Genomic DNA, 144,179 nt, shown 5'->3' on the forward strand with positions numbered 1-144,179 from the left:
CAGACTATGAAAAACTCTTATTACATGTTACTGCACATAACAGAGTGCGCATACTCACAAAGTCACTAGAGCATTTGTTTTTGTGTAGAGTGAAATATACCTGGTTAATCCTGCATTTAGCTGCCCTACCATCTTCTCTGTGTCCCCATTGCAAGCTGAGATTGAGTAGACCAGCTGAAGTCCTCTACTGAGTATGCTCATATCCTCTGCTTCTGCTTTACATATATATTGTACATTCACATCATTCCCTAACCCTCAAGGAGCGTACAATCCAAGGTCCCTAACTCACATTCATACATACACATACTAGGGCCATTTTAGACAGGAGCCAGTTAACCTACAAGCATGTCTTTGGAGGAAACCCATGCAGGCACAGGGAGAACATGCAAACGCCATGCAGGTAGTGCCATAGCTGGGATTTGAACCAACGACCCCAGTGCTGCCTGGCGGAAGTGCTAACCTCTTAGCCAATATGCTACCTTTGGACGTTGTACCTATTGTACCTCTCTCTAATAACAATAAAACAATTATTGGAAAATGAAAAAGGAGCCTTGGATGCAGATGCTGTCTGAACAAATGAAAGCTAGTGTCATCATGTTTGACTCTGCCAACACCATATTAATGCACAAAAAATACACATTTGATGTTCAATATCAATTTATAGGGAGCTATAAAACTGTTGTTTTCTTATATTTAGAACTTAATTAGAATCTTTCTTCTGAAACTTTTTTCAATCATATAACCACCACAGCACCAATTAGGACTGTGCAGACAGACTCATACTGAGTCCCCGCCCATGGATCTTTTCTTGCAGATGCCAAAGAATAGGGAGAGATTATGTGAACACACAACAGCACTATAGGAATAAGGTACAACGAGGATTCAAAAAACAAAAAAATGGCATGATATAGATATATATATGATTTATGTGAATGAATCATGGCAATTAACATTTCTCTGTTTAGTTTCACTTTAAGGTTTTTGTGTTCTGTATGCTACTTCATATGGGGATCAAAGATGGGAATCAAAGTAATTTTAATTTTTTTGCAACCAAAGCAGAATGCAATTATATAAATATAATTTCTAATAATCAGGCAGAATTAAGAATTGTGCAAATTCATCTGGAGTTTTAAACAATATTCTTTAAAAGTAAATCTGTTTTCACTAACCTGGTAAATACGAAGTCACCCCAGTTCACTCTAATGCAAGTTGTCATGCAACTTGCGACTTAAAAGGCCCATGAGAAGTAGCATCCCATGTTTTTCAACGGGTCCGTTCTAATCCAAAATAAGGTTCCTGCACTATTTTTGTGCAACTTCATTGTGACTTGCATTGACGTGCATTACTGAAGTCACACTGGGGGAGATTTACTAAAACTGGTGCACTCAGAATCTGGTGCAGCTGTGCAGGGTAGCTAATCAGCTTCTGACTTTAGCTTGTTCAATTCAGCTTTAACAAGAAAACCTGGAAGCCAACTGGTTTCTCTGCACCAGATTTTTCACCATGCAGTTTTAGTAAATAACCCCCACTGAGTGGCAGCAAGTCACAATGAAGTTGCACCGCATAGTCGGACCTCAAAGTCGCAAGTCTCTATGGTCGCTTTGGTGTGAACCGGGGGTTAGGTATATAGTGAAAAAAAAAACGCATCACCAAAAAGCCCAGCAAACCAACAAAGTTTGGCAGCATGTATAAAAAAAAAAGAATTCAATAAATGAAAAAGAATGCATTGTTTTCATAGAAGTAAACACAGAATGCATACATACTACTGCTTTGTTACAACTTGTAAGACAAATTTTAGAAAGAGAACAGTTAGAAAGTATGAATGCAAGAAAGTAATCCTCTTTGAGTAGGAAAAATTAGCATTTTATAGCACCTACCTGTGGATATTAAGAGTAACAATTATGCAGAGGATATTCTTCCATAGCAAAGAACAATGTGTAAAGTGCAGTAACGCCTACAATCAGCAATCTTTTCTCTGTTTTTGTTATAGATTGGCAGTCCTCTTTGCACTCAATCAATACCAATAAACTAGAGGAGAGCAGTGATCTGAAGGCACTACAGCTACTCTGTAACTTCTATAAAGATGAGTTCACACTTGGTCAGTCTCTGAAAAACAGTGCAGTATAGATTGTTTTTTGGGGGGGCGGCTAAGCAACCACTATCAGGCATTCAAGAGGCAGCATAGTACCATCTCCTGAGTGCCTTTTTTTCCTGCTGAAAGGTAATTTTGAATGGAACTAATGTGAGGCACCTTTGAGACAAGTGTTTAGTTTGCAGTTATGGCATGTATTGACTTGAATAGGTACTTTTCTACCGTGTGTAAGAGGCTTACTGGTTAACTCTTTAAACAAATCATTAAGTTGGACTGCCAACCCTGCATATGTGATACAACTGAACTGAAAGCTCTATAGAAGCCTGTGCTACATGCATAGGTAGTAAAAGCGGTCTATTAAAACTGCTATGCATGCACTGTCAAGCATGTGCACTTGTCTCAATGTAGCTGCACATACTCAGGATGCGTACAGAACTGAATGGGGAAAGAACAAAAAGAGGGCGCACAGGCCTAGTGCATTACCATAAAAAATGTTTAATAAAAAATAATAAAGTAGGTGTTGTACTCACAAACGACAATATAGTCAAGGCACATCATAAAAGAACAGCTGGATCAACACCGCGCTGAGTAACAGTCCGCAATAGGGAGTTTAGACATCCAAAAGGCTGACGCTTTTCGAGGACTTGCCTCTTCCTCAGAGGGCTCTGAGGAAGAGGCAAGTCCTCGAAACGCGTCACCCTGTTGGATGTCTAAACTCCCTATTGTGGACTGTTACTCAGCGCGGTGTTGATCCAGCTGTTCTTTTATGATGTGCCTTGACTATATTGTCGTTTGTGAGTACAACACCTACTTTATTATTTTTTATTAAACATTTTTTATGGTAATGCACTAGGCCTGTGCGCCCTCTTTTTGTTCTTTCCCCATTCAGTATATTTGGATTCCCCCGGTCCATTTGAGGGCAGCAAGGTGTGCATGTTCCAGGACATTCTTAATGTGGTTGTAGCATCGAGTCCATCCCCAAGCGCAGGAGCATTTGTGTTTGCTGGTTCTGCGTACAGAACTATAAGACCACCAGAAAAAAAAAAAGAAGATACTTATTTTGCCTAAGGTTCTAAATATGTAATTTATACAATACATTACATAAATCAAGGTTTACATAACCGAGAGACAATCTGAACTAACATAAAAACAAAGTAATGATATAAAGAGATAACAGGATTTACTAAATTCTTCTAAAATATTAGTATTGCTGTTTTTAGCTTCCAATAAGCTGAGATATTTTTAATTTCTTTTGGTTTGTTTTGGCCAGTGAATCTTCATGTATCTTTGATAATTCCAAGAAAAATACTGAAAAAACTTTGGTGCCTTGAATGTAATTAAATCTGAAAATAAATACATAAAACACAAATATTAAGTAACTTTTCAGAGAAAGAGTAAAGCCAGTCAGTGAACTATAAATTCAAGCTTGTACTGTAAATGATGCAATTATATAAACGCTGGGATGTCCAGAAAAATGACTTGGTCATTATGTTGATGCAATGGTTTGTGGAAATAGTTTTATGATGCATAAATTCACACATTGTAAAGCCTTTACATCTATTATAGACTATTCAAAACAAAAACTTTAAAAAGGAAGGTTTGAAAAAAACTTTTATTTGTATATTTGCATTATCTATGACATGGGTGCTCAACCTGTGGCCTGAGCAGGTGTTGAGCAACTACAAATCCTGTGAGGCATTGCAAGGCTGATAGTTACAAGCATGACCCCCAAAGGCAGAGGCATGATGGAACTTGTAGTCCTGCAACAGCTGGAGGGCTACAGGTTGAGCACCCATGATCTATGGAGTAGATAGAAACCCAAGGTAAATTCAACCTCTCTGTTAGTCCTAGTGACCATTTTTACCTGGAAAGAAAGGGATGGGATATTACAAATTTGACAGTTGGGCTGGAACAGAAGGCCTGGACAGTTTCCCAAAGCTTCCAATGGGACACCTGTTCTGGTGATATATATATATATATATATATATATATATATATTGATATATATTGATATATATTGATATATATATATATATATATATATATATATTATATATACACACACACACACATACACTGTATATACAGTGAATGAAATAAGTATTTGATCCCCTGCTGATTTTGAATGTTTGCCCTCTCACAAAGAAATGATCTGTCTGAAAATCGAATGGTAGGAGTATTGTAACACTGAGAGACAGAATAGCAACAAAAAATTCAAAAGACATGCATATCTAACAAATTATGCACTGACTTGCATGTTCATGAGGGAAATAAGTATTTGATCCCCTTCACAAAACATGACTTTGTGATTGCCAACAAGGGATTTGCCACCAAGTACTGAGGTCAGACTTTTCCTGTAGTTGGCCACCAGGTTTGCACACATCTCAGGAGGGATTTTGGCCCACTCCTCTCGGCAGATCCTCTCCAAGTCATTAAGGTTTGGTAGCTGATGTTTGGCAACTCGAACTTTCAGCTCCCTCCAGAGATTTTCAATCGGATTAAGGTCTGGAGACTGGCTAGGCTACTTCAGGACCTTAATGTGCTTCTTCTTGAGCCACATCTTTGTTGCCTTGGTGTGGGTCATTGTCATGCTGGAACATCCATCCACAATCCATTTTCAATGCCCTGGCTGGGGGAAGAAGGTTCTCACCCAAAATTTTGACGGCTCATTGCCCCATCAATTGTCCCTTTGATGCGGTGCAATTGTCCTGTCCCCTTAGCAGTAAAACACTCCCAAAGCAGAAAGTTTCCACCACCTTGTTTGACAGTTGGGATGGTGTTCTTGGGGTCATAGGCAGCATTCCTCCTCCTCCAAACATGGCGTGTTAAGTTGATGCCAAAGAGCTTGATTTTGGTCTCATCTGACCACAACACTTTCAACCAGTCCTCCTCTGCATCATTTAAATGTTCAGTGGCAAACTTCAGATGGGCCTGAACATGTGCTTTCTTGAGCAGAGGGACCTTGCGGGCACTGCAGGTTTTCTTGAGCTTGCTTGAGCAGAGGGACCTTGCTTATATATATATATATATCTATCGCACACACACACAAACATATATATATATATATATATATATATATATATATATATATAGTGAAGGCAATAAGTATTGGATCCCTTGCTGTTTTTTAATGTTTGCCCACTCACAAAGAAATGATCAGTCTAAACATTGAATGGTAGGTGTATTGTAACACTGAGAGACAGAGTAGCAACAACAAATTCAAAAGAAATGCATGTCTAACAAATTATGCACTGATTTGCATGTTCATGAGGGAAATAAGTATTTGATCCCCTATCATTCAGCAGGATTTCTGGCTACCAGGTGTCTTTCATACAGGTAACAAGCTGAGATTAGAAACAGTCTCTTAAAGAGTGCTGATAATCTCATTTTGTTACCTGTATAAAAGACACCTGTCCACAGGAGCAATCAAACAATCAGATTCCAAACTCTCCACCATGGCAAAGACCAAAGAGCTGTCCAAGGATTTCAGGGACAAGATTGTAGATCTACAGAAGGCTGGACTGGTCTACCAAACTATTGCCAAGCAGCTTGGTGAGAAGGTGACAACAGTTGGTGCAATCATTTGCAAATGGAAGAAATACAAAACAACTGTTAGTCTCCAAGGGCTGGTGCACCATGCAAAATCTCATCTCGTGGAGTGTCAATGATCATGAGAACAGTGAGGAATCATCCCAGAACTACACGTGAGGATCTTGTCAATGATCTCCAGGCAGCTGGGACCACAGTCACCAAGAAAACAATTGGTAACACACTACGCCGACAAGGATTGAAATCCTGCAGGGCCCACAAGGTCCCTCTGCTCAAGAATGTACATGTCCAGGCCCGTCTGAAGTTTGCCACTGAACATCTGAATTATGCAGAGGAGGACTGGTTGAAAGTGTTGTGGTCAGATGAGATGAAAATCGAGCTCTTTGGCATCAACTCAACTCGCTGTGTTTGGAGGAGGAGGAATGCTGCCTATGACTCCAAGAACACCATCCCAACTGTCAAACATGGTGGTGGATACATTCTGCTTTTGGGGTATTTTTCTGCTAAGGGGACAGGACAATTGCACCACATCAAAGGGACGATGGGCGGGACAATGTACCATCAAATCTTGAGTGAGAACCCTCTTCCCTCAGCCAGGGCATTGAAAATGGGTCGAGGATGGGTGTTCCAGCATGACAATGACCCAAAACACACAGCCAAGGCAACAAAGGAGTGGCTCAAGAAGAAGCACATTAAGGTCCTGGAGTGGCCTAGCCAGTCTCCAGACCTTAATCTGATTGAAAATCTGTGGAGGGAGCTGAAAGTTTGGAGTTGCCAAACGTCAGCCATCAAACCTTAATGACTTGGAGAGGATCTGCCAAGAGGAGTGGGCCAAAATCTCTCCTGAGATGTGTGCAAACCTGGTGGCCAACTACAGGAAACGTCTGACCTCTGTGATTGCCAACAAGGGATATGCCATCAAGTACCAAGTTATGTTTTGTGAAGGGGATCAAATACTTATTTCCCTCATGACCATGCAAATCAGTGCATCATTTGTTAGACGTGCATGTCTTTTGAATTTTTTGGTGCTATTCTGTCTCTCGGTGTTACAATACACCTACCATTTGATTCTTAGACTGAACATTTCTTTGTGAGTGGGCAAACATTCAAAATAAGCAGGGGATCAAATACTTATTTCCTTCACTATATATATGCTGTATATATATATCACACTTTATTGCCAAAAATATTGGGACATCCCTCCAAATAATTGAATTCAGGTGTTTCAATCACCTCCATGGCCACAAGTGTATATAAGCAAGCACCTAGGAATGCAGACTGCTTCTACAAACATTTGTGAAAGAATGTTGCTCTCAGGAGCTCAGTGAATTCAAGCGTGATAGGTTGCCACCTGTGCAAGAAGTCCATCCGTGAAATTTCCTTGCTACTAAATATTCCATGGCCAATTGTTAGTGTTATTATAGTGGAAGCAACTGGGAAAACAGCAACTCAGGCACGAAGTGGTTGGCCACGTAAAAGGGTCAGCACATGCTGAAGCGCACAGTGCGCAGAAGTCACCAAACTGTCTGCAGAGTCAATAGCTAAAGACCTCCAAACTTTGTGTGGCCTTCAGTTTAGCACAACAGTACATAGAGAGCTTCATGGAATCGGTTTCTATGGCTGAGAAAGTGCAATGCAAAGCACCGGATGCAGTGGTCTGAAGCATGCTGCCACTGGACTCTAGAGTAGTGGAGATGTGTTCTCTGGAGTGACGAATCCTGCTTCTCTGTTTGGCAATCCGATGGACGTGTCTGGGTTTGGCGGTTGCCAGGAGAACAGTACTTGCCTGACTGCATTGTGCCAAGTGTAAAGTTCGGTGGCGGGGGATTATGGTGTGGGGTTGTTTTTTTACAGGGGTTGGGCTTGGCCCCTTAGATCCAATGAAGGGAACTCTTAAGACATCAGCATACCAAGACATTTTGGACAATTTCATGCTCCCAACTTTGTGGGAACAATTTGGGGATGGTCCCTTCCTGTTCCAACATGACTGTGCACCAGTGCACAAAGCAAAGTCCATAAAGACATGGGTGAGCGAGTTTGGAGTGGAGGAACTTGACTGGCCTGCAGAGTCCTGATCTCACAAAAGAACACCTTTGGGATGAATAAGAGGTGAGACTTCAAGCCAGGCCTTCTCGTCAAACATCAGTGCCTGACCTCACAGATGTGCTTCTGGAAGAATGGTCAAACATTCCCATAGGCACACTCCTAAAACTTGTGGACAGCCTTCCAAGAAGAGTTGAAGCTCTTGTAGCTGCAAAGGGTGGACCAATTCAATATTGAACCCTACGGACTAAGACTGGGATGCAATTAAAGTTCATGTGTGTGTAATAGCAGGCATCCAAATACTTTTGGCATTATTAGTGTATATATATATATTATACACACACACACTATATAGATATACATACAGTATATACTTTAATACTTTAAATCCTTTGACAAAAGGGCTTTAAATGATCTTATGTATAGCCAACACAACTACATTTCTATACAAATTATGTCTCACCTGCTTAATTTCTCATTTTGTGAATGTTCCCCATCATCTGCTCCACCAATTGGAAGCATCATTACTTTCTTTTTGGTTAGATCTTGGAAAATTCTGGCTAGTGGTATAGTTGAACCATCCCTGATCATGTCTGGTGAAACACTGAACACTGCAAAAAGCAAGCAGAACAATACATATTATACTGTACTGTATATGTATTACATAATTTCCTCCATAATGCATACACCTGTGGTAAAATATTTGCACCTTAATATTTTGTTAATTATGTCTCACATTTATTTGAGATACCTTTTATACCTAATTCAATGATGATAATCAACTTTATGTTTATGTAAGGCAAGTAAGTTATGTTACGATTTCTAAACACAGTTTCAGTTTCCTTCCAAGGCACCGTTTACATCCAACTGCCCATAGAGGACAGCAGGCTGTGTCTGTGTCCGCTCTGCATAAGCCACACGGATACAGACCAGCCATCTGCTTGCTCAGCGGGGATCAACAAACAGATTCCCATTAAGCAAGCAGACTACTAGTGGAGTCCACCCATTGTGCAAGGGGCCTTAGTTGAGTTTCAGTCAGTTTTTACCAGATAAGAAACACCTGTTGTGTGTTTACATTAGAAGGCTGACAGACTGCCAACATTCTGCTTCCATAGAAAGTAACAGGAGTTGTGATCTCAGTTCTTCTGTTGTAAACTTTGAAGACAAATTTCTCCACAATGCTTAAAGCTACAGGGCTTATTTTAAAATGTCTTTTCTCCTTGCTCAGAACATGTTAATACTTTTGCACAATCTCTATCTTTGACATAGCCCTGTTATAAGGCATCTTACTTTTTTGGGTTTATTGTTATTTACCTAGATAAACCTCTTCAGCGTTATATAAAAAAGAAATTAAGTTAGAAATGCATAAACAGCCAAGTAACTGAAACTTGGCATAAATGCAAGCCAGAAATTAAATTCCTGTCCCTACTTATAATTAAAAATACTTGTGTTTAAGAAAGTCAAATTAGTTTGTATTGTATTGGAATGTGCACGGTTTAATAAAGTGGACCTATAATGAATTGTTAATACAAAGCCACATTAACACAAGTCCTGCTGGGATGTATAAAGAGTAAATGAAATATGTGTCTTAGGGAAAATGCTGCTGCAGCTTTCCTGTAGTGCTAGCCATATGTCTGAAGGACTATTTGAAGGAAAGGATCAAAGTTCAGACTGGTTGACCCTTTCTCCAGCAGAAATCATGTGATCAAGTGCCTGTATCTTCAGACATGTGATTAGCACTGGAGGGAGCCTGTAGCAGTATTTTCTCCAAGAAAAAAATGTAAACCCCCCTATCAAAGATTGCCTATTACAGCAAGACGTTTAATAAAAGCATTATTTTAACATTTGTTCATAAATAAAAGTTAACACACACATATGCAACAACTGTGGCTACTGTATTCGCAATTTGGTGCTTGGCCGGGCCAATTTATATAGAATCATATGTCAGGTTCACCCAGGAACATTTGCCCGATTTAAAAAAGCAGTTTTGTGTCATTATTCACGGACTCTTTTACTCCTTCAGAAAGTATTCAGCAGCATCTGAATTTACTGGTGTTTTTGTCCAAAGCTACTTTGTCACATTTGCTGTATTTAAAAATCTGTGAATGCTACATGTGACACACAAAATGTACGCTATTCCCCACTCTAAGCTGGCAAAGTTAGTAATAACTGTGGTCCTAGAAATATTCCTTATGTTAACTCATGTATAAGTAACACAAGTACATATTGAAAAATGTTTATTACTGCTTTTTATACAATCTGTGCTTCACAATTGACAAAGAAAGCCAGGGCATTCTCAATAGCATCATGAGCCCCTGGGCAAAGTAATGCACTGGGGCCCCTAACAGCCTGCCCCAATTTACACACCTACTCTCAATAATTAATGTGATTCTAAACGTTATTTATTTTTTTTAAATAACAAAAAATGTCTATACTTACCTGCGCTGTGTAGTGGTTTTGCACAGAGCAGCCTGGATCCTCCTCTTCTTGGGTCCCGCGCAGGCTCTCCTGGCTCCTCCTTTCTGTCGGGTGCCCCCACAGCAAGCAGCTTGCTATGAGGGCACCTGCTGCTCTGTGTGTCCATTCACACACAGAGCCGCAGCTTGACCCTGCCCCCTCTTTCTCCTCATTGGCTGACTGGCGACGATTGACAGAAGCGGGAGCCAACAGCTCCCGCTTGCCGTCTCAGCCAATGAAGAGGCAGAGACCTAGGACAGCCGAGGCTGTCATGCACATTGCTGGATCTTGATGGGGTTCAGGAAAGTATTGAGAGAGCCGGGGGCACTGCTGCACACAGAAGGTTTTTTACCTTCATGAATAGAATGCATGAAGGTAAAAAACCTTGAGCCTTTATAACCACTTTATTGTATAAATAGTTGATAGAATTAAACATATATTTATTAGTACTTTTAATAAAATCAAATTTAAAACAATAAGAAAACATGCCATAAATCAAAGACTAATCAACACAAAGGGCACAGTACGAGGGGCGGGGGGGATCAGGAAGGCACAATACTGGGATTAGGAGGGCACAATACTGGGATCAGGAGGGCACAGTATGGGGGGAATCAGAAATGAACAATACTGGGATCAGGAGGGCACAGTACGGGGGGGAGGGGATCAGGAGGGCACAGTACAGGTTCCAAGACAGTTGGCCAGTATGATGTAATGCAAAATTATCATGGGGCCCCCATGTACCTGGGGCCCCTGGGCAGTGCCCAGAGGTGTCCATGCATTAAGACAGCCCTGTAGAAAGCTATAAAGTACAGAACGTTCCATCTGACAGTACAGCATTGAATTAAAGAACAGCTGGGGTCCCAACCCTATACAGTATGTATGAATATATTATTTGGAAGAAGAGATTTCACTGTATATCACAGAGTGAAGGTGCACTAATGTACATGAAAACTGACCTTTTTGTATTGCAATTTTAGCCGCTTTATACTGAGGATCATCAATATCAGCTACCCAAGGCATTGCTTCAATTTCCAGTGAAACGGTCAGTTTATTTGGACTGTTTAATTTTGCAAATACTTCTTCAAGATACTGTTTAACCTAGAAAGGAATGAATATACATATCAACAACATGCCAATTTCCTCCAGCAGACCCCAGTCCCACTTACAGGGGCCTGACAGGGAGTCCCTGCACTGTAGTCATTGATCCAATACCTGCCAACGTTACTGACTCATCTATCTGCCATAATGTGATGATCCTGAATGTACTGATAAGATATATCCATTCTGAGTACTATGAGGTTTATTTGTGCCACTGTGATTCAGCTTTTCAGCTGCATATTGAAGGTACAAGGCTCAGCACAAGGGACGGGGAAGTTAGGTAAGTCTGTATTATGATTTGTTTGAATGATTTTTGTCTGAATGATTTTTGTCTGCCTGCACATTAAAAATTGCAGCTGGGAAGAAGAAAAAATATAAAAGTAACAGAACAACTGATTTTGCAGGCACATTGTATTTTTTTATTTTATTTTTTTGTTAAAGAAACACCCAGGGCAAATAACACTGCCAATTGGTAGCCCTCCTTGGCAAGGTATGCTCGCCCATTTATGCTCCCTTGCTGTTTCTTTCCTGCTGAGCCTCAATCATCCCCAGTGTCGGAAGGGGTCATTAACCCGGGTTAATTCTGATGCCATCTAAGTGACAGTTCAGAAGGTTGATATTGCAGCAAAAGCTGGTTTTGATATTGCAGCAAAAGCTGATTTTGATATGTTATATTTTATTGAGCTATTTTTTTTATTTTGTTATATTTGGATGGAGTTCTGTTTTGAGGTTAGATAGAAGGCCTTTAAAAATATTAGGGAGTTAGGGCCTACATTTATGTTCAAGGCTTCCTAGGTATTAGCAGTTGAGAAATACTATTAGTGCTATAAACTGAACCCTAGCAACGGAGGGAGCTTGAAGGAATTTAACAACCATTCGTAAAGTAGGTTTAGAGATTCTTTCCAGAAGGATTGTGAGATCCTGCTCTTTACGAGCGTTTTTTAAATTTCCCCTGTTCTATTGTGTTACTCGCTGATTTATTTGATGGAATGCTGCCCATAAATGTGTACAATCATGAGAATGATCTGCATGGTTTCCTCACTTGATGTTGCTGCAATGTAGTTTGGGCACCTGACTTGGTGAAAGTAACTTGTATATCCTTTTCATGTCAAAAATGGAATTATCAGCACAACGCTTTGGAGTCTATTTACAAATGTTTCTGCACAAGATTTCCACAACTTTCAACCAAGATTCCCACATTTTTAATTGGATTAAATTTTAAAAAAATGTGTGAATCGTGGGTGAAACTTGTGGGAAAAAAAATTGTAATAGACCTTACATTAGGGGAAAAGAATGCCTTTCATGTTTTTGTGATATCTTAGAGTCTAGGACGAGTTGATACTTGCACAAAACCTGAGGGCCCATTTACATGTGCTAACGTGTGTTATGAAGGATGTTAATGTGCACATCATTAAAACAGCCCATTAATATGAATGGGCTTTCTAAATGTACCAAAGGTGCATGCACTATTTTTAGCAATGCGGAGCATCAAAAAAAATGGAAATGTGTTACTTTACATTGGTAAACATGCATTAGGTTGCCATTAGGATGAATGCCACTGCAGTGGGCCATAACAAGCATTGCATTGCTATGCATTACCACTATGCAAGTGTTTAAATCCAGCCTTAAACAGCAATGTTAAAGAAGACATGACACCATGTAACCTTGGATTTCAAATCAGTACAAATCTAGATGAGACATTTTTCCTAATTGATATATTGTATAGACAGTGCAAGTTCCTTTAGGATAGTGATCTCCAAACTGTGGCTCGCAGACAGGATGTGGCCCTTTTATTGCCTTCATCTGGCATTTGGGGCACTATTCTTCCCACCAATACCAGGCAGTTTTTCTCCCACTGACACCAACAGTGGAGAACTATTCCTCCCACTGACAACAATGATAAGACATTATTCCTCCCACTGACACCAACAATCGGGTACTATTCTTCTCACTGATATAAACAATGGAACACTATTCCTCCCACTGGCAGCAATGATGGGAAACTATTCCTCCCACTGATACCAATGATGGGACACTATTCCTCCAACTGATACCAATGATGGGACACTATTCCTCCCACTGACACCAATGATGGGGCACTATTCCTCCCACTGATACCAATGATGGGACACTATTCCTCCCACTGTTACCAATGATGGAACACTATTCCTCCCACTGATACCAATGATGGGACACTATTCCTCCCACCAATACCAATGACATGGCACTATTCTTCCCACTGAAACCAATGATGGAACACTATTCCTCCTCCTACTGACCACAGGAATGCAATTTTTTCCACACTGACCACAATGCCTGAAGTGTTGTTAATGGCCAATGAAACTGGGAAAATTTCTACTCCCACTGGCCACAGCCCAGTCCAGCCCCCCTAAAGTCTGAAGTATACTAAACTGGTCCTTTGTTTAGAAATTTTGGGAAACCCCTGCATTAGAAGATTAGTTTATGCTATAAAAGGCTGCTGGTTTACCAGATTTCACCAAAATATGGAACTTTAAGTGTGTATCTGCAGCTGTCTGTCCTCAGACAACCTTGAATCTAAGGGCTTCCCCTTGGATTTCTGTAAAAAAGGGGTTATATACAGAAATCTCCTTTTAATTAATCTGCCTATAAAAAAAAAGTTGTTTTATTTGGCCAATGCAGCATGGCACAAAAACTCAGTTCTTACTATTGCCGCAAAAACATTATTAATGAACTGGTGGTTATTAGGCTCTGGTGGTTATTAGGCTGCATATCCAATTGAAGACATTTCCAATTTTGTACCCTATGTCAGTGTTCCTTAAAACTGTGGGTCAAGGACATTTTTCTGTTGGGTTACCACTTGACTGTGGATAGCCTTGTTTCCCCAAGTGAGAAATCAGTGGCAAGCACACTGACTTAAAGTAACAGCACAGACACATATGGAGGGACTAGAGAATGTGCTAAGATGGGAACATTAGCTCCCCTGCTGACATTGGCATCTTCTCCCCAGCTTTTTATTGCTGCAGGGTCTACAACCATCTTGATTGGCCATTGTGGGATGATAAAACTCTTATGAATGCACACAGGAGTTCGTCCATCTTGGAACCGTGGTTTGCTGAGAATATACACTGAGATTCGCATATGCAGCTCAGTGTACATGCTAAAGAAGACTGTGAACAGGAAGGTAAGCTCATTCTATCAAATTATCTATAATAATATCTATTGACGTTTTGCTTTTCTGCTTTACATATGAGAAAACATTGAGCACTATATTTGAATATTTTGAGTTTATATGCCTGTTTTTATAATATACAGCCATTGTTATTTGTCTTTTTAAAGGCTTTGATGACATTTTGGTAATCATTTTTTTTTCTTGGGTCCCAGTACAGTAATAGTTGTCTTGTTTGTGTTCTTGAATTTAAAAAGTTTACGAACCTCTTTTCTATGTGAAAGTTTTCAGCAGCCATTCTTACCTGTTTTTCCACTACAGGGATTTGCATATTTGGAGCTTGCCGAATTGAGAATTTTCCTATCACTTTTGAAGGAATGACAGTTTTGGTCCCCGTTCCAGCAAATGCTCCCTCTATGCCATGAATGGAAAGGCTGGGGTATCTCCACATGCGCTGAAGAATTTCTTCCTGCAAAAACAGTAACAATATGTAAAAAGAAATTTGTATATAAGACATATTAGGTTCAGTTCACTAAGATAGATAACTTATTTTAACTCTGTTATTTGCTTTTATGAGCAATCAGTATTTTTTCCCAAATTTTAGTACTTGAATAATTTATTTATTACATGAAGTGTTACTTTATCACCATCCGTCAAAAATTCCTTTTTCTTCCTCCCTCCATAGGCACCTCATTGAAACTCGTAATTTTCACCGTAAATCTAGGGGCATTTTATTGCGTGATAATCCATGAAATTATTTTGACTGTAAAACACAAAATAGTAAATATCTGGTATTTATAATTCATGAGAATGCTTTCAGTAAATTAATCTGATCTACTCTTGAAATGCATTCACTGGACAAAACAATCCATTTTTTACATAGGGCTTTTTTCAGTGGGAACGTGGAAGAACGCAGTTCCGGAACCTCCTGCACTGAATGTAATGGCATGGAGTGCTGGGGTTTGCTGGAGGGTCTATTGATGTGGGCTGCAGGGGGATCTGTTGTCAGTAGTGGAAATCTATTTTTGCATTGGGGTCTATTGTTGCTGGGAGGGTCTTATGTTGCTGGGGGGTCATCAAGAGGCATAAACTGAAGGTTTTGCCATGGCCTTCACAATCTCCTGACCTCAACATAATTGAAAATCTATGGATAGACCTTAAAAGAGCAGTGCGTGACAGACAGCCCAGAAATCTCAAAGAACTGGAAGACTTTTGTAAGGAAGAATGGGCAAAGATACCTCAGACAAGTATTGAAAGACTCTTGGCTGGCTACAAAAAGCGTTTACAAGCTGTGATACTTGCCAAAGGGGGCAGTACAAGATATTAACTCTGCAGGGTGCCCAAACTTTTGCAGATGCCATTTTTTTGTTTTCTTTTATTTTGAAAGTGTAAATGATGGAAATAAAATCTAACTTTTGTTGACATATTATAAGAATGTCTAATCTGTAATTTGATGCCTTTTGGAGATTTTTCCATCTTTCCTTGGCTTCTTTATGCACATTAATACAAATTTTTAGCTGGGGTGCCCAAACTTTCGATCCCCACTGTAAGTGAGAGCCTCTACTGGGTGATTCTGCTGATTGCCAAATGTGTGAGGTTAAATGGGTGATTTATAATCTCCAAGACCAATAAAATCTGGAAGTGCAAAAAAATCACCATTTAGTGCTGCTGCAGGAGATTGCTGAGTCAGTTAAAGTGGAACTTAAAAGTGATTGTAAAAGCTCAAGGTTTTTTACCTTCATGTATTCTATGCATGAAGGTAAAAACCTTCTGTGTGCAGTGCCCCCCCCCCCAAATTCTTACCTGAGCCCCCTCTAATCCAGCGATGTTCTCGACAGCCTCTGCTGTCTCGGGACTCTTCCTCTTCATTGGCTGAGACAACAGCAGGAGCCCATTGGATCCCGCTGCTGTCAAGCACAGCCAGTGAGCTGATGAGGAGAGAGCAGGAGGCTGGGCCAAGTCACGGCTCTATGTGTCTTATGGAAACATAGAGCAGTGGGTCAGGGATGAGCATGCAGCGGTGCCCCCAGGGTGAGCAACTTTCCTGGCACTGCTTTAGCGGAAGGAGCCAGGAGCGCAGGTGGGGACCGGAAAAGAAGATGATTGGGGCTGCTCTGTGCAAAATCACTGCACAGAGCAGGTAAGTATAGACATGTTTGTTATTTAAAAAAAATAAGCTTTAGTGTCACTAACTGTATCTGAGCTGTTAGAGATTCTGTATATAGCCCTACAGAACAGACAGTCCACTTCTGTTTATCTGTTGCTTCTCTGTAAACAGGAAACAGGAATTTTTTTATAGGGAAAAGACAGTGTTTAACCATCATGCAGCTACAAACTTATAAACACTGCCATCTACTGGTTGAAGAATATATCTCTACAGGACACTGACACTGATGTTATTATGCAAAAACAAATGAACGTTGTATTCCAAATTGAAAACCACAAACTGAAAATGCTATTGCAATCATATTTAATATTCAAAGCAAATTCCTCCATCCATCTTATGTCTCCCTGCTCTATGTTGTTGAGAAATCACTTAGCATTTCTAGCTCTGGCAATCTTGAGTAAGGGCAAATGATTCATGTAGCATTCACTTCCTTGAATCCATCTGCTCAGGCATGTAGACAGGAGAGTGTGCTTAGCTGAGAAAACCTGTCCTCCCCTCCTGATGACTCCTGGGATGTATGACATCATTTTGGCCTAGGCCAGAAACCAGGAAGCAATCAAAGTGATGTAAAAAGAAAGAAAACTGCTCTGTCTATGGTCAGCCTTATGTAACAGTTGCATTTAAAAACAATGCACATAGATCAATCTCATGATATTTCGGAGTCGTTAAAGATCACACAAAGCCCTGGCCTGGCAATCCATTCTCCCCAGTTACAGGTAGAATCATGTTAAAGCTAATCTCTGGGTTTAGTAATCCTCTTAATACCATAGAGCATGTTCCTTTCACACTGCAGAATTTAATGTCTGCTGGTCCTATGAGAATATGATAAAGTTTAGAAGAAATAATATGACATTACAATAATAAACGTATGAAGTAACAAAAGATTTTTACCTTACTGCTGTACAAAAATGTGTTCACCTCTGTGTTGTTTTTGTGTTCCTCTATATCAAAATCTATATTTTCATATAAATGTATTTCTTGTTCTGTTACTGGAGCAACATCATCATAAATTCCAGGGATAAGGATACGACCAGTAGAGTCCACAAGACTTGCTATGCATAAAAGGGATGCAAGTCATTACCAAACCTGAGACTTCTTTATGATATTAAAAAACAAAATAATGAAAATAATATTCAAGCTGTCATTGCTGCTGCCTTATGAAAAGCTAATTGTCTGGCTATTGTGCAGAACCTCTGGGTTCAATACTTTCAGAGTAATTTCATTTCCTTGGCTTTATACACTACGTTTTATGTCAACAATTCGGAAGTATTGAATCTAGAGGATCTGCATGACAGTCTAACAATTTTTAGGCCTCATGCACACTGGGCATTTTAAAAACACTAGTAGCGTTAGCTGTATAAAGTCCTAATAAAAACCCAAGTTTTTCTTCATTTTTACATTCGCGTTTAGCTGTGTTTTTCCACGTTAGCAATTTTTAGCATGCACAAAAAAAAAAGATTTGGGCTCAAAAAAGCCGGTTTGCCATGTTTTACTGTGTTTACCAGCATTAGAGCATTTTTACAGCTAAAAAACTCCTCTTGGGGGGTGGGTTTCCAGCCAGAAAACACCCCTGACAAAAGCAGCTGATTAAAGCCTATGTGTGCATGAACACAGGATATCATGCTGGGGAGTTTACTGGCTGTAGAAAAAAAATGCCAGATGCCAAAAACAGCAGCTGTAACAGCGCCCAGTGTGCATGAGGACTTATATTCAGACGGATATCAGCAATGGCAGCCTCTGTTTCTGTCATGAAACATTTCATTAAGTCTTCATACACACTGGGAATTTTAAAAAAAGTAGCGTTAGCTGTATAAGTTGCATTAAAAACACAAGTTATTTTGCATTTGCGTTTGCTGTGTTTTTCCATGTTAGTGCTTTTTAGCGTTTTTTTTTTTTTTTTAATTTTGGCTAAAAAAACCATTCAAAAATCCTGGTTTGTGGTGTTTCACTACATTTACCAAGGTTTGGATGTTTTTACAGCTAAAAAACTCCTCTACAAACCCACTAGTTCTGGGTTTTTTTCCAGCCAAAAAACGGCAAAAGCCAAAAACAGCAGCTGTAAAAATGTCCAGTGTGCATGAGGCCTAAGAAAGAAAACTAAATATAAGGAAGCCAACAAGTAAGTTTGAAGTTGGGACACTTTCAGTGGCCATAAAAAGCCCAATCCCACCTCTGATACAGAGATTTGGAGGTTGCTGAGGCTAAAAACAGGTAATTTAGAGCTACCCAAAAGAGGCAACAAAAAAGCACTTCTGATGGTTGCAAGCTCTCATTATCACATACAGAATTATTTTTGACTAAATGAATCCTTCCTTTTTTTTCATTAGGAAGAAGATAATTGACTAAAATAATTGACAATACTTTACATGTATCATTTCTGCCAGCCACCAAAAACACAATGCTCTGTGCATGATATTTTCTCCTCATCATTCTCAGGGAGTAAAGCTGTGGTCACCCTTATCTTTAACATCACAAACACATAAATACAACTATAGACCATTCACTTTTCAAAGTTAACCTTCATTTTGCAATGTGAACCATCTCTACCCCTTTAGTAAATCAACCCTGGTATGTTACTCTTCAGCATTTCAAACCCATTGCTGGGCATTTGGGACCAAAGATTGAATGTGAATCACTGTAACAACTCAAGTACCCCCAATTCTCATGTGTTTCTAAGACTTTTCCTTGCCTTTATACAAGAACTTATCTTTAAACTATATTGTGAGCATAGTCTCAAAAGAAGTCATAATCATCAAAATATCAGAGAGCTTATAAGAAACCTATAATACCAATGATTGGTCTCTCAGGGAGCCATATACTTCCATTGTAGTCTTCAGCATAGCCATAAACTCATATAGCCTTGTACAACTCAAAAGACCAGCCAAGGCTATGGTTTAGTTAGAAGTTGTCTGTGTTCTATCTACATGTGGCCTATTCACAACAACTGCACAAAATGGTATCTGTCAAATAAAAAAAGTAAATGTGATCAGCTGTGGTGATTAACACCCCAACGTTTTTTTTGTTAACACAGAACTAGTGATTTGGAGTACTTGATCTGGATACCGAACCGGAGCGATGTCACATTTCCTCTCAAGTCTAGAAAAACCATTTGGAAGGAATGATCTTTTACATTTCAAAAATACGTAGGAAAGGGAAATTAGCAGAATTGCATGGAGTAACAGATTTCTTTAAATAGTAAAATGCGTAAGATGTGTCACAAATATTCTGCACCCCATCATAAATATTAGTATGGCTAAATGTATAGTTTACAATGTGCTGTTTATATTACCTAAAAGATATACTAGGTCCCTCATTGATTCATGGATGATGCCTCCAAAAGTTCCTGAGTGCAAGTCCTTTTTACCACTCTTCACCTAATGAAGAATACCAGAGATAAGATGCATGATTCACACTGCAATCGCCATTCAGGGTTATATGTTTAGTAAATGTGCAATTTTAGTCCTTATTGTGTAAAGATTGTGTAAAGATTTTTCCAAGGATGGTATACCAACATTCTGCCCATCTGGGAAGAAGAGTGACAGATAAAAACTTAGTTTAATCTTACAGTGGTCACAGTAGTAATGTTGTGTTGACATGGAAGGGATCCTATATCATATGTAAAAGCAGCCTTGGCTATGTACAACCTGTATTATTGCCAGGGCTTTTTTTCAGCAGGAACTCAAGGAAACGCACCTCCAGCACTGAATGTATGTAATGACAAGTGGTGGTGGGGTGTACTGAGGGGGGGAGGTGTTATTAATGCTGGCTGCTGTATCTATTGTCACTGAGGGGGATGCATTGTTGTTCCTGGGGTCTATTGTTGCTGGTGAGGAATAACTGTTGAGATTGGTCTATTTTTGCTGGCTGCTTGGAGGTCTCTTGGTGCTGGGGGGATCTATTGTTGCTGAGTGGGTATTTTGTTCCGGAGAGCCTATTTTTGCTCACTGCAGGGGATCTATTCTACTATTTTTCTTGTGATCAATAAGATCCATACAAAATTACTAAGCACCACAAAATGATACTTGACTTTGTATTCTCTAAAGGGGGCAGTACTGGGAGGTGGGTAGGGGGTGGAACTAAGGGACAGTGCTCGAAGGTGGGTAGGGGATGGAGATAAGGGGTGTCTCAGAAGGAAGGGAGTACCCGCACCTATTCTCTCATTAAAAAAAGCTGTGATGATTGTACAAGGCAACATTCTGACTGTTAAAGCCATGCTTTATTTTAAATTTACTATAACTATTTATTACTTTTAATAAAATTGTTATTGCTCATAGTATGGTCATAGGTGATTTAACTAGAGACACTAGGCACTCTAGGGCCAAGAAGGTTCCTTACACAAACTCAATACATTTGTTCCTCTGGTGCTCCTCAGATGCTGTAAATTTGTTTTTCAGTACTACTTTACATTTTATAAAGAACCATTTTAAATAGGGAAACATTTAGCATAGACAGTAAAGCAGTGTGGTGTTCTTTTGGTATTGGAAAATCAAATAAAAGTAGTTTTTTAATTTAAAAAGACAGTAAAGCAGTGTAAAATCTAGTAATGATATGCAAAATGCAGTAATTCCTTACAGCCGATAAGGCCTCAGTTAACTGTCAGAACAGTGGTTGGTTGCTGTGATTATAATGTACTTTGCACATTGCCTCAGTGAAAAAAGTATAAACTGTACTGTAGTGGTAATGATGTCTTTAAAGATATTATTGTATATTACTGTAATTCTATGTATACCTGGAATACATATTTGAAGATCTCTGCTTTCTATTACTGTCCTCTCAGTGCTTTTGCTTAAATCACTTGAATAACTGGAAAAGTCATTTGAAATTTTGCAAACAGCTAAAGCCTCACCAGTCTAAAGTATAAAACAGATCCTTACCTCTACAAAGAAATAGGCATTGCCTCTTGTCCCATATGTCAAGGCAGGTTTTTTGCTGAGCCACACGTTATCAGAAATAACAACGTAATCCACATCAGAGAAGAAATCCATGTGTTCCTTAATTAATTCTTCTAAACCAGGGGAGCCCGTTTCCTCTACCCCTTCTATAATGAACTTTATGTTCACCGGAATGTCCTGAAATCACAAAAGAAAAACATACATTTGATATTACAAATTAAATACAGAAAGCATATACTATATGAATATTAACAACAAAAAAATTCTGATAATGCTGAACTGCCAACCAAAGGGCCAATGCCAGGAAAATGTCAGAACACAATTACAGATCTATATAAATGAAGTGAGATAGATAGAGATATTTACTATATAATATGTAGCACTGCCCCCTTAGGAGTGGAGTTATTTTTGGGCTCCCTGTCATTCTGGACCCCTTTCTGAAAGCCAAACCCCTACTGACAACACAGGATTCTTTTGACCAGAGTAAATTATCACCAGAAAGCAGACACACACATATTAGAGTAAACTGATACAAGGTTTATATTAAACTTCAATGTAAGCTTGGTTAAACAGTACAAAAGGGTATGGGTACATGGAAAGGCGATGATTACTCTTAGCAATGTGAAACAAAGAAATACCACATACAGCAGAATCTCAATCAGTGTTAGCTTTACAGAAGTTAACCCAATAGCTTCAACCTGAGGTGGTGTCAATGAAAACTAGCAACAGTAGAACTAGCTTACTTTGGGCCCTCAGCATATGATGGCAAGGCTTAAATCTGAGATAAAAGAGCTTTTTGACCAGGGTAGTCAATGTCCCTTTAAATGCAGTGAGGATTCTTCTGCGTGCTCGCTGGAGCCCAGATGGTGCACAAGTAGGAAGTGATGTAGGTGACAGTTCATTACAGGATTAACACAAGGGAAGGAAAAAGGACAACTACTTTCCCTTTAAGAGGCACTTAATGTGGGTGTTGTCCCCTTTAATGCACTGAGAAAAGGGCAGCTTTAGGCAAATAAAGTGTCAAATCAGCAATAGGGCTTGTTGGCAAAAGGGCAACTCCACTCTGGGCTGCAGTAGCCAATGGCAATGGTGGTAGAAGTTCCTTCCTCTTCACCAGGGCACCTGATAGTGATGAGGATAGACTTTCAAGAAGAGTTGAAGAGTAGGCGATAACCAGAGGTGAGCAGAGAAGCCAAACAACACAAACTGGGAGCCAGGCCAGGAAATGATGGAAGGGAAAGGAAATACAAACCCACAGAAGAGTACGCAGCGTCCATAGGTGAACAGAGAAGTCAAACAACACATGTGAAAGGAATCAGGTCTAGGAAAAGCAATGCAACAAGGAAATAAGAATTACACATGCAGAAAACTTCAGGCTAAAAAGTGCAATGGGAAATGAAGGGTACATCGCTACATATAGGGTTACAGCGGGCCCAAAATATTCCTGGGGCACCATTATTTATTGAATTTAGCAAACGTGTTGAGCCAAGCTGTCAAATATTCCATGCTGTAGATATTGTGAACACGTTTGTAAAGATATGCTGAAGAGGGTGATAGTGGTTGTTTCCATTTTAAAGCTATCAGGCATATAGCTGCAGTCAAAAACGTGGTTTATCAGCTTGGTAGCAAGTTTGACTGTATTTGGTATGGGCAACCCCAGGAGGTAATGTACTGAATCTAAAGGGATTGACTGGAGGGACAAATATTGATTCTAAGAGGGTTTTAGTGTGTTCCCAGAGAGAATGTCTTGGCGCAGTCCCAGTAGATGTGGTGTAGTGTCCCCACTGAGTCAATACATCTCCAAAAAGTAAGAGGAGATTGCATGGAGAGTTTTAGGTGTAAGGTACTAGTGAAATAAAATCTTGTATTGGTTTTCCTCATATACAGTACATGAGGAAGTCTTTATTAAAGCTATCTCTGATATCTTCCCACTCCTCTAAGTCCAGGGTGAGGCCAAGAGTGGTACTTATTTTAATGCACTGGAGCTGAATACAGTTGGGTTAACTAGGGTATATGGAAAACACTGTTCAGAGGCAGCTCTCCAATTAGGCAAATTAGGCGGTCGCCTAAGGCTTCATGCTCACAGGGGCCTCGCAGCTGACGGCTTAAAAGTGAAAGTGATTTTGGCAGCTCTATAGCTGCTGATCACTTTCACAGAGCCGGCAGCGCAGTGCTTCCCTCCCCTTCCGCCGGCGCCCCCCCTCCTCCCGTGGTTCCCAGGATCTCCCGCTATTACTGGAGCCCGTAAACACATTTTCCAGCTAGGGGAGGGAGAGTGCTGTGGGACTGTGGCAAATCCATGCCTCGATCTCACATGCAAACAGTGAAACTGGAAGTGATGTTACTTCTGGTTTCAGATCCACCCTTTCCTGGCCAGTACAGCCAGGGGACACATCTAACCAAGCAGATCTGTGCTTAGTTTGATGGTGTGAAGGGCAGGGAGACATGGAGGTCTATGTCTCCATAAAGAGTACCTGTTACCTGTCAAATGCTATCACATGGGGGTTTATTAACCCCTTGTGATAGTAATCAAGTAAAAATAAAATGTTAAAAAAAAAAAAATTGCTGTAACCCCCATTTCCCCACACACCTGCACAAATGAAAGCTCAGGGTGTGCATGTGTATGTAAACCGTGGTCACACCACATGTGACATATCGCTGTGAATGTCAGAGTGATAACAATAGATCCACCACAAGAGATCCTAGTTAACGAGCTGTAAAGGCTTTTAAAGTGTCACCTATGGTGATTTTTGGGCACTGTAGTTTTTGGCGATAATCGCTCGCCCACGCAAATCTAACACATAGAATGTCTGGTATCTTTTTACTCAATGCAGCCTCCTCTTTTATACTTTAACCAAAAATGGGTATTCTATTGTGTTTTTACACGAAAATTCATTTTAGTATATTTTTTCCTGAAAATTTGTTTGTAATAAACAGCTGTGCAAATGTCACGTGACATAAAAATGTGCAGATATCACATTTTTAGTCTACAGGTCCTCTTCTTTCAGAAAACATATGTTCTGGGGTTTAAGTAAGTTTAGTGCCACAAATTTAGATTTTTACATGAATGCAAAAAATAAATAAATTGCTCTGGAGCCAAACTGGTTAACACTGCTGTGCCCAGGCAATGTTAAGTGCCCTGTCACACTCGCCTCTCATGTGATCTAAGACTTCTAGAGCTCCGACCACCAGCCAATGAGGAGTGACGTTGCGTCCGTGCACGTCACCCCTTCCGTCCACTGTACGGGGATCTCAATCTGGGAGGGCCTGCTGCAAAGCATTTAGTCTGAGCATGCCCTAATAGCATGCTGGTCCAGAGATAGAATATTTAGACTCTAAAGAGTACTTTCAATAAAGCAGAGCAGGCTCCATTTTCAGAATATTGTCTCTTGCTATCACTGCTATGTAGGAAGTTATATAGGAATGTAAGGTGGTGAATTTTAAATGCCAAGGCTGTTAGCTTAGCTTTACATTTACAAATTCCAATAAATCCTCTATTTAGACAATGAAAGGTCTTTGTGTTTCTTGTAAATATATTTTTGCACTCTTTACAGCAACGACAGCTGAAAAAGGAAGTGAAATAGCTTAGATGGCAGCATATGTTGCTAGAGGACACATGGTCCATATAAACCATTTTGATGTGCCAAGCACAGTGACTCAGACAGTTAATTTAGTCAATCCAGCTGTGACCAAATACAATATATCGACAGGATAAAGGGTAAATGCTGCTGCAAGGAAATGCAATTGGTCAGGAGTCCAAGCATTGCATCTTTCCTTTAATAACCTAAATGGCCCAGATATTATAAATGTCACCAACAATCTGTCCTAAAATTTAAAAAACAAAATCTTTTTAAACATTTTCCAACTCTATCAAAATGTTAATATTGCTGAAAACAAGACATTTAGTGTATAAATATTAAAAATATGGGAGTAGATTAACAGAGTGGCTCAATCAGAAGAACACAAGCATTCTTTTTATCCTTTAATATTTTGCAACTCCTAATATTTTAGATTATTTTTTCAGTAACTGAAATCTGGAGGATGCCACTGCTAACCTTCTGAATATGCAGGTTTTTAGGGTGCCACACTAATTCAAGGGCCACGCTGTTTTCCGACTTGCTGTTCTAATGCTGAACAAGCATGCAGCAAACAAAATTGCAGTGAGGTGCGATCTGTCTGCTGAGTCAGAAGAAACAGATTTGATTGTGCATGCATATACTGTATATACAGTCATGGCCGAAATTGTTGGCACCCTTGATATTTCTCCAGGAAATCATGTATTTCTCACGAAACGTATTGCATTAACACATGTTTTGCTATACACATGTTTATTCCCTTTGTGTGTATTGGGACAAAACAAAAAAAGGGAGGAAAGAAAGCAAATTCGACATAATGTCACACAAACCTCCAAAAATGGGCTGGACAAAAGTATTGGCACCCTTTCACAACTGCGGATAAATAAGAATGTTACAAGCATGTGATGCTCCTGTAAACTCACCTGGGGCAAGTAACAGGTGTGGGCAATATAGAAATCACACCTGAAAGCAGATAAAAAGGAGAGACGTTCACTTAACCTTTGCATTGTGTGTCTGTCTGTGCCACACTAAGCATGGACAACAGAAAGAGGAGACGAGAACTGTCTGAGGACCTGAGAACCAAAATTGTGGCAAAATATCAACAATCTCAAGGTTACAAGTCCATCTCCAGAGAACTAGATTTGCCTTTGTCCACAGTGCGCAACATTATCAAGAAGTTTGCAACCCATGGCACTGTAGCTAATCTCCCTGGTCGTGGACGGATGAGGAAAATTGATGAAAGATTGCAACGCAGAATAGTCCGGATGGTGGATAAGCAGCCCCAAACATGTTCCAAAGACATTCAAGCTGTCCTGCAGGCTCAGGGAGCATCAGTGTCAGCGCGAACTATCCGTCGACATTTAAATGAAATGAAACGCTATGGCAGGAGACCCAGGAGGACCCCACTGCTGACACAGAGACATAAAAAAGCAAGACTACAGTTTGCCAAAATGTACTTGAGTAAGCCAAAAGCCTTCTGGGAAAACGTCTTGTGGACAGATGAGACCAAGATAGAGCTTTTCGGTAAAGCACATCATTCTACTGTTTACCGAAAACGGAATGAGGCCTACAAAGAACAAAACACAGTACCTACGGTAAAATATGGTGGAGGTTCAATGATGTTTTGGGGTTGTTTTGCTGCCTCTGGCACTGGGTGCCTTGACTGTGTGCAAGGCATCATGAAATCTGAGGATTACCAAAGGATTTTGGGTCGCACTGTAGGGCCCAGTGTCAGAAAGCTGGGTTTGCGTCCAAGATCCTGGGTCTTCCAGCAGGACAATGACCCCAAACATACGTCAAAAAGCACTCAGAAATGGATGGCAAAGAAGCGCTGGAGAGTTCTGAAGTGGCCAGCAATGAGCCCAGATCTAAATCCCATTGAACACCTGTGGAGAGATCTTAAAATTGCTGTTGGGAAAAGGTGTCCTTCCAATAAGAGAGACCTGGAGCTGTTTGCAAAGGAAGAGTGGTCCAAAATTCCGGGTGAGAGGTGTCAGAAGCTTATTGATGGTTATAGGAAGCGACTGATTTCAGTTATGTTTTCCAAAGGGTGTGCAACCAAATATTAAGTTAAGGGTGCCAATACTTTTGTCCAGCCCATTTTTGGGGTTTTGTGTGACATTATGTCATATTTGCTTTTCTGCCTCTGTTTTATATTTGTTCCAATACATACAAAGGGAATAAACATGTGTATAGCAAAACATGTGTTAATGCAATACCTTTTTTGTGTGAAATACTTGATTTTCAGGAAAAATATCAAGGGTGCCAACAATTTCGGCCATGACTGTATAAATAATGAAACAAAATGTAGTTATGCAGCAAGAATTATTGTTGGTGAAGGTAGCGGCAGCCAATGACATTGCCCTGCTTTAGAGGACTGTGAGAGTGGAACTTGGCTCAAAAAGTGAAGAATTGTGTTAAAGCCTAAGTTTAGGTAAAAATTTTTTTTTTTAATCAGCACAAGGGATAGTACTTGTGTGCTCAAATGTTTGCATACTCTGGAAAAAATCGTGACATTGAAAATATGACTGCTCACACCAAAAAGCTGTCTTTTATTTTATGGATAGTGATCATTTTTTATTTTATTTACTACAGGTACTTATATAGCGCTGTCAATGTACGTAGCACTTTACATATGTATTGTACATTTACATCAGTCCCTAACCCTCAAGGGGTGTACAATCTAAGGTCCCTAACTTACATTCATACATACACATACTAGGGCCAATTTAGACAGGATCCATTTAACCTACCAGCATGTCTTTGGAGTGTGGGAGGAAACCGGAGTACCCAGAGGCACAGGGAGAACATACAAAACTCCAGGCAGGTGGTTCCATGGTTGGGATTTGAACCAATGACCCTAGTAATGCCCAGCAGAAGTGCTAACCACTTAGCCATTATGCTTCCAATTTATATGATCATAGGAAGCCATTTATTATCACATAGTTGTTTGCCTCCTTTTTAAGTCATAATGATAACAGAAATCACCCAAACAGTCCTGATCAAAAGTTTTCATGCCCTGGAATGTTTGGCCTTGGTACAGACACACACACACACACACGTTACAATAGCAAATAAAGGTTACATTTCCCACATTTTTTAAATTGCAATTAGTGTGTGTGTATAAATAGTCAATGAGTTTGTTAGCTCTCACATGGATGCACTGAGCAGGCTAAATACTGAGCCATGGGGAGCAGAAGAGAACTGTCAAAAGACCTGTGTAACAAGGTAATGGAACTTTATAAAGATGGGACAGGATGTAAAAACATGTCCAAAGCCTTGACAAAGCCAGCCAGTACAGTTCAATCACTTATTAAGAATTGGAAAGTTGGGGAATCTCTTGATACCGAGCCAAGGTCAGGTAGACCAACAAAGATTGCAGCCACAACTTCCAGAGGAATTGTTCAGGATACAAAGAAAAACCCACAGGTAAGCTCAGGAGAAATACAGGCTGCTCTACAAAAAAAAACCCAAAAAAAACAATGGTGTGGTTGTTTAAAGAAGCACAATACAATGATACTTGAACAAAAAGTGAGCTGCATGGTCAAGTTGCCAGAAAAAAGCCAATGCCACAAAAAAGGCATGTCAAGGTGTTGTTGGGCATATTGTAACTGGGCTTTTTTGTGGCACCCACCTCCATGAATAAAATGTGAACTATGAATGGAGGATGGGTGGATAAATTAAAGGTCTACCTCCTACATTCATAGAGCCGTTTGCATGCTTGGAAGCTATAGTACAGCTTTTATAAATGGAGGAGAGGGGTGGAACGGGCTGGCATAAACACACTTGATGAGTGACAGGTCCAGTGCTCTTATTAACCTCTGCAACACCAGAAGATTAAAGCTGTGGATTATGGGGGAGTTCGAGGACTTCAAATTTCAACTATGACAGGCGACAACAGCAAAAGAGAATCTTAAAACAACATTAAATAATGTCCCTTGTGCTATTTTTTAAACGTTTTACCTAGGGAGTATGTAAAAATGGCAATTGTGCCTAAAAATGGTACCCTGAGGAATCTACTCCTATCCTCAATTCCTACCGGTAAATAGGTGTGCACTTCCGGATATGTGAGATCTAAGGCAAATTGCCTCTGACTGCTAGTTTTAGCAGATGACATTACTGCTGACTGGTCATTTGTCCTCTACCGGCTATGAGAGTTCAGTTTCTCCTTCAGAAAGAGGGGAACAAATTCACTGGGATGGTGCTTTAATAAATGCACACTTATATGGCTGTCAAAGTATAATTAGGAGATAAATGGTTATGTTATGGGATAACATAACCATAGGGATTGCAGCTGAAAAAGGGGGATTCCCCCCTTCTGTCATTCTACACATTTTAGAGAGCCCTTGAAGTTATAAATAGCATTATAGGTATGGATCTCCAAATAGGGCTTAAGTGCTAAAGCTCAATTTAACTTTCATTTTAAATTAACCAAGAACACTTCAGGCAAAATCAAAGCAAATGGTGTGCAAAGTCTGAGTTTGTGTTCTTTAAATGTTTGCCACAGCCTGAGTAAAAAAGTCTGCATCCTGCCAGCATGCAGCAGAGTGGGACCACTCAAGCTCTCTGTAGGGAGTTTCTGCTTAAAAAGGTAATTACAGGGAATTCAAACCAGGCTAACCCATTAAATGCATTGTTTAGACTGGTTTGCACAGCACAGGTTGACTTGGAATTTTTATTTCTGTTTGGGCTTTTTTCACGAGGTTGAAGGAGAGCTTTTACATACAAATTGTCATTTATTATATCTGCCATCTTCAAAAGGAGGCTTTCAACCATGATCCCCTTGCAGCAGTGGGATATGGGATATAAAAAAAAAAATTTCAGCTACATACACGGGTCGAATTCCAAACACATTTTCTTTAGAAAATTGTAAATTTAGTGTGTTTTGTAATCAGATGGTGCCACCATTGATTTCGAAATTCAACCAAGCAAGCCTAGAATCTCTCCTCATGTTGCTACAGAAAATAATTTTCATGGCCAAGAATTTTCTTTTCTTTCCAGGTCACAGCTTTGTATTTCTTGCACGATTCTCCCATCATTGATTGTAACGTTTTAGTTTTTCCAAAAATTTCCAACATGCCCGATTGCTCAAATTTGAAGGTTACACGAAAATCGGCCATTTTTTCGAATGAAAATTCTAAGAAAAGATTTTTCTAAAGAAAATTCTTTTGGAATTCGACCCCTGTATGGCAGGCTTTAGTGTTGCTGTCCTGTTGCTTTAGTTCTGGGATCTAAAGACTTACACTGCTACCAGGAAAGAAAGATGGCTCATTCTATATTTTTTACAAAGATTTTCTTACCTTTTTCAGTGATATATATGTTTCAATGGCATGTATCCAGGCTAACACGGGGCCTTTGTTGTCTGTTGCACCTCGTCCATATAAGTTTCCTTAAAATTATGCAAATGTAAACTTAGAAGAATTATGGCACATTCAATAATATATTTATAAAAAAATTTTTCTAAAAACACACACATTCTTTTTAGAATACACTACCACAACATTTCACATTACTGATGTGTGTACGTTTTACCATTATTTATGTTAAAAAGTATCCTTCTCTCTTGCTTTCTTTGTTTGAAATACCCGGTATTTCTGCTAGTCCCCCTGCTTTGCTATTTCAAACTGACCATGAGGCATGAGAGCACATCCTTCTTAGTGTGGTCAGTTTTCTGGATAGCCTGCCTGTCCAGTAATACCAAAAACGTGTGCTGACATGCCTCCTGCACAGCCATCCACTGGGAAGATCGCTGTTCTGCTTTTTCTCCACCCCCACCTCTTTAAGCCTCTTATGCAACTGAGAAGACAGATTATGTGATCGCATAATCTGGTATTTATAATTTTTTAATACATATACTGTATACACCAATGTTTTGCCCTTCATTTGTATTTTAACCACTTGCCTACCGGGCACTTATACCCCCTTCCTGCCCAGGCCAATTTTCAGCTTTCAGTGCTGTCACACTTTGAATGACAATTGCGCAGTCATGCAACTCTGTACCCATATGAAATTACAATTTTTTTGAGACATATAGAGCTTTCTTTTGGTGGTATTTAATCACCTCTGGGTTTTTTATTTTTTGCTAAACAAACTAAAAACTGAAAATTTAGAAAAAGATTTTTCTTAGTTTTTGTTATAAAATTTTGTAAATAAGTGATTTTTCTCCTTCACTGATGTGCGCTAATGAGGATGCAGTGATGGTCACTGGTAGGCTGCACTGATAGGCGGCACTGACAGGCGGTTTAGATGGGCACTGATATTTGGCATTGATGTGCACTTGTAGGCACTGATATGTGGCACTGCTGGGCACTGGCAAGTGGCATTGATGAGCACTGACATCTGGCATTGATGGACACTGACAGGTGGCACTGCTGGGGCTACACTGATTATCAGTGCCCTGATGATCAGTGTATATGTCCCCTATGAGTAATGCCGATTACCGACTCTCCTCTCCTCACGAGCTGTCAGTGTGACAGCTCGTTAGGAGAGAAATGCCGATAACCGGCATTTCCCTATTTACATGTGATCAGCTGTGATTGGACAGAGTTGATCACATGATCAAGCCTACATCTTCGGCTCTTTCCGTTGATGGCCGCGCTGCGTGCCCCCAGAGCCATGCATCATATGACGTCCTCCCAGAACGAGAGAACCGCCTTGCGCCTGTCATTGCCTTATATGGCGGGCAGGAGGTGGTTAAGCTGAAAAGGATGTTTTGCAATGTGAGATTTCATATACTTTTATACAACAATGACCACTATAAGGCCTCACGCACACATGGCATCTCTTTAAGCCTCTCTAAATGACAGAATTCCTGGCAGGAAAGAGCTGCCTAAAAAATTAAGTAAAAGCTTTGTATTGCACAAACATTTAGGTATATCTAGTGTTTGAGCGTCATTCCATTCTGTTAGTCAGAATATGAATTTAGTCTGGCCATTGGAATGAATTAATGCTCAAATGCTATACAAGCCTAAATGCATCTAGCATTTATGTGCATTTAGAGAAGTTTGGATGCGTTTCACTATTTCTGCTCTTCAACTCCTCTCCTGAACTCCCCTTTTGGTGTTTTTTTTCCCAGCCTGTAAATGTTCCTCTAATACCCCTGTAAACGCCTGTGTGCATGGACAAATAGGCTAACATAGAGGTGTTTTACTGACTGAGAAAAAAAAACAAAACAAAAAACAAAACAAAAAAAAAAGCTCAACACCTGTAACAGTGGCCTTTTTTAAACTTCGTGTGCACAAGGCCTAAATATTATTGCATCTCCAAGCTGTTCAGACTGATGTGTTAATTCACAAAGATGTCTAAGGAAGAAGACCAAATCTGGAACTCTTGTCTACTATACCTTTGCATTCAGAAACAATTTATAATATATACAGTATGTATGTATCTATCTATCCACAAAAAAGTTCATAGATACAGTAACATGAAACTAACCATTAACAAAAGATACTAACCATTAACTTCAGTCAATGTGTATGGATCACTTTTCCACCCATCTTCCTTTTTAGCAGGCTGGACGTCAACGTGTCCATAAAAACAGACAGTAGCCTTTGTGGTGTCATTACCCAGCTCAGCCAAGATTGCAGGGGGGAATTTGATTTTTTGTCCACCATGCAGCTGAAGATAAACAATCAAATTTTTATTTCAAAAGTTTAGTAATAAAATGCTATACATATACTGGATGCCATAGCAATCTATCTAAGAAACAGCAAGTGCAAAATGTCATTGGGAGAGGCAGCAAATCACTCCACCTCTTATGTTGTAACCATCAGAAATCTCCTTTTTCTTATGTGACAAGCCCTTTCAGCTTCTGCCCAAACTATTTACGTAATGAGAATATTTATTTTAATATGCTGTGCTGTGTGACACCTGTCAAATAGGAAGTGTCGAGAAATCTACACAATGGGGGCATTGAGGTATAATTGCTAGTATGCTATGCTTTGTGTAATGGCTGTGTGTGTGTTCAGGTTAGCATAAACTGAAGAAATGTAAACCTTCTTGTAAATATAGATTTGTATTAATACAGATTATAATGAACCAGAAGGGAATACTGTAGCTCAATTGGAGAGAGAGTTTAAGCGCTTCTTTTAAATTCACACTGCTCTGGAAAAGTTCTACACTTGGGGGCATATGTATAAACCCGACATTCATCACACTTTAGTTGTTGCAGGTGAAAATACACACACACTGCCTTGAAATTTTCCATTTTGTCATGTTACAACCAAGAAATACAAAGTGTTAAAGTATAAAATTAAATACACATGGTGTGTGTGTGTACATACATACATACAGTGGGGATCGAAAGTTTGGGCACCCCAGCTAAAAATTTGTATTAATGTGCATAAAGAAGCCAAGGAAAGATGGAAAAATCTCCAAAAGGCATCAAATTACAGATTAGACATTCTTATAATATGTCAACAAAAGTTAGATTTTATTTCCATCATTTACACTTTCAAAATAAAAGAAAACAAAAAAATGGCGTCTGCAAAAGTTTGGGCACCCTGCAGAGTTTATAGCATGCACTGCCCCCTTTGCAAAGCTGAGACCTGCCAGTGTCATGGATTGTTCTCAATCATCGTCTGGGAACACCAGGTTATGTCAATCTCAAAGGTTTTAAATGCCCAGACTCATCTGACCTTGCCCCAACAATCAGCACCATGGGTTCTTCTAAGCAGTTGTCTAGAAAACTGAAAATAGTTGACGATTAGAGATGAGCGAAGAAATGAAAAATTCGATTCGACTGATTCGGCGAATTCGTGGACAATATTCGATTCGAGTCGAATAAATTCGCTGTGAATTTAACTTAAAAAAGGGTGTTTCTAGGCTTCAGAGAGACTTAATATTAGTGCAGAACACTGTACCTTTAATTTAAATGCCCTTGGAGTCTGCTGGGGAAGAGAAATAATACTGTCAGTCAGTATGACATGCAGATGAGTGCCGTCGATCTTAGAATCACCGCACACTTCACTCATTTGGGCAGTCACGGGGCCAAAACCAGAGTGTGGAGCCACAGTGTGGCGGTGGAGGCAGCAGCAATGGGAGGCCATACAGCACCCTATGACAAAAATGGAAACCACCAGCAGTGTGAGGAGACCTGAAAGTGGCACATGGCAGAGTGTGGCGATAGAGACAGCAGCAATGGGAGGCCGTACAGGGACCCATGACACACTCTGGACCTGGCAGCAGCATGAGGAGGCGGTACAGGGGCCCATGACAGATTACGGGCCTGGCAGCAGCATGAGGAGTCGGTACAGGGGCCCATGGCAGATTACGGGCCTGGCAGCAGCAATGGGAGGCCGTACAGGGACCCATGACACACTCTGGACCTGGCAGCAGCATGGGGAGGCGGTACAGGGGCCCATGACAGATTACGGGCCTGGCAGCAGCATGAGGAGTCGGTACGGGGGCCCATGACACACTCTGGACCTGGCAGCAGCATGAGGAGGCGGTACAGGGGCGCATGACAGATTACGAGCCTGGCAGCAGCAACTTGGACAGGAGGACGTTCAGCTTCTGCACCGTCGGGTGCGTGCTCGCAAACTGTTGTCTCTTGGAAACGGATTCCAAGAAAGACTGCTGACGGAATCCGTGAAGAGGAGTAGCAGGAGAAGGAGCATCTGAACGAGCGGAATATGCCAACAAGCGACAACAGTGGCCCATGACAGATTACGGGCCTGGCAGCAGCATGAGGAGTCGGTACGGGGGCCCATGGCAGATTACGGGCCTGGCAGCAGCTATGGGAGGCCCGTAATCTGCCAGCACCCTATGACAAAAAATGGAACCCACCAGCAGTGTGAGGAGACCTGAAAGTGGCACATGGCAGAGTGTGGCGATGGAGACAGCAGCAATGGGAGGCCGTACAGGGACCCATGAGAGACTCTGGACCTGGCAGCAGCATGAGGAGGCGGTATAGGGGCCCATGGCAGATTAGGGGCCTGGCAGCAGCTATGGGAGGCCCGTAATCTGCCAGCACCCTATGACAAAAAATGGAACACACCAGCAGTGTGAGGAGACCTGAAAGTGGCACATGGCAGAGTGTGGCGATGGAGGCAGCAGCAATGGGAGGCCGTACAGGGACCCATGAGAGACTCTGGACTTGGCAGCAGCATGAGGAGGCGGTATAGGGGCCCATGGCAGATTAGGGGCCTGGCAGCAGCTATGGGAGGCCCGTAATCTGCCAGCACCCTATGACAAAAAATGGAACACACCAGCAGTGTGAGGAGACCTGAAAGTGGCACATGTTTGGGGCATGATTCATGGCGGATTTAGTCAGTTGTGTCAGGAACTGGTGGTTTGAAATCCAGACTAATCCACGCCTGATTCATTTTCACAAACGTGAGTCTCTCCACACTTTGGGTGGACAGTCGTGTCCTCCGCGGAGTTGCAATACCTCCTGCCGCACTAAACACGCGCTCCGATGCCACGCTACTGGCCGGGCATGACAGCCTTTCAAGGGCAAATTCAGCTAGTTGGGGCCAAAGGTCAAGTTTCGTTGCCCAGTAGTCAAGGGGATTGTCTACCTCGGTTGGCAGGGTGCTGTCCAAGTAGGCCTAAGCCTGTTGTTTGAGGTCCTGCTCCAGGTCCACCTGATGCTGCTGCTGCTGCTGCGGCTGGTTAGTAGTTTCCTCACTGCGCTGGTGAAGAAAGCTACTCATCATCGACTGCAGACTGAGGCAGCCGCTGCTGGTGGAGCTGCCACTGCTCCTACCACCCCACCCCTCCCCTGCTGCCATGGCAGCGGAACACGAGCGCACAGGGCCCACAGTGTCTGAGGATGGACGTTGGCGCAGACAGGCAGAGACCAGCTGACTACATAGGTGTTTTTTATAGTACGTTATTTTGGCCTCCCTCTCAGCAGGTGTGAAAAAGGCCACCATTTTTGAACGGTAGCGAGGGTCCAACAAGGTGGACAGCCAAAAGTCATCCCTCTGTCTGATGGTTATTATTCGGCTGTCGCTACGCAAGCAACCGAGCATGCTATGGGCCATTTGTGCCAAGGAATGCGAGGGACTCCCTGCCTCCATCTCCACAGCATACTGCCACGGTGCGTCTAGGTCCTCTGTCTCCTCTTCCTCCTCCTCTACCAGATGCTCCTGCTCCTCCACTCCTGTCCGCTGAGTGGAAAAACCACCCATTTCACTCAATAATTCCTGAGCACCAATGTCCTCCTCTACCTCCTCCTCTTCTTCCAGTCCTGCCCCCACAGGGGCCATGTGGCGTTGAGATCTGTGCGCCACGTCTACCGCACCCTGACCAGCCATTGTTAACAGCATTTGTTCCAGGACGTGCAACAGAGGAATGACGTCGTTCATCCCATAGTCCTGCCGACTCACGAATAGCGTGGCCTCCTCAAAGGGCCTGAGCAAGCGCAGGTGTCACGCATGAGCTGCCAATGGCTGACATCTAAGTTACACAGGGAGTACCTTTATCTGCTTTTAACATCAGGAAATCTGTGATGGCCTTTTGCTGTTCGTAAAGGCGGTCTAACATATGTAGGGTTGAATTCCACCTTGTTGCAACGTCACAGCATGAGGAGTCGGTATAGGGGCCCATGGCAGATTAGGGGCCTGGCAGCAGTTATGGGAGGCCCATAATCTGCCAGCACCCTATGACAAAAAATGGAACACACCAGCAGTGTGAGGAGACCTGAAAGTGGCACATGGCAGAGTGTGGCGATGGAGACAGCAGCAATGGGAGGCCGTACAGGGACCCATGAGAGACTCTGGACCTGGCAGCAGCATGAGGAGGCGGTATATAGGGGCCTACGGCAGATTAGGGGCCTGGCAGCAGCTATAGGAGGCCCGTAATCTGCCAGCACCCTATGTCAAAAAATTCAACACACCAGCAGTGTGTGAGGAGACCTGAAAGTGGCACATGGCAGAGTGTGGCGATGGAGACAGCAGCAATGGGAGGCCGTACAGGGACCCATGACAGACTCTGGACTTGGCAGCAGCATGAGGAGGCGGTATATAGGGGCTTATGGCAGATTAGGGGCCTGGCAGCAGCTATAGGAGGCCCGTAATCTGCCAGCACCCTATGTCAAAAAATTCAACACACCAGCAGTGTGAGGAGACCTGAAAGTGGCACATGGCAGAGTGTGGCGATGGAGACAGCAGCAATGGGAGGCCGTACAGGGACCCATGACAGACTCTGAACTTGGCAGCAGCATGAGGAGGCGGTATATAGGGGCCCATGGCAGATTAGGGGCCTGGCAGCAGCTATAGGAGGCCCGTAATCTGCCAGCACCCTATGTCAAAAAATTCAACACACCAGCAGTGTGAGGAGACCTGAAAGTGGCACATGGCAGAGTGTGGCGATGGAGACAGCAGCAATGGGAGGCCGTACAGGGACCCATGACAGACTCTGGACTTGGCAGCAGCATGAGGAGGCGGTATATAGGGGCCCATGGCAGATTAGGGGCCTGGCAGCAGCTATGGGAGGCCCGTAATCTGCCAGCACCCTATGTCAAAAAATTCTACACACCAGCAGTGTGTGAGGAGACCTGAAAGTGGCACATGGCAGAGTGTGGCGATGGAGACAGCAGCAATGGGAGGCCGTACAGGGACCCATGACAGACTCTGGACTTGGCAGCAGCATGAGGAGGCGGTATATAGGGGCCCATGGCAGATTAGGGGCCTGGCAGCAGCTATGGGAGGCCCGTAATCTGCCAGCACCCTATGTCAAAAAATTCAACACACCAGCAGTGTGTGAGGAGACCTGAAAGTGGCACATGGCAGAGTGTGGCGATGGAGAAAGCAGCAATGGGAGGCCGTACAGGGACCCATGAGAGACTCTGGACCTGGCAGCAGCATGAGGAGGCGGTATATAGGGGCCTATGGCAGATTAGGGGCCTGGCAGCAGCTATGTGAGGCCCGTAATCTGCCTGCACCCTATGTCAAAAAATTAAACACACCAGCAGTGTGAAGAGACCTGAAAGTGGCACATGGCAGAGTGTGGCGATGGAGACAGCAGCAATGGGAGGCCGTACAGGGACCATGACAGACTCTGGACTTGGCAGCAGCATGAGGAGGCGGTATATAGGGGCCCATGGCAGATTAGGGGCCTGGCAGCAGCTATGTGAGGCCCGTAATCTGCCTGCACCCTATGTCAAAAAATTTAACACACCAGCAGTGTGAAGAGACCTGAAAGTGGCACATGGCAGCAGAGTGTGGCGATGGAGACAGCAGCAATGGGAGGCCGTACAGGGACCATGACAGACTCTGGACTTGGCAGCAGCATGAGGAGGCGGTATATAGGGGCCCATGGCAGATTAGGAGCCTGGCAGCAGCTATGTGAGGCCCGTAATCTGCCTGCACCCTATGTCAAAAAATTAAACACACCAGCAGTGTGAAGAGACCTGAAAGTGGCACATGGCATGAGAGACTCTGGACCTGGCAGCAGCAGGAGGAGGCGGTATAGGGGCCCATGGCTGATTAGGGGCCTGGCAGCAGCTATGTGAGGCCCGTTATCTTGCAGCACCCTATGTCAAAAAATTTAACACACCAGCAGTGTGAAGAGACCTGAAAGTGGCACATGGCAGCAGAGTGTGGCGATGGAGACAGCAGCAATGGGAGGCCGTACAGGGACCCATGAGAGACTCTGGACCTGGCAGCAGCAGGAGGAGGTGGTATATAGGGGCCCATGGCAGATTAGGGGCCTGGCAGCAGCTATGTGAGGCCCGTAATCTGCCTGCACCCTATGTCAAAAAATTTAACACACCAGCAGTGTGAAGAGACCTGAAAGTGGCACATGGCAGCAGAGTGTGGCGATGGAGACAGCAGCAATGGGAGGCCGTACAGGGACCATGACAGACTCTGGACTTGGCAGCAGCATGAGGAGGCGGTATATAGGGGCCTATGGCAGATTAGGGGCCTGGCAGCAGCTATGTGAGGCCCGTAATCTGCCTGCACCCTATGTCAAAAAATTTAACACACCAGCAGTGTGAAGAGACCTGAAAGTGGCACATGGCAGCAGAGTGTGGCGATGGAGACAGCAGCAATGGGAGGCCGTACAGGGACCATGACAGACTCTGGACTTGGCAGCAGCATGAGGAGGCGGTATATAGGGGCCCATGGCAGATTAGGGGCCTGGCAGCAGCTATGTGAGGCCCGTAATCTGCCTGCACCCTATGTCAAAAAATTTAACACACCAGCAGTGTGAAGAGACCTGAAAGTGGCACATGGCAGCAGAGTGTGGCGATGGAGACAGCAGCAATGGGAGGCCGTACAGGGACCATGACAGACTCTGGACTTGGCAGCAGCATGAGGAGGCGGTATATAGGGGCCCATGGCAGATTAGGGGCCTGGCAGCAGCTATGTGAGGCCCGTAATCTGCCTGCACCCTATGTCAAAAAATTTAACACACCAGCAGTGTGAAGAGACCTGAAAGTGGCACATGGCAGCAGAGTGTGGCGATGGAGACAGCAGCAATGGGAGGCCGTACAGGGACCATGACAGACTCTGGACTTGGCAGCAGCATGAGGAGGCGGTATATAGGGGCCCATGGCAGATTAGGGGCCTGGCAGCAGCTATGTGAGGCCCGTAATCTGCCTGCACCCTATGTCAAAAAATTAAACACACCAGCAGTGTGAAGAGACCTGAAAGTGGCACATGGCAGCAGAGTGTGGCGATGGAGACAGCAGCAATGGGAGGCCGTACAGGGACCATGACAGACTCTGGACTTGGCAGCAGCATGAGGAGGCGGTATATAGGGGCCCATGGCAGATTAGGGGCCTGGCAGCAGCTATGTGAGGCCCGTAATCTGCCTGCACCCTATGTCAAAAAATTTAACACACCAGCAGTGTGAAGAGACCTGAAAGTGGCACATGGCAGCAGAGTGTGGCGATGGAGACAGCAGCAATGGGAGGCCGTACAGGGACCATGACAGACTCTGGACTTGGCAGCAGCATGAGGAGGCGGTATATAGGGGCCCATGGCAGATTAGGGGCCTGGCAGCAGCTATGTGAGGCCCGTAATCTGCCTGCACCCTATGTCAAAAAATTTAACACACCAGCAGTGTGAAGAGACCTGAAAGTGGCACATGGCAGCAGAGTGTGGCGATGGAGACAGCAGCAATGGGAGGCCGTACAGGGACCATGACAGACTCTGGACTTGGCAGCAGCATGAGGAGGCGGTATATAGGGGCCCATGGCAGATTAGGGGCCTGGCAGCAGCTATGTGAGGCCCGTAATCTGCCTGCACCCTATGTCAAAAAATTTAACACACCAGCAGTGTGAAGAGACCTGAAAGTGGCACATGGCAGCAGAGTGTGGCGATGGAGACAGCAGCAATGGGAGGCCGTACAGGGACCATGACAGACTCTGGACTTGGCAGCAGCATGAGGAGGCGGTATATAGGGGCCCATGGCAGATTAGGGGCCTGGCAGCAGCTATGTGAGGCCCGTAATCTGCCTGCACCCTATGTCAAAAAATTTAACACACCAGCAGTGTGAAGAGACCTGAAAGTGGCACATGGCAGCAGAGTGTGGCGATGGAGACAGCAGCAATGGGAGGCCGTACAGGGACCATGACAGACTCTGGACTTGGCAGCAGCATGAGGAGGCGGTATATAGGGGCCCATGGCAGATTAGGGGCCTGGCAGCAGCTATGTGAGGCCCGTAATCTGCCTGCACCCTATGTCAAAAAATTAAACACACCAGCAGTGTGAAGAGACCTGAAAGTGGCACATGGCAGCAGAGTGTGGCGATGGAGACAGCAGCAATGGGAGGCCGTACAGGGACCATGACAGACTCTGGACTTGGCAGCAGCATGAGGAGGCGGTATATAGGGGCCCATGGCAGATTAGGGGCCTGGCAGCAGCTATGTGAGGCCCGTAATCTGCCTGCACCCTATGTCAAAAAATTTAACACACCAGCAGTGTGAAGAGACCTGAAAGTGGCACATGGCAGCAGAGTGTGGCGATGGAGACAGCAGCAATGGGAGGCCGTACAGGGACCATGACAGACTCTGGACTTGGCAGCAGCATGAGGAGGCGGTATATAGGGGCCCATGGCAGATTAGGGGCCTGGCAGCAGCTATAGGAGGCCCGTAATCTGCCTGCACCCTATGTCAAAAAATTTAACACACCAGCAGTGTGAAGAGACCTGAAAGTGGCACATGGCAGCAGAGTGTGGCGATGGAGAAAGCAGCAATGGGAGGCCGTACAGGGACCCATGAGAGACTCTGGACCTGGCAGCAGCATGAGGAGGCGGTATATAGGGGCCTATGGCAGATTAGGGGCCTGGCAGCAGCTATGTGAGGCCCGTAATCTGCCTGCACCCTATGTCAAAAAATTTAACACACCAGCAGTGTGAAGAGACCTGAAAGTGGCACATGGCATGAGAGACTCTGGACCTGGCAGCAGCAGGAGGAGGCGGTATAGGGGCCCATGGCTGATTAGGGGCCTGGCAGCAGCTATGTGAGGCCCGTTATCTTGCAGCACCCTATGTCAAAAAATTTAACACACCAGCAGTGTGAAGAGACCTGAAAGTGGCACATGGCAGCAGAGTGTGGCGATGGAGACAGCAGCAATGGGAGGCCGTACAGGGACCCATGAGAGACTCTGGACCTGGCAGCAGCAGGAGGAGGTGGTATATAGGGGCCCATGGCAGATTAGGGGCCTGGCAGCAGCTATGTGAGGCCCGTAATCTGCCTGCACCCTATGTCAAAAAATTTAACACACCAGCAGTGTGAAGAGACCTGAAAGTGGCACATGGCAGCAGAGTGTGGCGATGGAGACAGCAGCAATGGGAGGCCGTACAGGGACCCATGAGAGACTCTGGACCTGGCAGCAGCAGGAGGAGGTGGTATATAGGGGCCTATGGCAGATTAGGGGCCTGGCAGCAGCTATAGGAGGCCCGTAATCTGCCAGCACCCTATGTCAAAAAATTCAACACACCAGCAGTGTGAGGAGACCTGAAAGTGGCACATGTTTGAGGCATGATTCATGGCGGATTTAGTCAGTTGTGTCAGGAACTGGTGGTTTGAAATCCAGACTAATCCACGCCTGATTCATTTTCACAAACGTGAGTCTCTCCACACTTTGGGTGGACAGTCGTGTCCTCCGCGGAGTTACAATACCTCCTGCCGCACTAAACACGCGCTCCGATGCCACGCTACTGGCCGGGCATGACAGCCTTTCAAGGGCAAATTCAGCTAGTTGGGGCCAAAGGTCAAGTTTCGTTGCCCAGTAGTCAAGGGGATTGTCTACCTCGGTTGGCAGGGTGCTGTCCAAGTAGGCCCAAGCCTGTTGTTTGAGCTCCTGCTCCAGGTCCACCTGATGCTGCTGCTGCTGCTGCGGCTGGTTAGTAGTTTCCTCACTGCGCTGGTGAAGAAAGCTACTCATCATCGACTGCAGACTGAGGCAGCCGCTGCTGGTGGAGCTGCCACTGCTCCTACCACCCCACCCCTCCCCTGCTGCCATGCCAGCGGAACGCGAGCGCACAGGGCCCACAGTGTCTGAGGATGGACGATGGCGCACAAAGGCAGAGACCAACTGACTACATAGGTGGTTTTTATAGTACGTAATTTTGGCCTCCCTCTCAGCAGGTGTGAAAAAGGCCACCATTTTGGACCGGTAGCGAGGGTCCAACAAGGTGGACAGCCAAAAGTCATCCCTCTGTCTGATGGTTATTATTCGGCTGTCGCTACGCAAGCAACCGAGCATGCTATGGGCCATTTGTGCCAAGGAATGCGAGGGACTCCCTGCCTCCATCTCCACAGCATACTGCCACGGTGCGTCTGGGTCCTCTGTCTCCTCCTCCTCCTCCTCTACCAGATGCTCCTGCTCCTCCACTCCTGTCCGCTGAGTGGAAAAACCACCCATTTCACTCAATAATTCCTGAGCACAAATGTCCTCCTCTACCTCCTCCTCTTCTTCCTGTCCTGCCCCCACAGGGGTCATGTGGCGTTGAGATCTGTGCGCCACGTCTACCGCACCCTGACCAGCCATTGTTAACAGCATTTGTTCCAGGACGTGCAACAGAGGAATGACGTCGTTCATCCCATAGTCCTGCCGACTCACGAATAGCGTGGCCTCCTCAAAGGGCCTGAGCAAGCGGCAGGTGTCACGCATGAGCTGCCAATGGCTGACATCTAAGTTACACAGGGGAGTACCTTTATCCGCTTGTAACATCAGGAAATCGGTGATGGCCTTTCGCTGCTCGTAAAGGCGGTCTAACATGTGTAGGGTTGAATTCCACCTTGTTGCAACGTCGCAGATCAGGCGATGCTGTGGAATTCCGTTCTGCCGCTGCAGCTCAATGAGGGTGTTCTTTGCGGTGTAGGAATGGCTGAAATGCATGCACAGTTTACGTGACATTTTAAGGATGTCTTGCAGTGGGATGGTGGATTTTAGGAACCGCTTGACAACCAGATTGAACACGTGAGCCATGCATGGCGCATGGCACAACCTTCCTTGACGCAGAGCAGACACCATGTTCTTTCCGTTGTCAGTCAACATGGTTCCGATTTTTAGTTTGCGCGGAGACAGCCATCTGTCGATTTCTCTGTTCATTACACTCAGCAGTTCCTCCCCTGTGTGACTACGTTCGCCAAGGCATACCAGGTGCAGCACAGCGTGACACCGTTGCGCCCTGCACATGTGATATGCCGGTCGGGTAATGGGACTTGGCACGGGGGTGGCGGCTGAGGACACGGCGGAAAAAGAGGTGGTAGAGGCGGACATGCTTGCTGGACCAAGGACGTGCAAACGTGGAGGCAAAAGCGTCGTGACCTGTCCAAGTTGCTGGTGCGGCTGTGCCGGCACCACGTTCACCCAGTGGGCCGTAAATGACATGTACTGTCCCTGACCGTAGTTACAGCTCCACACGTCGGCGCTGCCGTGCACTTTGGCAGAGACCGACATGCTCAAAGACTGGCCCACCATCTCTTCTACATGTGAATGCAGGGCTGGCACTGCCTTTTGGGCAAAGAAATGACGGCTTGGCACTCTCCACCGCGGCGCGGCACAAGCCATCATTTCTCGGAAAGGTGCTGAGTCCACCAGTTGGAAAGGGAGGGACTGCAGCACCAGCAACTTGGACAGGAGGACGTTCAGCTTTTGCACCGTCGGGTGCGTGCTCGCAAACTGTTGTCTCTTGGATACGGATTCCAAGAAAGACTGTTGACGGAATCCGAGAAGAGGAGTAGCAGGAGAAGGAGCATCTGAACGAGCGGAAGATGCCAATGAGCGACAACTCCCCTCAGCAGAGGTGTTGGAGCCTTGACTGGCTGATAGAGGGCGATTGACGACGTCGGGTGACGGAGCAAGTAACGGAGCGGGTGATGGAGCGGGGGCTGGGGCAGGCAGAACCGCCGTATGTTTATCACGGTTTTCCCAGGCCACCGAATGGTGACGCTGCATATGCTGACGCAACGCTGTAGTCCCAACATGGGCCCCCTGGCCACGCTTGCATTTCTGGCCACATAGTCGACATACGGCTACATTTACTTCCTCGGGCGGCTTGAGGAAAAATTGCCACACCACCGAGTAGGAAACTTTGCCCCCGCTACTCTTCACTGGCTGACTGCTACTTCCTCCGTGCGCACCGGCACCACTACTGGCCGTGGTGGTAGGCTGCAGTGGAGCTGGTGCTCTACTCCGTGGACGTTTGGCTCCACTGACACTGATGCGACCCTGCTGCTGTCTCCTGGGCAACCCACCGACTGTTTTGCTCGCTGCCAAGCTGCCACCCTCTTCTCCTGATGATGCGGAAGAAATTGCCTGATGACGACGAGGCTGCCAAGTGCGATCAACCTCCTCATCATCAAGTAGGGTCTCCGCCTCACTACTAGCCCCCTCGGCTGCGTCTGGGTCAGGAGACAGACCTGTCTCTAGACCGGCTACCGAGCCACTCTCCTCGCCAGTACTTGTTCGCTTGGCTGCTGAAAAGGCCGATGTCTCCCCCCGTTCCTGACCGCCCTCTGTTAGCTCTTCCTCACTGTACAGTGGGGCTGAGCCCACAGCATGCGATACTTCGCTTGGTGAGGGAACAGCAAAGGACAGGGGCAGGTAGAGGACACGTGATTTCAGTGGGCTTGGTCCCGGGCCATGCCAACTAACGGTTGTGTCTGACGTACCCACCGACCGTTGGCTGTAGGTGTCAGAGGTGACCTGGGAAGAGGAAGACGACCGAGCCAACCAATCAATGACGGCAGGGTTGTCGGTGGAGACACGACCGCTGGATGACACCGGGAGCACTGGCCTCTGGCTGCGAATACTGCTGCCTCGACCCCTTCCTCTGCTGCCACGTCTGCTCGCTCCTAAAACATTGCCTCCTCTGCCACTCCTCTGCATGTTGTCTGACATACTATTTAATTCAACGATTAGGTGTCCCTGAGTAACAATTCTCTGGCACTCAGTAACAATTCTGTCTGTCCCTGAGTATGAATTCTGTGGCCCTGAGTAACAATTCTGTGTCTGTGCGAGTAACAATTCTGTGTCTGTGCGAGTAACAATTCTGTGTCTGTGCAAGTAACAATTTTGTGTCTGTGCGAGTAACAATTCTCTGGCACTCAGTAACAATTCTGTCTGTCCCTGAGTAACAATTCTCTGGCACTCAGTAACAATTCTGTCTGTCCCTGAGTAACAATTCTCTGGCACTCAGTAACAATTCTGTCTGTCCCTGAGTAACAATTCTCTGGCACTCAGTAACAATTCTGTCTGTCCCTGAGTATGAATTCTGTGGCCCTGAGTAACAATTCTGTGTCTGCGCGAGTAACAATTCTGTGTCTGTGCAAGTAACAATTTTGTGTCTGTGCAAGTAACAATTTTGTGTCTGTGCGAGTAACAATTCTCTGGCACTCAGTAACAATTCTGTCTGTCCCTGAGTAACAATTCTCTGGCACTCAGTAACAATTCTGTCTGTCCCTGAGTAACAATTCTCTGGCACTCAGTAACAATTCTGTCTGTCCCTGAGTAACAATTCTCTGGCACTCAGTAACAATTGTGTGTCTGTGCAAGTAACAATTCTGTGTCTGTGCAAGTAACAATTTTGTGTCTGTGAGAGTAACAATTCTCTGGCACTCAGTAACAATTCTGTCTGTCCCTGAGTAACAATTCTCTGGCACTCAGTAACAATTCTGTCTGTCCCTGAGTATGAATTCTGTGGCCCTGAGTAACAATTCTGTCTCTGTGCGAGTAACAATTCTGTGTCTGTGCAAGTAACAATTTTGTGTCTGTGAGAGTAACAATTCTCTGGCACTCAGTAACAATTCTGTCTGTCCCTGAGTAACAATTCTCTGGCACTCAGTAACAATTCTGTCTTCCCTGAGTAACAATTCTCTGGCACTCAGTAACAATTCTGTCTGTCCCTGAGTATGAATTCTGTGGCCCTGAGTAACAATTCTGTCTCTGTGCGAGTAACAATTCTGTGTCTGTGCAAGTAACAATTTTGTGTCTGTGAGAGTAACAATTCTCTGGCACTCAGTAACAATTCTGTCTGTCCCTGAGTAACAATTCTCTGGCACTCAGTAACAATTCTGTCTGTCCCTGAGTATGAATTCTGTGGCCCTGAGTAACAATTGTGTGTCTGTGCAAGTAACAATTCTGTGTCTGTGCAAGTAACAATTTTGTGTCTGTGAGAGTAACAATTCTCTGGCACTCAGTAACAATTCTGTCTGTCCCTGAGTAACAATTCTCTGGCACTCAGTAACAATTCTGTCTGTCCCTGAGTAACAATTCTGTCTGTCCCTGAGTATGAATTCTGTGGCCCTGAGTAAGAATTCTCTGGCACTCAGTAACAATTCTGTCTGTCCCTGAGTATGAATTCTGTGGCCCTGAGTAACAATTGTGTGTCTGTGCAAGTAACAATTCTGTGTCTGTGCAAGTAACAATTTTGTGTCTGTGAGAGTAACAATTCTCTGGCACTCAGTAACAATTCTGTCTGTCCCTGAGTAACAATTCTCTGGCACTCAGTAACAATTCTGTCTGTCCCTGAGTATGAATTCTGTGGCCCTGAGTAACAATTCTGTCTCTGTGCGAGTAACAATTCTGTGTCTGTGCAAGTAACAATTTTGTGTCTGTGAGAGTAACAATTCTCTGGCACTCAGTAACAATTCTGTCTGTCCCTGAGTAAGAATTCTCTGGCACTCAGTAACAATTCTGTCTGTCCCTGAGTAACAATTCTCTGGCACTCAGTAACAATTCTGTCTGTCCCTGAGTAACAATTCTGTCTGTCCCTGAGTATGAATTCTGTGGCCCTGAGTAAGAATTCTCTGGCACTCAGTAACAATTCTGTCTGTCCCTGAGTATGAATTCTGTGGCCCTGAGTAACAATTGTGTGTCTGTGCAAGTAACAATTCTGTGTCTGTGCAAGTAACAATTTTGTGTCTGTGAGAGTAACAATTCTCTGGCACTCAGTAACAATTCTGTCTGTCCCTGAGTAACAATTCTCTGGCACTCAGTAACAATTCTGTCTGTCCCTGAGTAACAATTCTCTGGCACTCAGTAACAATTCTGTCTGTCCCTGAGTAACAATTCTCTGGCACTCAGTAACAATTCTGTCTGTCCCTGAGTAACAATTCTGTCTGTCCCTGAGAATGAATTCTGTGGCCCTGAGTAAGAATTCTCTGGCACTCAGTAACAATTCTGTCTGTCCCTGAGTAACAATTCTCTGGCACTCAGTAACAATTCTGTCTGTCCCTGAGTATGAATTCTGTGGCCCTGAGTAACAATTGTGTGTCTGTGCAAGTAACAATTCTGTGTCTGTGCAAGTAACAATTTTGTGTCTGTGAGAGTAACAATTCTCTGGCACTCAGTAACAATTCTGTCTGTCCCTGAGTAACAATTCTCTGGCACTCAGTAACAATTCTGTCTGTCCCTGAGTAACAATTCTGTCTGTCCCTGAGTATGAATTCTGTGGCCCTGAGTAAGAATTCTCTGGCACTCAGTAACAATTCTGTCTGTCCCTGAGTATGAATTCTGTGGCCCTGAGTAACAATTGTGTGTCTGTGCAAGTAACAATTCTGTGTCTGTGCAAGTAACAATTTTGTGTCTGTGAGAGTAACAATTCTCTGGCACTCAGTAACAATTCTGTCTGTCCCTGAGTAACAATTCTCTGGCACTCAGTAACAATTCTGTCTGTCCCTGAGTATGAATTCTGTGGCCCTGAGTAACAATTCTGTCTCTGTGCGAGTAACAATTCTGTGTCTGTGCAAGTAACAATTTTGTGTCTGTGAGAGTAACAATTCTCTGGCACTCAGTAACAATTCTGTCTGTCCCTGAGTAAGAATTCTCTGGCACTCAGTAACAATTCTGTCTGTCCCTGAGTAACAATTCTCTGGCACTCAGTAACAATTCTGTCTGTCCCTGAGTAACAATTCTGTCTGTCCCTGAGTATGAATTCTGTGGCCCTGAGTAAGAATTCTCTGGCACTCAGTAACAATTCTGTCTGTCCCTGAGTATGAATTCAGTGGCCCTGAGTAACAATTGTGTGTCTGTGCAAGTAACAATTCTGTGTCTGTGCAAGTAACAATTTTGTGTCTGTGAGAGTAACAATTCTCTGGCACTCAGTAACAATTCTGTCTGTCCCTGAGTAACAATTCTCTGGCACTCAGTAACAATTCTGTCTGTCCCTGAGTAACAATTCTCTGGCACTCAGTAACAATTCTGTCTGTCCCTGAGTAACAATTCTCTGGCACTCAGTAACAATTCTGTCTGTCCCTGAGTAACAATTCTGTCTGTCCCTGAGAATGAATTCTGTGGCCCTGAGTAAGAATTCTCTGGCACTCAGTAACAATTCTGTCTGTCCCTGAGTAACAATTCTCTGGCACTCAGTAACAATTCTGTCTGTCCCTGAGTAAAAATTCTGTGGCCCTAATAACGTTTCTGTGGCCCTAAGTAACAATTCTCTGGCACTGAGTAACAATTCTGTCTGTCCCTGAGTATGAATTCTGTGGCCCTAACTAGCGTTTCTTTGTCCCTAAATAACGATTCTGTGGCCCTCATTAACAAGTCTGTGTCCCTGAGTAATGGTTCTCTGTCCCTAAGTAACTTCTCTCTGTCCCCAATTCTCGTTTCTGTGGCCCTAACTCTGTCCCTGTCCCTAGTACAGAGCGGTCTGCCTCTGTTCAATGACTGCAGGCAAATGAAGATTTCCAAAATGGCCGCTATATATACCTCGACCATTACACAGTGCTGGCTGGCTGGCTGCTGATTGGCTGATGCGATCACATGTCGTTGAGGAATGCATTATGGGGCAGCGCGCCTTGTCTGCGCGCCTTCCCCGACATCCCCGCTCCGTCGCCGCACATGTCAGCCGCCATTTTCGGAAAAATTTCGATTCGCGCGTCCGAATTAGGCTGTTTTTCGGATTCGGCACGAATCGAAATTTTTCCGATATTCGACTCGAATTCCACTTCGGATACTTCGATTCGCTCATCTCTATTGACGATCACAAAGCTGGAGAAGGCTATAAGAAGATAGCAAAGTGTTTTCAGATGTCAATATCCTCTGTTCGGAATGGAATTAAGAAATGGCAGTCATCAGGAACAGTGGAAGTTAAAGTAAGATCTGGAAGACCAAGAAAAATATCAGACAGAACAGCTCGCAGGATTGTGAGAAAAACAATTCAAAACCCACGTTTGACTGCACGATCCCTCCAGAAAGATCTGGCAGACAATGGAGTTGTGGTACACTATTCCACTATAAAGAGATACTTGTACAAATATGGTCTTCATGGAAGAGTCATCAGAAGAAAACCTCTTCTACGTCCTCACCACAAAAATCATCGTTTGAACTTTGCAAATGAATATATAGACAAGCCTGATGCATTTTGGAAACAAGTTCTGTGGACCGATGAGGTTAAAATTGAACTTTTTGGCCAGAATGAGCAAAGGTACGTTTGGAGAAGAAGGGGCACAGAATTTAATGAAAAGAACCTCTGTCCAACTGTTAAGCATGGGGTTGGATCAATCATGCTTTGGGGTTGTGTTGCAGCCAGTGGCATAGGGAACATCTCACGAGTAGAAGGAAAAATGGATTCAATAAAATTTCAGCAAATTTTGGATGGTAACTTGATGCCATCTGTGAAAAAGCTGAAGTTAAAGAGAGGATGGCTTCTACAAATGGATAATGATCCTAAACACACCTCGAAATCCACAGGGGATTACATCAAGAGGCGTAAACTGAAGGTTTTGCCATGGCCTTCACAATCTCCTGACCTCAACATAATTGAAAATCTATGGATAGACCTTAAAAGAGCAGTGCGTGACAGACAGCCCAGAAATCTCAAAGAACTGGAAGACTTTTGTAAGGAAGAATGGGCAAAGATACCTCAAACAAGAATTGAAAGACTCTTGGCTGGCTACAAAAAGCGTTTACAAGCTGTGATACTTGCCAAAAGGGGCAGTACAAGATATTAATTCTGCAGGGTGTCCAAACTTTTGCAGACGCCATTTTTTTGTTTTCTGTTATTTTGAAAGTGTAAATGATGGAAATAAAATCTAACTTTTGTTGACATATTATAAGAATTTCTAACCTGCAATTTGATGCCTTTTGGAGATTTTTCCATCTTTCCTTGGCTTCTTTATGCACATTAATACAAATTTTTAGCTGGGGTGCCCAAACTTTCGATCCCCACTGTACATACATACATATTAATTATATATATATATTCAGATTTTAGTTTTGTTTTGTTCTTATGTCCCAGCTAATGAGATTCACCATTTGTATTTGCAATGGAGATACAGTGCCTTAAAAAAGTATTCATACCCCTTGAATTTTTCCAACCAAAAATGTAAATGTATTTTAATGGGATTTTATGTGATAGACCAACACAAAGTGGCACATCATTGTGAAGTGGAAGGAAAATGATAAATGGTTTACCAATAAATATCTGAAAAGTGTGGAGTGCATTTGAATTCAGCCGCCCTGAGTCAATACTTTGTAGAACCATCTTTCACTGCAATTTCAGCTGCAAGTCGTTTTCGGTATGTCTCTACCACAATGGTCACTAAATGGCAAACTGCGGTCTGGAACCGGACCGAGGGACAGTCCCGTCCGGACCGCAGCCACCGCCACCACCAGGTGCACCCGTCCAGCCACCGACGCCATCCCCACAGCGGGAAGGGTGCAAGGAGCTGCAGATCGAGACCGAGGGGCAGGAGCTGCCCAAGTCAACAAGTGGGCAACTGCCCGGCCCGCCAAAATGAAAAGACTCCCGCTGTAAGGGACCGCCCGGCGGTACTACTGGCAGTCCACTGAATAGGCGTCCCCAGCGCACGGAGTCTAAGTCCCAGGGTGCTTGTTCACCAGGGCCCCTGATGGTGGGGATGGACTTGGAGCTCCCTGAGACCAGGTCGTGACTACCGGGTGCGTCCGTCAGTGGTAGTAGTATGCGCAAGGGGCTCCCACGGGGAAGAGTCTGATGTGAGGAGGTCAGAAGACCCCACTGCACGGGATGGATGGATGGATGAGCAGGGTCAGACGGGCCGGGTCGGTAACAGAGAGGGCGGCAAGGTACAAGGCAGCGGGCATAGAATGGTCGGGTCACACGCCAGGTCAGCAACAGCAGGTCAAATCCAATAGGGGGCATTCAGGAGAGAGGTCAGGCAAAGCAAGGGTCAGAACAGGCGAAAACAGCAAGGTCAGGTTCAATCCGGGTCAATAACTTACAGGGTACAGGTTCACAGGATTCAGAATGCAGGGAAGACCAGAAGGCACTGAATGACAGCTCAGGGTCGTTTAAATATCCCGCCCTGCGCTGCCATTGGTGCCCAGCGGGCGGCCGCGGCTTCTACTGCGCATGCGCGAACTCGAACGCCGCGGCCGGCCCGGAACCAGTGCTCGAGTCCCTGCGCCGGGCGGCATACTGCGCCTGCGCCGGGACCAACGCGGCGGGGATCGAGGGGATCCCTGACATTGCCCCCCCCCTACGGGCAACCTCCGGATGCCCATCCGATCTCTCCACCACGGGTGATCGCGAAAGAACCTCCGGACAAGTCTGGGTGCATGGACATTATGGGCTGGTTCCCAAGAATTGTCCTCAGGACCATAGCCCTTCCATTTGATAAGGAATTGGGTCTGGCCTCCCCTCCTTCGACACTTCAGGATTGTTTCAACCTCAAATTCTTCTTCTCCTTCGACCGTTACCGCTTCCGGGGGTCTAGATTCCCGGTCAGGGAAGGCATCTGGGACCACAGGCTTCAGAAGGGACACATGAAAGACCGGGTGGATCTTGAGCGTGTCAGGGAGGGCGAGTTCATAGGCTACTTCGTTAACCATCCGTTTAATGCAGAAGGGACCTATAAATTTGGGTCCCAATTTCTTCGATGGGCAAAGCATCTTTAGATTGGACGTCGCCAGCCAAACCTTCTCCCCAGGCCGCAATACCAGATCTCCTCTCCGTTTCCTGTTGAATGCTTTCCTGTAGTCTTCCTGGGCCCGACTGATGGCCACTTGAAGCTTCTCATTGTTCGCAGCGAAGAACGTTACCACATCTTGTGTTGCTGGTACTGGGCATTCCGACACCAAATCCGGGAGGAAGACTGGGTGAAAGCCATAGTTGGCGAAGAACGGGGACTGCCCTGTTGCTGAGTGGCGGGCGTTGTTATACGCAAATTCCGCTAAAGGAAGAAGTGGCAGCCAGTCATCTTGAGTAAATGAGGTATAGCATCTCAAATATTGCTCTAAGGTCTGATTGGTCCTTTCGGTTTGACCGTTAGTTTGAGGGTGGAACGCAGAAGAGAGAGATAATTTGATGTCCAGGGCTTTGCACAGTGCTCTCCAGAATCTGGACGTGAACTGGACCCCTCGGTCCGAGACAATGTCTTCGGGGACCCCATGCAACCTGACTACCTCACGAATGAAGACTCGCGCGGTCTCGGCCGCCGAGGGGGTCTTCTTCAACGGGATGAAGTGGGCCATCTTGGACAAGCGGTCCACGACTACCAGGATTGCCGTGTGGTCTCGGGATGGCGGAAGCTCGACTATAAAGTCTAGTGAGATCTTTTGCCAAGGCCGTTCAGGAATAGGTAAGGGTCGCAGCAGACCCCAAACCTTGTTTCTTGAGGGCTTGTTCTTCTGGCAGGTGACACAGGACCTGACATAGCCCTTACAATCTTTAGCCATGTCTGGCCACCAGAATGAGCGTCGGAGAAGTTCCAGGGTCTTTTCTGGGCCAAAGTGCCCCGCCATTGGGTGGTCGTGGCAATGCCCCAAGACCAGGGTTCGAGCTTCTTCCGGCACCACAATTCGATCTTCCCTCCATAGGAGTCCCCCCTTGTTCTGGAGTGGCCCTCCGCCTGGGGTAGAGAAGTTTGTGGATGCCTCCATTAGCCTGGAACGAAGGTCCGACTGAAGGACCAAGAAGTTACCCGAGGATAGGATGGTGTCAGGTACTGGGGTCTCCTTGGCGTCTTCGTACATCCGTGATAACGCATCCGGCTTAGTGTTCTTTGATCCCGGCCGGTACGTAATATGGAAGTTGAATCTTGAAAAGAATAGTGCCCATCTCGCCTGTCGCGGGCGTAGACGCTTGGCAGTTCTCAGATACTCTAAGTTCTTATGGTCAGTAAATATTAAGATGGGGTGCACCGCACCTTCCAGCAGGTACCTCCATTCCTCTAACGCCGTTTTGATCGCTAGTAGCTCACGGTCACCGATATCATAGTTCCTCTCCGCTGGGGTCAGTTTCCGTGAGAAGAACGCTACCGGGTGGAGCAGTTCCTTGGTGCCTTTTCGTTGGGAGAGGATGGAGCCTACCGCATTCTCCGATGCATCTACCTCCAAGATGTAGGGCAGAGCGGCGTCTGGGTGACCCAAAATGGGTGCCGAAGTGAACAGCTTCTTTAAGGCATCGAAAGCTTCCTGCGCTTCTGGTGTCCATCTGAATCGGGTCCCCAGCTTGGTTAGCTGAGTAATGGGGGAGACCAGACCCGAGAAGTTCTTGATGAACTTCCGGTAAAAATTTGCAAAGCCGATGAATCGCTGGACGCCTTTCCTGTCTGTGGGTTCAGGCCAATCCAGTATTGCAGCGACCTTCTGGGGATCCATCGCGACCCCCGCGGTGGAGATAATCAGGCCCAAGAAGGCAATGCTGGATTGTTCAAAACAACATTTTTCTGCCTTGGCGTACAACCCATGCTGCCGCAGCCGCCCCAATACTTTTGCTACATGTATTCTGTGTTCCCCCAGAGACGGGGAAAAAATCAGAATGTCGTCTAAATAAACGATCACAAAGACATCCAGAAAATCTCTAAAAATATCATTTACAAAATGTTGAAACGTGGCCGGAGCATTACACAACCCGAACGGCATGACCAGATATTCAAAATGACCGAAGCGGGTGCGGAAGGCCGTCTTCCACTCGTCCCCCTCCCTTATGCGAATCAAGTTGTATGCCCCCCTCAGATCCAGCTTGGTAAAAACTACTGCTGACTTTAAACTTTGGAACAGTTCAGGTACTAACGGTAGTGGGTAACGGTTTTTTATCGTGACCCTGTTCAATTCCCTGTAATCGATACATGGCCTTAAGGTTTTGTCCTTCTTTTCAACAAAGAAGATTCCCGCCCCCGCCGGTGAAGTGGAGTGGCGGATGAACCCCTTCTGGAGGCTGTCCTCGATATATTCCTTTAGGGCCCCCAATTCGGGCTCTGAAAGGGGGAAGATTCGCCCAAAAGGAATTTCTGAGCCGGGTAACAGGTCAATGGGGCAGTCATAAGGGCGGTGGGGGGGTAGAGTATCAGCTCCCCGTTTGCTGAACACATCTAGAAACCCATGGTAGGCCGCAGGGATTACTTGTTTTAATTCAGCTTCCACCTCAGAGCACAGGAGGATTTGGGGGGTCCCCGGGCCCGAAGTGCGGCAGTATATCCGACAGTATGGGGAAGGGAACGTGATTACTCCGGTTTCCCAGTCAATCTGGGGGTTATGGGCCCGTAACCATGGGAGCCCCAGAATGACTGGGAAGAGGGGTGAAGCTATAGCATCCAGGCGGAGGAGTTCCTGGTGCTGGCCGGCAATGACAGTGGTGATGGAGGGGGTTTCCTGGTTCACTACCCCCGATTTTATTCGGGAACCGTCGGCCAAATAAATATTGAACCCCTTTTGTTTCAATTGAAGGGGAATACCCTGCTGGTGAGCAAAATTAATATCCACGAAGCAGCTGCATGCCCCAGAGTCAATTATGGCCGATACTTCCACAGTCCTTTCTGGAAGCTGAAAGGAAAGGGGCACCACTAAGTATTGGGATGGACCAACATTGCCAAGGGATAAGGAAGAAGAGGTGCACTTACTCAGTTTCTGCGGGCAGGAACGCGCCATATGACCAGCTTCTCCACAATAGAGACACAGGTTCTGGGATCGTCTGCGCAGATGTTCCTCTGGGGATAGTTTAGGCCGTGCCAGGCCGAGCTGCATGGGTTCGGGGTTGTCTCCAGGTGGCCGGTTTTGGATGACTGGCCTAGGTGTTTGACTGGGACCCTGAAATGATCCCCAGGGATTTCCATGACCCTGGCCGGACCTCTCAAACCTGCGTTCCCGTAGTCTACGGTCAATTTTAATGGTCAGTGCTATTAGGTCCTCTAAAGTCTCAGGTACCTCCACCCGGGCGAGCTCGTCTTTCAGGCCGTCTGATAGGCCAACACGGAACTGATGCAGGAGTGCGAACTCGTTCCAGCGAGTATCCCCCATCCACCGCCTAAATTCAGATGCGTACTCCTCCGCCGCTCGGCGGCCTTGCCGGAGTGTGTACAGAGTAGCTTCAGCAGAAGCTGCCCGCTGCGGGTCATCATAAAGGATGGCCATAGCATAAAAAAAACTGTCAACCGAACCAAGGTGAGGGTCATTTTTTCCCCGTAATCGATGGGCCCAGTCTTGGGGTTCACCCTGCAGGAGGGATATGACGAACCCCACCTTCACGGATTCAGTCACGAAGGTTCGGGGTTGTAGCTCAAAATAGAGGAGGCAGGACTCGCGGAATGCTCTGAACCGTGCGCGGTCCCCGTGGAAACGTTCTGGTAAGGGTACTCGGGGGTCGGCCGCCGGGAGTGGTGCGAGTGCCCCAGACACCAGCACAGGGGCTGCTGGAGGTGTGGGGACCGCGGCCTGTGGGGCAGGAACGGATATAGTGCAGGCCTGGAATTGAGTTTCAATCTGCTGACATCTATCCTGCAGGGCCGATACGGCCTGTGTCAAATTGGATAGGTGCCTGCAGATCTCCTCCAGCGGCGAGGGACCTCCTCTAGACTCAGTCATGGCCTTCTGGTACTGTAAGGGACCGCCCGGCGGTACTACTAGCAGTCCACTGAATAGGCGTCCCCAGCGCACGGAGTCTAAGTCCCAGGGTGCTTGTTCACCAGGGCCCTTGATGGTGGGGATGGACTTGGAGCTCCCTGAGACCAGGTCGTGACTACCGGGTGCGTCCGTCAGTGGTAGTAGTATGCGCAAGGGGCTCCCACGGGGAAGAGTCTGATGTGAGGAGGTCAGAAGACCCCACTGCACGGGATGGATGGATGGATGAGCAGGGTCAGACGGGCCGGGTCGGTAACAGAGAGGGCGGCAAGGTACAAGGCAGCGGGCATAGAATGGTCGGGTCACACGCCAGGTCAGCAACAGCAGGTCAAATCCAATAGGGGGCATTCAGGAGAGAGGTCAGGCAAAGCAAGGGTCAGAACAGGCGAAAACAGCAAGGTCAGGTTCAATCCGGGTCAATAACTTACAGGGTACAGGTTCACAGGATTCAGAATGCAGGGAAGACCAGAAGGCACTGAATGACAGCTCAGGGTCGTTTAAATATCCCGCCCTGCGCTGCCATTGGTGCCCAGCGGGCGGCCGCGGCTTCTACTGCGCATGCGCGAACTCGAACGCCGCGGCCGGCCCGGAACCAGTGCTCGAGTCCCTGCGCCGGGCGGCATACTGCGCCTGCGCCGGGACCAACGCGGCGGGGATCGAGGGGATCCCTGACACCCGCCCTCTGCCTTGAGCAGCAGAGAGTGGAAGTCCCCACATACCATCAAGCCGGGCAATCACCAGCTTCCGCCCCCCAGCTCCCAACACTCCACCCACTGCGAAGACGACACCGGCAGCCAGGTGGGAGGCCCGGAAGAGGACACCTAGCAGCAGCAGTGGCACGGCCTCAGTCCGGAAAGGACCGCCCCTCAGTGGGCAGGGCATGAGGAGCTGAAAACTGGGACCGAGGGGCAGGAGCCAGAGACCACCCAGCCAGTCAACATGCAAAGACCTCCATTCTCTGCAGCTGCAGACAGAAAGCAGGAGCCCCCTCACACCAGCAAGCCAGGCAATTGCCCACCTGCCAACAACCACCTAGGCAGCTCCCACCCACCTCCACATGAGCTGTGGATCTCTGCAGTTCCTCCAGAATTACCATGGGCCTCTTGGCTGCTTCTCTGATTAATGCTCTCCTTGCGCTTCTTGTCAGTTTAGGTGGATGGCCATGTCTTAGTGGGTTTGCAGTTGTGTCATACTCTTTCCATTTTCGGACTATGGATTGAACAGTGCTCTGTGAGATGTTCAAAGCGTGGGATATTTTTTTTTTTATAAACTAACCCTGCTTTAAACTTCTCCACAACTTTATCCCTGGCCTGGCTGGTGTGTTCCTTGGCCTTCGTGATGCCGTTTGTTCACTAAAGTTCACTAAGAAACCTCTGTGGGCTTCACAGAACAACTGTATTTATACTGAGATTAAATTACACACAGATGGGCCCCATTTACTAAATAGGTGACTTCTGAAGGCAATTGGGTCCACTAGCTTTTAGTTAGGGGTATCAGAGTAAAGGGGGCTGAATACAATGCACGTCACACTTTTCAGATATTTATTTGTAAAAAAAGTTGAAAACCATTTATCATTTCCCTTCCACTTCACAATTATGTGCCACTTTGTGTTGGTCTACCACATAAAATCCCAATAAAATACATTTATGTTTTTGCCTGAAAATTTCAAGGGGTATGAACACTTTTTCAAGGCAGTGTGTGTATATATATATATATATATATATATATATATATATATATATACAGTCAGGTCCAAAAATATTGGGACATCGACACAATTCTAACATTTTTGGCTCTATACACCACCACAGTGGATTTGAAATGAAACAAACAAGATATGCTTTAACTGCAGACTGTCAGCTTTAATTTGAGGGTATTTACATCCAAATCAGGTGAATGATGTAGGAATTACAACAGTTTGCATATGTGCCTCCCACTTGTTAAGGGACCAAAAGTAATGGGACAATTGGCTTCTCAGCTGTTCCATGGCCAGGTGTGTGTTATTCCCTCATTATCCCAATTACAATGAGCAGATAAAAGGTCCAGAGTTCATTTCAAGTGAGCTATTTGCATTTGGAATCTGTTGCTGTCAACTCTCAAGATGAGATCCAAAGAGCTGTCACTATCAGTGAAGCAAGCCATCATTAGGCTGAAAAAACAAAACAAACCCATCAGAGAGATAGCAAAAACATTAGGCGTGGCCAAAACAACTGTTTGGAACATTCTTAAAAAGAAGGAACGCACCGGTGAGCTCAGCAACACCAAAAGACCCGGAAGACCACGGAAAACAGCTGTGGTGGATGACCGAAGAATTCTTTCCCTGGTGAAGAAAACACCCTTCACAACAGTTGGCCAGATCAAGAACACTCTCCAGGAGGTAGGTGTATGTGTGTCAAAGTCAACAATCAAGAGAAGACTTCACCAGAGTGAATACAGAGGGTTCACCGCAAGATGTAAACCATTGGTGAGCCTAAAAAACAGGAAGGCCAGATTAGAGTTTGCCAAACGACATCTAAAAAAGCCTTCACAGTTCTGGAACAACATCCTATGGACAGATGAGACCAAGATCAACTTGTACCAGAGTGATGGGAATAGAAGAGTATGGAGAAGGAAAGGAACTGCTCATGATCCTAAGTATACCACCTCATCAGTGAAGCATGGTGGTGGTAGTGTCATGGTGTGGGCATGTATGGCTGCCAATGAAACTGGTTCTCTTGTATTTATTGATGATGGGACTGCTGACAAAAGCAGCAGGATGAATTCTGAAGTGTTTCGGGCAATATTATCTGCTCATATTCAGCCAAATGCTTCAGAACTCATTGGACACGGCTTCACAGTATAGATGGACAATGACCCAAAGCATACTGCAAAAGCAACCAAAGAGTTTTTTAAGGGAAAGAAGTGGAATGTTATGCAATGGCCAAGTCAATCACCTGGCCTGAATCCGATTGAGCATGCATTTCACTTGCTGAAGGGAAAATGCCCCAAGAACAAGCAGGAACTGAAGACAGTTGCAGTAGAGGCCTGGCAGAGCATCACCAGGGATGAAACCCAGCGTCTGGTGATGTCTATGCGTTCCAGACTTCAGGCTGTAATTGACTGCAAAGGATTTGCAACCAAGTATTAAAAAGTGAAAGTTTGATTTATGATTATTATTCTGTCCCATTACTTTTGGTCCCTTAACAAGTGGGAGGCACATATGCAAACTGTTGTAATTCCTACACCATTCACCTGATTTGGATGTAAATACCCTCAAATTAAAGCTGACAGTCTGTAGTTAAAGCACATCTTGTTAGTTTCATTTCAATTCCATTGCGGTGGTGTATAGAGCCAAAAATGTTAGAATTGTGTCGATGTCCCAATATTTATGGATCTGACTGTATATATATATATATATATATACACACACACACACACACACATATACACATGCATATCTATATTTTTATTTTATTTATTTTTTTATGCCTTTTAAAAGTATACCCCACAAAAAAATTTAACATGATGCAGTTAACTAGCCTTTAGATTTATTTTAAAAAGCAGTGCTCCTGAATATAAATTAAATTGCCTTTAAATTTACACGCAGCAGTGAGTTGATCATCTTCTTTGCAAATAAAGCTAGCAGCTTACCAGAATCATAGTCACTGAAGTATAAGAGGTCAGTATATGCTTGCGGTCACTTAAATTGGCCATAAATGGCTATTTAAATCCAATAAAAACATTCAAATTGTAGCAGCACCACTGCAGGAAGTTCTAGTGTTCTATGTCACACTCATTAAGTCTTCCCTGCACTTTTCAGGTCAATAGGTTGTCATCAGGGATGTTGTGGCTGCATTAGTTTCCCCTTTTCAGTCCTTTTTTCCTTAATTTCCCCTAGTGATCCTGCCAGTAACACAGTTCCTGTCCCATGGTGAAGTTTACTCACTGTACTCTATCTACGGAGAAGATACATTGTCATATAGACTGATTTGATCACCAAACATATCCCCTACTCAGTGTCCCCTTTACATAGAGGGATGTTGATCTTTAGTTTACAAAAGATAGCCGGGAAAGCTGATAACATTGTTTGAGACTTTACTTCAGTGTACAGGAAGTTAAGTATTTTTAGATGACAGGCATTTATTACAGGTAATTTTCTGAAATTGCTCCCTGAATAGATATAGGGTAAGTGGTAGCCAGGGAGAGGAATTGTGTTATTTGTGGCACTGCCATGTGCAAATTAAGGTAAAAAAAATCCATAAAAAACTAAGGCATCCATCACCTCTAAGTACTGGTAAGATGCAACATATCCCAGTATGTTCTAGCATTAGATATACTTTAATATCTAAGAAAAGAATTGAGTGCTTATTTGTAAATGTGTTCATTATTGATACCAACCGTTTCAAAGCCCATGTCTACTTGCTGTACTGTGGCTCCCAAAGTCTGAATTCTCTGAGCAGTTACCTCTACCATTTTTATTAATTCTTCACGTAGATGAGGGTCGCTGGAATCACTTGGAACAGCTATCCAATCTTTAAGGTCCTTCATAGAATAAAAGAGAAGCATTTCACTATAAAATACAAGTGTTATTCTCCCATAAGCATAGTTAGCAGAAATGTAAAACAATGCAATTTAAGGTTCTGGCAGTAAAGTCATATCACATCCTTACTGAATTCTATTAAGAGAGGTTCCAAAACAACTGTATGTACATTATCTTTTACTGACTCCAATAAACAGATATAGTATGGATGGCCATACAATGACTGTACATGGACATATGTTCATTATCCAAATACACTGAAGGCTTTTTTCATAAATTAATGAAAATACATTTTTCACAGTTATTTTAGGCCAGTTTAGTTGAAATTCTAACACTATGTATAAACATTATATTTAGTGGTAACTATAGTGATAAGTAGCAATAAGTGTGAGGCCTCTAGGACCCAGCATGGGGAGGCTTTAATCAACTATTACTATTCCAGTAAGTACATTTTGGGCTGCAGTGTCCATTGCAAGTCTCTCTTCCCCAGTTCCAACAAACTGTCTGAACTGATAATGCCACTGATCCATTTCACCAATGCACCTAATGTAATGATGTCACTGTAAGATTTATAACAGAATTGGGAATTCTGGGCCATTCCTACATTATGGTAGAACACCTCCAAGACACACTTGTGCTAGGGAAATGCTGGATTTGAAGTAACCACACAATGTACCAGCAATATAGAGACTTTTAATTGTTTTAGGTTAAGTAGAGTGATGCAATTTGTACACATCTGTTAATTAAGGTTTGTGCTATTTGATGCATATTCATAATGGGTTGTTGTAAAGACCAGTTTTTGCTATAGGCCCACTACTCACTAAGCAGTGAAGTTAGCACATTCAGCAATTACAAGGTAAAGTAGAACCATAGGCAAAACTTTTTTTTTTCTATTTTGGTTCTAACCCCTGTAAGTATTTTTTGTCACCTGTGTCCCATTGGGGAGATTTACCTTCACTTGCTGTCCCATAGCCAAAACAGGAAGTGAGAGGTAATCAAGTGAGAGCAAATTAAGGGAATTCCTTGGGGACCCCCAGGTAACCAGAACTAGTATGTCCAATGGAAAATTTCCCCTTTTCTGGGTACAAACCAAAGTTTGGGGTTTCTTTTACTTTCACTTTTAAATATAATGGTAAACAGGACAAATAGAGAGGATGAATCTCCCTAACAGGGGCACAAACTGCAATAAAAACTTGACAGGTATTCTAATCCATCTCCACTCTATCCAAAATGGGAAAACCACAAAATTACCTTTAGTTGTACTTTAACAGCCTTCATTTTATGCTGGACTTTAGATGAATTATCACTGTAGTAAACAGTTTGCCATCCATTAAATACAACTACAAACTGGTGTATCTAAAAATTCATATGATAAGGTTTCTATGTACTCTTACTCCTACACCCTGACCCAAAAAGACAAACACGTATTTGGATATGAATGCAGGGTTTCATTACATTCTCTTTATGAGAATTATTTCATTTCATAGTCCAGCTATTTTCTGAAGACTTCAGTAGAAGCTCCTGTTCACACCTGAGTATTTTTTATATTGAAGCTCAAAGCTCCAAAAATGCACAACAAGCCAAATCCCATGGTTTTGAAATGTCCCTGTTCACTTTAGAGCATTCAGGTACCTGTAGCTCAGTAGCTGAAGTGTTGCTTTACTTTTGAAGCACAGTGGGGTTTTTTTGGTCCCACTGACTTCAATGGAAGAATTTTTTTTTTTTTTTAAATAAACACCACATTTCGGGTTTTCAGGTGCTCCCATAAAAAAAATCTATGAGGGCAAAATGCATGATCCTGATGCAAAGAAGCTCGTGTACAACACTTCTTTCCTATAAACACAATAAATGCCACAAAAACAAGCCTCAAAATCACCTACATATGCTCCACGCTCAAGTGTGAATGGGGGTTAAAGTCAGGTTGAAAGACACTAACAGGACTGGTGTTCAGGGCACCTAAACAATCTAAATTGGCTGTGCAGACTGTGCCGCAGCCTGCCGCACACCTGTAACTGATAATATGAGCCTCATTTTCTGTAATCATTGCATAAAATTCTGTGCATTCCACTTTCATATATTGATAGTACCCTATGCTTTCTATGACAGAATTCTCACTGGTTAATATTTCACAAGGTAACATCCAGCTGAAGTAAACAGATAAATGGAACTGCCTTGCCTGGCATCCAGGGATTGAACAGCGTTCTGCCTATTTCTGTACAACATTGGTTCTTTTTTACCTGAACAAAGTCATCTTGATGAGCATCAATGTACTGAAAGAGATCTTCTACCAGTTTCTCAGATGCATCAGTTGTAAACGGCAGCATGATGAGCTGAACAATGAAGACCTAGGAGGAAAAACACGACTCAGTAAAATGACTGCTGAAATAAATCTGAATAGAACTAAGTCTTTCTTGTATTTCTGCCTGATATTTAGTATTGCTCAGACAAGGGATCAGAACTTTGCTTTGTGTGCAATGATTATCAGCTCAAAACAGGCCTTTGTTCCTCCAGGAGATGATTGCATAATGTCAATGTCCCCTTGAGGCTTTACCACAGACATAGGAAACTCCAGCTGCACTGATATTGTGCAACTCATTATCATCTGAATACGCTTGTTCTGTCTCACCTCTCACACTGTATTTCTGTTGTGTTCCCTACTGTGTAAGACACATGCTAGTGCTTGTATCAATGCAAGATTCTTGAATGATTGATTAGAAAATATTAACTCCATATGTCCTCATAAGATATTTGACCTCTTAACAAAGTAGCTGTTTTTTCACTTCATACCAACCTGTTTTGCAAGCTTTACAACTATGTTTGGCATCTGAAATATGTGGATAGGGACATTCTATTTATTATGGTAATTTAAACAAAGTCAGATGTAATTTTTAGTCTGCAAAATCCTCGTAATTCTGCATGTCAAGTTCAGTAGTAAAGCTGACCCCAGGCTTGAAAAGGCAGTCACATGTTGGCAATAAGCTATCCATTGTAATACTGTATCTTCTGTTCTCTCCAAACATACTGGACATAAGCGTTGTTCATTTGTATCCTACATAAACTACACAAACTCCTATAATGCACCTTTGTGGCACAATCAGCTTTTAGACAAGAAAACTAAACAAGGATGGCCTCCACAGAAGCCCACTCAAGGGTGTCCAATGAGGTTGGAGGTGTCCCACTCACAGCTTGAATATTGTCAAGTATTGCAAGTGTATGCCAAAGTGAATGCCCACAGATGTACAGCACAGATAAACCTTAGTTACATAATAACCTGATGAGGGAACCTGTCAGGAATGGGTTCACCTACTGGTGGCATTGTGGTTCCCAAACCTGCCAAACCTGTAAGTTGAAGCTTTGGTGTCCACCAGCCTGTGTCTCCTAGCAGCCAGCAGGTCTTAATAATTAGTCATCACCTGAGGCTGGTTGCTAGGAGGATATTTAGTCCATCCTGTGCTACTCCTCTTGCCTTGGTGTTGTCTCGTACCAGATAGGAGACTGAAATGACAAGGTTGGCCTCACTTGTATTTCAAGCCCAGGTCCCACTGGAAGTGGAACAGAGGGTATCGAGGGACAGTAGGAGCATGAGTGCCAGCAGATGTTGATAGGAGAACTTTCAGCAGAAGATGCGGTCCCGAGCAGACTGGTAGACCATTGGTTCAGGAACGATAGCTGTGCTCAGGAGTTCAACCCAGGTTAAAGGGGCATTCTGTTTGTCCTTCAGGTTCAAGATGAGTGGCTTGTCAGAGCTCTCAGCAGACTTGAGGCAGGAACACTAAATGGTGCACTGAGTTTGTACAGCAGACAGCTAGACAGGCACTCGAACAGGACAGGAAGCCAGGATCAGATACAAGGGTGTGATCACAGGAATAGGCAGGGTCATCAACAGATTGGCAGTGAGGCACCAAGGCATGACCAGAGCCCCTCTGACATTTCCAGGATGAAGTGGAAGACAGGCTTGTACCAACCATGGAGCGTGGACATTAGAATGTAGTTCAAATTGTCTGACTTCCCCTCTTTCTGAAGTCCAGGATGGCCTCTACCTCATATTCCTCATTACCTTTTGATCATCAGTGAAGCAGGAGATTCTGGACCTCGATCTGGAAAGGGGTTTGAGACTGTGGGTTTTAATTTAAAAAAAAAAAAAAACATGAAATACTGGGTGTATCTTCAGATTCTTTGGTAAAATTAATGCAAATGCCACAGAATTAATCTTCCTTTAATCGTAAGGTACGTTGGACCAAGCTTCTTTGAATGACAGCTCAATTTCAGGCTTGCTGTAGACAGCCAGACATTATCTCCTGGTTTCAGATTCAAATTCCCTCACCTTCTTTTATAAAAAAAAATCCTTTATTACCTGCCTGTGCCTTCAAGATATATTCTCTTAAAAGATTTCAGTTTGTATTGAGAAAATCCAGTTTTGCTTGCACAGCCGGTACAGCAGGCTCACAGGCACCTCAGGTAGGAAGGAATGATGATATCCGTAATAAGCATAGAAGGGGGAATGCTTGGTGGCAGAGTGGATGGTAATATTGTATGCAGATTCCGACAATGGAAGGAGGGACACGCACTCGTCCTGCTAGAAAGATGAAAAGCATTGCAAATATTGTTTGAGAGTTCAATGTTTAGTGCTTCACAGTAAGCCTTCCAGAACTTAGAAGTGAACTGGACTCCCCAATCAGAAACAAGATTGTTCAGAATGCTGTGTAGCCTCACAGTATCCTTAGGGAGAGCAGGAGGGAGTCCCTTTCAAGGGTATGAATTGTATCATCTTTGACAGATGATCAACTACAATAAAGATGGTGTGAACCCCTCAGACGTGGGTAGTTCCACAATAAGATCTCTGGAAACCATACTCCACAGCTTTTCAGGTACTGGAAGGGATTCCAGCAGAATCCCAAGCTCTGGCTCTATCAGATTTGTTTCCGAGGCATATAGAGCAAGATCTGACATAGTCTTTACAGTCCCTCATTCAGGGCTAGTTGACACGGACTTAGAAAATAGAAATAGAAAATGGATGTACATTTCCATCCATTTTAGTCATGTGCGACATCTGTTGACATACATTCTGATATCTATTGACATACATTTTTAGCATGCGTGAAATGCGTTTCCACAGGATATCCTGTGCATTGCATTTTCATCCACCTACATCCATTTTTATCCGTTGCGCTAAAATGCATTTTGGTGTAATGCAGGTCAAAGCAGAGTTATGGTGTGAATAGGAAACTTTGGAAATTATTGTTTTTCAGATGTCCTTCTGTTGATATGTGTTTTACAGCTGCGCTAAAATGCAGATCAACACACTGGTGTGAATTGGCCCTATATCTGGACATCAGAAGTAACGGGAGGCCAAGACCGAGGTCTTGTGGATATCAAAGTGACCCGCCAAGGGATGATCTCTGAAGGCAGAAAAAAATGCAAATATGAAATCTTCCCATAGCTGAACAGAAGTGAAGAATGGACTGTATACGGGTGCCAGATCACTTCCAAAAAAAAATGTACAAATGATTTTACTAATATGTGTTTAGAATTTTTGTGCCTTTAAAGTCCATTTGCAACCTTTCCCCCATTTCATTCCCTTCAATGTTTTCTCACAGCCGGAGTTATGGCTCAGTACAGTTCTTGGTAGCAGTTCTATCAGTGAATTAAAGCATCTCGATGTAGTAAGGCTAATAATGCAAGCTCACAAAAAATAGCCATAACTCTCAACTGTCCTTTATTTGGAGCGTGTCCCTAAGTTTTCCCACATTCTGATTGATTATGTAGACCTCATGCAATCCTCCCTCCACCAACCCACTCATACAACTTGACATCATTTTCATTTTCGCCACCTAATAGGTTTGTTTTTGTGGGAACATCATTGGGTGCTTCCACGATTCTCACCTAGCCAAGAATGACATTTGCCTCCCCAAAGCCTCAGGGGATACCCACGTCATGGATCTCAGTAGGTATTCAGTTACCCTACTGCTCATGCAGAATGTGCATCATCAGGGAGCCAGCTGGCTTTTCCTGGTTCTTGCAGTCAACCCCCTAATGAGGCACAGAGGTGCATGCTTATCATCAGCAGGAACCCAGAAGAAACAGCACCACACTGATGATGTAGCTAAAGAAGAACAGTGGTGTGGGACATGGCTTGCGGCAGACAATATGTTGATTGCTTCAGTACATTGTTGAATCCACTGGATCTGTAAGTATATATTCTTAGGTTAATACACTAAAATAATTAAGGTTGGGGTGGAGGGGTGAACACTGTAGTGAAGTCCTCTACCAAAATTGTTTTACTACTATAAACCTGCCACACTAATAATTGTATTACTATATTGTTATTTTTAAAAGCAGGTATAAGTATTGATTAAAAATTTTTTTAAAAAGTTGTGTTTAGCCAATCATATTTTTGCTTATTAATTCTTCATGAACCATGTATCTGGGGGCATGACGCGGCTGAGTCCTTTGACTACACACTTTTTGCTAAAGGCCTTGTTTACCCACTTTAGCTCCAGCGATGTATATGTACGTTGCTGGAGTTTGAATTTGGCTGTTATACCGGGATGATGCTTGCAGCTGCAGGCATCATCCTGGTACCGTTTCTTAGAGCCGCTCATTTGCTATTACAAGCAGCGGGAGGGGACATTCTTCCCCCTCCTCCTGCTGCCTTCTGTGGCTTTAATATGACCTCCCTTCCCACCAGGAGTCCCGATCGACCAGCCGGCGCTTCTGCCAGCTGATCACAGAACCCAACAAGGACTGGATCAGCTTTGTTGGGCTCTATAATATAGTAACTCAGAAATGAAGACCTGACATCACTTTTGGTTAACTCAGAAATACACAACACCATTTTTAAAAAAAGAAATGCATTTAATCACACCGATATTGGTCTGATTAAATGCTTTTAAGAGCAGAGAAGGGATTTGGGGTGTTATTGGCAACAGATCCCTCCATAAAGTGTAGCTGTCACTGCCTATTGCTGTCACAAGGGATGTTTACATTCCTTGTGACAGTAATAAAAGTGATTAAAAAAAAAATTGTTAAAGCGACAGTGTAAAAAAATTAAAAATGAAAGTGACTCCGATTTCCAGCGCACAAAGACGAACGCACACGTTGGTTCCGCATGCATGCAAACAGTGATCATCCCACACATGTGAGGTATAAACATGAACGGTAAACATAACATAAAATGAAATAAAACATGAAACATAACAAGATCATGGGCAGTAATTCTAGCACCAGACCTCTGTAAATCTAAAGTGGTAACTTGTAAAGGCTTTAAAAGTGATGCCTATGGATTGTAAAATTTATATTGTTTGTTGCTGGTGCACAGTTTTAAAGTGTGACATGTTTAGTATTGATTTACTCTGCATAACATCATTTTTTATATTTTACAAAAAATTGGGTTATGTATTGTGTTTTTTTGCATTAACTGCTTTAGCTCTGCCTCAGAACAGAAATACTGCTACAGTGCGGCAGCTGTGCGCAAAAGCACGGATATATACATGATTTTGCATTTCTGGAAAGGGGCGCATGCAGGGCATGTGCGTGCCCTACCCGCACTACCATTCGTGGCTGCTAATCACTGGGTCCCAGCACAGCCATGCAAAGCAGTGTGCTCACAGTGAGCCACAGACACACAGAACATGATAAAAAAACGGCACACAGCATACAATTAACCCTTTGATCGTCCCACATGTTAACCTCTTAATGCCCAGTGCCATTAGTACAGTGTTAATGCTTTTTATTAGCACTCATCACTGTATTGGTGCCACTGGGGATGTCAGAGACACCAAGTCAGTTCCGCCCAGTTTCAGAATACCCCTCTCAGTCCCACTGTAAGTTACTGATTGCTGCCACTACTAGTAAAAAAAAAAAAAAAAAAAAGCCCAGTATATATAGCACCATTTGTAAACGCTATAAAACTTTCACGTAAACCAATTAATTTACATGTATTGGGATTTTTTTTTTTTTAGCAAAGACATGTAGCAGAATACATTTTAGCTTAAATTTATGAAGAAGTTTAATATTTCTAATTTTTTTACTGGACATGTTTAATAGCAAAAAGTCAAAAATATTGTTTTTTTTCTCAAAATTGCCGGTCTTTTTTTGTTTTTGGTGAAAAAAAAAAAAAAAAAAAAAAAAAAAATCGCACAGGCAATGAAATGCCACCAAAAGAAAGCTCAATTTGTGGGGAAAAAAGGATGTAAATTTAATTTGGTGCAGCATTGCATGACCACGCAATTGTCAGTTAAACACAAAAAAATGGCCTGGTCAGGAAGGGGGGTAAATCCTCTGGAGGGCAAGTGGTTGAAATTGAAAAAAGTATATTTTTTCCCAAAAAATTGAGTTTGAAAAACTGCTGCGCAAATGCTGTGTGACATGAAAGATCGCAAAACTCCCCATTTTATTCTCTAGGGCCTCTGCATTAAAAAGTTTATAATGATTAGGAATTCTAAGACATTTTCTAGCAAAAAATACTAAATTGTTACATGTTAACCATAGTGTACCATAGAGTACACCTTTGCAAGGGCCGTGTTTGCCATCATGGGTATGCACAAGTGCTCCATGCATCCCCATTCAGCCAGTGCTATTCATTTCTATTGCAGCGACTGCATGGACACTGCAGCTGCTTCTAATTTGAGAGCGTTCCAGTGCAGGTGTACAGCCCAGAACGCAGAACGTATGCATCCACGGTTGGCGTTTCTAGGGAGTTTGAACCATACACAAACTGGCCTCAGCACAGCCTGTTGCATTTAACCGCCTCTAAACGCAGCAAACTATCTGGTGCAAGGGTGTCAAACTGGCGGCCCTCCAGCTCTCCCATCATGCCTCTGTCTTTGGGAGTCATGCTTGTAACTGTCAATCTTGCAATGCCTCATGGGACTTGTAGTTTGACAACAGCTGGAGGGCCGCCAGTTTGACACCCGTTGTCTGGTGAATGTAGCCTAGTACAAAGAAGTCAATATGAGCTGCATTAGTCACAAGGACCTGTGACAAGGATAGAGACTTGGAACAATACACATTTTATTTATTGCTAGACCATGCACCCGGTGCAGCAAGTCACACGCAGTTCTGTGGATTAAACTGTCTGCAGTACTCACAACAGTCACAACTGTCAGTTGTACAATCGTGGACCCATCTGTGTAGCTCAATGTGCCATTGCCCCCAAGTCATAAAAGCAAAAAAATTACCTGGTTAGCTGCACGGTGAATACAGGAACAACTGCTTGTCTGTTACATTCAGCTACTGAAGTTTAACCTGATTGAGATCTATCATTCGTTGAAATGCTAAAAATTAACTTGCCCTAAGGCACCCAGCAATCTTCTCCTTCCAGTATTGTCAGTTTCTCCAGTTTAAAACTAAAGACTGCTACAGAAGTGTATCTTGTGGAAACCAGTAATAATTACATTTTCAGCATATACAAAGGTTTTTGTAGTAGTAGTAGCATGGGGAGAGTGCTGGAGCTAATCCTAGATACTGGATGGAGTTTGCTAATATGAAAGGGGGAAATTACTAAAACTGGAGCAGCTGTGCATGGTTTCCAATCAGCTTCTTCAGTTAAACTTTGGCACTAAAAGCTTGAAGCTGATTGGTTTCTATGCAGAGATACACTAGATTTTGCACTCCTCATACACTATACCATTTTCTGTCTAATTTCCTTTAGATTTACCTTCAACTATGTATTGCAAAAGCCTGCCTAATTGGATCAAATTGAAAGTGTTGTTAGGTTTGACCTCCTATTATATGGTTTTTTGGTAAATCTAAACCAAAAATCTCAAGAAAATTGTATAATGTATGGCCAGCCTTTGTCCTCATACACACTTGTTTTTACAGCTATTGTTTTTAGCTTTTGAAGTTTTTTTTCCTACAGCCAGTAAACCCCCCAGCATGTTATCCTATGTGTCCATGCACACATAGACTGTAATCAGTGTTTTTGGCAAGGATGTTTTTTGCCTAGAAATAAACCCCAGGACTAGTGGGTTTCTAGAAGAGTTTTTTTAGCTGTAAAAACTCTCTAGCGCTGAAAAACGTGGTAATACAACGCAAACTGGTGTTTTTGGACTTTTTTTGACCAGAAAAAAATTATTTTTTAGGTTAAAAAATGGTAAAAAATGCAAACACGGGAAAAGGCTGCTAAAAGTGGCTAAACGCTAATGCAAAAACGCTAAAAAAAGCTGACTTTACACAGCTAACGTTACCAGCGTTATCAAAATGCCAAGTGTGCATGAGGACTTAGGCTTCATGTACACTGCAGCGGATGAACTCACATTTAGGAGCTTTTCTGCGTTTTTTTTCAGCAGCCCCTGAACTCTCCCTAATGTGTCCATGTACACTATGTCGTTTACAGGCAGTTGAGTTTAGTAATTTTTTTGAATGTACCAATTGCATTCAGGAGTAGATTTTATCAGCATTTCAAACGCTTATAAATGCGGCTAATTATAAGCGTTTGCGTTTAGAAGCGTTTAACTGTTCCATATCCAAATGTTGTCCAGAGCCCTTTTTCATCATTAGAAATGCATGCAACGTATTTTCCATGTATTCAAATGGACCTAGTACACCAGCGCAGTCAGTTCCAGGTTTTGCGTGAAGGAAAAAATGGTGGAACGTGCTGCATTATGTTCATGATGGGATCCATAGTGAATATAACCAGAAAAGATAGGTAATCTCAACAGGTTATCTTAAAAAAGCTCATAAATGCAGTATGCAAACGCGGCTAAACAGATGTTTTTTAACCTACGTTTTTCCAGCAGTCAGTTTCCATCATTCAGAAGTGTTTACCCATCTACATGGAACCTTATAGTAAATAACCCCAAAGTGACTTGGACTATACCAAAGCCTATGATTTCGTACAATCCAAGTGATGTTTTGTCCAATGTCAAGTAAGTGGATGATTTATGTTTAATTAAAGCTCACCTGATTTTTTTCTTGTGTGTGACCACTTTGGTGGAAAATGAACTATGGGCAAAGCCTGCACTGCGATAAAGTCACGTGGAGTTTTTACCACTGCGCTCTTCACTTTGCTGCACGGATCCCACAGCATACATATACAGTACAGTAGCTGTGTTGTAAGCAGGGGTGGACTGACAACTCATGGGGCTCCCGGGCAATAGGGTATCATGGGGCCCCCATGTCCTCACACACACCCAAAAAAGCCTATGAAAAAGCCAATGAAACGTACCAGGGGCATCTCATTAGGCCCCCTACTGACCCTGGGCCCTCGGGCAGTGCCTGAGTGTTCAAATGGTCAGTCCACCCCTGGTTGTAAGTATATTGTATCTATATTTATTTTTATATAATCTTGCAGTTTCATCATTATTTAAATTTTAAGAATTGCAATTTTTATATATAGAATTCCTAACATATAGTTAAGTATTTTATTTAATAACACACAAAGTTAAGCAGATGTTTTTTTTTAACAAGGAGATAATTGAAGCCCTCCTCAGAATGAATATGGCCAGATAAAAACAGATTTATCCTACGCAGTCCGATATGCAGTTTCAATAGAGTTTGTTGTGTCTGGTTTTAGTGGACCTGAGAGGTGCAGCTGACTCATGAGTCTTTGATCTTCGTGATGGCCTCTCCTGTCTGGACATGTGCTACTGGAAGTTAGTCCACCAGGGACCAAAGGATATGTGTAGCATGTATATGTCTTTCTAAATTTAGAGTAAAGACAACAAAGAATACTAATGGCACCCGCCCTCGGGTCCGCATTCCTCTGTGCGGGTGATGCGGCTGCACGGATTTTCGTGCAGATCCGCAGCAGAACCACCTGCACATATGTGAACCTAACCTAAGAGAAGCTGTAAGTGCATATGCTCCTATCATTTAGGCCTGGTTCACACCTATATGTTTTTAATGCTTTTTGCGTTTTGCAGAAACGCACTACAGTCCATTTAACATGGTTTCCTATGAGGCACATTCACATCTATACATTTTCAGCCACTGTGTTTTTGGAAAGAGTCCGGGACTTTTTTCCCACAGCAGATTGCAATACGCATAGGTGTGAACCAGGTCTGAAGCCGGCCATACACAGGTCGAATTCCGAAAGAATTTTGTTTCGAAAATATTTTCTAAGAATTTTCGTTCAAATTTCGCACCATTAGTGGGTTACAGAAATGGCTGATTTTCCTGTGACCATCGAATTTGAGTGATCTAGCGTGTTGGAAATATTTTGAAAGATGATCGAATTTCTAATCAATGATGGGAGAATTGTGCGAGAAATGTAATTGAAAAAGAAATGAGCATGAGCTGTGACCTGGAAAGAAAAGAAACTTCTTGGCCACGAAAATTCTTTTCTGTAGCAACAGGAGGTGAAATTGAAGGCTTGGTTGGTCGGATTTTGAAATCAACGATGGCACCATTGGATTACAAAATGCACAAAATTTCCGATTTTCTAAAGAAAATTAATTCAGAATTCGACCCATGTATGACCTGCCCTGCATAGATGCTACAGCACACTTTGTTTTAATAGAAGGCCATAGTTTTACTTTGGCAATTTCAAAGAAAAAATAAGCCAAGCTCTACTTCCAAACCGAATGATGAGAAGCACCAGTGCTCTGACTAGGGCCTGCTATCCACTATAAGTCCTCAAAAGCAGAAAACCTGGCAACTCAGTAGAAACCTCCCATATACAAATCCAGTAACAAAGGGCTCACACGTTTTAGAAACTAAGCTTTACTCATGGCAATATGTGCTATAAGTAAGGCCTAGCTGCTGAAACGTGTAACCCCTTTGTTACTGGATTTTGATATGTGAGCCAATAAAGTTTTGTATAGAATACTGTACCAGCTTTTCTGCTTTTGAGGACTTAAAGGATAAGTTCACCTTTTTGACCAAAATATTATTATTATTTCAGTTACTTCTATAGCGCTGTCAATTTCCGCAGCGCTTTACATATATAATGTACATTAACATCAGTCCCTAACCCTCAAGGGGTGTAAAATCTAATGTCCCTAACTCACATTCAAACACACATACTAGGGCCAATTTAGACAGGATACAATTAACCTACCATTATGTCTTTGGAGTGTGGGAGGAAACTGGAGTCCCTAGAGGAAACCCACTCAGGCACAGGGAGAACATGCAAACTCCAGGCAGGTGGTTGGGATTTGAACCAACAACCCTAGTATTGCCAGACAGAAGTGTTACCCATTTATCCACTGCACATTTTTTTGCAGGTAAAAAAATGTGCATTTATTATTTTTGTCTACAGGAGCCTGAAAAGCATTGCACCAGGGATCAGTAGATCGCTGATGCCAAGCAAGTCTCCTGCACACCTGTCAAAATATCTGCTTGCCATACGGGATGTACGAGTAAGCAGATATGCTGACGGGAAGCTTCAATGAACTACCATGGCGCTCCACAGTGCTGTGGTAGTTCATTGAAAACTACAAGCTGACAGCCCCTAAGACTGCTGGGGCTTGTAGGCACGCATCAGAACTCTGTGAATACGTGACGTGGACGTGTGAGTGGAGCCCCGCACAGGCGCGCTGTTTTCAGATCTGACAGTACAGGGAAACTTCTCCCCATACTATCTGTCAGAGGGAGGCGGGGTGGCGGGCATGGCTGCGGCTATGAGAACATGTTACATGTTCCACCTTAAAATGGATGGAACATGTAACATGTTCCAAAGGTGAACTTCTCCTTAAGCCCTCATGCACACTTGACTTTTGGTAACATTAGCTGTGTAAAGTCATGTTAAAAACGCACATTTTTAAAATTGTTTTTGCATTAGCGTTTAGCTGCGTTTTTCCGCGTTTGCGGTTTTTTAAAAAAAAAAACTTCCAAAAATGCCGATTTGTGGCGTTTTGCCACGTTTTTTAGCGGTAGAGCGTTTTTACAGCTAAAAAACGAATCTAGAAACCCACTAGTCCTGTTTTTTTTTTCCAGCCAAAAAAAAATTCCTAGCCAAAAAACGTTGATTATAGTCTGTGTGTGCATGGACACATAGGATAACATGCTGAGGGGTATACTAGCTGTAGAAAAAACGTCAAAAGCCAAAAAACGTTGATTATAGTCTGTGTGTGCATGGACACATAGGATAACATGCTGAGGGGTATACTAGCTGTAGAAAAAAACGTCAAAAGCCAAAAACAGCTACTATAAAAACGTCCAGTGTGCATGAGGACATAATGTTTTTCTTTAGGGGTTAAATTTTGATTGCTGTGGGAACATAAATAAAGGTTTGGGTTTAGGTTTAGGTGTTAGATCTAGTCAAACTAGTGCTGACAGAATCACGAATAAAATACACTAATACACAGATCGATAAATTATCAATTTCTTTTCTGATCTGTTCCAATAGTAATAATCATTCTATAGTTGACAACCCATTAGCTTCATATGCTTCAATGGAGACGCTGCAGAAAAGTGTGCAGTGCGTTTTTGCTGAGTTTTGCGGTTTAATCTGCCTAGCAACAAGAAATTAAAAAAAAAAAATTAAAAACAAAATGCGGCAAAAATGCATGTGCAAAATCGCAAATCATACTGCAGAAACAGCTCAAACGCAAACTGTATAGGTGTAAACCTATCCTAAATCGAGTCTAAATCAGTCGGAAGGGAATTGTATGGCTATTCAATTGTTTGAAGAGTCGATTGTTTTGATCAAATCACATGTCAATTGAGTAATAACATCAAAGCATGTATGGCTAACCATTAGAGGCCACTTACCTCCTTTTATGGTTTTTCTTCCTCACTGGATGGAATGGCAAAATGTTGATCTGTCACTTCGCTCTCACTTGCAAGTGATATTCTAATTTCTGAATATGAATAACTAGTCCTTTATCTGTAGTAGTTCCTGCCAGGTGACTACTTTTTATGATGATTTTAGCACTTTGGTTCCTTACAAAAGAAACTAGCCCTCTGCTGACTGCTTGTGAGTGACAATAAGAGAAAACCGCCGGCTAAGGCCAATCCCACCTATATCCTCCAGCTCTTTACTACCTCCTGACGTGTCCATTAACTGGTACAATGCATATCTAAAGTGGTCACATGGTTAGTTGGTGGTGACAAAGTGGTTTCAGCCTGTACACTCTTCCACTTGATTCAAAAAGCAATCATGGGGATCAATGTTTTAAAATACTGCAGTTTAGAATTGCTTATTTAAATTTATATTCATATACTGTAAGTCGTATTGATTCTTGAAGGTTTCATTGTGTCTAGAGTTCCATCTTAAAGTGAATGCGTAGTCTTTTCAATGTTTTTTTTAGATATACTGTATGTGTATATTAGCTCATTACATGCATTGCTTCTTGCTTTGCAGTGCTGCACAATGGTTGTGCTTTCCTGCTCAATGCAAGTCTATCAGCCAACTAACTGCACTCACTGTCTTTCTGATATATTATTAGTTGTTAGGGAAGGTAATGATTACAGATAGTGTCTCCTTCCTCACTAATCATCAATTCTGTGTATTGAATAAAAGTTATGGAAGAGAAATCATGTGAACATGCATCAATTCAAAAATTAGAGACCCTGTCTCCAACCTGATCAAAACATTTCAGGTAAAAAGCATACAAAAATCAATCATTCTAAATGCTTAAATAAATATAAGCGCAGCAGCCATTTTTTCGTTTTATTCTAAATGCTTACTTGCAGTGTTTTTTCCTTTTCCATAAATGATTTTCAATTTGCTTACAATGTACTTTCATATTTGCTGTATAATGTGACTGCTTCAGAAAGAGTTATTTCCTAACACAGCCTCCTCCCTCAGTGAACATCCTAGCCTTCTCCTCTTCTGGAAGTGTCCAATCACTCTCTGTGCTGGCCCAGCTCCTCCATCCCCCTTAACGTTTTGTGTATAGGTCAGGAGAGGAGTGAATGAGAATACTTTAGAGTGAAAGCAATGAGTCTTTAAATAGGTTAAATGCACCTATAATCTTAACATGGTAATGGAAAAAACATAGGCTGTAATTCAGTTTTGCCAGGTTATTTAAAGTGACACAAACCTGTTTAAAAAAAATCTGTTCAAGTTTGTACACTCACTGGCCACTTTATTAGGTACACCTGTTTAATTGCTTGGTGACACAAATTGCTAATCAGCCAATCACATGACAGCAACTCAATGGATTTAGTCATGTAGATGTGGTGAAGATGACTTGCTGAAGTTCAAACCGAGCATCAGAATGGGAAGGAAAGGGAATTCAAGTGACTTTGAACGTGGCATGGTTGTTGGTGCCAGACGGGCTGGTCTGAGTACTTAAAAAACTACAGATCTGGTGGGATTTTCACGCACAACCATCTCTAGGGTTTACAGAGAATGGTCCCAAAAAGGAGAAAATATCCAGTGAGTGGCAGTTGTGTGGACGGAAATGGCTTGTTGATGTCAGAGGAGAATGAGCAGACTTGGGTTGCTGCAACATTCAGATGGTAGGGTCAGAATTTGGCATAAACAACATGAAAGCATGGATCCAACCTGCCTTGTATCAATGGTCCAGGCTGGTGATTGACCCCTTGACTCCGACATCACACAAATATGCGGCCCCACGGAACTGGGCATTTTTCCATGTGGCCGCATATCTGCCTACCTGTCTTTGTGCTGGGAGTGCACTGTGCGGCGTGCTCCCAGCACAAAGACCGCAGTGTCACTGAGAGCACCGGGTACCATTCTAACGATTTGGACTCGGGACTCCCGATTCTGGGTCACGTGATCGCTGTGATAGCCTCTGATTGGCTATCACAGTGATCAGTCACTGTACAGCCCGGCCCCCTTGTTTTTTTCTCTTTATGAATGGAGGAGAGAGATACATTGTATCTCTAACTCCTGGCATAGGGAGAGAAAAAAAATGTTTGTAAATAAGAAAAAAAAAAAAGATAACTAAATAACTATTAAAGAATAAAGAAAAAGTTGTGCTTAGGCATTTAGATTTGTTTTACCCTTAGGCGTGAAGGGGTTAATGGTGTGGAAGATATTTTCTTGTACCTAATAAAGTGGCCGGTGAGTGTATTCTCAACCATCTGTTGCCTTCAGCCTCCTTTTAAATGTATTTTTTTGCCGGTGTGATCTGACTTCTTTTTAGAAGGTGACTACGTTTATTTTCCATGGTTCCTCGGTATATAGAAATATATCCACCCTCTCTTGCTCTCTGTCCAGATGAACTAGGGGCTATGGACTGTGGGATTTGTAGTATGCACAGAACAGTGCACTCCTCAATCAAAACAAGTGAAAGGGGAAAGGAGATGTTCGGGGGCTCACAGAGGACAATGGAAAAAACAGAGAAAGAAGCAAATTCATGAAAAATAGATTACATGGATATGAAAAAGTGGATGTGTTTTAATTGTTTTTGTATAATAAAGATATTGTTTAGTGTCACTTTAATATTTTCCATGAAAACTCTTTCTAGATGTTAGTATAAAGCATAGTTATATGTCTATATAAATATCTAATGAGCAGGGCCCTCTGTTTCCTCTTGTACCAAATTGTATTGTAACTGTAATGTCTACCTTCATTTTGTACAGCGCTGCGTAAACTGTTGGAGCTATATAAATCCTGTATAATAATAAGTTATATATATACAGTACAAAAAACTATGTAAAGCAATTCTATTTTCTGCCAGGTGAGGTCACTACAGGAGCAGTAAAATTACTACCTAATATCAGCTCATTAAGCTATCAGAGATTGGAACATACAATCTACATGTGATTGAATAAGAAAGATTGCAGATCCTTACCATAGAGGCAGAGCAATGCTGTAGAGAGAGTTGCATCATTTTCCCGTCCTGTCTGTCGTTCTTGAAAAGCAGTAGTCAGTATCCGATTTCTCCAGGACACCCAGTGAAGTACCTTCTCAAGCTATATGTAAAGCGTCAAACCACTCCTTTGAACAGAAAGAGTAAAAATAGATTGGTCCACATATAGATACAGAAGAATACATATGCAGAAAGCAGTAATATATATTTAGCCAAAAAAAAATCTGTACGTGACATTTCTATCTTATTAATTTTTCCTAATGAAAGAAAAGATCTTTTAGTGAATATGCACAGAATAGTGGCCATGCACATACAGATCTGTGATTACTCTAAGTATGGGCAAACGCAACCCAGCGATTCATCATGGATAAAAATATCAAACAATGGGGTTGATTTACTAAAACTAGAGAGTGCAAAATCTGGTGCAGCTGTACATGGTAGCCAATCAGCATCTAACTTTAGCTTGTTCAGTTAGGCTTGACAATAAAACCTGAAATCTGATTGGTTTCTATGCAGACTTGCGCCAGATTTTGCACTCTCCAGTTTTAGTAAATCCCCCCCAATGTAACACATTATGCTGTTCAGCACTCTGCAATCTGTTGAAAATATTGATCAAAAATACAATCTATGAGTCTTAAATCTAAAAATCTATTACAAATGATCATTTATTGCACGGGTGTCAAACTGGCAGCCCTCCAGCTGTTGCCAAATTACAAGTCCCATGAGGCATTGCAAGATTGACAGTTAAAAGCATGACTCCCAAAGGCAGAGGCATGATGGGACCTGTTTCGCAACAGCTGGAGGACCGCCAGTTTGACACCCATGATTTATTGGAACTGTATTACCATCAGTTCTCCCAATACACACAAATATATTTGAGTGATTGGAAGTAATTGTAAAATTCCACCATGGCCAATCAACTGGGTAGAGCCAATCAATGAAGAACCTGTTAAGAACTTACTAAATTGATCGAATAAAGGGTTCTTTGGTTTGAGATTTGTATCCAATCTGATCATGTTAAGTCATATTGAATGATCAATACAATGAGCCTATCAATATACAGTATGTGTGACCAAGAACCATTCACTCGGGTGTAGGAGCTGTGGCCACCATGTCCTTCCGTCTTTGTTTTATTGTCCTCCAGAGCCAGCTTCCTCTTACTGATTTTAGCAGCCACCTGATGACCAGATTTTGTGCATGTGCAAACCTAAGTCTTGGTCCATAATAGTCTCACCCAGTATCTCTCACGGCTCTGTCCAGCTATAATATTGGTCCACATTTTTCGGTTTCACTCCTGAATAGAAAATGTAAAAGCAGTCATGTATACAGGGGTGAGATAAGATCTTTTCATTCTTGTGGAAATACAGATGTGGATATGCCAGGAGGCTGTTGGTGGACAATTTACAGGTCATGTCTGCTAGGGCAGAAGTGATACCCATTCTAATTGTAGACAGTACATGTATGCATTATTGGAAGAAAACCCTCATAGATACCTGTGTCCTGTAGCTCAGGCAGCCTGTAGACCAGAGCCTTGAATAGCCTGAAAATCTTCTCATTTGCTCAAAGCTGACTGCATTATCATAAGTTTCTCTAGCAGAGCCTAGCACGTCATTCTATCATAACCTCCCCTGTCCTTTCCCAATTTCTTTTGCTAAGTTCTCAAGATCCCATCTACAGCCCCCTGTCCCTCTTAGCTCCCTGTAGGGTTGAGGAGATGCTTTTGTACAGATGTTGCTACACGGGTGGTGCAAAGGTTACATTTCAGTTATCTAAAGTAAATAGATTTTTGGAGCGGACAGCTTTTCAAATATAGTTTCATGTTCAGTGTGTACACAATGCTAAGTTAAGGAACTAATTGATGTTATCCAAAAAGAAGTAGGTGTTTTAAAGGGTTAGCAGATATTCTGCCATGCTTCACACTTTGCATTTCAAGACCAGAAACTTAAAAACCATGTACAAATGTATAAAGTAGATGTAAACACTATCTAAATGATATTTATTAGGCTAAAGCCCTATGTATCAAAAACATTTGACACCAAGAGAAACAAAGGTGACAGGGACCTCTAGCACTCTTCCTATATGCTGTGTGAAGGGGATGTGTCCCTTCCCTCCAATCAGTTCTCAGAGTGACTTCCATTCCTCGCCCCCCTGCTTTTCAGAACTGAGAGATATAGTGTAAATCCTGTACATTTATTGTATGTAAAGAAGAGAAGGCTGAAGATAAACAGGTACACCTTTTTTGTAGGAACATTTCTTTCATTTCTGTATCACCTGAGGCCAGTCACTTCAGTGGGTATCGGGGAAACTGTCTCCCTTCCTCAGAGCTAAAGCTTCCTCGAAACTTGTCATCTGGCTTTGTAATCCATTCACCTGGTGGGATGGGATAGCAGACCAATGCACTTCGTGCTTGTGTGTATACATGATTTAAGCATATTAGGCTTGGAAGTATAATCTTAATTTTTTTATACAATACAGTGCCTTAACATAATGCACTAGACATTTGCGCCATCTTGTTTTTTTTTTTTTCGTTTGTTTTTTTTTTAGCACTGGATTTTCCCGATTCAAAGAAGGCTGCACCGCCTTCCTTCCTGTGTGGGTTGCCTGACTGTGGTCCATTTTGTGGTTTTAGATGAGGGCCTTCACCATTTTTGAACGTCAAGTTTTTGTCCACTTATGATACTTCAGTGGGTATATGTACAACCACTTTAACACATGGAGGCAGGACAGCCTTCTCGATCCCGTGATCACTATGATTGGTTCCATATACAGAGACTGGGGACTGTTGAGACAGCTAGATCACTGTGCTGGGAATGCTCAGTAAGCACACTCACAGCATAGAAACCGTGCCCACGATGGACGCATATTTGCAGCTTGTGGGCGTTAAGGCCCACCCTTCCTGCCACTGTACATTTGCGTTACATGGTCGGCAAGGTGTTCAAAAGGAACTTAACCCCTAAAAGAGAAGTTTTCTGTCTCCTCCCCCCTTCAACTTTTGGACACTTTTTGTGTCCACTCCCACTACCGTCTGGATCACCTAGGTGGTTCGAGAGGAAGTTCACCCCACCTGCAGCCTCTTGGGACACATCATAGGTCCCAGGAGGCTGCGGGACCATTCACAGGGTACGGCACAGTGGGGAGCTGGCTGTAAAGCCACAAGAAGTCACAGCCAGCTTTGCATTTCTGGGGACCCAAAGGCTGGTGAAGAACCAACCCGGGTGAGTACAGGGCTGGATCCCTAGACTTTTATTTTTAAAAAGTTACAGTATTTGTAGCTGGTGGGAGAGGGGGGAATGAAGAACTCTATAAATAAAATATTTTTCATTTTTTTGTCAGTGCTTCTGATCTCATAATATACAGTATGTTATACTTTACTTTAAAGGAAACTTGTGCTTAGAAATATGGAGACAGCCTCTCACCCATTTTTCTTATGTGATGTCACTCATTTGGCAGGCATGGTCTACTGTTGTCACCATCAGGAAATAAATCTTGAGAGATTACATGCAGCCATGGCCAGTAAATTAGTATTCAGTGAAGTGAGATCAGAGCAGAACGTGATGCCCTTCTTTCAGAAAACATATCCCTCTTGTCCTCCTCTGCTGAGATTAGCTGACCAGTTCTACTGTTGCTAGGACTGTGATGATCCCAATCAAGCTAGACAGACTTTAACAGGAACCCAAACCTGGGAGAGACTGGGAAGACTGCTTTGCAAAATATGACCCCTGCTATGCAGTGTTGAAGGCTGGGTCAGGTTTCTGGTGAATGAAAGGAATCTCAAGAGATCATACATCATGCCGGTAATAAACAGAGGTAAAAAAAAAGGTAACATGCTGGATTTTAAGATAAATTGACATAGTTGCTTCTTTAAATTGTGAGGATTAATTTCACCATATTGCCTGCAGCTCCAGAGGTCAGTGAGGGTTTATCTTAAAGCTCATCTATGACTTAACAATCTGCAAATATATAAATGTCTAAAGGCAACACTATACAATCTGATTGTACAATCTCCTTTGGATCTACCATCAACTATGTAATGCAAAGGCCTGCCTGATTTGATACAAAAACCAGTGTTCATGGGGGCCCTCATAAAACATAGATTTGTCTAAAAGAATTTGTACCATTAGACTGTATAGTGTACAGAGAGATTCAAGTCTAGCCACAGCTTGACTTCAACGGAAATAGTTTAGTTTTTTTTAGTAAAGAAAAAAAAGCTATGGGGTCCTGGGATAGATTTTTAAATCAGTCACTTTATGACTAATTGTGTAGATGTTTGGTCACATACTGTAGGGTTATTGTATAGTAAGTTCCTCTGAGGTTCTAAATGCAGTCAAAGTTCTCTTTTAAAGCATGGTAATTTAAATACTGGTATTTAGTTCAAAATAACCTTGATCCTGATAAGGTGCTTTATGCTGAACACTGTAAAATAAATCTGCATGCAAGACCAAATTCAACTGAACTTTTTTCCATGACATGAGAATAACATCTGAACAGACTGTACTATTGCATAACTGCACAAACATACTGCTAGGTTAATTTGCTTGCTTCAAAGCTTTCCTTAGTGTGTCAGTGTATGACTGTGGAAGGGATATCAGACTAGAAATTCCTTTGGTGGCAAGATTAAATTTTTTTTTCTCTGTAAAGCATAAACTAATTGTTGGCTCTATAAAACTGAACAATAGGATTATCGACTAGTAAAATTGTGCTTTGTTTTTATTTATAGAGTACAGAGCAATATTCACTAACCCTGGATTATATGCAGCCACCTTCAAGTGATTGGACACTAGCAATGCCATAGCAGCCAGGACATCCCCATATAACTCTTCCCACTCCCAGTTATCCAGTGCCTGAAGCTCTATTACAGGCCTACCCTCCATCTTCATCCCGGCAGGGACCAGATATGGTCCAAGGCTTAGCCGAGAAGTCAACCAATCCAGAAGTCTAGGTGCAGCTAGGAACTTGATAGAAGTCAAAACCTTCATAGAAACTAGGTAAGCTTCTCTCAGTAGAGCAAAGAGGTCCATCACCTAAGAACAATAGCAAAAAATAAGGCTATCTAGAAGTGACAGAGGTTTTATGGGGGTATCCCTGAAGCTTCCATTTTGCCAATGTCCAATCATCTGAAGATGATTGCACATAACCCAATGTCCTGTACTGTAGAATTAAGAAAAACTATTTTGCACTCCTTAGCACAAGTCTGCTTGTTAACCTTTTGGCTTGATCCTAAGGTAACAATATGGAGTTTCCAAAAGACTCTATACAACTCTTGCTAAGTAGTTATTTTAGGATACTGAAGAAAACACCTCTGTACATTATTCTTGTCAACCCAAACCTTACAACGGTAGAGAACAGTCTGCTCCTGCTTTTCCCACATTGTAATTAAAATCAACTAGATATAAGTTAAGGCCATGTTTCATAGGTGCAGTTTTAAAAAGAGTCATGTACTATTTCTGAGCAGTACAGTCCGGTTCAGGTGCGGATTACAGGCTATTGACTTCTATAAGAACCATTTCTAAACTGCATATGTGAAAACCGGATAAAATCCTGACCTAATCCTGTCCTGAACCTGATTTAAACCTGACATGATCTTTTAAACAACTACTGTGGCAATTAACTGTGAAACCTGAACTTCAATCTTCACCGCACATGTGTGAATCAGCTCTAAAGTGATACTATAGTGATAAAATAAAACTGAAAATGCTATATTTACCTGCTATATGCACAGAGTGGTCCCTTATCTCTTCTTCTGGGATACCCCTGTGTGATATGGGGGCACACATGCATGCTCCATAGACACACACACAGTGCAGCCAATGGCTCCCACTGATGTCAGAGCCTCCAGAGACTACAGAAAGAGGAGAGAAGAGCTGCAGCAGACTGTCACATAGCTGGATCGAAAATGGAAGAGTAAGTGTTTAAGAGGGGCTGAGGGTGCTTCTATTGAAAGCTTTTTGTTTTGTGTTGTTTTTTTTTTTTTGTTTTTGTTAAAGTAAAAAACCTTTTGACTTTACAACCACTTTTATGTTCCACTGCATTATGTCCCATGTTGAGGTCATGTTATTATGGCTTCTAAGTGTACAGCTGCAGGACCCCTTGAAGCTTGCTGTGACTGCAGTGTGGGTCTGGAAGATTTGGCTGATAACCCCTGATGTCTCCATATAGGAGGACCTGTCACTTTCTCCATTAAGAAAAATACAAAAAAAAAAAAAACACCCATTCACAGTTCAACAAACTACTGTAGCATATGAAGATGAGTTGCATTGTAAGCTCGAAAGAGCAGGGCCCTTGACCCCCTCGTGTATTGTTTTGTTACTGTATTGTCTCATGTTCTGTCCCCCACTACAATGTACAGCACTGAGCAAACCTTTTAGCGCTATATAAATACTGTATAATAATATAATAATTGTGAACAGGCTACCAATGCACCACAAAAGATTAGAAAATGCATTGCAGTGTACCACAAGGTATGGTATGTGCATTGCGGCAAGCTGCAGTGGGTAATATGGGTAATATGTTGCACTATACAGCACAATTAAAAGTCAGTGTGCCTCCAAAGCCCCCTTCACACACATTCACATATCTTCTTCTTTTGACATTTTGCAAGCACATACAGTTTTTAGCCTAGAGATTTGTGATCAATGCGGTCTTATTTTTTTTTTTTAACTATTTGCAGTGGTCCTCTTTCTCATTAACAAAGATCCTTTCTTTCTTGTCCACTGAAATACACAGGAAGCCATAAACTTTCAGTATGTCCAAAAGCGGTATATCCAACTGAGAAGTGGGCAGCACAACAAACAATTGCTAAAAGGCTCACAAACATGTCACTGGTAAAGAGCTGCTTGAAAGACCTTACTCACAAAATTGGTATCAGATGAGGCAGCCAACTGGTAGAACTTAAAGAACATGCAAACAGACAATCAGGGGGGAGCCTTACAGATCTGAGAAACAGTTGTTGGTGTAAAAAAGACCAAGAGGTGCTCAAAGATTGAGTGGAGTAAGGTTTAACAGGAAAGGGGCAAACCGCATCCTTGACACCATAAGCCTGAATCATGGCCTGTCCGAGTCACCTAGAGATTGTAGAATGAGAGGCTAGTGCATCTTTTCAAGACCCATTCAAAATGACAAAAATAGAATCAATTTCTCTGAAAAAAGCAGTTACTCAGATAAACTCACACAACCCCTCTAGACAATGGAAGGAAATTTAATTTTGATGAACCAAAGCTGGACAAAGAGATGGGAGAACAATGTCCAAATTAAAGTGAAAAGAAAAGATTACCATGGGCAAGAAGGAAGTCCTGGGCCATAACACCACTCATCACTGGAATGCCCTCCATCCTTCTGAGCAGAGGAGGAAGACGTTTCAGGGCAGAAAAAGCACATATCAAGGTGTACTTATCCAATGGATACAAACCTCCAGGTGAAGAGACCACCCTCCCAGACTCTTCCATCTGTTAAAATATGCCTGCAATTGTCAACACCTGAAAAGTGCATGGCTGACAAGGCTGGAAAGTGTAGTTCTTCCCAGGGTAGTGTTCAATCTACCTTCTTTGCTGCAGCAAGACTTCTTGTACCTTCCTGAGGATTGATATATGCCACTGCTGTGGTGAGGTCTGACCAAATTCAGATCCGATTGACCATACTATTCCAATGTTGATGGGTCAGCTAAATTATGCTGGATATTTATGAGGTTTACTTCATTGTCTGCTTTTTCCGCTGAGGAAGATGGTTCTCTCTTGCGCTTGCTACCAGTAGCATCTTTGACAATACCTGTCCAAAGAGGTACTATCCCTGGAAGACTATGCAGGTCAAACATTTCCTATAAGAGTTCTGCAGTCCAGTACTTCAGCCTAGGTGTCCTACACATATGTACCAACAAGAGGCACATGCAAGAAAGAAAGGATAATTCCAGTAAAAACAGCTGAAATATAATGCTACAACCATCTGATCCATGCGTTCAGCGAGAAAGGGATCAACCGTGGTGGCGTTTAGATGCTTGGTGGTGGTGGTGTTTAGAATTTTTGACAAACCAGACATGGTTTGACAAAGCAAAGTTAAATCCAGAATCAGATACAAGGTGAGACCCACCAGTGACAGCAGAGCTCTGGCAAGGGCTTCTAGGCATTTGTTGGTTGGGTCCTTTTAAAGGCGGGTGTATCCTCCAGCAGAATAGTAGATGCCATGTTAAGGTGAGACACGGCCAAAATCACAGTGGGAACAGACCATTTCTGAAAACAAAATCCTCACTAAACTGATACAAATCCAGCAAACACTTCGAGTGAGTAAACAACTTATTGTCGTGCTTACAGTCTCCACAGAAAAACAACTGGAAAAGAGTGTGCAAAAAAAAGTTTTTGTAAACTTACGGATCTGATGTGACCAAGGTCTGGAAACACTAGTAGAAGCAATAGGCTGATTTTCTAGCTTCAGAGTGGTGTGCATGAATCAGTAAGAGATGAAAAGGCCTGTTTAATTTGGGTGTTGTAGCAGCAAATTGCAACTCTTTATTAGTCAAGGATTTGGTCAGAATCAGAGTCTTATGGTTGATGGCTTAAAAGTCATGGAAGCCACGGCAAGTCAGATACAGAATCTGCTGGAGAAACTGCAGAAGCACGCCTGAGACTTTGCTGGACAGAGTCAGCAGATAACTGAGAAATTTTGGTGATAAAGTCCTACATGATGATGGCAAAAACCTTTGCCAAACCTGGACGGTACCATGAGGGATTCTGAGAGCTGAGAGACCCTATAGAGTTGAGGAATGTATTATTTCATGTTTCTTTTCTGTAACTGTCTTTCCTGTAGTTGTCTATATGTATTGGCAACATTCTGTATTTGCATTGTAATATTACTACTTTTAAAGTTATACTGGCTACATTATATTTTGTTATAACTTATTACTAGTCAGCTTCTGTTCTATGGAAATAAATTAGATCTTTATTTTTACACAGTTGTTATCTTTTGGTATTAACATTATTGGTAATAGTCACATGAGGATTGGCTAAATTCATGTATAGACAAAAGGTTGTAATCACTTATTACATTTATAATCTTAGTTAGAACCAAGGGAAGAAGTGCGGTAGCAAAACCGCCAAAGCAGTCCTCCTATTCCATAGTTCTGGTAAATCTAAAGGAAATTGTACAATCAGATTGCAAAGTTTATGGCTATCTTTATACAAGTACGTAGGAGGGAGTGGAAAGAGACACTACTCAGTTGTCAGGCCCTGTTCATGTAGTGAGGACTCACATTCCCCTATGCATTTGTTTTGGGCATTTGAGCATTTTCACTCGCCATGCATAGGGCAGCCCATTCACTTGACTGGGCTGCCATACACCTAAAAATCGCTCCAGAACTTTTTTTTTCAGAGTTTAGCACGGTGCGTTACCACGTTGCAGCGGGTTTCTGAAATGCATTGGAAAACGTGCATTTCAGTGCAGATTGCCATGCGTTTGGAAACACACAGATGTGAATAGAGACTCATTGTTCTGTGTAAACGCACCAATTTCACGCCCCATTCACATTGAGAGTAGATGGAGCGCATGTTTTTTGGCTACGTTTTCCAGTGATATACATAGCGCAGGCTGTTGATTTCAATGGGCTGCGCTACACGTGGCAAAGGAGCTCATCTGACATTTTGGCATGATGAGTGTTGCACATTTTGCTGCATTTGTCACGCGTTTCATGTATCAAAACGTGTGCTTGTTTCTGTGTTTGGTGTGCCGTTAATTAATTACACTGAAAGCGCAACTAGCTTATTTTAGGTGTATAAAGGGAGCCACACCCTATACAATTTGATTGTACAATCTCCTTTAGATTTATCAAAACTATATAAATAGGCGCACACAACATCTATCCAATCACTCAACCTGAGCCTATCTGTAGAGGCACTGGGTTAGCCAGGCAAAGACACGTAGGGAGAGATCCTGGGGATGCTGTGAATAGGTGAAGGGTGTGTACTAATGAGGTCAGTGCAGTATGTGTGTGTTCAACTGGCAATCTGCTTCTGGAGTCCTACTGGTCTTCTACTCTCTCCTCTGTCTATATTTCAGGAATTGAAAAAGCTTTCTAAGAAATTTACCAAAGGCTAAGGTAAGGCCTTGCTCTCCAGATCAAAAAGAGCTTGTATATTTTTTGCAACTGAGGTACATTAATAGTATATTGGTGCAAAGGGGAGCTGGATTATATTTTTATAAAAAAAAAATGAATTTAGCCTTTTAAAAAAATCTTTCTTTCCTTGAAAAACACAGCCTGGCAAGTATCTTGACAGTAGGTATATAGTGCCAGCTCCAGGGGGATCTTCAGTCACACCTCAAAATTTTGGAAAAAAATGCATGCAGTATCTAAAAACTGTGATGATGTGATTTATCTACATACTCTTCATAATTTTCCATTCTTCAATGTAAAAAACAGCTTGGAACTACACTGACAGTATATGTCATGGTGACCATTTTAGCTGAGGGAAGCAGAAGCCAGCACCCTTAGGCTGGCCATACATTATACAATTATCTTTAGAAAATTGCTTTAGATTTGCCAAAAAACATATCAAACCTAAACAGCACTTTCAGTTGTATCCAGTTAGGCAAGCCCTTGCACTACATAGTTGAAGGTAAATCTAAAGGAAATTGGACAGAAAATTGTATAGTGCACAGCCAGCCTTATGCAGGCCATAGATGAGTCAAAAATCGGCCAATTTTTCGGCCGAAAAATAAAATCGGCCGATTTTCGGATCGTTAGCGGGCTAATTGTTCGGCCAGTTTTCAGTATTTTGGCAGATATTTTTTATCGGTAAAGTTGTAAAAAAATCAGCCGATTTTGACGATCTTCGTGACAATTATGGGCAAAATCGGCCGATCTTTTTACCAATAAAAAAAAAAAAAATCTGCGCATGAGCAAGATAGAAGGAAAGAAAAGAAAAAGGAAAAAAAGAAAAAGAGGAAAAAAAGAAAAGAAAAAATGAAAAAAGAAAAGAAAAAATGAAAAAAGAAAAGAAAAAAGGAAAAAAAGAAAAAAAGGAAAAAAAGAAAAAAGGAAAAAAAGAAAAAAGGAAAAAAAGAAAAAAGGAAAAAAAGAAAAAAGGAAAAAAAGAAAAGGAAAAAGGAAAAAAAATCTGCGCATGAGCAGGAAGGAAAAAAGGAAAAAGGAAAAAAGGAAGAAGAAATTCCAGTCTGGCAAAAAGTGTCCCTGCAGAGAGCTCCGCTATTTCTTTGACAGTTCCTTGACATTTATAGCGGTTGCAACAATGTATTTGTTTCCGAATAAAAACATCTGTATCCTAAATGGATACAAATAGATACATTGTTGCAAAGAACTGTCAAAGAAATAGCAGAGCTCTCTGCAGGGACACTTTTTGCCGACTGTAGACGGGATGAGAATCGGCCGATTTTTTTTACCATTCCTGGTAACGTCGACCGCTTGAACAACCGATTTTTCGTTTTTTTAAAGAAAGGGAAAAAAAAAAAAAAAAAATCGGCCGGTTTTCTCCCCATCTATGGCCTGCATTAGTTTTCCAGAGAATTCATGTGGTTTAGAAGGCACCTAATTAGTAAACAGAGTCCACCTGTGTGTAATTAAAACTCAGTATAAATACATCTGTTCTGTGAAGCCCTCAGAGGTTTTTTTTTAGAGAACATAGTGAACAAACAGCATCATGAAGGCCAAGAAACACACCAGACAGGTCAGAGAAAACGTTGTGTAGTTTAAAGAAGGGTTAGGTTATAAAAAAATATCCCAAGCTTTGAGCATCCCACTGAGCACTGTTCATTCCATCATCCGAAAATGGAAAGAATATGGCACAACTGCAAACCCACCAAGACATGGCCGTCCACCTAAACTTGACCAAAAATAATAAATGCACATTTTTTTTTTTGCAGGTAAAAAAATGCATTTATTATTTTTGTCTGCAAGAGCCTGGAAAGCATTGCACCAGAAATCAGCAGATCACTGGTGTCATGCAGGTCTCCTGCAGACCTGTCGGTATACAGTCATGGCCGAAATTGTTGGCACCCTTGATATTTCTCCAGGAAATCATGTATTTCTCACGAAACGTATTGCATTAACACATGTTTTGCTATACACATGTTTATTCCCTTTGTGTGTATTGGGACAAAACAAAAAAAGGGAGGAAAGAAAGCAAATTCGACATAATGTCACACAAACCTCCAAAAATGGGCTGGACAAAAGTATTGGCACCCTTTCACAACTGCGGATAAATAAGAATGTTACAAGCATGTGATGCTCCTGTAAACTCACCTGGGGCAAGTAACAGGTGTGGGCAATATAGAAATCACACCTGAAAGCAGATAAAAAGGAGAGACGTTCACTTAACCTTTGCATTGTGTGTCTGTCTGTGCCACACTAAGCATGGACAACAGAAAGAGGAGACGAGAACTGTCTGAGGACCTGAGAACCAAAATTGTGGCAAAATATCAACAATCTCAAGGTTACAAGTCCATCTCCAGAGAACTAGATTTGCCTTTGTCCACAGTGCGCAACATTATCAAGAAGTTTGCAACCCATGGCACTGTAGCTAATCTCCCTGGTCGTGGACGGATGAGGAAAATTGATGAAAGATTGCAACGCAGAATAGTCCGGATGGTGGATAAGCAGCCCCAAACATGTTCCAAAGACATTCAAGCTGTCCTGCAGGCTCAGGGAGCATCAGTGTCAGCGCGAACTATCCGTCGACATTTAAATGAAATGAAACGCTATGGCAGGAGACCCAGGAGGACCCCACTGCTGACACAGAGACATAAAAAAGCAAGACTACAGTTTGCCAAAATGTACTTGAGTAAGCCAAAAGCCTTCTGGGAAAACGTCTTGTGGACAGATGAGACCAAGATAGAGCTTTTCGGTAAAGCACATCATTCTACTGTTTACCGAAAACGGAATGAGGCCTACAAAGAACAAAACACAGTACCTACGGTAAAATATGGTGGAGGTTCAATGATGTTTTGGGGTTGTTTTGCTGCCTCTGGCACTGGGTGCCTTGACTGTGTGCAAGGCATCATGAAATCTGAGGATTACCAAAGGATTTTGGGTCGCACTGTAGGGCCCAGTGTCAGAAAGCTGGGTTTGCGTCCAAGATCCTGGGTCTTCCAGCAGGACAATGACCCCAAACATACGTCAAAAAGCACTCAGAAATGGATGGCAAAGAAGCGCTGGAGAGTTCTGAAGTGGCCAGCAATGAGCCCAGATCTAAATCCCATTGAACACCTGTGGAGAGATCTTAAAATTGCTGTTGGGAAAAGGTGTCCTTCCAATAAGAGAGACCTGGAGCTGTTTGCAAAGGAAGAGTGGTCCAAAATTCCGGGTGAGAGGTGTCAGAAGCTTATTGATGGTTATAGGAAGCGACTGATTTCAGTTATGTTTTCCAAAGGGTGTGCAACCAAATATTAAGTTAAGGGTGCCAATACTTTTGTCCAGCCCATTTTTGGGGTTTTGTGTGACATTATGTCATATTTGCTTTTCTGCCTCTGTTTTATATTTGTTCCAATACATACAAAGGGAATAAACATGTGTATAGCAAAACATGTGTTAATGCAATACCTTTTTTGTGTGAAATACTTGATTTTCAGGAAAAATATCAAGGGTGCCAACAATTTCGGCCATGACTGTATCTGCTTGTCTGTATCGGAAAGCAGATATGCTGACAGGAAGAAATCAGTGAACTACCACCGCGCTCCACAGCACCCTGGTAGTTCATTGAGAACTATAAGCCAACAGCATTAGGATCATGTTATATGTTCCACCCTAAAATCGAGTGGACCATGTAAAATGTTCCCAAAGGTAAATTTATCCTTTATTTGAGAATCTAGTTAAATGAAAACTGGATGCCTGGGAGTTCAGTTTGAACATTCTTTCCTACTCTGAAATGTGAAAAAAAAATACCTTGTTTTCACTATTATATTCAGTATTAACACTGTATACCCCATTGTAAAAAAAAAAAAAGCAGACTTTAATTGCACTATATAAAAGAAAAGTAATACATATAGGGTCATTCTTACTGCAGATTTTAAGTTAATCATTATTGATGATAGCATGGAGTCAGTACATGTACTTTACACTATCCTTCACAGGAAAATGTGGTTAATAGCTGACAATTCAACTTTGAAGGATTCAACATTCAAGCATTAATGTTCATGAACATCATATTGAGTAACATTTAATCATTAAATTCCAACAGTGTACAAAGACATCCACCAACACAACTGTGTTACTACAGTGGACATATGGTTAAATTCACTCCTTGCCTCACTGAACAACGAAAACTCCAACTGTACTTAGTCACATTATTATTAGACAATGTGTGTATATATATACATATATATATATACATACATACATACACACACATACATACTTACATACATACATATACACACACACACATATATACAGTTGTGTTCAAAATAATAGCAGTGTGTTGAAAAAAGTGAATAAAGCTCAAAATCCTTCTAATAGCTTTTATTTCCATACACACAAATGCATTGGGAACACTACACATTCTATTCCAAATCAAAACATGAAGAAAAATATATCAAATTTGTGTTGTTGCTCTAAAACAAAATTGAAGAAAAGTGAATATTAGACTGTTCAGAAAAATAGCAGTGTTTGTATTCTCCTTTACAAACTCAAACATTCACTATATAAACTGAAAAACGTTTGAAGATTTTGCTTTCCTTTGAATCACTTAATGAATATTTAGTTGTATAAGCACTGTTTCTGAGAACTGCTGTACATCTGTGTTGCATGGAGTCAACCAACTTCTGGCACCTGTGAACAGGTATTCCAGCCCAGGATGATTGGACTGCATTCCACAGTTCTTCTCTATTTCTTGGTTTTGCCTCAGAAACTGCATTTTTGATGTCACCCCACAAGTTTTCTATTAGATTAAGATCCGGGGATTGGGCTGGCCACTCCATAACGTCAATCTTGTTGGTCTGGAACCAAGATGTTGCACGTTTACTGGTATGTTTGGGGTCGTTGTCTTGTTGGAACACCCATTTCAAGGGCATTTCCTCTTCAGCATAAGGCAGCATGACTTCAAGTATTCTGATGTATTCCTGGAGCGGATTGTTGGCCGAGTCCTTGCCAGTTTGGCTATTCTATCCATTCGAATGGTATTTTTTCACTTTCTTCCACATATTTCAGGTTTTGGTTGCCATTTTAAAGCATTTGCGATCATTTTAGCTAAGCAGCCTATCATTTTCTGCACTTCTTTATATGTTTTCCCCTCTCCAATCAACTTTTTAATCAAGGTACGCGGTTCTTCTGAGCAATGTCTGGAACGACCCATTTTCCTCAGAATTTCAGAGAGAAATGCACGGTAACCAGCATGTACAACATTTGCTGCCTTCCTTCCTTAAATAAGGGCAATAATTGCCACCTGTTTTTCAAAGAATGAATGACTTAATAGAACTCCACACTGCTATTATTTTGAACATGCCCCTTTCAATTAGTGATTCAATTACACAGAATCAGCAGCATGCATGTCATGACTGTTGGGTCTGTTGGATTTCTATTATTCTACTACACCTGCTAGTAAATTATTTGCCATGTAGAAATATCATTTCTACCAAAAACAGTGATTGATCAGGTTAGTGATGTCTGACTGCTATTATTTTGAACATAACTGTGTGTGTATATATGTATATATATATATATATATATATATATATATATATATATATATATATACACACACACACAACCACACACACACATACACACACACACCCCCCTTAGTCCATAGGGTTCAATATTGACTTGGCCCACCCTTTGCAGCTATAACAGCTTCAACTCTTCTGGGAAGGCTGTCCACAAGGTTTAGGAGTGTGTCTATGGGAATGTTTGACCAGTCTTCCAGAAGCACATTTGTGAGGTCAGGCACTGATGTTGGACGAGAAGGCCTGGCTCCGAATTTCTGCTCTAATTTATCCCAAAGGTGTTCTATCTGGTTGAGGTCAGGACTCTGTATCCCCGCTTCCACCAAACTTTACACTTGGCACAATGCAGTCAGGGAAGTACCGTTCTTCTGGCAACCGCCGAACCCAGACACGTCCATTGGATTGCTAGACAGAGAAGCGGGATTTGTAAGTCCAGACAACTCATCTTTACTGCTCTAGAGTCCAGTGGCAGCATTTACACCACTGCATCCGATGGTTTGCATTGCACTTGGTGATGTAAGGCTTGGATGCAGCTGCTCAGCCATGGAAACCCATTCCATGAAGCTCTCTACACTGTTGTTGTGCTAATCTGAAGGCCACATGAAGCTTGGAGGTCTTTAGCTATTGACTCTGCAGACAGTTGGCAACTTCTGCGCACTTCAGCATGCACTGACCCCGCGCTGCCATTTTACGTGGCCTACCCTTTCATGGCTCAGTTTTTGTTCCCAGTTGCTTCCACTTTGCTACAATAGTGAGCATTTTTATTAGTAGCAAGGAAATTTCACGTATGGACTATCCGGGTACCAAGCATTGAATTCACTTGGCTCCAGAGCGACCCATTCTTTCACAAATGTTTGTAGAAGCAGTCTGCATGCCTAGGTGCTTGATTTTATACACCTGTGGCCATGGAGGTGATTGGAACACCTGAATCCAAAGGATTTGGAGGAGTGTCCCAATACTTTTGGCAAGTGTGTGTGTGTGTGTGTGTATGTATTTGTAATATATATATCTCAAAAGAAGTTCCTGAACCTCTTTTAGACAACACACATCGCGCAATGCATTTTGCCACATTGCAGCACAAGTTATCGTGCAAAAATCGCGGTAGAACCGCACCGTGTTTTCAGGTGCCATTAAAATGAATGGAACCTGAACACGCAGTTCCGCAATTTGTAATTTTAGCAGAGCGTTTCAAAGTCATGGACAGAATCACAGCAATTCTGCCCATGAATTCAGGCTGTTTTCAGAGGCTGAGAGACTTAAAGTGAAATAGGAATCAAGGCACAACCACTGTAGTTGATATAAACTGGAACTTCACTCTCTTTTTTTTTATCCTTATGCTGCTAGCATTAGTAAGTAGATAGGAAAGTTCATCATATTGAATTGTTTTGCACTTTTTACATTTCTTCTATTACGTCGTGATTTCCAGGCCTAGGCAAATTATGTCATACATGCCAATAGTCTTCAAGAGGGGAGGAGAGGTTTTCTAAACTTAGCACATGAATCACCTACCCTTGCTCAAGATGGCCACAGGCAGAAGTGCTGGGAGTGTGTTTTTCAAAGTGGTTTCTCAACAAAATGAAGCATGGAGACTTGGAGGAATGGGGAAGTTTGCTTTGAATATTAAAAAGTTTTTGGTTGGTGGTGCTCAGATGCAGTGTAGATCCACTTTTCCTGATTTGAAATGATCAAATAAACAGTTAAAGAAACAAAAGAGTGTTGGATTTTGAAAATCCTGTGCACATTTTACCAATTTGGACTCAGCGGACTGAAACTTACCAGTCTGAGCCCAGTGACCCTAAACTTCAGTCTTTCAGATCTATGACTGCTAGTATCAGACACTTTTGATATGTCAGATGCCATGTCCACTGTTTCATGATGTTCCAACTACCAGCAGCTACAAGCAGTGAAACCGCAACAGGCACCAGACACCTCAAAGCATGTCCAATACTATAGGAAACTTTGGCAAAAGATCAAAGACAGAAGTCACCACTCTCCAGCATAGTATGCATTGCTAATCATCTTAGTCAGGGTGCTTGTTGTTAGTTTTGCTCTGGCACTTATGTTGTCATCATTAGGGCTGAAACAACTAATTGACATACTGTAGTTGATTATAAACAGTTGTCAACTAATTTTCATTATCGTGTAGTTGGTCAGATAAGATGGCCAGCATACAGAATGCATTATTTGTTTACATATCAGGAAATACAGTGCAGCACAAATACAGCTCAGTACACCATCCATACAGGTCAGTATGCTGTACACAGTGCAGCACAAATACAGCTCAGTACACCATCCATACAGGTCAGTATGCTGTACACAGTGCAGCACAAATACAGCTCAGTACACCATCCATACAGGTCAGTATGCTGTACACAGTGCAGCACAAGTACAGCTCAGTACACCATGCATACATGTCAGTATGCTGTACACAGTGCAGCACAAGTACAGCTCAGTACACCATCCATACATGTCAGTATGCTGTACACAGTGCAGCACATGTACAGCTCAGTACACCATCCATACAGGTCAGTATGCTGTACACAGTGCAGCACAAGTACAGCTCAGTACACCATCCATACATGTCAGTATGCTGTACACAGTGCAGCACATGTACAGCTCAGTACACCATCTATACAGGTCAGTATGCTGTACACAGTGCAGCACATGTACAGCTCAGTACACCATGCACACGTCAGTATGCTGTACACAGTGCAGCACACATACAGCTCAGTACACCATCCATCCTTATGCTGTACACAGTGCAGCACACATACAGCTCAGTACACCATCCATCCGTATGCTGTACACAGTGCAGCACACATACAGCTCAGTACACCATCCATCCGTATGCTGTACACAGTGCAGCACACATACAGCTCAGTACACCATCCATCCGTATGCTGTACACAGTGCAGCACACATACAGCTCAGTACACCAGTCATACATGTCAATACTGTACACAGTGCAGCACACATACAGCTCAGTACACCGTTCATACATGTCAGCAAGTGCCTGAACGTGCGAGGAGCAATGGGACATGTATCACTATGCAGAAGAAGGAAGTGGTTTAAAATTTTAAAGAGGCAGAAGTTTTTTTTACCTTGCTATAGGGGCACTCTGGGAGGCAGGAAAAGCCAGAAGCACTGGTGAAGAACCCCAGAAGAGGTGAATTGGGGTTGCACTGTGCAAAACCATTACACCGAGCAGGTAAGTATGACAAGTTTATTATAAAAATAAAATTAAAACATTTACAATCTCTTAAAGGACTCTGTGAAGGAAAGATCAGCATTTGAACCCAGAGAAGAGGAGCAGGAGGCTAAGAGAATATAAGGCATTACAATTAAAAGTAAAAAGTTTACCAGTACTGTGTCTTATATTTAAAAATGATTATGTTCATGCAATAACGTCTCAGCCTTTAGTACTGCTTTAATATAAAATATTTATATTCCCCCCACCACTTTTCATACAAGTTCATGTCCGAGAATGAATATATATACATACACACATATATACACCTCAAAATGAAAAGGAACACTTTTCTAAATAAGAGTATAGCAACAAGTCAATTAACCACTTGCCTACCGGGCACTTATACCCCCTTCCTGCCCAGGCCAATTTTTAGCTTTCAGTGCTGTCACACTTTGAATGACAATTTTTATAATTTCATTTTTTCCACACAAATAGAGCTTTCTTTTGGTGGTATTTACTTGCCGCTGGGTGTTTATTTTTTGTGCTATGAACAAAATGAGCAAAAATTTAAAAAAAAAAAAAAAAAAAAAAAAAAAAAAAGGTTTCTTTGTTTCTATTATAATATTTTGCAAACAGGTAATTTTTCTCTTTCACAAATGTGTGTTGATGAGGCTGCACTGACAGGCAGCACTGAGGAGGTGGCATGGATAGGCAGCACTGATAGGCACTGAGGGGTGGCACTACTAGGCACAGGTGGGCAGCACTGTTGGGCACCGATTACACTGTTCAACAGGTAAAAAGTTTTGGGCATAAAATTAGCTAATCTTACATAATTTTGGGGTGCTGAAAACGAAAATGACCCTAAAAAATGTTGATTGGCTCTAGTTTCCATGATATATTCACCCATCTAATGACGTAAGCCATTCAAAATTATGATGCAACTTCAGCTGCATATTGCGCAATTGATACTGGTGACCAATAGAAAATTGCATGTATACTGAGATGATGCAATATTAGCCTTTAATTGCATCACTTCACTGCATAAAAGCTGCAGTATCTGTAGCTGATTGTAGTTCGACAGCGTCTTTACATTTCGTTTTATGCTTATATAGGCTACTCAGTAATGCCTCGAACTTGTGTGAATAAAGCAGATAATTTCTGCTATATCTGCGGTGAAATAACTTTTATCTCACAAAAAAGGAGGATAACAGGAATGATTAAGAAAGCCTACAACTTGTATTTTGGCTGCAAGATAGGAGACCAGGACAAGAGCTGGGCACCACATATATCCTGCAATTCTTGTGGGACGGCACTGGAGCAATGGTTGAATGGAAAAAAGGCATCTATGCCTTTCGCTGTGCCAATGATTTGGAGAGAGCCAACAGATCATGTTAGTAATTGTTACTTTTGTATGGTGCCTCCAATTGTAAAAGGGCTAAATAAGAAGAAAAAGTTATGATGAGTTTCTTTCTCTGTTGCGTGGAAAGGAAAAGGCTGCCTGGACAGCATTTGTATCAGTGACATCAAATTTTCTTGGAAACAACAAAACACCAGACTACAAGAAAGTGGTAGAAAAACTCATCCAGACTTACAGAAATCTGGGTTGCAACATGTCTCTAAAAATTCATTTTCTACATTTGCATCTGGATTTTTTCCCACCAAACTGTGGAGCAGTGAGTGATGAACACGGAGAGCGCTTCCATCAAGACATTGCAGCTATGGAAAGAAGATATCAAGGTAAATGGAGCCCATCAATGCTTGCTGACTATTGCTGGACAGTTGTAAGAGATAGCCCTTTCCTCGAATACAAGAGAAAAGCCAAGAGAAGCAAAACCGACACAAACTGAAGACAAAACTAGTGAGAATCCTAAGTATTAAAATGATTCAACTTAGCTTATGGCTATAATTTTTCTTGGTAATCCTATGCAATATATTATGCCATTTAGGCTTTGTTATGTAGTCAATATCACTTGCTTTATATTTGAGGAAAGACATCTATCTATATAATTATTGTGCATTACGTAGTCATTACGCCTATAGTAGAAAACTTTCCGTTTACAGAAAAACTAGAGCCAATTGACAAAATTTCATTGTTATAATTGAACTCAGAATGTGAAATTCATTAAGAAATGGATCCTTTTGTTTCCAAAACTGGCAAAAAATAAAAATTTGTTGAACAGTGTTATCAGTGCCCTGATGATTGGTGCCAATCCATCCTCTGACATTTGCCGGTTATCAGCAGTACTTTCCTCACCCAGAACTGGCCGGCTGCAGTGAAGCCGCCATTTGGCTATCTGCAGTTGGCAAGTGGTTAAACCCCTGGGATATTTATCTGGTCAGTTAAGTAGCAGAGTGGGTTGTTAATTTCATTAACACCAAAGCAGCTGAAACGGATTTAAAACCGGTGCACTAGATGGGCAACAATGAGACAACCCGCAAAATACAAACGGTTTTACAGGTGGAGGCCACTGACATTTTTCCCTACTCATCTTCTCTGACTGTTTTTCACTAGTTTTGCATTTGGCTAGGGTCAGTGTCACTACTGGTATGTGGCGATACCTGGATCCTACAGAGGTTGCACAGGCAGTCCAACTCCTCCAGGATGTCACATCAATATGTGCCATTGCCAGAAGGTTTTCTGTGTCTCCCAGCACAGTCTCAAGAGCATGGAGGAGATTCCAGGAGACAGGCAGTTACTTTAGGAGAGCTGGACAGGGCCGTAGAAGGTCCTTAACCCATCAGCAGGACCGGTATTTGCTCCTTTGTGCAAGGAGGAACAGGATGAGCACTGCCAGAGCCCTACAAAATTACCTACAGCAGGCCACTGGTGTGAATTTCTCTGACCAATCAGAAACAGACTTCATGAAGGTGGTCTGAGGGCCTGACATCCTCTAGTGGGCACTGTGCTCACTGCTCGGCACCATAGAGCTCGGTTGGCATTTGCCATTGAACACCAGAATTGGCAGGTCTGCCACTGGTGCCCTGTGCTGTTCACAGATGAGAGCAGGTTCACCCTGAGCACATGTGACAGATGTGAAAGGGTCTGGAGAAACCGTGGAGAACGTTATGCTGCCTGTAACATCATTCAGCATGACCGTTTTGGTGGTGGGTCAGTGATTGTCTGGGGAGGCATATCCATGGAGCGATGCACAGACCTCTACAGGCTAGACAATGACTCTGAGGAAGGGGGTTCATCTCCCGAAATGCGTCCTTATCCCTATTAAGGGCACAGCATTGTATTGACTGTCATTAAGTGACTTAGACCAGCACATCTGGCACAGTTGCCATGTTCAGAGTATTTAAAAAACAGCTGATCTACTGGCAATTGAACAGGTGAAACTAATAAAGTAGCCAGTGAGTGTATGTTATAGTAGTTACTATATATCATGTTTAACAGTTGGGGAAAAAGATAAAAAAAAAACCCACAACCCTCCCTAAGAGACTCCCTGTACTGACAAACATGGAGGCTGTCAGCTTTTTGAAAAAACATAGCCTGGTTGTCCGTGGCCCGAATCAATGATCTAGAATAAACATGCAACAGGAAGTCATAATATGTTTGATCTGCATTCTTATTCTCAGAGAAAAAGCCAAAAGGATGAACGTGTTCAGGAGAGAGCAGCAATGGCAATCACATCTGAATTATAGCTCTGCAGGAAACTGAGGCATCTGAATTTTGCATAGTGCCACCTGCTGATGAAATCTAGTACTGCAGCTTTCAAACCAATACAAATTATGTTCTACTATGATCATATTTAAGAGGGACAGATTTTAGTCCTGCAACAATGCAGTGAACATCAGGGCATGGGTTGTGTATAGGGGGACTATATGAACAACTAACACCAACGGGGTAAATAGGAAGCCTTTTCAAACCTTGTCGTTTATGATGAAAAAAAAAGTAAAAAAGTATTTGTACTTGAAATAAAATCAAAGTTAGTAAACCTGTTTCACTGGTTGTCTTTTACCCTTAGCTTTTCTGTTAAAAAGGTTTACTCTACAATAGATAAGATAGCCATTTGAATTCTCTGTATTAGAAGCGGTTACTTGATAATCCAATGCTATTGCTAATAGCTTCAGGTATGGCTGTGAAAGAATCATCTAGAATTACACAAAAAACAGTCTGAACAAAGCTGATGGGACCCACAGATATGCTTATTCAATTTTTTTTATTTGTATTTCTTTTTTTATTGTTTGAACTAGTTATGATCCATATAAAAAGTATAGTCGATAGTTTCTCTTGTGCAGTGACATAGATAATGACTTCTGAGTTTATGCGACTATTCCAATTTAGACACCTCGTACAAGTAAGCCCCCAGAAGTTTGACACCCTGGATGTAATTATACCTGAAAAAGATAAGATTTGTAACAAAATTGTAATACTGTACAAAAATTAAAACATCTGTATATGCTAAATGTAGATCCTTAAAGTCCAACTCCAGGAAACCTGCAAACCCTCATTTCTAGTGGGGCTCAACCTGCACTACAAGGGTTAACGTCTTGTTTAGGACTATGGGACGGAAAAACAGTTTCTTACCCAAGTCTCTATTTCCCCCAAGCTGCAACGGTTTCTCTATGTTCTAACGTCCAGTGTAGGGTTATGGTTCCTGAAGCAGTCTTGTCGACATCAGAGGGCCTTAGACTGCTAGAGCACAGGTGTCAAACTGGCGGCCCTCCAGCTGTTGCCAAACTACAAAGTCCCATGAGGCATTGCAAGATTGACAGTTACAAGCATGACTGCCAAAGGCAGAGGCATGATGGGACTTGTAGTTTTGCAACAGCTGGAGGGGACGCCAATTTGACACCTCTGCGCAGGAGCATAGGGAAAGAAGACACTATGGGGACTGGTCCAGCAACATGGAGAAGCCTGCAGGAACGGAGGCCTGGGTAGGTAAGAGTGCTTTACCAAATTCCCAAGACAAACATTTAATCTTTGCAATACAGGTGCAGCCCCAGTGCATAGCAGGATTTTTAGGTTTCCTAGTTGATGTAAAATAATCGGATTATCAAATAGAGAAATTAACTGGTTACATAAATGTTGAAAATATATTAAAAAAAAAAAAAAAAAAAAAAAAGAAGAAGAACAAAGTTCAAAGTGTAGTAGTAACCCTTCACAACCAAATTAGTTTTTACTGCCTAGACTACATCAAATTGAAAACACAATAGTTAGTTAATGGCAGTGCAAAGGGCAGTAACCTATGTCCATAAAACTAGCCCAGATTTCACAGTGAAATGCATCTGCAATGCCAATCTCAAATATATATTGAGGCTGAACTCCAGGCGGTTTTACCTGCTAAAAAAAAAAAAAATTGCATTTCTGTTAATCCAGTCCCGTCACACAATACAGCCAGGTAGATGAGGTGTCTTCTCCTCATTGAGAGGGACAATTAAAAAGGACAGCAGCAAATTGAAGAGATAATCTCTCTGCTTTCTCCTATCAGTATATTTCTTGCCAACACATTTGTAAGCACACCTGATTGGCTCCCAGTCCTGCCCCTCCATACCCTACTCTGAATAATTGTGTGAATGGAACTGATTGAATACCTGATGAAGAGCTAATACAAGTGAAACATCAGGCAGTTTTACATCAGTGATAACAGAATAAACTAGAACATTCAAGCATTCCCTGCAAAAAGTCCCAGTAGATACATTTCCTCCCAAACTCCTCTCAGTCCAGCACTGTACCCCTTTGCAGCAGAGCTGCTCTCTCCTCACAGCACACAGAGGCAGCAGCAGGAACCTTTTGCGCTCAGTCAAATTCTGTGGGGAGTGGAGGGCATGTTACATTTCGAGGTCATTTGTTAGTGGAGGAATGCAGTAAATCATTAACCAATTACATTCCTTCTTTTAACCACTAGCCTACAGGGCACTTATACCCCCTTTCTGCCCAGGCCAATTTCCATCTTTCAGCGCTGTCGCACTTTGAATGACAATTGCGCGTTCATGCAACACTGTACCCATATGAAATTTTTATCATTTTTTTGTGACAGATAGAGCTTTCTTTTGGTGGTTTTTAATCACCTCGGAGTTTTATTTTTTCTTAAACCAAAAACCACTGACATTTTTTTTTTGGAAAAAAAACGGTTTTAGTTTTTGTCATAAAATTTTGTAAATAAGTGATTTTTCTCCTTCACTGATATGAGCTAATGAGGCTGCAGTGATGGGCACTGATAGGTGGCACTGGTAGGTAGCACTGATGGGCATTGACAGGCATCACTGATGGGCACTGAAAGGCAGCACTGACTGGCAGTGATGCACACTGATAGGCGGCACTGATAAGCACTGAAAGGCAGCTCAGATGGGCACTGATATGGCATTGATGTGCACTGGTATGCGGTATTGATGTGGCACTGATAGGCACTGGCAGACTTTGACAGGTGGCACTGCTGGGACTACACTGATCATCAGGGCACACGGATCATCAGTGTCCTGATGATCAGTGTACATGTCCCCTCTGTGGAAAGCCGATTACCGGCTCTCCCCTCCTCTCGAGCGGTCAGCGTGACAGCTCGAGAGAAGGGAAATGCCGATAACCGGCATATCCATGTTGTCATGTGACCAGCTGTGGTTGGACACAGCTGGTCACATGACAGAGCCGACATCTTCGGCTCTTTCTGTGATCGGTGATCCGCTGTGTCCGAGGGACACAGCGCACCGCAGATTGCTGCGCGCTCCCTGAGCCGAGCATGCGCAGTGAGAATAGGACAACGTCATATGACGTCCTATCAGAACGAGAGAACCACCTTGCGCCAGTCATTGGACTATAAGGCGGGCGGTGGCTAATACTCGTAATATAAAATTGAAATCATATCGGTTATGGTGGGTTACTATATTTACCACTGCCATTTAAGCCCATCAGCAGGCCCCAACAGATGAGATATTAGATAGCTGTGCTTTATAACTATAGTACCAACTAGCTACAAACTAACTATTGTCGTTCAGAAAATAAAACCAGAGCATCTCAGTTCCAATATTAAAATATATTTCCAGTTACCTGTTCAGTTTTTCATTCTGAGAATGTGCCCCATCATCTGATGAGCCGACAGGCAGCAGCATGACATTTTTGCCAGTAGCTTCTTGGAAGGTGAGAGTCACAGGAATGCTTCCACCCTCCCGGGTTAAGTCTGGTTCAACATTAAACACTGCAGGAGAAGAATTCGATAAACAAAAATATGACCATTGATATTTGTAGACCAGAATGATTGTTTATATTCAAACAAGCCTTTTATTCTTTATTATGCTGCAAATAGATGTATCACATGATTCTCTACAGCTCACTGAATAAACAGATTTAATTTGCTTCTGCAAGCTGTTGGTTAGAGCAAGATCATTTTGGGGTCACTAGTAGCAACCCCCTGGCTGTAATCATTTTGGCACTTAAAAGTGGAGTGTATAAGAATGTACATAACCACATACTGTACATTTGTTTAGGGCAAAACAACCCGTAAATATAGACCTGCTAAGGCTCCATGTACACTGCAGCGGATAAACTCACGTTTAGGAGCTTTTCTGCAGTTTTTTCAGCAGCCCCTGAACTCTCCCTAATGGTTTTCCTCTGTGTCCATGTATACTATGTCGTTTACAGGCAGGTGAGTTTACAGTCATTTTTTTTGAACGCACCAAACTTGCGTTCAGGAGTAGATTTTATCAGCGTTTCAAAACACCAAATGCTTGTAAACATAGCTAACCGTGTTTAAGCGTTTGCATTTGGAAATTTTTTTTTAATTCCATTGCCAGATGCTGTCCAGAGCCTTTTTTCATCATGAAAAATGCATGCAAAGGGTTTTCCCGGTAAAATATGTTTCTCCTCAAGAGACGTCTACTTTGGAAAGCCACATATATCCAGACAAACATTCCATTCTCATACCTGTTTTCATGGCTTTCCTTCCAGCAAGGTAGTGAGGGTGGTTAAAGTCAGATACCCAAGGCTTTCCTCCATGGCCCATAACCACTTTGAACTTATTAGGGCTGTCCAGTGATTCAAATTGCTTGGTTAAGTAATCTTCAACCTTTAATGTAAGTATGCAGCATTAAGCCTAGTTAGATAGTTAGAAGATCGGTACAAAACTAATACTACAGTGATATCTTTTTTGAAAAAGGAAAGAATATATTATTGAGGAGAGAAAAATAAAATTGAATTATTGCAGTATTTTTTTTTTTTTATTTTTTTAAATATTCAGCACAGTTGCCCAGTACATGCACATTCCTAGGTTTTGTCTTTAAAATTTCAGTTTGTTTCTAAAAAATTACAAGCTGAAGTAAAGTACTTAAATACCTGAATATACTGCCAGAAATGCAGTGAGCTCCTAACTTCCCGTAATGGACTCACAGCTTTTCTGTTGCTACACCTGTCAAAAGCTGTGTAAATCAGAACAAGTTCTCCTCTAATGATCTATGTCAGTGGTCCCCAAACTGCAACCTGGGGACCGGATGTGGCTTTTTTGTTTGCTTCCAAGGACACCAAAACAAAGGATAATTCCTCCCACTGACCCAAAATGACGGGGCCCTATTCCTCCCACTGACCCAAAATGACGGGGCCCTATTCCTCCCACTGACCCAAAATGACGGGGCCCTATTCCTCCCACTGACCCAAAATGACGGGGCCCTATTCCTCCCACTGACCCAAAATGACGGGGCCCTATTCCTCCCACTGACCCAAAATGACGGGGCCCTATTCCTCCCACTGACCCAAAATGACGGGGCCCTATTCCTCCCACTGATCCAAAATGACGGGGCCCTATTCCTCCCACTGACCCAAAATGATGGGACCCTATTCCTCCCACTGACCCAAAATGACGGGGCCCTATTCCTCCCACTGGCAAAATGACGGGGCCCTATTCCTCCCACTGGCAAAATGACGGGGCCCTATTCCTTCCACTGACAAAACACGGGGCACTATTCCTCCCCCTAATACCAAAGGTGGTATTGTTTACTCACCACTGATGCAAGGTAATGTTCTACTCTCACTGGCCACAATTGGGCCACCCTAAACTCTGAAAGACTGTAAACTGGCCCTTTGCTTAGAAAGTTTGGAGATCCTTGATCTGGTGCGTCATCAAAACCCCTTTTCATCTCCATAAATCCTTCTAGTTTAAAATCTCAGCACTTACCTCTCGCCAATATCAGCTGCCTGCTGTTTCATCAACCCTTCAGCAATTTTGGGGCAGCAGAGACACCACTGTCAGCAGACTATAGGAAATTAGGAGCCAACTACAATTTACATCAGGGTCATCATGACATTTTTAGCATTAGCAGCAAATTTAGAGCGGTACTAAACCCAATAGCTAACATTATTATCCACATAAAGACCAAGAGTTTGACACTTTGTTTACATGTAAAAAAAAACAAAAAAAAAAAAAAACAGGTTTTTGCAAGAAAACCCCCCAAACATTAAATATATTTTAAAGCAGAGGGCTAATATAACTGAAGTATTGGGTAGTTTTAGATCGGTGATAGCAGAATAAACTAGATAACCCAAGCATTCCCTGCTTGAAGTTGAAAAAAACAAAACAAAAAAAAAAAAAAAAAAAAAAAAAAAAGTCCCAGTAAATACATTTTCCCCTCAAACTTCACTCAGTACAGCACAAAGGAGGCAGCAACTGGAACCATTTGCTTCTACTGATCTCAGTAAAACCTTGTGAGGAGAGAGCGGAGGACATTGCCAAGCCATGCTGGGTGTGCTTATAGATGTGGCCCCTCAGCACAGGGATTGTTAGGGGGCACTTAGATGGGTTTTATACCTCCTTATCAGTGAACTCTGCTCTCTCGATTAGACCTCAGAACTCTCCTCTGCCTTTCAATGCTTTGGTTCATACCAAGATTGGTATGATCCGACATGGTTTGAAAACCACTGTTTGTTTACAACCAGCGCAACTAGAAGTGATTAAATGCTCAGCGCTTTCGGTTTCTTAGACCATAGAGATGGTTGGAGCCATTCCGGTCTCCAATCATGTATGGTCAGCCACCAGTTCCACTCAGCTTGCCAGGTGGGACAGGAGAGCCAGGAAGAGCCATGGAAGGGGGCGGGACAGGGGATGCTGTGCGCAATCCCCCCAGTGATTATACAAGCAATCCAGCAGCTAACTGGCCGCAAAGATTGCTTTTACAAGGAATCCGACTGCCGGCTGGGGGAAACAAAAAAAAAAAAAAAAAAAAAAAAAAAAAAAAAAAAAAAGGGATGATACTGATACATTGCTGGTCCTTAAGTAGTCATACTACAGCTTACCAATTCATAGATAGAAGAAAGTCCTAAAACGAAAACTAATGAAACCACCTATTTTCACCAGGTGATCTGACCCGTAAATGAGGGTTGTTTTTTTTTTTGCTTTACCAGAACAAGCGGTCCTGCAGATGTGGCAGTTAAGAGGGATGAGATAAACCATTCAAAACTAACAGGGTTGCTTACAATGATTACAATTATTAATTTATATAAGACCTTGATGCCAGAGGGGAACAATGTCGCTGTAACTGATTAAAAAAGTGTTTGGCTTCAATTTGTTTAGTGTATTTAAATCTGCTAGTACATCTAACTCTCCTCTCCGATTGACAATTCTGCTGTCCAAAGGGGTCTCTGTGCTCCTTCATTCATGGTGTAGGCACTGGCCAGATCACAAGGTGAAAAGAGCGAGAGAGAGAAAAAAAAAAAAAGTCTAAAAAAGAGAAAACTAATGCAGCCACATCTAATGACTGGTAAGCTGTACTACTTTACATTTTTAGTTTGGGGTGTAATACCGCTTTAAAGAAACATAACAGGTGCAAATATGCGTGCCTGGAGAACTGTGCCAAATAAGTTTCATTTTTAAGATTTTGACTGCATATACACTTTGAGGGAGGAATATTTAGGAAAGAGTAAATTCAGTTCTGTAGAATCATTTTTTTAAATTTTCAAACGCATTTCCCTAGGAAACCATAAGGTTCTTCATACTCCTAATCCTGGTGAACAAATGTGCAGTGCTAGATGAGGAAGTTTGCTCCCTCACAAGATCTTATTCAGCACTACAGAAAATCCAGTCATTGCAGAAACGGGGCATGCACATCTTTTGCTTTGCTTGCTGTTTGAGAGTCCAATCGCTGGGCCTAAATCCTGTCACATGAAGTGGTGTGCTAGGCTCTGTGCAAATACGGACTTTCAGAAAAACAGTATTTGTATGGGATGTTATAATGGTTCTGGCAAAGGTTATTGTTGCAAAGTATGGCTAAGGAAAGAGAAGGCACTATACACCCGCACTCTTGAGGTTTCACTCAAACCTGGCATGGAAAAAACGATCCTACCTGTTTTTTCACATCATCAGGGTTCATGTCTGGAACAAGTCGTATAGAGAATTTTCCTATGACTTTTCTTGGAATTACTGTTTTGGCTCCACTTGCAGAGAAAGCTCCTTCGATGCCATGCAGAGACAGAGATGGAAATCTCCACCTGTTCATCAATATCTTGTCCTGAAAACAGAGATACACTGTGTTGCAACAAGAGACTCACAATTAAGATCTGATGCCTGTGTATGTTAAGCAGTTTACCAACTAGAAATTATATTGCTCCTTAATTAAAAATAGAAAAAAACAACTATTTTGTAGAAGAAAAGCTTAGGCAAGACTTATGGCACCTTCACGTTACACAGTTACATAATTCGTAAGATTAAGAAAAAAAAAAAAAAAAAAAAAAAATGAACCTCCATATTCAAAACCCCCACACAGCCTGCAGTTGAGGCCAAAGAAAGCAAAACAAATGACTTTAGGTATTTTTTAAATGCTTGGGTAAGAGACGGTAAAAAAACAGGCTGTTGAGCAGTGGTGCTCTGTTCCGTAGCCACCAAGCTGCAAGTTTACACGGCCAGTAGCCATGTTAGAACCCACTGCATTGGTTACAGTACGGTGAAATTGATACAACCTGTTGCATTTGGCAAGTAGTCTTGCCACCAAATAAGACTCATTTAAGTGAATACAAATTTAAACATTTACCAACAAGAGAAGAGGTTATTGCAAGCATGCTACAGCCACGTGGAATGAGCAACACACAGTGCAATGGGCTGTTTCTGTCAAATCTCTGAAAAACAATCCACTGTCGACTGCTTTTTAGAACGACGGTAAACGCCACCGCACATGTAAAACAAGCCCTTAAAACTTTGTTTCCTTAGACACGAGCAAGCAAATAACTCTTACAGTGTGGGCACAGCCCCACTGCAAGGAATATTTTTTTTTTCTCTTATTTGCCCGGAGTTGGGCTTTAAGCTATAAATCCTTTAAAAGGATAAGTTCACCTTTGGAACATGTTCCACCCTTTTAGGGTGGAACATGCAACATGTTCTCATAGCCGCAGCAACGAATGCTGCACTCCCCCCCTCCGACAGATATAACAGGGAGGTTTCCCCGTACTAGATCGGTCAGATTTTAAAACAGTGTGGCTGTGCGGGGCTCCACCCACATGGCCGTGCCTACATCTTCCGACAGCCTTAGCGGCTGTGGGCTTGTAGTTTTCAATTAACTACCACGGCACTGTGGAGCACCGTGGTAGTTCATTGAAGCTTCCGGTCAGTAAATCTTCTTTGTACATCCCGTATGGCAAGCCGATATTCTGACAGGTCTGCAGGAGACCTGCATGGCATCAGCGATCTACTGATTGCTGGTGTAATGCTTTATTTTTGGACAAAAATAATAAAATGCACATTTTTTTTACCTGCAAAAAAAAGGTAGTTATTTTTGTCCAAAAAGGTGAACTTATCCTTTAAATCCTCCACCCCTCCTGAACACTTTACCACAGCCACTTACTATAGGCTAATCCTGCTGCATAGTTTACTGCCCCTTGGCAGAAGTAAACTTTGGTGTCAACCACACTTGTAACCGGAGCCCTCAGACTTGCATGGGGCTGTCCCAAGGTGCAGCTTCAATGTTTGTAATAGGCCCATACAAGTTTTTGAGGTCTCAATACACACAGAAGAGGATTCCTACTTTAGAAGTAAATATTGCACAGGACTTGGCTCTGAGGCAAGTAAGTTGAGATAGAGTGTTAGTTTGTTTAGGTATGTTCTGAAGGGGAGAATCAAAAAAGATTTTAGCTTAAATGGTGTTCATTACTTCACACCTGTAAAATGTTGGTATATAAGCGGTCAAGAGTATGAAAAATTACAAAAAATGGAAACCCCACCTTGATCTCTTCATGAATGCAGTTTTTTTTTATTCTCTACTGAAAAAACAAAAAAAAAAAAACAAAAAAAGGGATATGCATCTAAGACTGCTGGTGTATGGCCATTACTGAATATTCTATCATTTTCTCTATACGGTCCTGTGAAAAATCAGCAGAATGTAGGAGGGAGGCCCATTTCATTAAAACGGACGACAGAATGAATAGCTATTCAGGTTTCTCCATATGGAACAACAAAAATTCTGATTGCTGCTATAGGTAACAATTCCAACCTTTATGCTTCAAATTCCATTCTCCAGTTTTGGTGCATGTATAGTATTGTACTGGACAATAGCTGTTTGTGGGGGCTCCACCACTGCTGGAGAGATGTTAAAGAGGTTGTAAAGGCTCAAGGTTTTTTACCTTCATGCATTCTATGCATGAAGGTTAAAAAAACCTTCCATGTGCAGCAGACCCCCCCCCCCCCCCCCCCCCAGCCCTGACCAATAATTACCCGAGCCCTATCGTAATCCAGCAATGTGCATATGAGCCTCAGTTCTCCATGAAACTCTCCCTCCTCATTGGCTGAAACAGCAGCGGGAGCCACACTGCAGGTCTGTATGAATGGACATGCAGAGCAGTGGCTAGGGAGCAAGCCTCCAAGGGCGTCCCTATAGCATGCGGCTTGCTTTGGGGGCACTCGACAGGAGGGAGAGACAGGAGCACTTGTGGGGGACCTGAGAAAAGAAGAATCAAGGCTGTTCTGTGTAAAACCACTGCACAAGTATAAAATGGCAAGTATAATATGCTTGGGTTTTTTTTTTTTTTTTTTTTTTTTTTTTATAATTGCCTTGAATATATCACCCCAAGTGTTAAAATTCAAAAAACACCAGAAACAGGTCCTTTGGTTTAAAATGATACCCTATTTTAAAGGGTGTATTCTATTTTTGAGGAAAATTAACGTATGCATGGTTAAAGTATGTTATATTTAATAGGCAAATAAGTTTGCCCATAGAAGTTATTAACTACCATATAAAGAAATTAAAGATTACCTTTAAATAAACTATTTCCATTCTAAATCTACCAAGATATTTGAGCACTAACTTCTGTTCCACAGTGATCCATTACCTTTGTGCCATGTAGAAGTTTACTAGCACCAATATCTTTTGCAAAGTCTTCAAGATCAAAGTCAATTTTTTCATAAATTTCTTTTTCCTCGATTGCTAGAGGTGCTACAGCTTCATTTATTCCAGGGATAAGGATTTTACCTTTCTTGTCCATTAAGCTTCCTATAGAAAAGAAAGTAAATGTACAGCAAATACTTTTATTCGATGACCATGAAGAAATTGTCCACATTTCTATTCTAAGAAGCTGATGAAATTGATTCTCACATACAACAGATACCAATTTACAATTGAAAAGGAGAACTGTTAATGGTGTGCACAGCAACTCCATGCTAGCTTTCACTGACTATAGATTTACAGTTTTGATTTCTAAATCGCAGCTTCCACTTTGAAAACATTTTCAAGTTACACTACATAAAATAGATAAAATGTAGTGCAATTTAAACAATAAAACAAGAGCATTTGAAAAAATACCACAAGAAAGGGATCTTCTCCAACCCCAATGTGTAGCCCAATGCCAAAATAGCAAGCGATTTCATGCTCTTGACCTCCAGAATCAGTTGGTTTACAGCATTGAAAATGCAGCTATGAGGCTGCAGGAATTCCCAGAATTGCACAACCTTTTTTGTTATGGTACAACAGCTGCACTACACTGGAATAGGCTAAGCTGTATTAATTATTCAGACAACCCTTTTTTTTTTATAATAACTGCAAAATAGCTGAGAGCAAAGGGACTAAATAAGTGAACACCACTAAGTGATATACGACTATTAATGAAACGGGGTTTCCCTTTGCTGAAAAGTAAAAAATCCCTTTAACTAGCACATTAAAGCGGAGTTCCAGAGTGTCCTCACCCCAAGCTGATGCTTCAATGCAGACACCGCCATCTTGACTAAGGGAAAACAGACAGAGAAGCCTTGCGGCAAACTGAGCTGGAAGTGGGATTGGGTACCTGTCAAAACTAGGTACCCACTCCCTGCCAAAAAGGTGCCAAATGTGGCGGGGGAGGAGGGGGGTAGGGGTAAGGAGGCAGAAAAGAGAGCTTCCACTTTTGGGTGGAACTCCACTTTAACCAGGCACTTTTACCCCCTTCCTGCCCAGACCAATTTGCAGCTTTCAGCGCTGTCGCACTTTGAATGAAAATTGCACGTTCCTGCAACACTGTACCCAAAACAACATTTTGATCTTTTGAGACATATAGAGCTTTTATTTGGTGGTATTTAATCACCACTGGGCTTTTTATTTTTTTGCTAAACAAACTGAAAAAAAAAACAAAAAACAAAAACACAACAAACACATAACAGAAACATAGAAATTTTTTTCAAAATTATAACATTTTGTAATAAATTTTTCTCCTTCACGACGTGAGCTAATGAGACTGCAGTGATGGGCACCGATAGGTGGCAATGGTGGGCGTTGACAGGGAGCACTCATTTTTAATGATAGGCGGCACTGACTGGCACTGAAAGGCAGCTCTGATACGTACCATTGATGTGCACTAACAGGTGGCACTGATGGGGCTCCACTGATCATCTGTGCCCATGTCCCCTCTGAGGAATGCAGCTTACCAGATCTCCCCTCACGCGCTGTCAGCATGAGGAGAAGACTGCTGATAACCAACATTTCCTGTTTACATGCAATCAGCTGTGATTGGACACAGCCGATCACATGCCAGAGCCTATGTCATCAGCTCTTTATGGTGATCTGCTGTGTCCCAGGGACACAGCACACCAGCGACTGCCAGGGCGCACATGCGCAGTTAGTGGGAGGACGTCATATGACATCCTCCCAGAACAAGAGCCATCGCCTGCCTGTCATTTCCTTATGACTGGCAGGAGGTGGTTAATACTTATAAGGATGATCTGTGGTAGCGTGGTCTGAGTCTTACCCATTAGAAAAATTAGGTCAGTCATTGCCTCATGCACAGAGCCTCCATAGACCCCCGAGTGAAGATCCTTGTTGCTACATTCAACCTACAAAGAGAATAAAATGTACAGTTGACTCACTTATCACCCAGCAGGAGAAGAAAAATTACCCACACAGCCGACTTATTGTCCAGGATTCCCTGCAGACATGTATCTAGAATGGGCCTATAGATAACTTAGGCCAGAGCATAGAACTCTCTCCAATCATTCTGCATTTTCGTGAGAAATCATTACTTCCCTTCACGCTACACATCATTAGTTTTTATTCAGCAAGTGGATATGATCAGCCAGCAGTCAGACCGCTAACCTATTACACTGATAATGGTATTGTTTAACAAATGATTTGGCAAAGAAAAATTATTTGCCCCACATATGCTATGATGGTTTATATTTCTATCTTTTTGTAACTTACAAAATTTTACTATGAATGCCAGAAATACATATTACTGTTTACAGGGACTGAAGGCTTATAGCAGAAAAATATTCTCTTGTTGGTAGTCTTTCATTGCCAAGTCTCTCTGCTACAGTCTAAAAGCAGTCATATACATCACATCCCCGTATATGAACCTCCCGACACTTCCTAAACATAATTAGTTGCACTATTTAAGAGAATTTTCTAGCACAGGTAGGTGTAATTCAAATCTGAAAAATGGCAGCTGGAAAAGATTGCCATAAGCAACAGTTCTATATAAACAAATCAGATCTGGCTTCAGGATGCTTAAAGTTATGTCAATTTGTATTTATCTAGAATTTTTCAGGTGAAAAGTTTATTTTTTCTTCAGAATTTCAAAGTGAGCGGGTACATTAAGATTGTGATTAACAGTGACAGAAGGTTCTGTTGTCTAGCACAATTATTTTACCTCAATAAAAAAGTAGCAAATACCACGCAGTCCATACGTAATGCATGGCTTGTTTTTGCCAAGCCAGTAGTTGTCAGAAATGCAAACATAGTCCACATCTTTGAAAAAAGTGTCTTTTTTGGAAATAATCAAATCGTCTAGGCCTTCAGATCCAGACTCTTCCATTCCCTCAAAGCAGAATTTCAGGTTCACTGGAAGCTCCTTAGAATAAAACACAAAGCAACAATTAGTAAGATACAGAAGGAACACTTTTTAAATCAGAGTATAGCATCAAGTTAAACTCCTGAGATACTGATCTGGTCAGTTAAGTAGCAGAGGGGGTTGTTAATCAATTTCAGCTGCTTTGGTGTTAATGAAATTATCAGGTGCACTAAATGGGCAATGAGATGACCCCCAAAACAGGAATGGTTTTACAGGTGGAGGTCAATGACATTTTTTCCCCTACTAATATATCTTTTCTGACTTTTTCACTAGTTTTGCACTTGGCTAGGGTCAGTGTCACTACTGGTAGCATGAGGCAATACCTGGACCCTACAGAGGTTGCACAGGCAGTCCAACTCCTCCTGGATGGCACATTAATATGTGCCATTGCCAGAGGAGAGCTGGACAGAGCCATAGAAGGTCCTTAACCCATCAGCAGGACCGGTATCTGCTCCTTTGTGGAAGGAGGAACAGGGTGAGCACTGTCAGAGCAAAATGACCTCCAGCAGGCCACTGGCGTGAATGTACCTGACCAAACAAATCAGAAACAGACTTCATGAGGGTGGCCCGACGTCCTTTTATTACACACAATTTTAGTTTTTTTCCCGGTATTTACTAGAACATATTCAAGCTATAGTTATATAATTGATATGGGCTGAAAAGTGCACACTCAGGTTTAATTTGAGGGTATGTACCGTATTTTGTGCTCCATAAGACGCACTTTTCCCCCCCAAAAAAGGGGGGAAAAGGTCAGTGCGTCTTATGGAGCGAATGTAAAAGCGGCCGGTCCGGTATTTCTGCCGCCACCATGTCAGATTATCGGGCCGGTCGCTCAGCTCTTCTTTCCTGCAGGACCTTACCTATTCCTCGCTCCAGTCTTCCCGCGGCAGCTTCTGTGACAGCCGGGTGCCCAGTGCGCTTCTCACGCATGCGCAGTGGGCACCCGGTTGTCACAGAAGCTGCCGCGGGAAGAAGGAAGGACAACTCCGCGGAAGTGAGAGCGGGTACCTGTCAAATTCAGGTACCCGTTCCCCCTCCCTCCCCAAAGGTCCGCAGTCTCTGGTCATCCCCTGTACTGTGTCTGCAGTCTCTGGTCATCCCCTGTACTGTGTCCGCAGTCCATTGGTTCAGAATATTTTTTTCTTGTGTTTCTTCTCTAAAACCTAGGCGCATCTTATGGTCAGGTGCGTCTTATGGAGCGAAAAAAAACGGTACATCCAAATTAGGAAGGGTTTAAAAATTACAGCTCTTAAGGAGTAGCCACACCCCCCCCCCCTTTTTCAAGGGACCAAAAGTAATTGAACAAATGAATAGAATCATAAATCATTCATTTTTAATATTTTGTTGAGAATCCTTTACTGGCAATGACTGCCTGAAGTCTGGAACCCATTGACATTACCAAAGACTGAGTGTCCTCCTTTCTGATGCTTTGCCAGGCTCTAACTGCAGCGGTCTTCAGTTGCTCTTTGTTTGTGCGTCTTTCTGCTTTTAGTTTCGCCTTCAGCAAAGTGAAATGCATGCTCAATTGGGTTGAGATCAGGTGATTGACTCGGCCATTGCAAAATATTTCACTTCTTTGCCTTCAAAAGCTCCATCTGCACTGTGAAGTGCCATCCAATCAACTTTGCTGCATTTGGCTGAATCTAGGCTGACCATATACATCTTTAAACACTGCAGAATTCATTCAGTTGCTTCAGTCTTCTGTCACATCATCAATAAACACCAATGACCCAGTGCCAATGGAAGCTATGCATGCCCATGCCATCACACTGCCTCCACCATGTTTTACAGATGATGTTGTGTGCTTTGGGTCATGAGCTGTTCCAAGCCTTCTCCGCACTTTTTTTCTTCCCATCATTCTGGTACAGATTAATCTTAGTTTCATCCGTCCAAAGAACTCTTTTCCAGAACTGGTCTGGCTTTTTTTTGGCAAAGTCTAATCTGCCTTTTTCTATTCTCCGGGTTTATGAATGGTTTGCACCTTGTGGTGAACCCTCTGTATTTGCTCTCGTGAAGTCTTCTCTTGATTATAGACTTTGACAATAATAAGTCTACCTCCTGGAGAGAGTGTCCTTCACTTGTCTGGATGTTGTGAATGGGTTTTTCTTTACATAGTTAGTCTGGCTGAAAACAGACAAAATCCTATCCAAAAGTTTTTCTATCCATAGAGGATCCTGCTATCATCCACCACTGTTGTCTTCCATGGATGTCCTTGCCTTTTTATGTTGTGGAGCTCACCAGTGCGTTCTTTCCTCAGAATGTACCAAATTGTGGGTTTGGCCACTCCTAATGTTGCTGGTCTCTGATGGATTTGTTTAGTTTTTGAAGCCTTGCAATGGCCTGTTTTACTTGCACGAACAGCTCCTTTGAACACAAGATGTAGGTTCACAGCAAAAGATTCCAAATACCACACTAAAGCCGGTCATACACGGGTCGAATCCCGAAACAATTTTCTTTCGAAAATCTTTTCCAAGAATTCTCGTTCGAATTTCGCACCATTAGTGGACCACAGATCGGGCATGTTGGAAATTTTTTGAAAAAAAAAATGGACAAATTTTGAATCAATGATGACAGTATCGTGCGGGAAATATAAATGAAAACAAAATAAGCCTGAGCTGTGACCTGGAAAGAAAAATTCTTGGCCATGAAAATTCTTTTCTGTAGCAACATGAGGTGAAATTGAAGGCTTGGTTGGTTGAATTTCGAAATCAATGGTGGCACCATCGGATTAGAAAAATCGGAATTTTCGCAAGTTTTGTAAAGAAAATTTGTTTGGAATTCGATCCATGTATGGCCTGCATTAGAATCAACCCCAGACTTTTTACTTACTTAATTGATGAAGAAATAAACGAAGGAGTAGCCCACACCTGGCCATGAAACAGCTTTTGATCCCTTGAAAAGGGTGGATAGCTACTCTTAAGAGCTGTAATTCCTAAACCCTTCCTCCAATTTGGATGTACTTACCCTCAAATTAAACCTGAGAGTGTGTACTTTCAGCCCATATATACAACTGTAGCTTGAATATGTTTTAGTCAATACCTGAAAAAAAAACTGTGCCTGTGTCCAGATACAACACACACACCTCATTTTCTGGACTGGACTTTCAACTTCCTAGGGGCCTGTGTTGATATCAAAAACCTCTCAAACTGATGACATCATTCAGAATTTAAAATAGGTTAATCTGACCAGCAGTTGACCGCCTTCTGACCTGCATTTCAGTTGCTTCAAATGGGTTTTTCATTCCTATAAGCTTGTACAGGGTTGCAAAACCTATTTGAAGGGAACAAAAGCCCATGTACACAGGCCCTTAGGTCACCTCTCTGCCTCCAACCTACTTTCTGGACACTGAATAAGCACTTTTTCTGTTCAATGGGCAGGATTCTGGAATGTTGGCCATTTCTTGTGAGATCCAAACATAAAAAAGGTAAAATATCAGTTCATTCTTGAACTTGCTGGGACTTACTACAATCTTATACGATATGACCCAACTAACTAATGATGGCTATCAACAGGCACATGGTTTAAAACATTCTTCTATTTTCTTAGAAGGTCAAACTCGACATGGTGTCACATTACTCCCCAATTAAATGGAACCCAGTCAATTCCCTGGGAAGATGTCAGAGGTAGTCTGCTGTGACATTCCAATAACTACCATTAGCAAAGCCAGATCATGCACAAAATAACCTAGACAGCAGCCTAGGGCCCAGTGGGTGTCCGAGGAGCCCAGTTACAATCCACCTGTAGCTTTTCCTGGCTCGATCAGCACCCAAGGCACTAGACTGCAGCACTGATCACTGTATTCTGATGGGGAAGTCGCCCCACTGTCAGAATACAATAGCTCAAAATGTGTGGATGAAGAAATCGTGTCAGTTTTTTTAATTCAACTCTCTGGTTGAACAAAAAAACCACTGACTAGTGTATGGGCTGTCTTATCAATGTCAATTGAACCATTAGCTATAGGAATCACGAGCTGATAACATTTAATTGAAAATGAATGAAAGCTGCATGCACTTAAATTCTTCCTAGCCACCTTGCTAGTTATTAATTAGCTTAGATTCCCCCTTAGTTTTGTACAGTAATATTGAAGAATTTAAACTAAGATGCAGGCTAAATATTAAACTGTCAGACAGTGAAACTGGATTGCATGCAACCATTTCACAATAAGTGTACATAGTCTCTTGATGCAGACACACCTGTGTAATGTAAATGGCTCATGGACACTAACTTTGTACAAAGTGTCAGTTATGCAAGTTTGCAGACTGCTCTATAGCTTTCACAAAATTAACTGTCCATTGAGTGGTTAGATGCTGGAGGGTCCAATCCCCCTCCAAATTCTAAAAGGCAGCCTAACTCTAGATACACAAAGATTGAAACTGAAGCTCTCTGATCGAGAGAAGCCAAATCGGTCCTGCTGGAAAACCTGCATTCAATCAGTCACTGCAGCCCTGATCAGTATAGTCTAACAGGGAGGGAGCCCCGCTGTCAGAATACAACAGCACAGTAGGGGAGATTCCTGTATTCACCTCACTTGTGTGGATGCAGGAATCAAGTTTTTTTTTTGCCCATTGGTAAAAAAAAAAAAAAAACACCTCAGTGTGTACCCAGCATGAGTAAAAAGTAGTAATCTATATCTTCTATAGCTTTATCAAAGTTCAGTATATTTTACCTGCTTTGTTTGCTGATAAGCTTCAATGCAATTAAGCCAAGCAAGCACTGGACCTTTGTCATCTGTAGAGCCTCTCCCATAGAGTTTACCTAGATACAAACAAATCCGTCATGAAGATAACACAGTCAGTTGTGGAAATTCATGTTTATCTAGAGCAATAATGACAATATAATAGTCTAGTTCAGCCAATATGTAATCTTGAAGATGTATGATCTGAACTGTCAGCACACTTATAAGAGCAAAGGTGCAAATAAAGTCAACTTGCTAGAGTTGTAACCTTGGTGGCATAATTACACATAATGCTGAGCTATACACTGCCCCCTCTCTGGATATTTGCCTGCTCTTTCCCAAATATACAGTGCCTTGAAAAAGTATTCATACCCCTTGCAATTTTTCACATTTTGTCATGTTACAACCAAAAATGTAAATGTATTTTATTGGGCTTTTATATAATAGACCAGCACAAAGGGGCACAGAATTGTGAAGTGGAAGGAAAATTATAGATGGTTTTAAAATTTTTTTTTTACAAATATCTGAAAAGTGTGGCGTGCATTCGTATTCAGCCCCCTTTATTCTGATACCCCCAACTAAAATCTACTGGAACCAATTGCCTTCAGAAGTCACCTAATTAGTAAATAGAGCCCACCTGTGTGTAATTTATTCTCAGTATACAAATACAGTTCTGTGAAGCCCTCAGAAGTTTATTAGAGAACATTAGTGAACAAACAGCATCATGAAGGCCAAAGAACACAGGCAGGTCAGGGAAAAAGTTGTGGAGAAGTGTAAAAGTAGTGCTGGGTTATAAAAAAGAAAAAAAAAATATACCAAGCTTTGAACATCTCATGGAGCAGTGCTCAATCCATCATCCAAAAATGGAAAGAGTATGGCACAACTGCTGCAAACCTACCAAGACCTGGCCGTCCACCTAAACTGACATGCCAGGCAAGGAGAGCATTAAATCAGAGAAGCAGCCAAGGAGGACCATGGTAACTCTGGAGGAGCTGCAGAAATCCACAGCTCAGGTGGGAGAATATGTCCAGAGGACAACCATTAGTCATGCACTCCACATATCTGGCTTTTTTTTAATGAAGAGTAGCAAGAAGCCATTGTTGAAAGAAAGCCATAAGAAGTCCTCTTTGCAGTTTGCGAGAAGCCATGTGGGTTCACAGCAAACACATGGAAGGTGTTCTGGTCAGATGAGACCAAAATTGAACTTTTTGGCCTAAAAGCAAAATGCTATGTGTGGCGGAAAACTAACGCTGCACATCACTCTGACCACACCATCCCCACCGGGAAACATGGTAGGGGCAGCATCCTGCTGTAGGGATGTTTTTCTTCAGCAGGGACAGGGAAGCTAGTCAGAGTTGATGGGAAGATGGATGGAGCCAAATACAGGGCAGTCTTAGAAGAAAACTCTAGACTGGGGCAGGGGTTAATCTTCCAGCAGGACAATGACCCTACACATACAGCCAGAGCAACAATGGAATTGTTTAGATCAAAGCATATTCATGTGTTAGAATGGCCCAGTGAAAAGTCTAGACCTAAATTCAATTGAGAAACTGTGGCAAGACTTGAAAATTGCTGTTCATAGACACGCTCCAATCTGACAGAGCTTGAACTATTTTGCAAAAATGAATGGGCAAAAATTTCACTCTAGATGTGTAAAGCTGGTAGAGACATACCCAAAATAGACTTGCAACTGTAATTGCAGCGAAAGTTTTTCTACAAAGTATTGACTCAGGGGGGCTGAATACAAATGCACACCACATTTTTGCAGATATTTGTAAAAAATTTTGAAAACCATTTATCATTTTTCTTCCTCTTCACAATTATGTGCCACTTTGTGTTGGTCTAAAATCCCAATAAAATACATTTACGTTTTTTGGTTGTAACATGACAAAATTTCAAGGGGTATGAATACTTTTTCAAGGCGCTGTATAGTTCAGTATATTGCTGATCTAATAGATGCTTGTACAAATTGAACTGGCAGACAAAGAAAGTTGTGGCCAAAACACAGTGCAAACAAATTAATTAATTTTGGATATTAACAGTTAAAAAAGGGGAGAACAACTTTTGTGGACAAACACTATGCCAGATTGAAATGACCCAACAGCCTGCTGTTGGCATGTCCTCTGGTGTCACCAAGTAGGGTGGAAGCTAGATGTAGCAGTGATCTTTTGGACTTAAACCAAGTATAAGCGAATGCTATCGAACAAGCAGCGTGTCATATTTGGACAGTATTTCCAACTAGGTAGCCCAATTTCTAAGTATAAGACCTCTAATAAATCGATTGGGTAGCCAGGGTTATAAATGCCACTAATACTAGCTGGCATAAGTGTTCCATTTGATGATGAAGTACCTGCCCCTAGAGCTAGCGGATAAAAGATAACTACTTCACAGAAAGCTGCTATGTCCTAGGTGGAGTTGCACAGACTGTCTACACAGTTATGTTATGAACTGAATAGTCATTGGGATTGCTCTGTATGTTTGCTCCTGAGAATAATAACACTATCTACAATTCTAGGCAAACGTTTTTAGGTTTTGGACCGTGTGGGAAGATTCAGTTACTTCCTTTCTTCTGGTAACCACAATTGCTCACAAAGTGAGGAGAAATGCAGACTTTTACAGTTGTACCCCAGAACAAAAAAAAAAAAAAAAAAAAAAAAAAAAAAAAAAAAAAAAAAAAGGAAGGGGACACCTGCTTTGGGGAAACCCATCTGAAAAGGGGAATTCTTCTCACTGTGGTAAATTTTCTCTGATGTCCCGCTGCCTCTCTGGGGCTGCACGTAAATGGGAAATTTTCCTAAATAGTACACATATGGCAAAATAATAATACTGATTGGGGTTGTAAGCCTCCTCTAGAAACCCTAAGCTAAAAATATAAAGTTCTGGTTATACATACACTTTAAAGAGAAGCCATAAGCAAACAAATGAGTGCCCCGGTCTTCTGTCATTAAAGTTAAAGGGGTCACTGCTTGAAACATCTTCAGTGGGCACTGGTAAGCCTGGGTGAATCAAAGTTCGATTAACCAAGTACCATTTGTATTAGAAGAATAGTAATACCTGTCATTCGCTCTTTACCTAGTGGCAAACTTAGTAGTCTGGATACCCAAATGGAAGAAAAATATATTTGAAATGCTACAATTTTGTGTTTTTAAAAATATATTTTTTTCTAAATATATTCTTCTGATTTAATTTAACATATAAAAATCATTTTAACTTATTTTTACAAAAATTTGTAAATACATTCAAAGAGAAAAAAAAAAAAAAAAAAAAAAAAAAAGTAGAATTGTATTTTTAAAGACACAGTATATTTGAAATGTATTTTTAAAATATTTTTCATATATTTTGTAATAAAAACATTTCAACATGCAATATATATATATATTTTTTTATTAGAAATCTATTGAATATGGCCAAAATTTTAGCATTTCAAATATATGGCAATATATTTGGGAATAATATTTTTAAAATATAAATTTCAAAATATATTTTTCTTTCATATGGGTAACAAAGGGATGTCCACCTAAAAGTAGAAATAAAAACACAATTTATAGACTCAGGTCTGTTCATTCCAGGTCTTATTCTAATCAGGTGACCATTGGTGATAGGCCTATAAAGAAGCGAGGAAGGGCATACAGCAAACACCTTCTGTGTCAACATATCAGGAAGAATAACATAACAGTAGCAGTTAGACAACATTTTCCCAAACATTCCTCTCACTTTGCCCAACCTTAATCAGAAGTGTCTACTGGTAGATAAACATTCGATCATCGTGATCTGGACAAAAGGACAACTCAAGAAGAAACAAAAACATGTCATCTGATGCTTATGAGCATCTACAGTATCTGAACCTGCATATTTTAAGATACACCTATATTCATTGATTCACAAAAAACATGGACAGGTAGCATAGATATTATAGTTAAGAAATAACTATATATTAAACATTACGGAGGATTTACTAAAGCTGGAGCACACAGAATCTGGTGCAGCTGTGCATAGTAACCAGATTCTAGGTTATATGGTGAAAGCTTGATTTAACAAACTGAAGTTAGAATCTGGTGCAGCTGTGCATGGATACCAATCAACCTCTGTGTGCACAATCTTTAGTAAATTTCCCCCATTGCAGCCTAGGAAAGAATAATCAGAATGACTGCAATCATCCTCTGATATAAGAAGAGCAAGCTGGAGGTCACCTTGCAGTATCTCCTAAGATAGCAGTGTAAGCTGCATGAAACCTTTGCTCTCCAACTTGAATCAATTACAGCACAAGTGACAACTAAAGAAACTGCTGACACTACATATTATGTGCAAGTTAATGTTAAAGTGTTTCCTTTACTATATTCACAAGACAGCAACATTTTTGCAAACTTTGAAACTTGGAAAAAAAAGAAAAGAAAACCCCACCAACAGCAAAAAGATGTCATATTATTGATCACATGAGAATAGGTTAATGGGAAAAATATGAATTGATCGATGAGCTGAGGTGTTTTCCTCTGCCTTATCATCCAGACACCAGTCTGGTCAGAACATACAGTGCTGTATATGGAGCCTGTCAAAAGAACTGATTGACTAAGAATGGAAGCTACAGTATTTTGTTTTCGATTAGATATATACAGATTAATGCAATCAGTTTTTCAGACATTTTATCAAAAGATTGATAAGATAAGACGTTAAAACACTTTTTTTCTTTAGAGAGGTTTTTAAATGATATATGTCCATGAAAGCAGACATATTACTATAGGTTTGCTAGATACATACATATATGGATTTCTGCTCAGTAACGTTGCCAAGACCTATTGCCCCTCTTAATAAAAGGACTATAGAATAGGTTACATTATAAGCCACAGATCCTTAAAGCTAATTAAACATACAGGTGCAAGGAAACAAATGGGCACACACAGATAAGATCACTTCTTCATTAAAGCCATCTATGATTAAGCCCTGAAGATGAAATTCGTTTAGAGCAGGGGTAGGCAACCTGCGGCTCTCCAGCTGTTGCAGGACTACAAGTTCCATCATGCCTCTGCAAATCAGAGCTGTAACTGTCAGTTTTGTAATGTTCCAATGCCTCATGGGAAATGTAGTTCCACAACAGCTAGAGAGCCGCAGGTTGCCTATCCCTGGTTTAGAGGGTCAGTCTTCAGACAGGCCATCCATGTGTTTTCGGCTAGTTCAATAAAGCCAAAAGAAAACAAAGTGACCTCACTGGCATGCGGCTGTTTGTGTATTTGGTCTTGCCCCTTTGCCCGAATCTGCGTAAACCTGTAGCTGGAGCGAGATATGCGAGTTGGGAGTAGTAACAGCTTCTACCGTTAACAGCCTCGTTCACACCAGTGTGCAGAAATGTCAGTTCTTCTGCACGCGTTCTGCAAGGGCACAACAAAATCAGTTGATTGATCTCTTTGTGCCCTGTTCACATAACACTGGTATCACGTGTAGATTTTTCTGCACAGGAATCTGCAACGTGTATAAAACTCATTGAAAAATGCACATTAAAACTGATGTCTCAGCAAGTGAAATCTGCATGTCAGTTTACATCAGTTGTTATGCACATATGGTGTGAACAAGCCCTACACAAACATTTATAGTTCTTAACAAAAAACTACAGTTCTTAAAGCTGAAGTTTGGATATGGCAATTTTTACATGGTCCAAGCTGGACCACTGTAAATACGTATGTGCCATATATGTAGGATCCCCGTGGAAGATGAAAATCACTGTAATCGAAACTGCTACTCCCCTAGCTTCCGGGTCCTACCCTGCTGCTTTGTGAACATTGGCGTCCGCACCCAGCGAGAACAGTTAGCATTTTCTCAATTAATACAAAGCATTCTCTGATTGGACATGTTGGAGATTGCGATGCCACTGCCCTGTCTCCTGACCTTGACCAGTCAGAGAAAAAAAAAAAAAAAGTGTTCCCTGTATGGCACCCATGCCCAGTGAGCAACCTCCTGTTTTCAATAAACAGCATGGGACCAAAATCTTTAGAAACCTGTTGTAGTGTACAGCTTGTAATCTGTATACGTGCAAGTCCACCCTTGCTTTTTGCATAAGCAGGTTTTGTTTTTTACTCTGTGGTGCAACACAAACTGGCTGATATGCTTTATTAATTTACATGAAACGTGAATGTCAGTGACAGATTACCTTTACACAGGGGAGCACATTTCCTTAAAATACAGATGACCATGCAGAAAGAGTATTTACAAATACAGTCATGTTATTTATGCACTGATAAACTAAGCTTTTTACATACATGTGTGACACAGGCGCGCACACACACAGGCGCACACACACAGGCGCACACACACAGGCGCACACACACAGGCGCACACACACAGGCGCACACACACAGGCACACACACACAGGCACACACACACAGGCACACACACACAGGCACACACACACAGGCACACACACACAGGCACACACACACAGGCACACACACACAGGCACACACACACAGGCACACACACACACACCTCATTGGTTCACTGGCTGCAACTGACAGAAGCAGAAGCCAATGGCTCCTGCTGTGGTGCAAGCCAACGAAGAAAGAGACCCAGGAGAGCTACAGCTCTCATACACATCGCTGGATCGAGATGGGGCTCAGATAAGTATCGGGGGCCAAGGGGAAAACTGCACCTAGGTTTTTTATCTTAATGCATAGAATGCATTAAGGTAAAAAAAAACCTTCTACCTTTAGAACCACTTTAAACAATTACAATTAAAAAGGTCCTACATGAGAGAATGAACTACAAAATGTCTGCTATTACTTTTAATATTCAAAAATCATCTCATGTGCACACATCTTCTTCAGATTGATCCAAGGACCCAACTTCTGGGATAAGCTCTGTCCACTTGCTTGCACCTTGTCTGTAAGCTAGCTCTTAATGGCCAGTGAGTAGAAATGTAAAATTCCATTCTTGCTTTCCTGTAATTTCTCCTGTCTTAATCATTCTGCCCATTTCCCTTTATGCTCCTCTCCTCACTCTTCCAGACATTCAGTAATAGAACAGGCCATAAAAATTAGCAAATAGTGATTTCTGTACTGCCCAGATAAACAGTGAAAAACTCTAGAACTTCTAACTCCCAGACTTGCCCACCCCTACCTTTATGAATCTGGTCCCTAGATTATAAGAAGCACATCTCAGGAATTCTATGAAAGGCCATGCTTCTCATGCAAGGGACTGGCAGCTCTGGTACCACTGCTGGGATTATTTCTAGCTTTTATACCTTGTAGCCATCCACAGTATGCTTGCTCTCCAGTCCACCCACACCAATAAGAAAAATGTTCACATTTCCCACTGGAATCAGAAAAAAAGTTCATGAGCCCTGAGAGGTATAGAGAGATTAAACAGATGTCTACACCAGTTACAGTTTTTCACTACTCCAGTTGATACTCGTCGGCATGCAATCTATACGAGGTGACACCGGACCCTCTCCAAGAAAAGGTAAGTTGTAAAGAAAGCTCACGATCCCCGCAGGATGCATCGGATCCATCCCACGGGGATCGTCGGCTTGCTTTACAACTTACCTTTTTGTGGAGCGGGTCCGGTGTCACCTGGTGCAGACCACACCCCCTGTACCTGCCTCAGGACGCCACTGATCGCAGTATGACTCCACCCAAAAAGTCTTTACTCACATACTGATGTTCTGTATCAGTGCAAACTGTGGGAGTTCTGTTACAGAAAGAGAAGTCGCAGGCTTCTGTGCTTGATTCAGTAACTCAATCTTTTTTTAAAAAAAGTAATCAATTGATAAAAACCATACACTGTGTGCACAATTATTAGGCAAGTATGTATTTGACCAAATAATTTTTATGCATACTGTCCAACTCCAAGCTGTATAAACATGAATGCTAATTAGATTTAAGCATATCAGGTGATGTGTATTTGTGTAATGAGGGAGGGAGTGGCCTTAAAGAGATCAACACCTTAAATCAAAGTGTGCATAATTATTAGGCAGCTTCTTTTCCTGAAGAAAAATGGGCCAAAGAAGAGATTTAAACGGACTCTGAAAAGTCCAACATTGTCTTTCAGAGGGATGCAGGACTCAAAAATATTGGGAAGTGATCACAAAGCAATCAAACGTTTTGTTGCAAATAGTGAACAAGGTGGCAAGAAATGTGGTGAGAAAAATAGATGGAAATAAACTACCAAAGATTTGAGAAAAATCAAAAGTGTGAAGGTGCCAGGAACCCATTACCCTCCAGTGCTGTCATATTCCAGAACTGCAACCTATCTGGAGTGCCTAGAAGGAATAGGCGTTCAATGCTCAAAGACATGGCCAAGGTAGGGAAGGCTGAAACCCGACCACCCCTGGACAAGACACATACGTTGAAATATCAAGACTGGGCCAAGAAATATCTGAAGACAGATTTTTCCAAGGTTTTATGGACTGATGAGATGAGCGTGACTACTGATGGACCAGATGGATGGGCCTGTGGCTGGATCAGTAACAGGCACAAAGCTCCACTTTTGACTCAGATGCCAGCAAGGTGGAGGTGAAGTACTGGTATTATTATAGATGAGCTAGTTGTACCCTTTTCGGTACTCAAAAATCAATTTCCCAAACCTACTGCCAGTTTTTAGAAGACACTTTCTTCAAGCAGTGGTACAGGAAAAAGTCTGCATCTTTCAAGAAGACCATGATATTTTTGCAGGACAATGCTCAAATGCATCAAAGTACTATACTGGCTATCCAATAAAGGCCTTAAAGATGAAAGAACAACATGGCCCCCTTCCTCACCTGACCTAAACCCTATTGAGAACTTGTGGGCCCTTCTTAAAAACGGGAGATTTACAATGAAGGAAAACAGTACGCCTCTCTGTCTGGGAGGATGTGGTTGCTGCTGCACAAAAAGTTGATAGTCAACAAATTATTCTCACTTTAAAAGATGAAAATTAACAAGTGAGATGGGAAGATTTTCATTTAGTTGCACAATAATTCTACACACTAATAGTTGCCTGAAAATTGTGCACACAGATATTCTCCCAAGAAAGCCAAAACCTCACTTTCTTAAATATACAGGTTTGAGGTTTATTAACATTTTGAATTGACCAAGAGCACTGTAGTTGTTCAGTTAAAGAAATTAAATCCTCAAAAAATACAACTTGCCTAATTGTGCACACAGTGTATAATCACAATAAGATATCCAGATGTTTCAGAGCAGTAGGTTCACATATTTTCCATAATCAATAGTTATTCCATAGCTGAAGGTGTTGCCAATTGAGGCCCAAAGCCCAGCTCGAAACCTCAAATGACTTTTGCAGCAAAAAAATCCTGAACAGGTCAAAAAGGAATAAAATATTTACAGTTCTACTTTCTCTTGCTACTATACCCATGACCCTTCTTTGCTATACTATATGGCTAAACTGCCCTTTTTGTGTTGTGGAATTATCTACTACTCCGCTAGCACGACGATCATTTAGGCTGTATTTTATTCACAAATTTATATTGAAATATTTTTTATTGGAAAATATGAAACATACAAAATAATTGAAAACATTAGTATATAGAGGTGCACACTTAATACAAAATCTCGTATAAGTAAGGTAAAATGGGGTAGTGGTACCTCGCCATCCGGCCGAAGTACCTTGCAAAATCTTGGTTCAGCTACATGAGAGGTATGCTCAATTTAGTGCACCTTATTGAATTGTGGTATGAACATTAAAGAAGAGATTGGGAAGGGAAAGAGGGAGGGGGTGGGGGGGGGGTAGAGGCACCTAGAAAGTCATAATCATGTAGTGTTTAATCACAAATTTAAAGACTGTTGGTTGTTGTATATTCGGTTTTATTTTTTTAATGAAAATGAAGTGGAAAAAAAAAAAAGTAAAAAAATGTTTACTTGTGGTCTGGCACACTTACCCTCTCTTTCTTCCAGAACAAAGGGCTCGCTGTCCCACCCATCTTCCAGAGCTGCTGGCTGGACATCCAGGTGACCATAAACACACACCATTTTCTTAAGTGGATCTGAACCCAGTTTACCCAGAATAATGGGAGGAAGAGGGATCTCTGAACCATCAGGGAGCTAGAAACGCAAACAAGCATTCACAAAAATGCCACATTCATAAGAATTACTGGTAAATTATACATTTGTCCACATGTCTATAACTATCCGTTTCTTCTCTGTAATTGTCACATGTACAGTTCACAACTGTGAAAGACTGCAAGTAAGAATTTAATGTTTTTTTTTGCTATAACTGTATGGAAACTCTGCTTGCCAGTATTCCAAGGTTGGCAAGTTTTTTTTTTTTTTTTTTTAAAGGAAAGTAACGATAATCATTTGGCTTTTCTTTCAAAGTTTAATGAAAAAAAAATTGAGAGATGAATGGCAAAGCTGCACTGATTAACTTTTCTAGACAAGTGAGGTTTGACCCGACTATGCTGAGTGAAGTGGTGCCTGTAACAGAAAACAGATTGAACTGAATTTCAAATCTTTCTGAAAGCAAAAACAATTAATTGCAATATATGTATTTCAGATGTGTGTCTAGCCATTTGCCTTAAATTCAGATTTAAATGGAGGCCGTTAAGCCCAACAATTATTCACTACAAAATGTGTGCTCTTCCCAACAATTGTGAAATGATTTTTAAAAAACTGAAAAGGATTTAAAAAAAAAAAAAAAAATTATATTCATAAACCTGATGAAACCGTAGCTAGTCAAGCATAACTATGTTTCTGCAACAGTCACCCTAACTGGCTGGAATAGTTATTACAGGCAAACAGCCAAGTATTCACAAGAACAATGCAATTGGTAAAGAGAAACTGAAAAGGAATTTGTATATTTAACAAGATGTTAAAAGTATTACAAATACTGTAGCTGCTGACTTTTAATAAGAGGACACTTACCTGTCCAGGGATCCAGCATGGTCCTCACCCGAGCCCGCTCGTTGGGTCCCCGTTTCTGGCAGGTTTACTTTGGGAAGCCAGCTGTGATTGCGTGAGCCATGCACCGCTTTGAGAATGATCCCAACTGTTTATAATTCATAGAGTGCATTACACCCCACGAAAACTTTACTCTTGGGGAAGATTAGACTCTCCGTTATGTTCTAGATGCCATTTAGATACCGGTACATGTATTCATATGTTATAGCATTGTCCTAAGCTTCACGGATACTGGTCCTCTGTATTTAACACCCTTAACTCGATCTGTTCCATGCGAGTGCAACTTGATCCCAAAATTGCGTTATTGGGTATCATTTCTGAAGACACCCTTCCTGTAGAGGTGCACTTGTTATGGATTAGATCCTTGTATATAGCCCGTAAACGTCTTTCAAAAATGATTTCCCATCAACTTATAGTCAATTGCGTAATGCTCTAAATGCTACTTTGAAGAGGGCGGAGTTGACTGACAAGCATAGGAACTGCCCTAAAAAAATTTTTTTAGGAAAATATGGTCTCTGTGGCTGGAGTCTAGTGATTCAGCATTTTCACCACTATCCATGGGGACGGATGAGGTTTAGATTTCTGGTGTAGTAGGTGTAATGTTACTACAGTTGAGGGATCTTCAGGCTCTGATGTGCTAGGATACGGGTTGTACTGATGATTCTGACCATGCTGGTTCTGAGAATCTTATATGTGTGTAATGCGATTTTGCACAATCTCTGTATATGACAAAAATGTTTTTTTTTTCTTTATATGGCCTATAACCTCAGTTATTGTATATTTTTTTCTGTTTTGACTGTTCCATATGATGCCGAGCTGCCGGTGCTGGCTTATGGTTGTTCCATGTCAAGATTATGTCTCTTGCTTGTTTTGTTGTAGGACATGCAAAAATACCTTGATTTAAAAAAACAAAAAAACAAAAACATGTACCTTACTCCTCCACAGATGTAATCTGTTAGCTTGGGGCAAAAAATAAGCACACCTTGTCCAAAAGTACATAGAATATGGGGGATGAGAATTAAGACAGGATTTCACCCACTATGGACAGTTTTACTTTAATTTCCTCATGTGTCTAGGGAACAGGGAAAGAAAAGAAATAGAAGAGGAAATGGAAATAACAGAGACGGGGGGGGGGGGAAACCACTTAGCCTTACAGGGGCATTCTTTAACCCATTCCTATTCCATTCAAAGCTGAAAGAAACATTTTGACTTTAGATATACCTAAAAAGTCAATACCTAAAAGTGCAAGACTGAACACAGCCTCTAGAGAACAGGCCTATACAGTGTCAGCAGGCACGGTCCTCCTTTGGGCCAGATCTGTAAATGTGATTTTTAGTAACAAAATTCTCCTACTTTGATTAAGTCATATTGATTTCTGTGAAATGTAGCATAAAAAAAAAAAAAAAAAAAAAAAAAAAAAAAAAGACAAATCTGCTAGACCAGTCTCCTATTACTGACCAATGCTGCCATTTAGTTTCATTGAGGCAAGTATTATTGAGTAATCTCCTCTGTTGGCTTGGAATAAGTAGATTAATCTCTCATTCATGAGATTATTTGGTGATTATTCTCATTTGAAGCATACTTCTAGATAGATTAATCTCATGAGATCACACAGCAATTCTAGGCAATAAGTGAAGACAATAAATGAGTTGCAAATGCTATCCAGAAAGCACTACAGCTGTGCTAAAAAAAAAAAAAATTCATATAATTTATATTAACCACTTCAACACCGGGCACTTTTACCCTCTTCCTGCCAAGGCCAATTTTCAGCTTTCATTGTTGCAGCATTTTGAATGACAATTGCTCGGTCATGCAACACTGTACCCATAAAAAAAAAAAAGTATCTTTTTTTTCCCACACAAATAGAGCTTTCTTTTGGTGGTATCACCACTGAGTTGTTTTATTTTTTGCTAAACAAAGAAAACCTGAAACTTTTTTTTTCCCCCAAAAACACTCCTTTTTTTTCATTTTTGTTATAAAATTTCTTCATAAATTTAGGTAAAAATGTATTCTGCTACATTTCTTTGGTGAAAATACCCCAAATTAGTATATTATTTAGTTTGTAGGAGTTATAGAGTCCACAAACCATGGTATATATATCTGACAAATCGATCAATGTACTGTCGGACAATCTCATTTGAGGCCCATAGTACAAATACCCCCCAAATTACCCATTTTTGGAAAAGAAGACAGTCCAAGGTATTTAGTAAGAGGCATGGTGAGTTTTTGGAGGTTGTAATTTGTTACAATTTTTTGGAAGATGTAGAAATGGAAAGGGGAAAACATTAAAAACAATTTTTTTTATATATATATATATATATATATATATATATATATATATATATATATATATATTGTCACCAGTCCAGTGTGATTATATAAGTGGTGTGGTGGTGATCAGGGACACCGACTGGTGACAGTATGTAATAAAAAATAATTTTTTTTCAAAATTTTCTATTATTTTTTATTACATTCTTTTTTCAAACACACTATGACCAAAGCAATACAATGTTACCATAGTAACATTGAACTACTCTGGACAAGTGATCAGGATTTTTTTTTTTCACATTATGATTGCTAATACCAATGTATTTCATTGATATTTGCAATACTTGTTATTGAATGAAAGACTCGGTCTTTTGTTGTGATTAGCTGTGATTGGACAAAGCTCATCACATGATACAGATGGGCTGTGATTGGCCCTGTCTGTACCATGCAACTGCTTTGATCAATCACAGCTAACACAATTGTATACAATGAATGGCATGAGAGGAAGCCATCCATTGTATACAATCAACATGTGATCTGCTGTGATTGGTTACAGCGGTCACATGACACAGGCAGTGTCCAGTGGACACAGCCGGTGACAGACTGTGCCACCGCGTGAACGGCTGATTTCGACAGGACGTCATATGACACCCAGTCATAATGGCGAGTGTCCTGCTCGGCCGTCAATCTGCTATAGGCCAGGCAGGAAGGTGTTAATCTGAGTTTGCTGCCTGTGGCCAGAATTGTGCTTCGTGAAGACTATGTGCAAAGCAGTTATAGATCAAAGAATTCTCTTTTTTGTTTTGTTTTTTACTCTGAAGGTACAGCTTTTTCAGGTTAGGAGAGGTGATAGGTATAGATCTGTTAAAGCTTGGCTTTAAACCTTTTGTCAATTTCAAAGTATATACCTTAGTCATAAAGTATAAGAAATACGGTTTGCTTCAGGCAGGTTACCTTTTGTTTTCCGATGTCCACCAGCTCTGTGCTGCCACCCAAGCGCTCAATTTCTTTGGCAGCCACCTCCATCATCTTCTTGATTTCCCCTCTTTTTTCGGGCCAGGCTGACACACTCTGGATAGCAACCCATTCTGCCAGTCTCTACAGGATTAGAAAACAAAATCAAGTTACACAAAATGTTACATCTCTCCCAAACCGCTCTAGTGAGCAACAAAAACTAGATGTACCCCATGGGATGGCTATATTTTTCAAACTAAATTCAGGATACTAAATTTAGGCAAAAGAGCTGAGCAAAAGATTTGCTTTGATTTTCCAACCCCAACAAAATATAAATACCCTCCTTTAATGTTTTTTTTTTTGTTCAGCTTTGAAAGCCAAAGGAAATAACTGCTACTTTGAGTATGGAGGAGCATGCAAAAGGACAATTCAGCACAAAAATAAATGAACAGGCATATATTTGCAGAAAAAAAAAAAGAAGTTTTTTTTTTTTCCCCCCGAATGAACTTACAAAGCATTAGAACTGTGATCAGTGAATCATAATGCAGCACCAGGCTCCTCCAGCTCTAGATACAGAGGTACAGACTTTCAGTTAGAGAGCTGGAGGAAGCCTCAAGAAATACAAGTGCGCTGATCATAGCATTTGCGTTCCATTTAGAATGCAAGTCCCTTTGCTGCAGAGGCAAATGGGACTGGAATTTATTTATTCACAGACGTTTCAATGAATCATGCAGCAGTGCAAGTTAAGCCATGCACAGCTGCACCAATTTCAAATTTGACAGCTGATGCAGGGCAGAAGAACCAGGAGTTGGGGGGGAAATCCACTTGTCAACAGGTTACACCCAAAATACTTGGAAGTAGCCTTTAAAGTAATATTAAAAAGGTTAGTTTTTTTGTAAATACAAGTTAGATTTACCTGCTCAGTGCAGTGGTTTTGCACAGAGAATCCCCTATCCTCTTCTTGGGTCCCTCACCGCTGTTCTTGGCTCCTCCCCCTTGACCAATGCCCCCAATAGCAAGCCACTTGCTATGGGGGAACTGGTGCGTGCTTGCTCCCAAGCCCTGCTCTATGCGTCCATAAGACACAAAGCCGCGACTTGGCCCCACCCAGGCTCTCTCCTCACTAGCTGTGATTGATAGCAGTGAGAGACAAAGTTGTGTCTCAGCCAATGAGGAGAGAGAGACCTGGGACAGCCGAGGCTCCCATACACATCAATGGATTGTGAGGGGGTTCAGGTGAGTATTAGGTGGGGCTGTGGGGGAAACATTACACAGAAGAAGGTTTTGTGCCGTCATGCACAGAATGCATGAAGGAAAAAAAAAAAAAAAATCTTTCAGCCTTTGCTACCACTTGAATTCCTACTTCTTTGAGGGTGGAAGGTGGAGACTCAAAAAGAGAATTAGTAGCTTCAGATGTCCCAGGAGCTCTTTCCCTCCAAGGAGACTTCGAGGCGCCCTTAGGTTTGTATAGGCTGGGATAAAGTAACAATGTTCATCCATTCAAAATCCTTCAGAAGTATGGCCGGGGAGAGTGACAATGCTAATCTGAAGCAAAGACAGAAACTGACCACACCTATCGTGGTCAGTTAAAAATAGTAATGGGTTCTTTACCAGGACTGCTGGAATTACTAGGCATTTGCTGAGCTTTACAGCTGTTGCCAACAGATATTGCAATGGCTGGTGACGCTGCAAAGCACTCGCCAATATTGATTTTTAAAATCACTCAGGGAGATTAGAAAATTCTGTTTGTTTATTCTAGGGAAAAGTAAGAGCACTTACCTGATCCTTCACTCAGCCATGTTCCGGCGGTGGACTGCCCTCTGTGCTATCGCATCAACTGCAGGGCTATGGACCCTGCAGAAGTCTTGATGTCAGGACCTTAGACCGTTGGACCATAGGGCAGAAGATGCTGTGGGGACCACTCCGGCAACACAGAAGAGTGGAGTATCAGGAAGGTAATTCTTTTCTATACCCCCTAGACCTAAACAAGCATTTAACCAAACTGCAAGGAAAAAAATGTTCAAGTTTCCAGATTTGTGCTTTAAGTTTGTATATTCTGTAAAATGCTGGGTGAATCATAATGAGGAAAAAAACAAAACAAAAAAAAAACAGCGATCCGGTTTCTTTAAAGCCCAACTCCATCTTGAATGTTCCTCACAGCATTCATTTTTAGGGTTATTTTAATATACATACCTGTTTTCCAAGTGTCTCTTAAATCTCATCCTCCACTTCACTGCTCTGGTGGTAGGCACAGAACAGTGCTCACATAATTACCTGTGACAGTGCCATTCCATGCAGCAGTATGGTGTGAGCAAGGCAGAACCTTGCTACCTGTCAAACAGGAATGCTACAAAACAAGAAAAAAACACAAAAAAAAAAAAAAAACACCACTTTCATTTGATCAACTGCTGATCAGTGTATTCTGACAGAGGAGTCGCCCTCCCTGCTGTCAGAATACAATAGCACAAGGAGGAGGATCCCTCCATCCACTTTGCGTATGTAAATGGGGATTCATTCATTTTTTTTTTTTTTTTTTTTTTTTTTTGAGCTCATTGGTCAAATGAAAAAACTATATGTGTATACCCAGCTTTAGACAGGAAATGTGTCACTGATCAGATCACCAAATGAAAGTGAAAGGAGGGGGGAAATGTTTCTCTTCTCCCCCAGTTTTTCTCCATCACTGTGCTAATGTGACCCCAGCACTGATGGAGAGGGTCAAACAAGGATGCTGTGCAGGCAACCAACATCCTCCTTATCAACTGATGTCATTGGTTGTCAGGACACCGGCGGCTAGAAGGTCGTATAGGTGCACAACAAACCTAGGGCTATGTGTAACTAAAAGGCTTGTTCCACCCACTGGTTTGTATACAAGTTTTGGGCAATTTTTAGACATTTTCTCAAGGCACCCCTGAAGAAACCTCAAGGAACCCTGGTTCAGAAAGGCCGGCCTAGATAATAAAACTGAAGCGTGTATGGCCACAATAAAGGATACTGTACACTCCGCTTGTGTGGATAAGGATATTAGGACTACAATTTTAATAACAGAGTGCTTGGTCCAGTTTACAACTGTGCATGCGTATTTGCGCACGCACATCATGGGCAGAGCAGCATATTCCCATCATTGGGCTGCCCAACCCACAAGAAACGTGGGAAGAGAAGTCCCAGACCCTTTTTGGAAATGGTGCTGCGGCACCATGCAGTTTGGCAAGCAGGTGAACATATGAGAAAGAATGCTTTGGAGCTGTGCCACCACCCAATAATTAAAGTACAGCTGCTATCACCTATTTGATGTAAAACATCAACACTAAGTGGAAGAATAAAGTGAATAGCACTACTACCTATTAAGTTACTACATATAACCAATATCCTATGCCTATCCCTACATCCAAAAGTGCAATATGTTTAGTAAACAGTATTTAAAAAAAAAAAAAAAATGTTCCAAGAAACACATTCTCAATATTACAAATACAATTTCTTTGCACACATTTTGAAATACTGTTGTTTACTGAACATATTAGGCATAGGATATTGGTTATAGGAGGTAACTTAATGCTGACTTCCACCCAAAAGGGGAAGTTCCGCTTTAAAGATTGGTCCTCCGCTCCCCATTAAGAATTGTCACCTTTGGGGAGCGAGGAGGAGGTATGGGTACCCGAATTTGACAGGTACCCACTCCCACGGCAATTGACAACGAAAGTTGTCCTCCTACCCTCCCTGGAGTCTTGTGGGACACATGACAGGTCCCAGAAGATGATGGGGCCATTCAGGAAGCACAGCGCTACTCATGCATGCGCAGTGGGCACCCAGCCGTGAAACCACAAGCTGTCACAGCCGGGGGCCCACACTGAAGATGCCGGCGCCCGTAATACAGGATGGCCAGTGAAACGGGCTGCTGCGGGGGCAACGTGGGATCATGGGACAGGTGAGTGGCTGTTTTTTTTAAAGTCAGCAGCTACAGTTTTTGTAGCTGCTGATTTATTTTTTTTACAGAGTGAGTGGAACTCAGCTTTAACCTCCCTGGCGGTATTCCCGAGTGTAGCTCGGGGTTAATTATCAGTGCCAAAAGCAGTAACCCTGAGCTACACTCGGGATTACCCTGCAGTGTTGCTCTGGGATTCCCTCGATCACTTAGCATGTCCTGCACTCCCGCGATGTGTCCCCTGCAGCGTCCCCAGCTATCTCCTTCGGCCGATGCTGGAATCCATCTTCTGGTCTCTGCGAGCGTCGGGACGTACGGGGGACAGAACCGGCGGGAAATTTAAAAAAAAGCGATATTCACTAATACACTAAAATCACACAGTAAAACATTACTGTTTCAAAGCATTTCACATTTGTCCCTAGTGCTTTGTCCTGTGCCCTGCCTGCATTTTTACCATTCTGCCTGGAAACTGAGAAAAGTCCATGGCGTCCATAAAGCGTCCCTTTATGTCAAAAGCGGTTTTAGACCAGTTAGAATACAGCGATAGTAAATCAAAACCACTTGCAGAATTGAGTGATGATTTGTGCGGAAATTCGTCAGAGACTGAAAACGATTTTGCGACTAAGTTCTGTGATGCAAACTTGGCGCTATATTTCAAATTTCAGTCTTTTTGGTTTGATTATATTATTGAATTAAATTATTTTTTATGATTATTATATAATAATTTCGGGTTTCAAATGTTATTTGTTTACTAGACTCTTGTTCAGACAGATTTCAGCAAGTTAGCCCTAAAAAGTACAGGCCTACAATAAAAAAAACCATTTCCATGCAAAAAAGGTACCACTTTGAGAACAGAAATATAGACGTAATCATACTGCTAGGGAGGTTATTAGGTAGTAGTACGATTCATTTTATTACTCCACAAGCAGGTAAACGTGCTACAGTTGCCATTAAAAAGTAATGGCACTGCTGCACGTCTGCTAATGTACAGCACATTTCTCTGCATGTCAGAAATGTGTGAGATTTTGCACATTTCCAGCACACAGTAAAGTAAACCTAAACTTCCTTACTTTTAGCCTTGCTAACAACATTGTCACCAAGCAGGAAGGAAATTCTGCAACAGGAATAAAAAATAAAAACTGTCAGCGCTCCTAGTCTACTAAAGAAAGCAGTTTTATTTCAGTCTGTGATGCTGTTGCAGATTTCCCCTCACTTCCTATCTGGTAAAGTGTTAGCTGGACAGAAAGTGAGGAGATATACTTTTGAAATGAAACTTCACCCCAAGGCTCCATTCACATTTGCACCCCAAGGCTCCATTCACATTTGCACGTCTTCAGAGACGCACGGTTATCAGTGCGACTTTGATCTGACTTTACATTCACTGGAGTCAAGTCGCATCAAAACTCATACCAAAGTAGTGTAGGAACTGACTTCGCACAGCTTTGAATGATACTCATTGTGAAACATGGCAGCGCCTTGTCATGCAACTTTGGACCCCAAAATCTCATTGCAAGTCACACAAGTGGATTCTAAAAGGGAAGTTTCAGTTTAACACCTCCTTCCCCACTCCTTTTCCACTTTTGGAGGGTTTTTTTTTTTTTCCTTTTTATCTTGGGGAGTGGGTACCTAGTTTTGGGTACCCACTTCTGCTTAAGCAATCGGAGCAGGCATTATCCCAGCCACAAGTCCCAGAAGACCACAGGACCATTCAAAAAGCACAGCACAACTGACGCATGTGCAATACGAAGCCGACTATGAAGCCACGATGAGTCAAAGCTGGCTTCCCTTAGTAAACTTGCTGGCACTGGGGACCCAAAGACTGGTGAAGAACTGATCTGCGAATATATATAGCCAAAAGTATTGGGATGTCTGCCTTTACATGTGCATGAACTTCAATGACATCCCAATCTTGGTCCATTGGGTTCAATATTGAGTTTGCCCACCCTTTGTAGCTTTAACAGCTACGACTCTTCTGGGAAGGCTGTCCACAAGGTTTAGAAGTGTATCTATGGGAATGTTTGACCATTCTTCCAGAAGCGCATTTGTAAGGTCGAAGTCTCTGCTCTAATTCGTTCCAAATGTGTTCTATCAGGTTGAGGTCAGGACTCCGTGCAGGCCAGTCAAGTTCCTCCACCCCAAACTCTCATCCATGTTTTTGTGGACCTTGCTTTGTGCACTGGTGTGCAGTCATGTTTGAACAGAAAGGTGCCATCCCCAAACTGTTCCCACAAAGTTGGGAGCATGAAATTATCCAAAATGTCTTGGTATGCCGATGCCTTAAGAGTTCCCTTCACTGGAACAAAAGGGCTAAGTCCAACCCCTGATATACAAGTCCACACCATAAACCCCCCTCCACCAAACTTTACACTTGGCGCAATGCAGTCGCCTAAGTACTGTTCTCCTGGCAACTGCCAAGCCCAGAAGAGTCCATTGGATTGCCAGAGAAGCAGGATTCATAATTCGAGAGAACACGTCTCCACTGCTCTGTGGAGTTCAGTGACGACGTGCTTTACACCTCTACATCCGACTTGCATAGCACTTGGTGATGTAAGGCTTGGATGCAGCTGCATGGCCATGGAAACCCATTCCATGAAGCTCTCTACACACTGTTGTAGTAATCTGAAGGCCACAAGAAGTGTTAAACACTATGATGTATGGCTTTGTCCATTTTGTTTTGGGGGGGGGGGGGGAAATCACCCTTTTGTATGGTGATTTTTCAACAATAAAAGTTTAACGTGCAGCAATCCAACTTACCTGTAGGTGATTTTTTTTTTTGCGTTGAAATGAGTTTCCTATCACTATAAGACTGAAGAACCTCTTTAAAATGATCCCCAGACAGCAGTAAATACTTGGCAGGGGTTCTAACCCTTGCCCACATTGTCCTAAACTCCAAACGCCATTTTTATGCTGGACTAGCTTTATTTCCTACTCTGTCCACAGTTTTAAAATACAAAAACCTGAATTTCGATGTACTCATTACCACTGAAGGCACACCCAGCAAAGCATGAGGGATGCTCCAGAGGTGCCCAGCCCTATAATAATATCATGCTGCAATGTATGGAGCCTGTGCTCCCCTCCCTGTACGGACACATGTACAGTACCTGCACATAGAGTTCCTGGTGATTGTCAATGTGTTGGAAGAGCTTGGGCAGAACGTCAGCCATGGTGAGGACACGTGACACCTCCTCTGAGCCGGTCCAGCGAGTGTGAGGCTCCGATATCAGACACTGTCTATATCACACACTTCCTCCGAGCCTGACCGAGACCACGCCCACTGCCTGTACAAGGGCATCCCAGCATCCTTCTAGCTGTACCGACTCGTGACCCCGCCCACCCAGCACAGGCTAGGTTACACAGAGCATACAGCAGTGTACGGGATAGCCTCCATTACCTCAGAATGACCCATTCCTGTGCAGTCCTTTCATCACTGTGAACGTCTAGTATAAAGCACAACTTCACTCTCTCAGACTATTTGTAATCCTTTTGCTGCTCGCCTTAGTAAATAGGAAAGTATATTATAGTCACTTCTTTTAACCCCTTCCTGCCTAAGGGTAACACAAATCTAACACCTAAGTACAATCTTGCAACGTTGACGTGTTAGTAAAACCGTCCATATCACAACTACGTTGTACATCCAGGTGGATTATACCTTGGGGTTTTTTTCAGGACAAATTGGGCTTTCATTTGTTGGTAAAGGGTAATGGATATCTCCTGATTTTTGTTTATTACCAAAGAAAAACTGGCCCAAAATAGTAAACAAAATGCTGCTTGTGCACCTTTTTCTTCCACACTTTTCCCTTCCACATAACTTTCTATTAATGTGCTTTGATACAGCACTTTGGGAACATCCAACTTCTTTTGTAATTACCTTTTGAGGCTTTCCCTCCTTATGGAGGGTGTCAATGATGGTTTTCTGCACAACTGTCAGGTCAGCAGTCTTTCCCATGATTGGGATTCCTACTGAACCAGACTGAGAGACCATTTAAAGGCTCAGGAACCCTTTGCAGGTCTTATGGCTTAATTAGTGCATTGTGTAAAACCGCTATTTGATCCTGTCTTCTCTGATACCCCCTTCTTCCATAGTCCCCAATCCATCTTCCATAGTTAAAGCAGCAGTGGCAAGTCTGCACATGCACAGTTTAGTGTGTGTATTTATTTATTTCAGGTACTTATATATCACCGTCAATTTACGCAGCACTTTACATATATATTGTACATTCACATCAGTCCCTAACCCTCAAGGGCTGTACAGTCTAAAGTCCCTAACTTACATTCATACATACACATAGTAGGGCCAATTGAGACAGGATCCAATTAACCTACCAGCATGTCTTTGGAGTGTGGGAGGAAACCAGAGTACCCGGAGGAATCCCACCCAGGCACAGGGAGAACATGCAAAACTCCAGGCAGGTGGTTGGGATTATGAACCAGCAGCCCCAGTACTGCCTGGCGGAAGTGCTAAAATATTACATCAAAAATACAATAGGTTGATGCGTTTCGGCTAAGAAGCCTTAGTCATAACTCATAATGTGCCATGGAACATAAAACACAAAAACCATAAATATAATGTGGTAGAGAGGCAGGCCGAGCCCATCAATAAGTTGATCACCATAATGGCAAAATATTCAACAGGTGGAATGCACGGGAAACAGCCTGAATCAGTATCACCACACTGAACATCATTCAGAATAAACAAAAATAAAAAATGAAAACAAAAAACACACACAAATAAAAGCTTGCTGAGGGTAGGAAGGAGACCTAGATTGCCATACAGAAAATGCAAAAATTGTCAACAATAAAGAAAAAATTCAAGCGAAAGGAAGGAGAAAATCTATTGTAAATGTAAGTTCAGATCCCACCTGCCGTGCGTTTTCTGTATGGTGATCTAGGTCTGCCTCTCTAACACCTTATATTTATGGTTTTCATCTTTTATGTTCCATGGTACATTATGGGTTATTACTAAAGCTTCTTAGCCGAAACCTATTGTATTTCTGATGTAATCTTTTGTGGTCGCTTAAATAAAGAGGAAGATTTTAGCGCATTGGTGGTCGTGTAGATCTTTTCTTATTTATTCCAATCAGCACTGTCCAGACAGAGGGTCAGGGGTTATGCAGCCTCATAGGACAGTCAGAGGAGAATGAAAACTCCTCCTGCAAGATTAACCAGTTCTGGTCTGGATACCGATAGAAGTCACAAGACTGCTATAAACTGCTGATGAGAAAAGGTATTTAGCAGTTTATATTTCATAAAATAATTGCATTTCCATGATGTGTGTACTGTGGGAGACCAGATATAGAGAATGCAGGGTCCTGGGTTTAGTAACACTTTACAGAAAATCTCTAAAGGTGACCTAATAGCGGACCTCCTCCCAGGGGTGGACTGACAACTCATGGGGCCCCCGGGCAATAGGGGATCATGGGGCCCCTGTGTCCTTACCCAAACTCAAAAAAGCCTATGAAAAAAGGTACCAGGGGCATCTCATGGGGCCCCCTACTGACCCCGGGCCCTCGGGCGGTACCCGAGTTTCCAAATGGTCAGTCCGCCCCTGCCCCCTCCCCACCCCTAACCCTGGTCCTTGCTGTACTTACCTCTGGCAATCCTGAACTGTCAGGGCTCCACCGGTCTGGGAATTTAAAATCCCCACTGTTTTCTTTCCTCTCTGTCCAGTACTGCAAATTGGGCTTTCATTTGGTGGTAAAGGGTAATGGATATCTCTTGATTTTTGTTTATTACCAAAGAAAAACTGGGCCAAAATAGTAAAAAAAAAACATTTAAAAAAAAAATGTAGCTGTGTATTTCTTGCTACTACCATAACCTACCACCAAAGAACAACCCCAGATAATGTCTCCTGCTCCTGGCGATTGCAGCGATACCACACGTGTGTATGTTATTTGTTGTTTGTACCCGTAGTACGGCCCACAAACAATAGTGCGCAATTTGCTTCTTTTTTTTTTTTTTTTTACCCTGCCACTAAGTGACACTGATACTAATGTAAACATTTAGGGCCAGTTCACACTATAAAAATGCAGTCCAGATGCATTCCGGATGCATTTCTGTATGTGCGTTTCTGTGTCTTTAGTGCATCCCGGTGCATTTTGATGCATTCCAGTTAATTTTTTCCCCTCTCTTTTTCTTCAATTTAAATAGGGACATGTGCATTCCAGTGCATTTTTAGTTAGTTTTGGTGCATTCCAGTGCGTTTTTAATGCGTTTTACTGCGTTCCAGTACAGTGCTGTGCAGGAAAAATGCAGCCTGCTCTACTTTTTTTTCTCCATTCGGAACACACTGGAACCGCAAGCACTGATGTGAACTATGACATTGACAACCATATAACCTACTTTCTGTGCATTTTGGATGCATATAAAAGCACACTGAAATGCATGTAGTGTGAACTGACCCTTAAAAAAAAACACTGGCTTTGACCCTGACCTTAACCCAAACACTAACCTTGATCTAGGTATTTTGGTTTATTTTTTATTATTTTTATTTATTTACACACACTTGCTTTTTTTTTCTCTGAAAGGATAGAGAGAGATACAATGTATCTCTCTCCATTCAAAGACAGAAAACAAGGGGCACAGGCTTCAGAGTGACTGATCACTGTGATAGCTAATCAGAGTCTATCACAGCGATCAGGTGAGCCAGAATCGGGAGTTCTGGATCGTTCGTTAGAACGGAGCCTGGGGCTCTCAGTGACAGTTGCGGTGTGCTCCCGGCAGAGAGACAGGTACACAAATTAGCAGCCCCATGAAAAAAAAACCCAGGTCTGTGAGGTTGCTAATTTGTGTGCAGTTGGCATGAAGGGGTTAAACCTTTTTACATTTGTTCAGTTACTTCCTGGTTTCAGGCCTAGGCAAAATTATGTCATATATCCCAGGGATCTTTAGGAGAGGGGTTCAGTTCACACCAAAGCTCTGCAGGCAGCGTGTTCTCAAAAAAAGAGGACATATGGGACACATAGCATTTTCCTGTAGGGCAGTA

The 144,179-nt window shown here is 42.2% G+C and overlaps 2 protein-coding genes across 3 annotated transcripts; both read right to left on the bottom strand.

The window, feature by feature from the left end:
- Nucleotides 1–3,147: 3,147 nt before the first annotated feature.
- On the bottom strand, nt 3,148–80,114 carry LOC149458486 (beta-Ala-His dipeptidase-like). 2 transcript variants are annotated; one of them, XM_089682375.1, is made up of 13 exons: nt 79,932–80,114; nt 78,421–78,566; nt 63,007–63,114; nt 60,628–60,771; nt 32,476–32,638; nt 30,322–30,410; nt 21,429–21,623; nt 19,844–19,928; nt 17,446–17,606; nt 14,692–14,856; nt 11,098–11,239; nt 8,148–8,295; nt 3,148–3,435 (listed from the first exon to the last, which is right to left on the bottom strand). In XM_089682375.1, the coding sequence occupies exons 2-13, from the start codon at nt 78,457–78,459 to the stop codon at nt 3,309–3,311; spliced, it is 1,566 nt and encodes a 521-aa protein (XP_089538501.1). In that variant the 5' UTR covers nt 78,460–78,566; nt 79,932–80,114; the 3' UTR covers nt 3,148–3,308. The 2 variants fall into 2 exon arrangements, with proteins under 2 accessions (XP_089538501.1, XP_089538502.1); XM_089682376.1 differs by lacking the exons at nt 78,421–78,566; nt 79,932–80,114 and adding an exon at nt 69,949–69,984.
- Nucleotides 80,115–101,426: 21,312 nt separating this feature from the next.
- On the bottom strand, nt 101,427–140,458 carry LOC149458487 (cytosolic non-specific dipeptidase-like). The gene is made up of 11 exons (XM_089682378.1): nt 140,299–140,458; nt 133,279–133,422; nt 129,039–129,201; nt 119,167–119,255; nt 114,300–114,500; nt 113,403–113,487; nt 111,519–111,679; nt 108,548–108,712; nt 105,144–105,285; nt 104,271–104,418; nt 101,427–101,623 (listed from the first exon to the last, which is right to left on the bottom strand). Exons 1-11 carry the CDS (start codon nt 140,359–140,361, stop codon nt 101,557–101,559), a joined length of 1,428 nt encoding a protein of 475 aa, XP_089538504.1. The 5' UTR covers nt 140,362–140,458; the 3' UTR covers nt 101,427–101,556.
- Between the last annotated feature and the right edge of the window lie 3,721 nt (nt 140,459–144,179).

The sequence above is a fragment of the Staurois parvus genome, unplaced genomic scaffold, assembly GCF_062004578.1.
Source record: "Staurois parvus isolate SC_StPar_1 unplaced genomic scaffold, SC_StPar_1.0 ptg000287l, whole genome shotgun sequence".
Classification (NCBI taxonomy): Eukaryota; Metazoa; Chordata; class Amphibia; order Anura; family Ranidae; genus Staurois; species Staurois parvus.

What these genes read in the sequence shown, in the direction of transcription:
- LOC149458486 (XM_089682375.1), bottom strand. Translation starts at nt 78,459, where the DNA reads ATGATGCAACTCTCTCTACAGCATTGCTCTGCCTCTATG. An exon ending in CACATTGACTGAAGTTAATG is followed by an intron (nt 30,411 to 32,475) that starts GTTAGTATCTTT and finishes CATAATTTTAAG; the next exon opens with GAAACTTATATGGACGAGGT. An exon ending in GGACCTAGTATATCTTTTAG is followed by an intron (nt 17,607 to 19,843) that starts GTAATATAAACA and finishes TTTTATGCATAG; the next exon opens with CAAGTCTTGTGGACTCTACT.
- LOC149458487 (XM_089682378.1), bottom strand. Translation starts at nt 140,361, where the DNA reads ATGGCTGACGTTCTGCCCAAGCTCTTCCAACACATTGACAATCACCAG. An exon ending in TGACCTAATTTTTCTAATGG is followed by an intron (nt 111,680 to 113,402) that starts GTAAGACTCAGA and finishes TCTTTTCTATAG; the next exon opens with GAAGCTTAATGGACAAGAAA. An exon ending in CTGATGATGTGAAAAAACAG is followed by an intron (nt 105,286 to 108,547) that starts GTAGGATCGTTT and finishes CTTACATTAAAG; the next exon opens with GTTGAAGATTACTTAACCAA.